This window comes from Poeciliopsis prolifica, unplaced genomic scaffold (genome assembly GCF_027474105.1).
Source record: "Poeciliopsis prolifica strain line A6 unplaced genomic scaffold, Auburn_PproV2 SCAFFOLD005, whole genome shotgun sequence".
NCBI lineage: Eukaryota > Metazoa > Chordata > Actinopteri > Cyprinodontiformes > Poeciliidae > Poeciliopsis > Poeciliopsis prolifica.
The window spans coordinates 823,850-944,742 of record NW_026562380.1 but is presented as its reverse complement, the minus strand read 5'-3'; the positions used below and the strand labels follow the sequence as shown (position 1 = coordinate 944,742).

Below are 120,893 nucleotides of genomic sequence, written 5' to 3'. Positions count from 1 at the left end.
TTTAGCTGAACATTTAGCAAATGGAGCCAAATATTGATAGTTGATAATTAAATATGTAGTTCGTATTCCCTTATGAAAGGGACGAAACCCCATCTCTTTTTCTCTTACAAAAAAGAAAACAAATTGCTGCTATTCATTTTGACTATAATTTAGAATATTCTCCATGATGAGTAAAGACTTGTGCTGCTCAATAAAAAGCCAACAACGCTTTTAGACAACAAAGCTCCGTTTTCCCATTTTGGGGCCTCTGCCCTTCTGGTAAACAAATCAAAACAGCTGAAGCACTGAATGATGATGCACCTCCAGGAGCATCCAGGTAAATCCAAAGACAAAGGAGCTGCCATTCGGACGTATGGGATTGTCTTCATCCCCACTGGCTTTAATACGGACTCAACATGGAGCATTATAGAGCTTACTTGGCAAGCTTTGAGATCTAATCATTCAGTTTTAATGTTTTCAGTCCAGCATAACAAAAAAACAGCATTTATGCATAAAACAGTTTCTGGGGTCTATGATTTAAGGATCTGCAGAATGAGCAGTAAATGACCATGAGGAGTAATAATTTACTCGCTTCCCCCCTTCATCTCTTTAGTCAAGCTGTTGATAGCCTCCGTAAGTACAGAAAAGCCACAATAGGATTAGAAGAGGACAAAGTCAAGGAAAATCAAGTGCAAGTCATGACTTCACTCGCCCCATTCAGATTAGATTCAACATCTCCTAAATGGCAGGAAGGCGGGGCTCCGACCGGCCTTAGGTTGAATAAAAATAAGAGATACATGAACGGCAGGAAGAGGAGGGGAGGACAGGAATAGACGGAGAAAAGGTGACCCTGCCTCCAGGAACCCATCACACCACGGATCAGCGTGGCACCGGCCAACGGTCATGTGATCCTCTGCTTTTGTGCGCTCTGAAGACCTTTTGTTCTTTACATTGTGTCTGCCGGCTGATCCTGAGCCGACACTCGCAAGATGGCTGACGGACCAGAAAGACAAATCTACAACTCACTTAGATCTCTGGATGAAATCTCCATTTTGGTTCTTTCATATCAGTTCCTCAGCTGTGTTTGATGATGCGGTGTACCGCAGGGGTCTATACTTGGACCTGTCTTTTTTGACTCAGAGTCTGTCTACTGCTATAAATTTTTCAAAATGAAAGGAACAAGTAAAAAAATATTTATTTTTGTAACTGACCAGAAAACCTAAAGTGCTTTTACACTGAAACACCTGAAAGGGGGTTTTGACCTCAAAACCACCAACTTTTAAAACATTTTCCTCACTTTCATTCAATATTTAACAGCCAGGAGCCATTTTATATAGTTTGCTCTTGCTATGTTAGCTTAATACACATTTTTTTCATATGTAGCAAGACATTTATGGCATCAGGTGAAATAATCTGCTTTTTTTGTGTCAATATTAAGGAGTTTTTGACTAAAACGACATTTTGATTTGCTGAATTTTCACAATTTAAAAACACAAAGTTAAAAAACAAATTACATCAGAGACATTTTGAAATCTGGGAGCTTTCTCTTTCACGTCACTCCTCTCCGTTGGAGGTTGACATTGGAGATGTGACATTTAGCCGTTTCTTATCTCGACACGTCTGTGACCTCTATCCCTGCAGTCAGACGTGCCTCCCAGCCCCATCCTGTCATAAAAGGCCCCTGATCCCTTCACTCCTTTGCCCCCCGGTTTTGTTCGCCGCCGTTCTTAAACCGTAGAGCTACTTAAGCGGCCAGACGAGTGCGCCAGAGGAGGAGGAGGCTGAAGACGGTCTGGCTTAACGAAGATAGCCGTGTTTACGACACAACAGTCGTATCAGACTGTGTGTGGGGAGGCGGGTGAGTCAGAGAGTCGGGGAGAGCGAGACGGGTCAGTTCAGTGGGAGGTGCAGGAACTAATCAATGCAATTATAGATATATAAAAGGCAGTCAGATTTTCCCAGAAGGAGGAAAGCAGCTTTAATCCTGGTGTGTTTTCACCGTGAGGCATTTCAAATATTAAATCAAGAATAATTAGAAGGTTGTTCTGGTTTGAAATGAGAAATATTTGATGCTCTGCAGTCTGCTGATGCAAGTTGGTGTAAGACAGAACCAATTTATTCCAAGTGTTGTGTTTCCAAGACGTGCACTGCAAAAACGTCAAATCTTACTAAGTATTTTGGTCTATTCCAGTGCAAATAACTTAAGACAAAACTCATTTTTATGCAGATATAGGAGCTTTTTTTACATCAATAATTCATTAGCAGTGAAGAAAAAGTACTACTTCCACTACAGATTATTTGACTTACATTTTATCAAACTAATAATCTATCAATGGAAACACATCATCATTCAGCTAATTAAGTGATTATAATCCAGGAAACTCAAAATTTATTATTTCTTCATAATTTACATCATCTCACTTCTTTTAATTATTTTATAATCATAACTTAATTATTTTAAAAAAAGCTTTTATTTTATGGTAGAAGTCTATAAATATTTTTTGTAAAGGAATTTTATTTTATCATTTTTATTTTCTGTGAATCACAATGTGTATATAAGTGGACTTATTTCTGAATGTGTGAATAAAATACTCATTATTTTTGCTTTTTATTGGACAAATCACTGTAACTCCTCAGTGTTTCAACATACAGAAAGTTTTAAGTCTTAGTCTGATGTTTGAGATATTTTTCAGTCTGGAAGCTACCAAGAGAAACCTCATCATGTCATGTTTTCCTTTGGGTGAAGATGATTTGCATGAATATCATAAAGAAAAACAGAAACGGGATAATAAATATGATCCAGATTTCCTGCAGCTGAACTTAGACTGAGTCCCCTCCCCTCAACATCCCACCCAGACTCCCACAAACGGAGGCTTTTTGTTCTGCATTTAATGTTTTCATTAGCAAACTGGGAGCAACAGAGTCGAGCAGGAAAGGATTTGTGAGCGCTTACTGGAAGTTACTTCGTGCTTCTGGATTTTTTTATGTTTTAAATCTCCACTCTTTGTTTCTTCTGTTTACTTTTGTTCACACACTCTTCAGCGTCCAGGTTTGCCTCCCCATCATGACCCGTCCCTCCTGCTCATCTGCTGGACTCCTGCTTCTCCTGATTGGCTGCGCGGCAGCAGGTAAGGGATGGGAGCAACATGCAGAGGGAAACACAGATTCTCTGCAGATTTCTGTGGATTCAGATCCAGCCTGACTCTGAATCCAGACACAGGAATCCGAGTTCTGCCAGCACATCTGTTTCTGATTTAGCTGCAGTTGTTGCTTCACTTCTTCTGATTCACTGGTAGCAAATACTTCAACAAACTCTTTTGTTTCTTACTGATATTAAATGGAAATGTACAAAAACAAAGACAAATCCTGAAGAAAATTACAATCAGGTTACCCTGACTGCTAAACAACCAAATAATACTAACACAGAAATATTTTTTAATCTCATTAACCATAATTTTAACTTATTATTGATAAATCCTACTAAATTATGAGTCAAACTAATCAAAACAACATAATTTCAAGCAGACATCATGTTAAAAACAGGAAAACCGTGAATGCTGACAGCAGCAGAACGGCTTCCAGCTGCTGGAGGTTTAGTTTCAGCCTGTAAAAGTACAGCTGCTGCATGACATGTAACTGCCTGCAGCAAACCTGCACTAGTGTTTTATTGCTCCTGATCATTAACCTTTGGTTTTAACAAAATCTTCTTTTACCACTATGAACTTTTAAGGTTTTTTTTATAGTGGTTTTGTGAGAAAGGCCCATCATAAGTTACACAGATTTGTCATTTGGAAGAAAAAACATTGTTTCTCACATAAACATCTGAAAAATTTCTCACATAAATATCTGAAAAGTGTGGTGTGTAATTTGTATTAAGCCCCGCTGAGTCAGTGCACATTTTACTTTAAATCCAGCGGCGCATCTTCAGTTTTGACTGAAATATTTGCTTATTCCTCACAAGTTTAGACAGATTGAACGGAAATCATTTGTTTTCTCAGTTGGACTTTGACTGGGCCGTTCCAACAAATATGCTGTGACCTGAAGCACTTTAGATTTGGTTGCATTTGTGTTCATTGTCCTGCTGCAGGGTGAGCCTTTTTCATCAATATGCAAGAATTATTGACTTAAAACAAGATTCTGTCTCTTACCGAAAAGCTAATTCTGAGATAGTTTGTCTTGGTAAAAATGTCGTGTTTTTGCAGTGTAGGAAACTCCTGAAGTGTTTTGGTGTGTTTTTTTTTTCCACTCTGCTGACACTAGTTTTTGTGTAAGGAAAAGAAAAAAATGCTTGCATGAGCTGGAAGAGGGGAAAACTCTTCCCAACTCAGCCACATGTAGCTTTCTTCTCGATGCGCCACTTTCTGCCCACATGCAGTTTTATGGTACACACAGTCCTGGTATGAGGCATTCATCATGAAGCTCTCGGCTGGAAACTCTGCGCCGGTTCTGGCTCTCAGATGGCGGCACAGCTGTGGTTTGGATGGATTTAAGAACCTCTTCTCCATTTTATTTATCTCCTTCCTGATTGGAAAACCAGCGTAGCGCTGTGCCTCTTGTGAATTGCACAGGAAATAACGCAGAGACATGTTTACATCCAGCTGTTTTTACCGACTTTCATGATTAATCTGTCACCTTTTGAATGAAAAGACGAAACATGGGATGCCAAGTTATCACACGCCTGAGCGAGTTCAACAAAACCTCCCACTGTGAAGCACAGGTTAGGGCAGACAGCTGCTGTGTGTCCACGCTCACAGAGAGTCCATCCTGGTGTTTACACTGCAAAAACTCTAAATCGCACCAAGACGACATTCCAGCACTAATTACATTTTTTGGGCAAAATCATTTTAGATAAGAATCTAAAGCAGCTCATCCTTTAAGAATGAGCTGTTTTAGAGCCTCCTATCACTTCAAATCCACATAACCTGCTGCTGGCCAGAACCTCCTAATTCAACATTTATACTCATGAAAATAGATGCAAACAGATGCAAAATTATACATCTTTGAAAAGCATTCGAAGGGCCTTCTGTACAGCTAAAAATATTACAACAAGTGGTTTCAGGATGGTAAATCGACCACTAACACTTCATTTTACAGCACATGAACTGTAAAACCGGCTGAACAAATGTGCTGGAACTCAGCTCTGGTTGCCAGGTAACAGGTGACACTCTGCTGGGGTTGCTAAGCAACAGGGTAAGCAGGGGTTGCAATGTGGGAGTTTTTTGAAACGACTAATTTTCCAGACACCAAACTAGAAAATAAACCAAATATATTTGGGGTTTTTTCAGTGTATTAGCCTCCAAACTGCATGTATTAAACCTGGCGTCCCGTCGGCCAGCATCATGGAGTCTGGAAAATGTTTCCAAAGGAAGTTATTGTGAAATAAAGGCAGTCTTCTCCTTTGGGAAGTGAGTTTTGGGAAGTGATCTGTGTAACTAAAACCAAGGCAGCTGCATAGAATAACAACTGTGTTTACTTTCTGGAGGTTTTCCAACACATTTCTCCAAAGAGCAACTAGGAGGTCTGAGGTCATGGAACAAATGACATCACTGTTGTTTAAAACTGAAAATCTATCTGAATCTAAATGTCAAAAAAAAAGGAAGGAAAAGAAAAACCCCAAAAGAAATCCAGCTGCCAACAGAGGAAGGTTTATCTGAATGAGAACAGTTTCAGCACTTTGGCTCAGTTTCACTAAGAACACATAAAAAAATAAAATACTACAAGATACAACAAAACCACGAGGAAAAACATATGAGAATAAGGCCCAAATATTTCAACAATAAAGTCGTAATAATAGAAACAAAATAGAACAGAATAGAAATAGTGAACAAAGGGCTTCTGGGTAAATTCAATCAAAAACAAGCTGCTATCGCTAGCAGAGAGATTTCCGCCAAAATCTGACACTACTCCGTCTTTATTTACATTTCATGAAGAAGGAAGTCTTGCTCTGTGTCTTCAGAGATTTTTATGTTGTTTCCTTCAGTAGTTCTTGTTGCAGCGCCACCACAGGCGAGGAGGGGAACAGGTTTTGGTTTCCTCACCAGCTGAAAATGGAACAAAAGATGAATCTTTGTCCTAAATCCTGGCAAGCTATGGGATTTTCTCCTATTATAAGTGTGATGCAGAATAATCTCACCGCCTGTGAAGAGTTTTTTTTACAGCTGCTTTTTTCTTCTGGAACAGTTAAAGTCACACTTCTGTTGCATTTTTCCCAAGGAGAAAAATCAGCTGACAGCTTTTTGTCCCTAAAAGAAGTTCGTTTTTATCCATGACAACCAGAACTTTCTGCTTTAACTGCTGTTGAATAATAAATTTTAAAAAAAGAAAGAAGAGTCATTATTTGGGTTTTCTTTTTTTATTAAGCATGAAAGCATTAAAGCAGTTGGACGTACTTTATATTTTAGAAAGGTTGTAACAGATCTGGTTGCCGGAATCTGTGTGATGCAGCAAAAATCCTTATTTTTTAAAGTAATCTGGTTTCAGCCACATTTAACTTACTTTAAAAATGCATTTTAGTTATGCCCTAGACTACAAGAAATATTACTTTAGCATCATGATATTCAACAGACAGGATTTTCTTGATTTGTTGAGAAAAAGTCGGCTTTAGGCGGCACAAAAAGGCCTTTTACTGGGTCAACAAGACACTGAGTGAAGCTCAAAATGGCAGCCTGTCTGTGAAAACCCATCCTGGTATCGACAACGCCGTCAGACACCCTCAGATTCTCATCAGGGAGAGCAACGGCTGCTGCAGAAGGTGAAATAATCTGAAGATCAGATGTTTAAATCGTTCACATGCAGTTTCACATTTCAGTCAAAGATGTTGGAAAACAGAAGCGATTTCCTGTGAATGAATGCAGACTTCCTCCAGCATCTTGGCTTCAAATAGAACTGGATAATTGGGAGCAGAGCAGAGAGGAGGAAACAGCTGGAACAATGCAGGAAGCCCTGCGCACCCTGCAGGAGAGAGATCACACTTCACACCGCAGAGGCTGAAAAAAGTTTAAGACGAGGATTTGAGGACGCACTGCAAAAACACAACAGAGCGACTGAAATTGTTTTTGCCAGTTTAGTCATGGCTTCTTCTTGCTCAAGTCAAGCTAATTTGTCTGTGAAGGCATCACATCTGGTTGGGCTCATGGTCGGCGGTATTTTAGAAACAGCTAGCTTAGAAACCGAGCCGTCCCTCCTGACGTGTTGATCAAATTACCGATTTTATCTGAATTCACATCACATGATTTATATCATTATGACATAGGCACCCTTTTTCACCAGAGCAGGTTTAAAAATTTACAAAAAACAAGATGCTAACCAGTTTTTTCCATACATGCTATATGACAGGCTATATGACAGTGCAGATTTGTCTCCATGGTTCCCAATTGTTCTCCATAATGCAAAATTTGATATTTTCTAATCATACTTTCTTATAAAGTTAATTTTCTTCCCTTTTAAGAAGAGTTTTCTGCAGATCCGCCATTACACCACGGTATCTTTCCTCATTAAAATGATAAAATAAAATAAGTTTGGTTTCTATTCTTGTATGTTTGTGCAGCTGACCGCGCAGCATCCTATGACCATTTTTAAAGTAAAATCAGCTAAATTAAAAGTGACATCAGGTTACAGATGTTTTTAAATATGGGTTGTTTTGGCCTCCGTCATGGCGGAGTGGGCCGAGTTCTGGGCGTCGTGAGGAGCTTGGTTTAGATCAGAGGTTTAACGGACCTGGAACCAATGGTGGCTCGTTAGAAGGCCTGAGCAGAACCCTGACATGCAGGATCCAGCACCGACTTTAATTCCTTAACATTGATTAAAAAAAAAAAATTTGTTCCCTCGACAGACCTTTCTATACTTTATACGTCAAATAATCTGCCATTGGAACTAGAACTTTTTCATAAATATTAAGGAATTATTGACCCGACATAAAGCTTCTATGCCTTGTGGAAAAGTTACTGGCAAGTTAGTTTTGTCTTACTTTAAGCATACTGAGATATTTGCACTAGAAACAAAACTACTGTAAGATGTTGTGTTTTTGTAGTAAGTTTAAGTGTGTCATTATTTAACTGTTTAAAATGTAAACAAATTTAAAAGTAAATTCCCCCAACAAGAAGAAATAACCATTATTTGTGTATAAAAGTAATAAATTCTTTTGTGTAATATTATTTAGTTTGTATTATTCAATATAATTTTCAGTATGCATTTATGTTTTAATATGTAGGTTGGTGGTCTTGGGCGCCCCCTGGTGGTCTGGGGGACTTAAGCAACCGCTCATCTCGCATTAATGTTGACCCCACAAAAATCCACAGTGACTCCACACCAGTTGCGGGTTTTCTTTTAATTGCAGTTCTTTGTTAACGTCTCAGGAATGTTTCCGTTTGGTTTGCAGGACCGGAGTCCGACCGGCGACCTCGGGCGGCGCAGTCAAGCGTCTGTCAGGAACACACCAACCTCCACAACCGGCTGGACGTGGTGGAGAAGGTGCTACACCCTAAAATACCTTTAGCCAACAGTAGTGGAATCCCACATATTTTCTTGGTTACACCAGTTTTCAGTCTATCTAGAAAGCTGACTCACAACCTTCTTTATGTGAAAACAGACAAATCACAAAGCTCTTCCTGTTTTAGGTCTGTTTGAATTATTCATGGGTGACGTTTCAATTATCTATAGTAGAACATAACAATGTATTATTCATTGTCAGCCACACTCATAAGATATGCCTTTGTTTCCTGCAGAGGGTGGAGAACACAGTGATGAAGTTGGAGGGGGAGCTGGCTGCTCTAATGGAGGCCATCGAAGCGCCGCAGTGGCGCCCTCTGCTGGACACACATGGAAAGACAGTTGTGGACATCCTGGAGGATCCAGGCCAAAGGCGCCAGTCGTGAATGGAGAATAAACCCCACAAAGTCTTCACATAGACAGTTCTGCGCAAAAGTTTCGAGCCTTTATGTTTAAACGAGAGAGAAAGAATACTGTTTTAGGTCTGCAAAAACACAAAATCTTACCAAGAGTTTTTGTCTAGCTACTGGTGCAAATATCTTAGTGCACTTGATATCACAAAACAAAATATTATTGATTGTTTTAATTCAACATAAATAAAAAAGTACTAGGTCCAGTGACAGATTTTGTTCACTTAAAGTAGGAAAAATGCCGTTATAACTGAAAAAAAATCTGCGAATACATTTTGAAATCTATTTTCAAGATTTATTGACCTAAAACAAACAAATACATCTTTCTGAAAAGAAAATAAATGAGCTTTGTCTGATTTCAAGAACTCTTGCACCACAAACACAGAGAAGCAGCATTCAGCTTTTATGCACCTTTAATCTAGAACTTCCATAAAACTGCGAAACAGCTGAAACACTGAGTTCCTTTCAATGTAAAATCCATTTGAGCTGCTTCTGAATCACAACAAATTTAATATTAATCAACATATACGATGTGTATGGATGAATTTGATGACAGCATTTGGCAAAATGTAATGACTGTTTTACACAACTGTTGACCACAGGATGTTTGTTTGTTCTTTGAACATGTTCATGAAATGTGTTACAGAAATAAACCTGATTGATCGAAGTTCAGAAACAAAAAAAAAACAATTTAGTTTTTGCAGTGTAGATGCAGCTGTTCATTAAAATGCTGGTTCATTTCTTTGTTTTTGTATTTTTGTGGTTATGAGTCAAATTGGTGTGAAATGTCTCAGTAGGAAAACATCTGTGTTTCCTCATAATGATCAATTGGGAAACAACATGGGCAGCAAGGGAGTGAAAAACATTTTTGTAACCTATAAACTTAAATCAATCCTTTTTTAAAAAACAAAAATCCCCTTTAATGTAGAACTAAAACAGACCTTATGTTTTAGATGCAACTTAGAAAACTGCAACAAGCCAATTGCCAAGGTGTACAGAACCTTGAATTAATATATTTTTATTATATTTAAATTTATTTTTTGCTTTTACCAACTCAACAATAAAATAAGCAGGAACTACTTTACTGAAGCAAATTATCAGATTTTTTTTTGTAAGAATTGAATCACATATCCAAAACTTTTTTTTTGTTAAATGGAAACAAAATGGAAAAATCTGACAATTTTTACAAGTAGATTTTGATGTAAATGTTATAGTTTTGACAAATGGCCCCCAAACCTCATTCAACTTTTCAACTTTTATTTAATTTGTGAAGTAATAATGTTAAGTGTATCCAGGTAAAATATTAAGTTAATTAATTTCTCAAATTAAACAAATTTAAATTTGGTTACATGTAAGTTGCAGTTATGCCTTGTCTTTTCATAAATCTTTGAGAATTTGTCTAAAATTCTTCTTCTTCCATACTTTCTTTCATTATAACTGACTGTCTTCACCATATGATGGCATATAAATTTGACTGATGCATTTTGTTAATCTCTCTGCAAACTGTGATTTTAGCCGAACAAATTAAATTCTTCTGGAACAGCTGAAGTTTATTTCAGGTTTATCAGATTAGCTGACAGCAGGTGGAGTTGAATAAAAAATTAGCATTAGCTTAATGGCGCGCACACTCATTATGCAACCAGGTTATTTTTTAATCTGCGCTTTTCCTAACCAATATGTCACAATAAAGGTAGAAAGATTATATCCACTGTCTGACTGAGCATCTTTGGAGAAAGGACTGTTTTGCAGAAGATAAGCAACATTCTCTGCATTATTTACCCTGTAATCCTGAGACAGCCTCATTTTTCCCCCCACAAGTCTGCTAGCAGTCCTAGATTTTTCTCCCTGCAGTCGGTTTTGGCAAAGCGTGTGTGTACACTGCTATTTAGAGAGGAAAGGTCTCACTCGCTCCCAATAAATCCATAAAAAGTAACACACAGACACTGAATCATTGGAAGATTTATTTCTTTATCAAAGCAATCAAAGCAGCATCATGTTTTTGAATAGAGCAGTTTTTTTAGTTGGTACATGAACAAGAGTTTGTTTTCTTTTTTCCACCCAATTGACAGAAGAAATCCTGAAGTACGAGAACGTCACGTGAGGGGATGAGAGGTTTGGGTCTTCCACTGAGTGTCGGACTGAATCCACAGGGCAAAGACGAAGCACAGGCCAGGATGTCCCCACAACATCACGGAAAAATGTTTGAGTTAAGAGACTTGCTGCTAAACGGCAGCCAGAACATGAACAAAGAAACACACGACCAGTTAGAAATGGCACGCAAATATCAGAATAAGTTCATTTACAAATGATTAACAGATGATTACATTGACACCTCAGGAATATGTTGAATCTGATGTGACAAAGTCTGAGAACCTTTTCATAAATCACTATAAAAAAAAATGCAGCAAATTCCTCATATAGATAAGGGAGTAATTCTAGATAGTCATTTCATTGCTGCATAAATAAAACAGATAATCACGCACGCACACAACGGCGGACATCGTGTCGCTCACATGCATCTATGCCTGGGCGATTTGGCTTAAAAGGAAAATGTCAGATTTATTACATACCAGATTCTATTTTTTCTTAACTAAAACAAGAAACTACAACAGGGTGTATTCAAATTTAAGACTTTATATGATCATTAGGAATGAAATTTAAACAGAAATGTAGAACAAAAACTACATATTTTATGTACAAATTAGTAAAAACAGAAAATACTGAGGAAGCTGACTATGAGATGTCGTCAGAATTTTACTTGAATTTACTGCTTTTTAAATAGTTTAAAGCAAAAAACATCTTACAGGTTGGCCACAGAAGTGAGTAAGAGATGACGACAAACATCGTCCAGCCGACCGCCATGATGGACGCAGCAAAGCTAGGTATCTAGCTGGCAAGGGTATATTGGCAGCTAGCTAGCAGTAGCCTCAACTGCTTTGTGTCGCAGTAAAGATGTCTGTGCCTTACTCAAACTTTTGGTTAACATAAAAGCCCAGAAAGAAAAAAAAAAACAGTACTTAGAAAATACAAAATTAAATAGTCCAGTCCAGACAAAATTAAAGACCTGCAATCAATGTATTTAAGACCAACTTACATGTATTTTAATAAATTTTAAGTAATTTTAAGGCCTTAATTTTAGGTACAAAAAATGAACACTAAGGTTTACAAATGACAGAAACGTTTTTCAAATGTGGCTTTAATTTTAATTATTCCTTTCGTATGTGGTACAATAGAGTGCTGGGGACAAGCTAGGAGAATTTCTATATACAAGAATAAAATTATAATATGAGCAAAAAAAGATGCATTTTTACTGAATAATAAATTCTGAGGAAAAAGTCATTTTAATGAGGAAAAAAGCTTGTATAATTAACATTTTGTCATTTTTGTGTTCTCAAATTTACTATGTCATTTTCCTAATATTACAACTCACATATATTATATGCTTATGTAATATTCTCGTATTGTTTTGACTTTATTCTTGTAACTTTTTCTAAATTGTTGTAGAGATGAACTGAATTCATCTTGTTTGCCAAACAAGATGGCCGCCTTGGGCGTGCTGATATCACTCTGAACTTTAGAGAAAAAGACATTTCAGATTTTTCAAAAATGTAATATTCAAAAACAAAAAATTGGATAAAATCGAGTCATCGCCCAGCCTAAGCTGCATCCCTGAACAACAAAAACGAAGGCCACCAAGAGGATGCCGAGAGGTACTCCTAAGGTAACATGCTGTCCACGTAACACCGGGATTATATCGTTTTTATACAACGCTGTGTTCACAAAACTCAACGCCTCACAATCCAGCTGCACTCAGTCAGTAATGAGGTGAGCGGCGAGGTCTGAGGAAAAGCCACTGCATGCATAAGATCAGTCGGTCAGGCTCAAGCTCCAGGCTTTGGCTAAATCAGGCTTATGTTGTAAAGATACATGCAAAAACTAAACCATACACAGCAAAAACATAAATAAAAACAGGGTTCAAAACGACTAGTCAGGTCAGGCAGACTTTACGGATGCCTTTTTATATCCTTTCAACAAAGCTCCTAAATCTAGTTGTCATGTGGCATAAGGGAGTAATTACAGATTTTGGGAGATATTTGCCTCATTCTGGGGATGATTTGAGAAGATTCACACCAGTCTCATGTCTGTGCATCGACTCCACAGCTGGAGATATTGAGGGTCCAAATCTAAAAGGCAGCGTGATGAAAAGGATGAAACAGGGTTTCACCAATTTAAATGTAAGACTTTTAAAAAAACATTATGGATCAAATTTAACACCAGAAATGTACAAAAGAAATGTGTGTCAAACTACTGAGGAATAAATGCTACTTTTTGTGAGACTGACTATGAGATACTGATTGCATTTCCACTACAAATGTTTGCAAAACTTTGTCATTATTCCACTAGCGAGAAATAGACACAAATTTGCAATTACTACGTTTCCATTAAATAAGAAGCACAATTAAAATGACATGTGAATAACTTTGTTCCTATTAAAAAACATCTTGTTAAGTGTTTTATTGCCATCCAGTTGAGATGTGAAAAAAGTCTTTCCATTGTAGTTTTGTGAAATAAACTAATTTTAATACAGAGAAAACACAGCGCAAAAATGTTTAATCAAAAAACATGAGATTGTAGACTCTGATGTGTTTCCTTTAAGCTAATTTATTTTCATAATTCCAATTTTTTTAATTATATGGTCAATGGAAATGCAGCTACAGCCAGATTCTTACGTGACTTGAAGAAATTAACTATCTTTCCTTTAATCTTTATAATGTACGTAGCATTAGAAGTGGCGAAGACAAAATGTCATCCCATCAACCGTAGATAAATTTGCCAATCATTGTCGCAATAAAGCTAGCTAGCTAGCAAGGGGGTACAGTATTAGCAGCTAGTTAGCGGTATACTCAACCCCACTGAGTCACAAAACACAATTTAAGACCTGTGATTATTGTACTGAAGATCAAAATATTTTAAAGCTTTTATTTTAGATACACGAATTTAAGATTTTTAAGGATGCGCAGACATCCTGTGAAAGGAAAAACATCCGAACCGCTGGGTTCGGACCAGAACTTGGGTTTCAGATTCCTCTGAAGTCAAAATCAGAATCTGGAAAAAAAGCCAAACCCAAATGAACTGTGTTCTGGAAGTAATTTGGGAAAATATGCTAGCTCCTATGCTAATGACTGTTAGCATTATTTGCCAGTTACAATGGTGAAGCCCAAAATTAGTTATACATCTTGAAGTTTTAGTTTTATTTTCAATTGACGTTCCTGTTACTTTGTATTATAATTTTCTGAGATATCCATCTTATTTTCTATTAGAAATAAACTTTTTGTATGAATAATTTTGTGGTCAATTTTACCTCAGTTTAAAGGGACATGTTAACTAAATCATGTTGATCAGGACGACTGATTTAATCAATAACATCTGCAGGATTAAAAGTTAGGGTATACATTTAAAAAAACAACATTTTGATAAGTATTTTGGTCAAATTTATAGTGGAAATATCTTAAAAAACAAAACTAACTTACAAGTTAGTAAGTAACCTTTCAGTAAGATATGAGAACTTGTTTTAAGTCAATAATTCCTTAATTATTGACTTAATAATTAAGGAATTACCAGTTCTATTGCGAAATTATTTCACTTAAAACAAGACATTTTTACCATGTTATAAGTAAAATAATCTGCCAATGGAATTAGTATTTTTCAAGAATTTCAAGAAACTATTGACTCCAAACAATCATTTAGAGTTGCTGAAAAATTATTTGTAAGTTGGTTTTATCTAATTTCAAGTGTGCTAAGATGTTTCCACTATAACTAAACAAAAAACTTGGTAAGATTGTAAGAGTTTTCCACACAGACATAAAAATGGCATCAATCTCCTTTTCTATTCCTAAAACACCAAAGATTGCAAGTTGTTTCACCAGAAATTCAAGACACCACTCCACCTGAAATAACCACATCACTGTCCAACAAACAATGACAATCTGCACTATCAAACAGCAAACCTCGGGTTCTACAAAAAAGAAAATACAACATACATTCAGACATTTAAAGTTTCTTAGAAATGGTTATGCAAATGGTAGAAAAGCTTTGGCATATTTTGCCTACAAGTTGTGCCTGCACACTTGGAGGGAAGAGCGGAGGGAAGCGCCAGGAGGGGGCGGGGCTTCACTCAGCTCTTCCCTCAGTTTACACGTAGAGTTAGCAGTCCCACATAAAACTGTGGAGAGTTTAATTACCTACACGTCATGCTATTTACACTGCTTTTTATTCATTATCAGGCCCAGGGGGGTAATTTAAGGTAGTCCTTTGCTACACGACCACCTTAAATGAGCGAGCATCGCTGTGAGAGCTCATCTATGCAGTCTGAAGAACCAACAGCTACACGTTTAGGCCCCAAACTGAGCCCTATGGGGAGATGATCTTTGTCCTAACTGAGCACTTAACAGGATGATGTCTAGTAAAGCAGCTTTGAAATAGATTCTTAAAGGCTGACAATGCTGTAATCTATCCTTAGAGCTTATTCTGGCCTTTTTCCAGTCATTAGTACTGATTTCCCATGAATTAAGTTACCTTAATATCTTAAAAAAAGGCTTCAAACAAACTTGGTTCACACTTAGAGAGGAAAAACCAGATTTATATCTTATAATGCATCTGTGGGTGCAACAAGGTTAACAGATACTGATTATCATAGACAGGCACAACTTTAAACAGGTTTAAGAACATGAAACCAACCAACACTTACTGGAAACTGTGATTCAGGAAGCTCCTGCAACTGGAAATCAAACACCTTAGCCTTAGCCAGTGCAACTTAGCACTGCAAAAACACCAAATATTCTCATAGTTTTGGTCTAGTTTATAGTTCAAATATCTAAGTGCATTTCGAATAAGACACAACTATCTGACAAGTAATTTTTCAGGAAAATTTAAGACCTTATTTTAAGGAAATTATAACTTAATGTTGATGAAAAAGTGCAAGTTCTACTTGCACCGTCACCTAACAACCCAGCTCTAGTTCCTCTGCCAGATTATTTCACTGATAACACAGGTTATAAGTTTCTTGTCATACTGCATTTACATTATGAATGTCTGCAAAACGTTGCCAATATTCCACTAATCTCACAAAAAACAATAATTTCACAATTTAATGTTTCTGTTAAATAAGAAACTCAATTAAAATGACATGTAAATTAGTTTGTTAATGCAATGAGTTATAAAAAAACTTCTTCTTCATGGTTTGTACCAGAAAAAACATGTTTACATTCCACTTTTGCAAAATAAACCAATTTTGATATGGCTGGAAAACTTCATTTTAGCACCAAGATGTTTTATTAAAAATCTGTTTTAGTTTGTTTTTCTTTCCGAAAATGATGTGTTTCATTTAGCAAATGTATTTTTCAGTGTCAAATTAATATGGTCAAGGTACACAAAGCTACTGAAGCAATCTGCTAGTTGAACTAGTACTTTTTCATCAATATAAATATTAATAATTTATTTAAAACAAGCTCCTAAATCTTACTGAAAGTTAGTTCACGTGGAATAACACAAACCCAAGATATTTTCACAAAAAACTAGACAAAAAAAATGCTTGGTAAGATTTTGTGTTTTTGCAAAAAACACATAATCGTGGTAAAAAAAAGAGAGAACACCCACTTTTAATTTTAGGGATCAGGACATAATTTGTATTATCTTTACCGGGCCCCACTGTTATATTTTAATCTCATCTCAAATCCTAAAAAAGGGCCAAAAATTAAGAGTTGTATGTGGAAAACTAAATACAGCCAAATTGCTGCTGTATATTTTCAGAAAAATCAGCAGCCATTTTGTTTCTTTAGATGCTTTTTAACACAATGCCAAGATGGAAAAGTATCAGCAATAATCTTGTAGTCCTTCCATCAACCTGTGAAGGGCTTTAAGGCAATTTCCTCCAATCTGAGGTTATTTATTCTAAGGCAAGGGAGCTGGAAAACATTCGCCCCCATGTCAGGCTGTTGAATAGTAAAATAAAAGGAGGCGTTCTCTCTCTCTCTCCCCACCATGATGGTACGAGAGGCCGAGAGGGAAGAGCAAAGCGGAAACACAGACGACGACAAACCGGGTGGCTTCTGAGTCGTCCCGATCGGATTTGGCACGGAGAGAAGAACCAGAGGAGCCTTGACCAAACCGAGCAACCCAACTTCTGTTTTAACATATTTGTGGAAACCATCACCATGCCATGACAGTATACTATGACACAGCTAATCTGTGAAAAATCTGCTTTCTCCCAGTGCTAACCAAAATTATAATAGCAACAAAATAACAAACTGAAACTGAGAAAACATTTTTCGTTAACTAAAATAAATAAAAACGGTAATTAATGAGGAAAAATTAAACAAACTAGCATTTGTAAAGCTAATGTAAACACACTGAAACTGTATATTGTTTTCTTCTTAATAAACCTATTTATTAAAATTTCAAACTTTTTCAGCTGTCCGCAGATTACGTTATTTTTGCAAAATGATGATAACAATAGTTAATAATTTTGTATATTTTCTTGAAAATTGTATCTTCTGTTAAACATTCACTGCATAATCAATGTCAACATAATCACAATATATTACTTTTATCTTTTTGAATTAACCAGATAATGACAAAAATTTACAACTAATAAAAATTAAGCTCAAACTAATATTTAGCTAATAAATAGCAAACACACTCTAAATACTATTTACGACTAACCCAGTTGGACAAACAAAAGGTCAAAACAAAATAAAATTCAACCAAAAACTATCATAACCCTGGTGCAAACTAGAAACAACCAATCAGAGGCAGGAGGCGGGTCTTAGCGCTGTCAATCACAATCGTGTGTGTGGCACTGCAGCTAGCAGAGACTGTAGTGAATCCTCAGGCTAGTTAGCTTAGCTACTGGTGAAAGTTGATAAATGATTTTTCTGTAAAGGTAAGTTGCTTCTCCACCAGTCTTACATTTAGCAGCGAGTACATGAGCTTGATTCACAGCGTTAAGACCCGCCTCCTGGCTCTGATTGGTTGCTTTTGTGCCTTTTTTCAGACACCATTAGTAGCTCGAAGAAGAGGTGGAGGAGATGAATTTTTTCACAGATTATCTCTCATATTACAACCTGGTGACAGTTTCAACAAATATATCAAAAACAGATTAATTTGAAATAAAATTACATACTGCAGCTTTCAGCTGTGGGCCGCTGTTGCTCAGGATGTCACCATGTTTACGATCAACACCTCCCAGTGAGTGAAGACATTGTTTTTCATGCTATAATGTTACATTGCATAGAAGTTAGAGCTTACTCTATGAGCACAGAGTCTCTGGGGATCTGCTTCATTCATGCCTTACCAGAAAGATGCTACAGAAAGTAAAAGAGACGGAACACCGGGGCAGCTATTTTGGGTCATTTCGCCCCCCAGCCCTCTCATCCATGTGCGTTTCCTCGGCGACAGGAGAGAGGTGAAGGGGGGATCTATTGGCACGGCACAGACAGATCCGTCGCTGTGTGGGCTAGCAGCTGCCAGGGGACGAGCACACAGAGCCGCACATGCTCAGTTTGGAGGAGGACTCCGGCTCCGGATCCGGATCCGGCTCCGGCTCCGGGTCCGGATCCTGCGCGTTGTCTTCGGCGACCCCAGTTTCCGCCTCGTCGTCCCGGTCAGCGCCGGCGTCGTCGGCCCCGCCCTCCTCTTGGCGCCTTTTCAACCTCACAGGTAGAAAAAGGAATAACTGGTATCAGTGTTTCTGCTGGAGCTAATCACTCTGCTGCATGTGGCAGCAAAAAAACAAAACCACAGTAATGAGAGTGGAGTGTAATTACAGGACTTGACTGAATTAGACCGTGTAGGGCTCTTCACTGCTGCGCATAATTCAAGATTCATTATAAATATCAGTAGATTGTCATTAATTAGAGCAATAGGATATAATAAGACACTTGCACAGGGATGGAGTTCAGCAGGACTGCGGTGGCAGGACTTGGTCAATAATAAATGAGGCAATAATTGAGTGCAGCACAGAACCAATATCCTTCCCTGCACCATGCAAAGAGGAATACCTTACAATAATTTATGCCACTTTTACTCATAATTAACTGCATTTTCTGCAGGAAAGCTTTGCAGCACAGTTTTAAATCAAAGCTGGCTGGCAGATAGGAGCGTGTCAAAAAAATTGTTCACGAGATTCTACTGTGGCGCATTACGGCTTTTAGTAGAGAGAAAAAGAGGAAGAGCAAATGATTCATCTCAGATTTTTGGAAAAAAAACAAGGAAGTTTCTGACTTTGAAAAGTTGAAAATTTGCTAGAAAAAACTCAGAAAATAGTTGATTAATTTCAGAAGTCTTAGAAAAAAACTTGAATATTTTCCTAAAATTGTTACAATCATCTTATTTTTCCTAGAAACGTTTTTAGGTAAAAGTTTACTCTTCCTTTTTTCTAGCAATGACTGCTGGCAAAAAATCTCAGAAATTTTGAGTCTGAAAATCTGAAAATTTGCAAGAAAAAAAAATGAAGAAATTTTAGGAACGAAACTTGAAAAAGTTGAAAGTTTGTGGGAAAAATGTTTTTCTACTGAAATTTACTGCAGCATATGCTGCTAACTAAAAATCTCAAATTTTCTAGAAACAAGGAAATTTCTGAGTTTGAAAATTTGAGAATTTGCTTGAAAAAAAAGTCAAAACTTTTCAACTTTTCAGAAATAACAGTTTAAAAAAATGGCATTTGTTTAAAACATTTTTTTTTAGTTTTTTGTATGTCTGTTTTTGACTTCCAGCTGTGTTTCCTTCCTCTTACTTCTCGCGGTTGAAGATCATGAACTCTTGCTGCACCACTTCAAGGCACTCCTGTAGGTAGTCGTTCTCCTGCAGGCGAACACACAGAGCACACAAAGTCTTCAACTTCATGAATCAACGCTGGCTAACCTTTCCCCGTTGTTTCAGAAAAGCCTGAATCGGTCGGCTCCCCTTAATGTCGCAGCGTTTCGGTTGCTTTTAGGACGACTCGTGAATTGTTGGAGAGCCGTCCTCAGATTGGATGTTTGGCTTGGGACAAAAATAGAACCTCATATTTCCAAAAGCACCCGGGGCCATGACAACGGCACGGAAAGGCTTCATAATTTAATAATCTTAGTAATAATGCAGCATGAGTGCGCACACACACACAACTACTCCCATAAGGCTGTTGTTGTACATGCTGATCAGCCCTGATAACAAGTGAACCACCACACCCTGATGGTAATAACACAGTCATGTGGGCTGTTTGATGAGAACAGGCTTGTTTTTTGATACAGAGAGGAAACCTCTGGTCTGTGGTTAGAAGAACATTACAGTAGGATGAACATGTTGCAGAGAATAAACCCACAGATCCTCCTGAATTCAGGCTCCGGTGGAGATTTGTCACTGTTATCCATCTGGAACTTAATATTCCAGTGTAATCCTTTTAATTAGGAGAACATCTTACAGCAATAATCTTATAATGATCGCTAAATGTTAGAGGAGTAAATGCCATCAGCGCCGGCTATTCCCATTGTTGCATAATAAACTGAAAAATTTTTCAATTAACTGATTAATCTTTTAGAAAACAGTCCAACAATGGATTCGGATTCAAACAGTTCTGGCTCACGGTTAATGGGGCAATTAAACTGAAAACGAGAAACGTGCACACAAAAGTTAACACCTGAGAATGCTTAATTAAATATCATAATAAGGTTCATTATGGAGAATAATTAAGCAGAATGAAAATGTATTTATTTATTCTAATTTATAGTTTGCCAGTTAAACAAAAGAGCATTGAGTCAAATCTGATTTATTTATTTATACAGACTCTAAATATGGTTATTTGCTGAAAGAACAACATATTCAGGCCAGTAAATAAGCTGAAACTGTTCAAATAATGTATATAAATAAGATATAATGAGTGTAACTTTCATAAAAAATATTTACATATGGAACTGTCTCCATGTTGTGACAGTTTGCTATGAGAAATAAGATGCAAAAATGCGATAATCTGCGAAATTATTAATCTCCTCCAGAAGCGACTAATGCTGTCTGAAATAATTTACCAAAAACAGCCAATCAGAGCCAGGAGGACGGTCTGAGAGCTGCCAATCAAGTTCATGTACTTGCTGCTGCATGTGCTAATGGAGGAGAAACAACTTACTGTTACAGAAAAACCCTTTATCTCCAGTTAGTGGTGGCTATGCTAACTAGCTTTAGCATTCATGACTGGCTACGCTAACTGCAACGAAGCCAAGAGCAAGTTGGGTAGAAGGGAATGAGCAGTTCCACTTGGAGAGTGATTGACATCATTAAGGCCCTCCTATTGGCTCTGATTGGTTATTTTTAGTTAGCACTGCACTGTAAAAAAAAAAGTCACTAATTTACGGTGAAATACCAGGTGCTGCGTTTGCCAGAATTTTACCAAATACGGTAAAAAAATACAGCCAGAATTTTACAGTATGAATTTACATTTTACCATATTTATGCCAATATTTTACCATACTTTTTACTGTACTCACTGTAAATTACAAGTTTTGCTTTACACTGGGAAGATGCAGATTATTTTCACAGATTATCTGTCTCGTACAGTAATGTTTTACTAAAAAAGAAAATATTTTATCTTATTAAAAAAAATGATTTTTTTTCTAAAATAAGCATAAAAAATCCCCATAAAACTAGTGTACAAATATATAATGTACAAATTGTTGTTTTCACCAATTAATTTATCTACGGCAATCTTGCATCAAATCAACAGTTTTTAATAATTTTACTGTTTATTACTGTCAAATATAAAAATATATTTTTTTACAGTGTGCCTCTTTACTGACAATAATCAGATTGATTTGATGTGAATCGGAACCAAAGCGGATCTATCTGTTTCGTAAAGACATCTGATGTGAAAGTGAACCGAAGCTGCTTTTGAAATTGGACGTATAATCCAGAATAAAAGCGGGTCAGTCGTGCAGAAAGCTGCACGGTGTCAGCAGGTTATGCACTTCAACAATAAGTATCTCTTCATGCTCTCTACTGGAGCGCTCTTTTATTAATTTTGTTTGCACAGCGGAGAATAGAAGCAATTCATATCAGCTGAGGGGAAAAAATGGAGCTTGGCTCTCCGCCAAACTAAAAATATGCAGTTTTGACAGGAAGAGCCTTACAGGAGACCTGAGCTGCATTATTATTATCCCAGACAAGCACAGACTCTTGGAGGATACTATTCATTTCAGCACGACTCCTGCAGCACTTATTGATCCCCTACATACAAACGTTATTTAAAAATGAGAAATTAGGCAAACAAAATATGCAACAAAACACAAAATCTGATCAGTTTTAACAACAAAAAGTGTTTCCTAATGTAAAAAGACATCAAGAGGCTAAGAATGTAGGATTTGTTTTAAGATGAGAAGGAATGACAACAGATGCAGGAACATCTTGAATCCTGTCTTCACCCTCGCAGCTCCCAAATCCTCCTACATAACAGAACGAGCTGCAGTTATTCTTGAGGTAAAAACCATTACAAACATCCACTAATGAAAGACCAGACCAGCGCTGTCAAGCTCATTTTCATTTTGGGTCAAATCAAGATCATGGCCGCTCTTAAAGGGCCGGTTGTGCCTGGATGTGTTGATGAAACCCCTAAGCAAACTTTTAAAACATTATTAAATTCTTAAAATTAAATCACAGTGACAACACTGATCAGTCCCTCCAAGGTTTTGTGATTATTTGCAATAAAAATCAAATGTTTGTGGGATTAATTTACAAACATTTGCAATGACGGCAAATTATTCCTCATCATTTGGATATAATTTGACATAAATTACAGCTGTTTGGTACAAGTAAAAAAGGTAGCATAACTTAACCCCCAAAAATCTGCAATAAACTCATAATTATGCTTTAGCGCAAAAAAAAAGTGCAGGAATTTGGTAATTTTGCGTGAATTTCCGCAAACATTTGCAAGAAACTGGAGGGACTAACTGATCTGGCAGAAAGTAGATAAAAACTGCTTTGATTTATTTCACAAATTTGGTCAAACATGTAAAAACAACTTTAATTAGGAGTGTAAAATAACTAATAGAGTAACGGGAACTGACAAAAACAATAGGTAGAAAACTTATAAAAAATAAACTGAAGCAAACTTTCAAAGTATAGAATTGAACCAAATTGATCTGGCGTTATGAATCGGACGTATTGTCACCGATACTTAAACTTTTATCAATATCCGGACCGATACTGATATTAATATCAGATCGGTGCATCTCTAATTAAATATATAGTTCTACTCTCTATTCTAGAAAATGTGTTGCTAACAGTAAATTTGTTTCCTTGTTGCTTTCTCTCTTATTTTCTGAATGCAGTTGAAACATGTTTTAAATAAAAACAGGAGTAAATAGAGACACCAGACTGCAGTGATGCATGAAAAACATTAATATTTTCAAAGGATCTGATTGTTTTGTAATTTGGATAAAAAGAACATTAAAAGTATATTGCTGGACCTTATTCAAATTGGACTTTATAATTAGATTGTACAAAATTAGCTCCATTTCAGCCATATTAGTTTTTAATGTGATCTCTTTTTCTCAGTTACCAGGCTTTGGCAACACATAAGTGAAAATATCTGGAGTAGAAACAAGCCATTCGCTCACAACTTTTATAATTTTAAATTCTCATCAGAAATGTCTGAGTTAAAATTTGCAAAGACTTGTCTGTGATATTTCATTGCCGTCGTTTTCTACGGTTTTGTGTGTGCAGGACTGACTGACTGACTCACAGACTGCGAATCCTTGCTGTTGTCTCGAGAGCGGTTCTTCGCCAGCCTCTTCTTCTTCTTGTGGAGGGGTCGCGACTCCAGGATCATCTCCTCCAGCTCAAAGGTGGGGTCGCAGTGGAGCCGACCTTTCTGTGGGAGGGAGACGAACGCCACATCATTAGAGAGACACCAGGAGGAGCTGCAGGCGGCAGAAGGCAATTACCAAAAAAAAAAAAAGCCAGTTAGCCATCTAGCAAAGCCTTAATAGCAGCTAGCTGATGCAAAAGTTTGCATGTGACTCAAATTTTCCTGGCAAAATTTAAGACGTGGGATTAACATATTTCAAGCTAACTTACATACACCGCAGAAAAATTCTTTGTGCAAATGACACATTATCAACATTTTTACACTTTTGCTAATACACTGCAAAAGCACAAAATCTCAGCAAGTAATTTTGGTCCAGTTTCTTGTGACAACATCTCAGTGCACTTGAAATAAAACAAAGCCAACTTACAGGTAACTTTTCAGCAAGATATAGAAGTTTGTTTTAAATGAATAATTCCTTAATTTTGAGTCATTTTTCTCATGTTATAAGTGAAATAACCTGCCAGTGATGAGAAGTTACTTTTATGTTTGTGTTGTTGTACTTTAAGTGAACTAAGATATATTTGCATGAGAAACTGGACAAAGGTTCTGGGTAAGATTTTTGTGTTTTTTCAGTGTATTTTCCCTGCTGCTTTTAAAACTTTTTTCTTTTGTTTAAAAAAAAAAACAACAAAACTTTTTTTTTTAGCAATAAATTAATGTTTTTTAGTGTCTGGGGGAGAAAAGTTGTTCCAAAAGCCTTCAAATGTAAAGTCACAAATCGGCAGGCACTGCCTTTCACCTAGCAAGCCGAACCCGTCTCTTAGCAATCCAAGCAAAACTCCAGGATGTTTGGTCAGCTATTTTATCACTGAACAATATCTGCTGGAAAAGACGAGTCTTTTGTTGTTGACGTACAATAAAGAAACCATTTCCTGGTTTCTTGTTGGTTTTGCAGGAGGCTCTACTTTTGCTTTTCAAGAGGCCCTAAAACGTCTCATTCCAACAGAAAGGACCAGACTAAAATCTCATTTTCTAAAACTAATTTTGTAATGAACATATTCACGGACGCATAATAGGTCACCTTTAATTTTAGATACATGAATTTGAGACTCTGTGATAAAAATATAGATTATTTCAAAACATTTCATACATTAGGAACAAATCCAGGTTCCATCTTCTTCTCATACACAGCGTCCCAGTTGACGGCGGCGAGGTATGGAGACGTCTGCATATCAGACAGACTGGAAAACCGATGCTCTGGGTTCACAGTCAGCAGCTGGAAAGAACACACACACACACACACACACACACACACACACACACACACACACACACACACACACACACACACACACACACACACACACACACACACACACACACACACACACACTGTCACTAACATCACCTTGCCAGTTCAAATATCACCTTCACAACTTCTCTCCAAATCACAGCCAGACGCTTCATTCTGAGTGGTGAAATACTTTGCAGGTGTGAAATAAAATGGAAAAAGAAAGAAAAGATGTGAACTGAAACGGTTTGTTTCTAAATCTTTATGGCTTCCCTGATTACCTCTATAAAAACAGGTAACTTTGGTATTTATGAGCTAAATATTGATTAACTCCTGGAAATATTTGCTCAAAGTTCCTTTTTTTTTTTACTTTTTTGACGTCAGTGATCCATATTCAGAAACAATTATTTCAATAATTGATTATTCTATCAATTATTCTGATGATTAATCTGATACTTCTATATTCTGCAGTTTTTTCATTCAACTACTGAACCCTTTTTATACAATATTATGTAATATTTATATACAATCAGAGCCAAAACACAATCAGTTTTGGCTTTGATTGTGTTGTTCTTTCAACAAAATTACCTTTTTTTTGAGTCTTTGTGCTCCAGTTAATGATTAAGCGATAACTAAATTAGTTAATGATTATTTCAATAATTGATTAGTCACGATTTCAGTCCTACATTACACCAGCTATTTTTTGTTTTAATAAAATAAAAATATTTTTTATTTCCTAATTGACAACAAGAATGTGTCTTTAAATTACAGGTTTGCACATTTTTACTTATTTTTTGGAATAATTTCCCTTTAAACTGATTAATTTCTGATTTGCAAACACATCTTTTCAGTTCTACCTACAATATTTTGTGAGAGAAAGAACAAAACAAACAAAAAAAAAACACAAAATGAAACTGTTTAACATATGAAGAGAGCCACAGACTGGTTTAGCAGATTAAAACTGCGACTGAAGAAAATTAATTTTGAATTAATTATTAAAACTGAAGGTAAAATAAAAAGTTGGTGCAACTATGGGTTAATGGTTCCTGTGCTCATATCACTGCAGGAAACTGATTTATTATCTTGAATATGATGTAATTTCCAGATCAAACCTTCAAATTTCCATCAGAAAACGTTTGATGCTCTCTGAAGGAAAACTGCTGCAGTGTTGTCATATGAAAGCAAAGCTGCTTTTTTTCCAGAGAGCCTAAAAACCAACAAATATGCTGTTTGTATTTTAATAGCATGCATCGTGTTTCATCCTTCACCTGGGGCTAAACGCAGGAAGTGATAATGGGAAGTGGCTTTGGTTGTCATGTTAACTCTCTTCCTGTGCTTTATTTTCTTCCTTCGGTCGCAGGATGATTCACTTGTTCTCCTGCAGGGCCGGTTAGGTCTATCTGGGTGGAATCCAGACACGGTAATCGATCAGCAGCCGAGCGGAAGAGACCATCTCTCCGTCCAGAGCCCTTCGTCGCCCAGACAGTCAGCGCACGGACGCACTGAAGCTCGCGCTGTAAAACGTCCTCTGGAATTTATTTCCTATGTTTACTGGAAGTCTTTTATTAAAGGCTGATAAACATCTGCAGGATTCCAGATCATCTGTTTCTTTTAGACTCTAAGTGAACAATTTACTGTTGTTATTATACCCTTTCCAGGGTTTCTGCAGGTTTTCACCAACTCAAATTTAAGATCTTTTAAACCCTTATGAATTAAATTTATACAACAAAGCATCAGGGTCATGCTAAGAAAGTTAAATAATAATAAAATTATAAATAGTCATAATATCACTTGGATAAAGTTGTAATCAGAGAGTAAAATATAAAAAATACTAGAATAAAGTCAGAATATTTTGAGAATAGTCATAAAATTGGAACTTCATTCACGTATTAATTCAACTTTATTGTCATAATACTACAACTTTATCATTGTAATATTATATTGTTTTATTTTATGGACCTCATGCTCTGTTGTAAATTTAAGACCTTTATTTATAAATGTATATATTTTTTATTATTTTTATTTTTGAAGAAACAAAAAGACATCTGAGTAACACGAAAACAAAAGCTTATCTTTAATATATGACATGACATGACATTATTCCACTGTTCATTATTTCTTCTTTACTATAATCTAATTTTACTTGTGTTGAAGATCTTAGTGTGTAAATTTATTTGTTCTATATAAAGTATATTGAACTAAATAAACTCAAACTCTCTCCTGACAGAAAAGCACCGCAAGGGAAAACAGCAACAAAAAGTTACACAGAATATAGGAGATTAAATAGTCGTGTCACAACATTTAAGGCAAATTAATTTTTTAAAAATGAATTTAAGACATCTCAATGCCTCAATTTTAGTTAAAACAATTTAAGACATTTGAGGCCACCCTGTTTTCAAGTGTTAATGTTCAGCTAATTATATTCCTTGGTGTGCTGATTATTAACACATAGATGTTTACAGAAGAGGAAGGAGGTGACTTTTCCTCTCATGCATGTTTCTCTTCCCATCTGTCGCTTTTTTCGTTGGATGCCCTGGAGGTCTCGACTCTTCCTGTTTCCCTCCAGCGATGTTCCCTCTCTCAACACAAATCCTCTCCTCCCTCTTGACTCACTTTCCATCTCAGTGCATCACCTCAAGTCCGCACTCATCGTCTTTCTGAGGATGAATTCGACTAGCACTCCGTAATACTTTAATTGATTCCCTCTTTTATAAGTAGCGCAGTTAGGTAGAGCGAAGATCCTTCGCTCATTACATTTTAGAGATATTATTATTATTTTAGAGATAACACTGAGTCCCTTGAGGTTGGGAAGTTGTGAGGTTTCTGTAACGTCAGCGATGCAGAGAAAGCTCAACTGCACAACATCAAACCCAAAGATTCAAGGTTAATTACTGACAGATAATGCGCCGCGCTGCAGGGGGTGTTTGCTAGTTTTTCTCTGAGAAGACAAAAGGTCAGCGCTGACTAAAAATAAGATGATGAAATCTCCACTGACATTTCCATGTAACTGTGAACTCTGCTAAACTTAGTGTGAGAAAAGCTGTTTCCTTTTTATACCCAAATCGATAACATGCTAAAAATGTTCCAGAATTTTTACTTTTCAAAATAATCCAATATTAATAAAGTGATTAATATTATCACAGCTTCTCAAATTATGGTTGTGCAAAAAATCTTGTTATGCTGCTTTAATTTGGCAAATGCTTCTTTTCCCGAGGCCAAAATGTACAAAACAGCTTTAGGTCGTGAATCAAATCTTTTATGTTTAAAAGAATTAGTTGAATTTGTTTAGAGTCAGATTGAAGAGAGCCGTACGCAGAGTACTCATAAAATGTAGTTTCCAGAATGATTTTGTGATGCCATTTTTGTTTTTTAAGAAAAAATTGGAAAAGAAGCTGATTCAGGCAAAGCCCTTGGTTTTCTTCCAGTTGTTGATGGAGAGAAGGGATTTGGGATTATCCAGTTCATGTTTAGCTGAACTGGTGAAGGTTTATGACGATGCTGTGGGATTACAGCGATAGGTGAGAGTTTAATTAATACCATTCTCCATTTGCTGAATACAACGTTCCCAGTAGAGTTTAGATTGGGAGTCTATTGACATTGTGTCCAAACACATTGCCAATCCAAACCACCAAATTACCTGAAATACAAGCCTGAGGTAAACCTGACATATTGAAATACTTCCAGACTGCTGGTGGATGGATGGATGGATGGATGGATGGATGGATGGATGGATGGATGGATGGATGGATGGATGGATGGATGGATGGATGGATGGATGGATGCTCTGTGTAACTCACTTTCCTCAGTAGTGCCACCAGGTCTTTGGGCCAGGCCGGGCTGTACTGGACGCTCACCGTGCTGAAGAGCTGGATCAGAGACTCCACAGAGTTGCTGGCGTGGATATCGTACGGCCGCTGGGTTCAGAACCAACAGAACCAACAGAAAAAAGAACAATCAGAATGGACAAAACAAACAGAATGAACAAAACAAACAGAACAAATAAATCAAATAAAACGAACAGAAAGAACAGAACAAAGCCTTCAGAACCTTCAACGCTTGTTCAGTCTCTGCCAAGCTGAAACTCAAAGAGCCTCACCCATCCACGCAGCACCTCAAAGGCCGTCACCCCCAAGGACCACCAGTCGACTTCAAAAGCGTAGCCTGTACCTCCGCTGACAAACGACTGGAAGATCTCTGGAGCTGAAAGAAAAGCAAAAGAATCGAGTCTGGCGCAGAAAAACAATCACACAAATGTAGAACAAACAGCCTTTACTTCCTTTTGTACCTTCATCAAAGAATCTACAGCCATCGGTGGCGACTTGGGCGACTGGGCAGTGACACGTTTGACACATGAACATTTTTAGACTTTTTTCTGCATGTTTTTGGAAGTCGAAGTCGATTTTTAACATGATAAAAATCGACTTCAGTAGCAGTTCATTAAAAACTGCCAGGAAAAGAAATGATGAAATCCGCATGGTTAGATGCCAATGAGTTCATTTAAAGACTTGTTTGATCCAGGATGCATCATTTTTAGAAACAAACCTCAATCTGTGTTCAAAGTGGCATTAAGCCAGCTTTCCTGTCCGTGGCTTATAAAGGCGACTCTTTTCTCAGAGCACAGCTGCTGCTGCAGAGAAGGAGCAGCTATTTAAAGGACACAATGGCGGATCAATGTTACCCATGTAGGGCTTGGTTCCAGCCAGCGCTGTGGCTCTTTCTCCATCCTTTATTATGGTTGCTATGTTGAAATCTGTCAGGTGAGCGTGACCTGAGAAACGAAACAGAGGACAACATCATTTATATGTTTACTTTATGTTAATGCAGGGACTTTAATGTGTTGATTTTGATTCACTGATTACAGACGCCATCACTATTTTATATTTAAAATCTTGAGAGTAAAGTTTGTTTATGTGCACAAACTGGGAGAAGCTGATTCGGAAATATTCTGCACCAAAAATCAGTTTTTTTTTTATTTCACTGTTTCTCCAGAATGTAAACAAAATAAATAAAAAGTGATGTTTCGGCAACCGGATCAGTGTGAACTCATTACTTTGGGCTTCAGTTAAATCTTACAGACTTTTTTGTATCTTTACTGTTGTGACTCATCAGTAAGAAGCACATCTGTTAAAGTAATGATGGATTTTTCTGAATATGTGTCCTATGGATTAAACACCAAAGGACTGGATTACGTAAAAGAATAAAAGAGGCATTGAATGCAAAAGTAAAGTAACAGCTTGTGCTTGAGTTTAATGCCTCTTCTAATACATGGAAATATAAAAGAAGCAAACAGACAACTCAGGGTCACTTGCTGCTATAAGATCAAGGTTTCTCAGTTTTCACAGAAATAGCTCAGTGATGTTTAATGGTGAATTTATCTACAACAAAATAGAAGTTTTTGCAAAAAAGATGCACAAAATTGAACCCCTAAGTTTTGCTTAGTTCATTTCTCAATGAAAGCAAAGTGAAAACTGAAGCAGCAAAAACGCTCTGCAGCCTTGTCTTGATCAAGGCTTTGACTAGACCACTACAACACCTTGACTATTTGCTTTCTCAGGCAATATGCTACACATTTGGTGCTGTGTTTGACCCAATTTGACCCGGTTCCGGTTAAATGAAGGTCTTATTTGACTATAGAATACTTTGGCATGCAGATGTTTGTGTTACAATTTTATCAAATACCATTTATTTAGATGATCACATTGATGATGATCAGTTATGTGCAATTTATTACTTTTAAAGTTAGGCCGTCCTTGAATTCTGTTTGAGGTTCACAAATGGCCCCTGAACCACACTTTGGAAACCTTTTGTCTAAAACATGCAAAAGGAAATAGCTTCATGTTCATAAAATAGTTTATAGTGGATGTTAGAATATTTTTCAATAAAAAACATTTTTAATTCTCGCAGAGAAGGAATATTAGTGAGTGATTGCAATGTTTTAAATGGGAATTGTTGCAAACTTTGAAGTTAAAAATGATTGTTTACACAAATTGAATTAGTCGTTTTCTTACCTTGTTCATCTAAAAGGATATTGTCCGGCTTTACATCTCTGAAAGAAAAAAAACAGAAGAAACACAAAACACATCACCTTAACATTAAGACACAGTTAAATGAAGTTTAGCAGCTCTTACAGCCTCTTTAAAGTACAACCAGAGCAGAAAAGGTTGGGTTTCATGCTCATTACATTAACTAAACATGTTTGGTCTGCTCTGCAGCGAACACATTCTGAAACCATGCTGCAAGATGTCATCACATGTGGGAAAGCCTGGGATTAGATATATACAGTATGTGTAGATGTGAAAGTCTGTAGGAGGTGTGTTGGAGGCTGGTGCATGTGTGAATTACGTGTTGGTGCAATATTGTGTCAGTAAGAGCAAAAGAGGGAGGAGATTCTTTGATTTTGAACGCTGCCGGAGGGACTTTAGGTGCAACAATATCTGCTGGTTCCCTCAAAGCAAGAGAGTTACAGAGGGGCTGCGTGCGCTAAACACATGACTTTAGCCAGGCGCTCCAGAGTGAGCACGCTTTTTGTGTTTAATCACGGTTCACGTCACACTGCAGCACAGAAACACAGGCAGCTTCCAGAGAGCGTCTGACAAAGATGTTGAAGCAAAAGCCTTGAAGGAGAGAGGAAGAGGAGGAGAAAGAGGAGGAGGAGGAAGAGGAGGAGGAGCGGAGACTCATCCGACATACTGCTGGATCTTAATACGTTCGGGTTTCATCACATATTCAGTTTTTAATTTAAAAGTCAGACTTCTACGTAGATTAACTGCACAAATCCTTCCACCGGTTCCCTGTAGCTCAGAGAATTGACTCTAAAATACTTTATTGAGTTTATTAATCGCTGACCCACATCACATCAACGATCTGCCGTTGTCATAGCAACCTTCCAGACCACTCAGGTCGTCTGGTTCTGGTCTGCTTTTGCACCAGAACCAGAACCAAACATGGAGAAGCAGCATTCAGCTTCTATGCACCACAAATCTGGAGCAGAAAACTGCAGAGCAGCCGAAACACTGAGTCCCTTCAAATAGAGACTAAAACCCACTTACTTAGAGTCGACCTTGATTAAGTGGCGGTTTCTGATATGGGCAACATGGGCAACCGCCCAGACTGGCATCTTGTGGGGGTTGGCATGAGCTAACTAGAAACAACCAATCAGAGCCAGGAGGCGGGACTTAACTCTTTTAATAATTTTCTGCTATATGCTGCAGCTATAAAAGCCTGCCATGAATGCTAAAGCTAGTTAGGAGGACGACAGATGGAACAGTAAGTTGTTCCTCCGCTATTAGTACATTTAGCAGTCCATACACGAGGATGATTGGCGGCGCTAAGACCCTCCTCCTGGCTCTGATTGGTTGTTTTTGGTCGGGCGCGTGTCTTCAGATGGCAGTGAAAGTTCAAGCAGGAGGTGGAAGAGATCGATTTTTTTCTCAGATTTTCCGTTTTATATGACATGTTGACAGTTTTAACCAAATATATAAATAAACATATATTGAAATCAGTGAAATGCGAGGAAAAAGAGACTCGAGGACTTCTCCGGTTCCTCCCTTCCCCTAATAAGACGAATTTTACCTCCGTGGGCGCGGTGACAGCTCACTGTTGCTAGGAGACCAGAGACCCTTCTTCATTAAGTTGGTGCAAAAAACAGAAAAAAAAACTTGTACTGTATCCTACTGGAAAGTAAAACGCTGGAGCCGCACAGGCCACGGATCCCAGGCAATGGGATTAAGGCTTCCATCCAGCAGAGACAGGCTTGTAAACATCAAAGCGTCGCTCACTTATCATATTAACACTTTCTGAATGAGAAATCAGCGACAAGAAAAGCAAACAGGAACACAGAGGATACTTGGAAGGAGTGGGATGTTTCCCACATTTACGTGGATATGAAGCTGGATGCAGAGCGCCGCCTATTAGATGATAACCGACTGCTGGGCGCTGCGGGGGTGGGTATATTTTTACAGCATATACCTCTGTCTGAGCACCTAAAAATAGCTGCAGATACACATCGGCAGGGGTGCATTCAATCACGTGTTAAGAGGCGGCAGCTCCTGAGCCTGAGTTACAGAAAAGGGGTTTAGTTCTGGGTCTGTATATCTAAAGTTGGAATCTGGAGGATCTGATTGTAAAGAATGGGTAGCAGTTGCTATTAAGACTATTTCACCTCTTTCTGCACATAAAATCCTGGTTTCAGGTAAACAAACATCCCACCTCCCCAGGAATCAGTTGCAGACGAGGAAATGTGAGACTGAAAGCAGGAGGCAGATTGAAGAAAAAAAAAAGGAGTCAATGGATGTGTTGAGGAGCGAAACCCACTCGACATGTGAAAAGCTCGTCTGTTCCACGCTGACGGCTCGACAAGCCATTAAAAGCGGCACTGGAAGAACTCCCTCTTGAGTCATGAAAAGGAGAAGGAAACAAGGAGAAATCCCACAGAGCAGCCATTGATTCTACGCTTTACAGTGAAACCGATGTGAGACCTGATTCCTGCACATCATGTGAACACTGCAAAAAACAAGAGTATTAGCACACTTGAAATAACAAAAAGATTACCTTATAAGGACAAAGGGGCTTGTTTTAACTCAATAATTTCTTAATATTGATTAAAATGCTAGTTAAATAACCTGCCAGTGGAACCAGTACTTTTTAAAAACCGATATTAAGAAATTAAAAGTTAGTTTTGTCTTATTTCAAGTATACTAAGATATTTGTACAATAAACTAGACCAAAACTATTCAACATGCTCTATGAGTTTGTGTTTTCAGTAAACTTCTCATACACTGCAAAAACAACATTTTACTAAATATTTTTGTATAGTTTCTAAAATCTTATTAAGAGCACTTTGTATTGCTTCGTTGCTGAACATGTGCAATATCAATAAAATTACCTTTACCTAAACTTGAAATAAGACAAAATCAAGGTAAAATAATGTTCAGCAAGTTATTAATCTTACTGAAAAATTATTTTCAGCTAAAAAAATACACAAAATGTGAATTTTGTGTCATGGGTTTCCTTTATGTGATCATGTCTTATGTGTGGAGCGACTCAGATGTTTCTTAATGTTTTCAGTAAAAAAATGTCAATCATAAATTTATAGTGATATTTGACACAAAATATTACTCAAAATGTAACTTTCTGTCAGGTTCTGTGTTTTATTCTGAGTTCTCTGTGTCCTAGTCTCCTCGTTGTCCTGTCGTCCCCTTGATTGTTCCCAGGTGTGTCTTGTTCCCTTGATTACCCTCAGTGTATTTAGTCCCTCCTGTGTCCTTTGTTCCTCGTTGGGTCCTAGTCGCACTTTTGCCTTTGTCTGCCATTGTGTGTTGTTTAGCCGCCTGTATGACCAGTTGCTACCGGCGTTGAGCCCTGGCTTCCGCTCAGCCGTGCTGCCTGGCCGCGGACTACATTGTTGACGTGTTTTTGTGGGCTGTTTTCATTAAATATTTCATCATTCAACTTACCTGGGTCTCTAGCGTCTGCCTCACCACCTCCACCACCACAATATATGACACTTTCTAGAGTTTTCAAATGCAGTGGAGGGTCGGGGAAGTAGGGAATCTGAGAGGCTTTTCTATTTTGATAACAGGAACAGCAGATTTGTTCTGCACTTTATGGAATTTAGCCTAATTTGTATTGTATTTGCATCTTATCTTTCTTCATAAAACAAACCTTCACGTACGTATTTCACCAGAATAGTTTTCTGCAGACCAGCATCGTTTCATCCTCTGTTATTAACAAGAGAACCAAAGCCTGCTTGTAAGACAGATCGAGGAGAAACACACACACAGATCTCTCCCCATCACTTCAGAGGAAATAGAACCGAAACTCCTCACAACATTAATAATGCAGGTACACACACACACACACACACACACACACACACACACACACACCAAGTTGTTTGAAGGTAAAAATGTGGCCCAGACGAGGTTTGGAATAGCATTCAAACAGCCACCTGTGGCACTAAGTCAGCAGTCTGCTGGGCTCTCGGCTCTTTCGCTCACCAAACTGCAGACGCTCCGGTTGTATTACTGCACTCAGCATTTCTCTGCAGAATAAACTCCATAGTGGAGGCTGAACTTATTAAAGATGATACATGGCCACATTTACACAAAAGAATTATTCATTTAGGAAAGTAGAACCCCACAGTCGGCCCAAAATCCACATGACCAATCAGAGAAACTCATTCAGTATCTAAATATGATTTTATATTGTGAAAAGCTTCAATATAATCTGTTTCTCTTCTCTGTGCTCTTTATTATGGAAACACTTTCCCACAACTATCTGAATGTAATCTGTCTGATACTTTTTCACTGTACTTCAACTTTGATTTTACTAACACATGATAGAAACATAATATTCCCATTCAGATTTTCAAAATGGGTAAAAAAAAAGAAAGAAAAAAGAAAATTTTACATAGTTTTTAAAGTTGGTTTTAAATGATTTATTTTATTTATTTTTTTTAAAGGAAGAGTTACTTAGATCTTCTGGAAAAATGTTCTTTTGAATATGAATATGAATATGACTGAAGACAAATAAAGGAGGGATTAGCAGTAGCAGTCAGTCTTGCAACAAATCTGGAGAGGCCTCTGACTGAAGACTGTTGTTGTTTGACAGTTTCATTCCCCCCTTTAGACGCTAACAGTTCAATTTTCAGACAGCAGAGAGAATATTTCACAGAATCATGTTTGAATGATACAATCAATTGTTGGCTGGCACTGCTAATCCACCTCCTTTGCTTTTGCTGCCGCTTTTTAAATGTGAACTCAGACTGGATGAAGATGCGAACATCCAAATCATGTTTCTGTCATAAAAAAAGTCTGCAGCCTGGCTCAGACAGGAGAGGTGACTTCATGGTTCAGATAAACTAACTACAGGAAGAGCAGATTTTACTCCATCTGCACTCAGTTTTAAAATGTAGTCCATCTTATTTCAGCTGAAGATGGAGGAGCAAAGCAAAGTGGAACATTAATCATGTTAATGCAAGCTGCTGATGCTGAATACAATGACACAAAGCCTCTTGAATGCTAAAGCTGCCAGATGTAACCTTGACTGTATCTTTTGAGGTATTTCTGCAGTTTCTGCTCATTTGAAATGACTTTACAACTTAACTTAGTTTTATGTTATAATTGGACACTTCTATTTGTAAATACTGAGGATATTAGGTGAAAACCAAAACGATTAATCAATGTAATTGTGATTAATCGATTGTTGGAATAAAAGTTAATTGGTTTAGTAACTGATTAATCGTTAACTGGAGTTTACAGACTATAAATAGCACTCAAAGCAGTAATTAAATACATGCATTTCTTATTTAATATGAGAAAAAACTTCTTTGTTTGCAAATATCTTCTATTCAGAACTGATCAAGTTTCATTTTTAGCTTCCCCTGGGTCAAAGTTTGTAAGAATGTCTCCATTTGTTGTCCAATTATTAATACAAAAAATAATTAATCTATTAGCTGACAATATCTTTTAGTAATACAATTTTTGTTTTCTTATTTTAAAAAATATTTAAATTATTTGCTTATTTGCACCTTTTAATGTACTTTGTATTGTGTATAAAGTCTTAGTTGGTTGAATAATGGCACATGCAGAATGTGCCATTTTCAAAATTTGATTAATCGATTAATCGTCATTATAATAGATTAATTGTTAGTTGCAGCCATAGTGCATACCCTGAAAATAAAAGATGTAACACTCTTCTTGCTGTTGTCAGACAGATGCATGGATAAGTTACAACGTTCGCTTTAAATTAATGTTGCTCATTTATATGCCAGTTTTCCAATTTTTTGTTACGTAAGGCAACAAAAACTGCAAAAATAAGCTAAAACAGAGTCTTTAAAATGCAACTGCTAATAGAAACCATGCCTTTTCAAGCAACAGAAATCCTGAAGAAAACCAAAACCACAGAAAAATATGAGTCTGCACCTGTGGATGATATGCTGGTTCTGCAGGTAGTCTAGGGCCAGAGTCATCTCACACAGGTACAGCTTGACGGCGTCTTCGCCGAACTGGACGTTCTGCTGCAGGTGGTAGCGCAGGTCTCCTCCGAGAAGGAGGTCGACCACCATGAACATGTCCTCCTCGTCCTGGAAGGAGTACCTGGGAGCAAACACACTGCTCAGTGACGGGGGGCCAAGGGAACGTACATGGCGCTCCAGCAGAAGCACAAACACAGCAAACGGAAAGCAGGGCCTGCATGCAGAACAGACATTTAAAGCTCTTAACAAGCATCCTGACGGGTTAGAAAGCAAAAACACAGCCAAATAATTGATCTTAGTACAGTTGAAATGAAACAAAAGTGACTTAGTAAGATATAAACAGTAATTCCTTAATACTGATTAAATTACTAGTTTCATTGGCAGATTACTTCATTATAACAAGACATTTTTCCTATAAGTAAAATCATTTGCTAGTAAAGATAGTAGGTGAAATATTAATGAAATATCAATATTTTATTAATATTAAGGAATTATTGTTTATATCTTGCTGAAAGGTTTTTAATAATTTAGTTTAATCATATTTCAAGTGCACTAGAAACTAGAAAAAATTAGATAATTTTGTGTTTTTGCAGTGTATGAAGACCCTCCTTATCTTCTCTCCAGGCTTGTCAATAAATCTATTTTATCAATAAATCAAATTTCTGCTTTCTGAATGTGTAATTTTTTGAAAATCTGAATTTGTTTTTGCAACAATGCACTCATTGGATTTCCATATATTAATGATGTCATCACAGTCGGTGCCGCCATTTTGTTTAGGAAGGTCGTTTTGCTGCTTCTATTTATTTACACTTTGAATATTTGCACTTTGGGTTTGGCTAAAATAATTTTACTCTGTTTTGTTTTCAGGAAAATAAAGACATAATGTCAAAAGAATAAAGTCAAATGACAAAGTCAAAGTAATACAACAATAAAGTCCTGATGAAATCATAATATTAGGAGAACTCCAACACCAAATTATAGTAATAGCAATATTCAAGCTTTTTGATCATTTATTTCTGTTGTTTTTCTCATGTCTGAAATAAATGCTAAAGGCTAAAAGTGCCATTTACAGATATTCTCTTTTAATAGTTAACTATCATCAGCGTAATAACAGATGTTTATCTTACTCAGAGGAATTAAACTATTTGACATTTACATTTCACTCAGCCAGATTCAAGCTTTAAAACATGAACATCATATTCATCTGGGCGCAGAAAAACCTCCCTCCATGTTGTGTGGGTCTTTTCTGGAAATATTTGCTGCTCCATCACATTTGAAAGTGAAAGCAAGTTTGCTTTACATGGAGTTTTATGCTGTGTGCCATGCATCATTCAAGCTGTCGAGACATTTCTGCTGCTCATCAATAACCCCAGAGCCAAGTCTGAAGCAATTGTTTCCTTGTTCCAGTGATTGATTCTGTGTTTGCTTCGTTCTTGGCTGCGGTTTAGAGCAACGCTGTGTCTTTTGTCAATGTAACAATAACATACCAAGCTGGAGACCGTGGCTATTCCTGCAGCCGGTGATCTTTATCTGGCCTTCATTTTTCCTCAGTCAAATCTCAGTTGTAGTGTTTATTCTTTTGTATGTGCATCCAGATACATAATGTAACAGACAAAGACACAAACTATTTAATATATTAGCTGATTGTGTTCTTTGGCCTTTTGTTAAACTGTGTAAAATCCTACAGGCAGGCTTAAAATCACACTAAACACATCCATCTCTCTATTGTTAAATGCCAGTTATGAACAGAAGTTTTGCTTCCCAGAGTTGGGGTGTCCAAAATGCGGCGCAGGGGGCCTTTGTGGCACTAACACTGATTTTGTGCGGCCATCAATGCAGGCAGATGGAGATTTTTTTTATTGGGAATCAGGCTAAAATTATTACTAACAATTTTATTATAAGGGAGAATGTTAAGTACAACACAAAATATTAGTTTTTTCATAATCAAGTTTTTATAATAGGTAGAATTACATATATCCAGAAACTGTTTGCTGAATCCAGATCAATTCTACTCTAATATAGGAAGTTAGACCCAAATCTTGTTCAATTGACCCAAAATAATTTTAATGAAACTAAATGCTGAATGTAATTTTGACACTTTTTTTGTTAAGAAAATAATATAGAGAAAAACAGAAATTTGACCAATTTATGTATATATTTAATTTTTTTTTTTTTTTTACTTTATTTCTGGAAGATTGCAAGACGTCATCACCGACGTTGTCAATGTCTGTGGTTGTTCTTTATTTTAACAGTGCGATATTTGTTAATGTTGTTTGTTTTTTTTTTTTTAAAAAGGGTTGCTAGATGACAGCCTGTTTTTGAAACATGTCAGAAAACATCAACCTAAAACCGTCTGGGTGTCTTTTGGGACATTTTTAAGGTAAGTTTTGGGTGCACAACAAATAATATCACTTTACAACAAATAATATCACTTTACTACAACACAAAAGGACTTATTTGCTTAAAGTTAGGGGGAGTTTATTATCCTGAGAGTACTTTTAACTCAACAACTTTGTCCCACATGAAAAAGTATTTGAATAGTCCTAGAGTTTCTGAAAGCAGAAGTTGGATCTTCCATTTATCAGGGACTTTTTTACAGACTCAGCTCTCAATTTTTGTTCATTAGCCAGACTCTCTGTCCTCTGGCGCCATAAACTTCATCCCACTTCTGAACCCGCGCTCACCTGGAGACCAATTTAAAGCTCTCTGAGCAGTTTTGTCAGTCAGACTTACAAATCATGCAAGTCAAATTAAAACGCAGCGCACTCGGTGACTATTTAGATTCACTCCGAACAAAACACCAAACCACAAAAGTGAACAATTAAAGTAGAACAGATGCTGATTACTCAGCCAAGTCGAATAAAGACAGATTAATAACTTAATATCCCCCAGGTGGGAAAACAATCCGAGCCTCTGTGATTTCTTTTATCAAACTGGGCTCCGTGTGATTGCGAGCGAGCCAGTTCTTTATTTTCTCATCAAAGCTCTTCTACTACGGTGATATTACTTCTATTTATAGCAGCAGGTTTCCTCTATATCCTCAACTCTGGCCATGAATGCACACAAGGGCATTCTGATTGCTCATATTTAGCCTTGATTTCCAGCCAAAGGGGGTGGATGTTTGAAACGGAGCAAAGCAGAAAATAATTTTTTTGGCTTCAGGAGGGAAGAAAACACAATAATTTCACAGCACCGACTTTATCCACCTGCAGTAAAATACATGGCAGCGTATAAAAGATAGAAAAAAACAAGAGGAGTACATTTCTCAGAAATTTTCAAGAAAAGAAGCAAGGACATTTCAGAATTTAAAAAGTTGAAAATTTGCTAAAAAAAAAAACTGAAATTTTTCAGAAAAAAACTTCTGAACTGTGAGATTAATTGAGCAAATTTTCTACATTTCAAATAAGAAAATTTCATTGGTTATTTCTAGAAAATTTTTAGGGAAAATTTCCTCCTCCGTTTTTCTATCTACCAGCCCTAATACACCCTCATAATAATGAGATTTACTATACAACTGGTAGAAGTTGGTTTACAAAACCCTGAACGTGATTTTCCGTCCTGCTGCTGCGCGCTGTCAGGAGGAAATGTCTGTTTAGCCGCCTTCATCAGCCACAGTTATTCCACCTGGCCTGACCTTTCAGAGGTCAGCTTCAGTGTTGAAACAGACAGACGGTCGACCGCGGGACGCTGTTTGCCGTTGGCTTCAGTGTTCACATTTGCCGTTGGCTCGGCCACCTTTTTAACACCTCATTGTCAAATGAGGTGCTCTGCTTCCCGCCGTCCTGCTGACAGATGAGCTCCCTCCGAGACGAACCCCTCGCTACAAAAACGAGCTTCCCGGTCTGCAGACTGCGGCGTCTCTCTCTCTCTTTCTGCGCCTGTCGTTTCCTCCATCGCTGCGTCTGAGGTGACAGGGAGATGTCGGATAACGGCCAACAACTGGAGCATATAAAAGAGCCGGAGATGACAAGCAGTGACACTTTCAGGACTCTTCCAGCAGAACAGTAGAGAGAGGAAGCACAATTTAATCCCCCCATCTCTGGCGTAGTTTACCTTCAAATCAGCACAATGGAACTCCTAAAATGCGTAGGTTGTGAGAATGTCAGGAGCCGACTCTCCCGTTATTGCAAAATGTCGAACTTAGAAAAATGTGGGATGTGTGGATGAAGAGGCTTTTTCTGAAAATAGTACATAAAGACGCTTACGTCCGTGTTGCTCTGACTGGGAGCAGGCTAACAACACTGCAAAAACATAAAATCTCACCAAGTAGTTATAGTTTCTAATGCAAATATCTTAGTAGACATGAAATTAGAAAAAACTAACTTACAAGTGACTATCTGAGCTTTTTTTTAAAATCAGTAATTCCTTAAAAGTGACAGATGATCGACTTGTTAAAAGTAAAATAATCTGCCAGAGGAATTAGTACTTTTTCTTATCAATGTTAAGGAGTTATTGACTTAAAACAAGCTCCGATATCTTGCTGAAAAGTTACTTGCAAGTAAGTTTCGTCTAATTTTAAACAATTTACAACACAAACTAGACAAAAATACTTGGTAAGATTTTGTTTTTGCAGTGTGGGTCTTTCAACCGGGCCAAATCCAGACAGAAACAGTTTATGAAACAACAAAAAAAAAACAACTGTCTTCCATGTCTGTCTCCCTCTGTAGAAGCTGGAACCTGTAGATATTTGGAAAGAAACAGATTTACACAGAATGATGCTTCATAATGAGCACAAACGAATATGAATGAACACCTCTGTGGTCAGGTTACCAGCCCAGAACCACGAGGAGACCGAGTGGAAAGTCCGGTCCAGGACTGAGCTGGAACAGCCACAAAGAGAGGAGCAACACAAGACAGAGGCTGAAATAATCAGGCCACAATGACAAATGAGTTCTGGGAGGCAGAGAGGGAAATAAGAGGACAACGAAAGAGGAGAAACAGTTTTGAAGGAAAAAACGGGAGAGAAACGAGAGCTTGTGGTTCTGTTGGCTCGGGCCGTCTGCAAAGTTTCAGTGGCCTATTTAAAGCTCAGGCCTGGCTGCATGACTCAATCACGAGACGCCTGCTTTGTCCTCTGAGGATTTCTCCAACAATGATCTGACTGAGCGCTGCCTCTCCTCTCCGAAGCTCCAGAGTCACCTTAAAACACCGACCTGATTTCACAAAGTGAAACTTTAAGAGCAGCGTCCTACAAAATGTCCCGGTTTGAAAGGAGCGTGGAGAAAGAATAGGACAAAGTATCCTCGCTAAAACTTTTCTGCTGCAGAGAAGGAAAAATCCCAAAACTACCAAACAAGACAAGCTGGATCAAATCAAGCATGTGGAGAAAAGTTTAAAAACTGGGAGGAAATTGTGTGTTTGTGGACAGACGGATGTTTTGAACAAATGATCAGTTAGTCCAGAAACTGCAAGAAACTGCTGGCATCTCCCAAATACAGTAACAATAACATTGTGGCTGAAACGATTAATCGGATAAATGATTAATCCATCATTGAAACAATCGATTTAGCAATCGATTAATCATTAACTGGAGTAAACAGACTCAAAAGAAAATCATTTTCTGCAAAAGCAATGAATTTAGAATAATTAAGCCGAAACTATAAAATATCTCCACATTTTGCATTAAAGAAAAAACCTTCAAGTAGCGGTTTCAGCTTCACTTGGTTAAGCTTCACTAAAATAATGCTATCTTACTGCATTTTAGGCAATGAAATGTTTATTTTCCTATGAATCAATTGAATTATTTGAAGCTTTTAATATATTTCTATTGGTAAATCTGTAGAATGTGCCATTTTTAATTGCTAAAATAATCATTAGTTGCAGCCCTAAATATCACATGTACCTTTAACTACAATAAACATCAAAACATTTAGAATTTAAAAATTTGTCACAAATACAAATCTGTAAAATGTCGTGTGTTATTTTTAACTGGATGTCCATTGAGAGATTGAACAATTCGCCTTATTTTGCATCAATACCTTCCGGTTAACAATTAGTCAATTATTAAACTAGTTAACAATTTTTTCAATATTTGATTAATCACGATTAACCCGATTAATCGTTTCAGCCCTGATCCTAATTTTGCTCCAAACTTCACCTTTCACCTTTGTGTCCGCTGTCTTCTTCATGATGCTGTTTGTAATTTAAGCCTTCAGTCTGTCTCTAAATGGGGTTGTTGACATCTGTGCACCCACATGCATGGCGACCTCATGACCCCGCTACACTGAAAGCATTCCCCCAGCGATCCATCAACGCCGTCTGATGTGCATACGGGGCGTGCTCTGTCCGGTGGCGTTCCCTAGCAGCTCTCACTGCCAAGGCTTTTGCCCAGTGGTGCAGGCGAATCAGTGCAGTGCGTTATTTCATTAGGGTGTTCAGCTGATTTTGTTAGAGAGCCAAGAAGAATCTCACAAGGTCGAAATTTGCCATGACTGGAGGACGGGTGATGCACATTTCATGGATTTCACACTCATGATAAACATTATTAATGGTCTTTATCTCTGCCTTTCCCCACAGTACACCTCTACTCTCATTGGTATTCTCACCAGAAAACAATTTAAATTTCTCCTGTATGTTCAAGGTAATTCATAACATTGCTCCTCGCTACCTTTTCTTATCACCTTCATAATTCTACTTCTGCTTCAACCTTGCAACTGCACTGTTCACTGTAAAACATTTGAGCTGCATTTAGTTGTGTCTACTGACATTTACTCTTTAGTTGTAAACTTAAATTTGTGAGATTGTAAAACATAAACTTGCAGTAGTAAGTTGAGTTAACGAGGGTCTTTATGTTGGAACACATAAAGACCAACAGCTAGCAGATATTTAGCTGCTCTTATGCTACTTTATGAAATATTGCTAATGAAAATGCTACCTACATCCATGTGCTGAAAATAGTGGATGTTCTTTTAGAAGCAGCACAAAAACATGCAAAATATGAAGTGTATTAAATTGACCTGCCTCTGTGTTTTCAAAGCAAATACTAATTTTCAAGCAACCATCAAGCTGAGTTGGTTGAGGACGTCTTCTCAAATTGAATGATGTTTAATTATCAAATCAGATATTTTATTCATGCAACTTAAATGAAGAGTTTCAATTATTTTGACTTGTAGTTATTTTAACTTGATAATGTGAGTGAAAATTAAAACAGAAATGTGTTTTTGTTCAACTAGAAGACAGTTTTGTTGCATATTGGGAAATAATTATCTGATTTGAATTAGTTGAAACGACTCAATTCACGATTAATGAGGCTTAAAAATAATGTTTTGACAACTTGCCTCTTGTTAAATCAACTTGATGAAATTCAAATTCCAAGTTAAAACCAAACAGTGGTCAAGTTGACGTTGCTTCCATTTTCAAGGAAAGTTAGCAAATATGTCCCTGGAGTCTCAGAAAGAAGCTTCTAAAAACAAATGTATTTTTATTGTCTGTGTGACCAAACTTGTCCTGAAGCTCGTTCTCCATTACTCTTTGTTTCCTGCCACCTGTGATCATCTTCCGTCTCAATCTGCTGTAAATATCTCCAGTGACCATCCCCACCGCCCAGAGCCAATTACAGGAAAACGCTGACTCGGCTGTTCCATATTCTACGCAGGCTTCGCCTCTTCCAGGCCTGAAATCAATATTGTAATAGGAACAGGATGGAGCACATCCATCCTCACCATCAGCCGCCCTGGTTTTCTCAATCTGCTGCAGAGGAGGGAGTACTGAAGGCCCAACACGCCGTCGAAACTGATCGTCTTTCGTCAATGTTTTTATGCACCTTAGATGTTTTCGAGAGAAAAAGATGAAAGAAGTGACCTCAGCTCTTGAGGTTTTCACACATTATAAAGCAGAAGAAGGAATCAGTGTCTCCTCATGTGTTGCAAATCCTTTCAGGGATTTGTGAGGATTTGTTGTGCAGCAGGTGATGATTAATTTTTTTTTCCTCCCCTGAAGTAATCCATTCGGCGCACCCTCAACTCCTACACAAGGTTTCTGTGAAGTTCAGGAACGGCTGCAATTATGGCGGTCTGCGGACTTAACGCGGGCTGGAGGCAGCCTCGGCCCCGCTGACGGGACTCAGACTGGGCTTTCAGGAAGCTGCATCCAAACGTTTTCTTCTGAAGCCGCCTCTTCACAAGCACAGCAGCAGAACTCAATAAAAGCAGGAGCCCATTTCCAGACACAGTGTGTGCAGGTATGAGCTGCAGGATATCTTACAAATCCTCTTAGTCTGCACATTTCTTTGTCGACAAAACAAATCAAAGCCAAATGCTTCCTCCAGAATGTCGTGCATGTCTCCGTTTCGGTTCCCGATCCTCCCTTCCCGACCCGTTGTTCCCAGAATCATTACCTCGACTGACAGCAGTTTTGTTGTTTGCCTCTCTGGCTCCCTCGCGGCACCGTATCAATAAAAGCACTCCTGTGATGCTTCATCAAAGCTGCCGTTTTCTCGTGAGATGCATTTCTTTTATTTTTATTGTTTGCTTTTTGAGAATTGGCAGTTCCCAAAAACCCCAGCTGGTCTGTCGCACATCCATTAATAATGAACTGAAAGCCCAAATGCCAAGTGCCAGAAATCATAATGTTCTGTGTGAGGAGCCAAATGGATAAGGCAACTGTCAGATCTCACACACACACACGCACACACACACACACACACACACACTCTGCATGCGCACGCAGTGAACCAATTATTTTCCTGGTTGTTATACAGTAAGAGAGACAATAGGAGCAGGAAGCAGCGTTCTCATTGGTCCCGTCTCATTACCTGCCTTGCTGGGATGCATGTCTCAAGCATCAGCTAAATGGAGCAGACAGTCAATGTGATGCACAAATAACAAGGCTGGCAGCATTTCATTCAGAGAGGATCCTACAAACGAAGGGAAGTAAAAAAATCACAGCCTTTTCCAGAATGAGACGTCAGAGACACTGATGAGTGTTTAAAGAACAAAACATGAAAGATAAACTCTAATGGATGGATGGATGGATGGATGATCAGATGAATGGATGGATGGATGGATGGATGGATGGATGGATGGATGGATGGATGGATGGATGGATGGATGGATGGATGGATGGATGGATGGACAAACCAAAAGATGGATGGATGGATGGTTGGATCAGAAATGACCATTTTAATGTCAAATCTTCTTCAGCCATCTGAAGAATCATTACGTAATCTCTCATAAACTGGAAATAATCTTAATTTCCTGCTACAATAATCCGTTCGTTCGCCATCTTGCCGAGGCAGAACCAGATCCAGACCCGTTTTCCTCCCAGCAGGTCAGTTAAGCCCTGTTTTCCTCTCTGACGTCTTACGCATCGGCGAAGCGTCTCGCTATCAGAGGCTAAACAGCTGTGACCCAAACCCACAACACAGCTGGTTTCACCCGACATCCCTCACTCACGGCGCAGCGGAGAAGAAGAAACACCATTTTGACAAGCCGCCATATTCTTCTGCATCACTGACGCTCAAACATCCTTTTTTTCTAGCAAATACCGTATTTTCTGGACTATAAGGCGCACTTTAAATCCTATAATTTGATTTAAAAAATGACAGTGCGTCTTATATATTGTTCTGGATTAAACCGCCACCTCTGAATTAATATGGATAAATTCTGGATGTGCTTACTTTCCTCGAAGTGATTTTGTGTGGCTCTGTTAAAATGTTTCAGTAATAAATTCACTTACAACAATGCAACTAGTACTTTTATCATTATTAAGGAGTTATTGACTTAAAACAAGCACTTATACTCCTAGGTTACTTTTGTCTTATTTCAAGTGGACAAAGATATTTGCACTAAAAATTATAAAAGAAGTACTTAGTAAAACTTCCATGATTTCTTTATTTTCCATTCTTCAGTTGCAGAAAAGCTCTGCTGCAACAACAGTCATGCTGGTGTTGAAAGAGTAAAAAAACATTCAACCATGGACTTAAACAACTTAATTGTCTTAGAAAAAGTTTTTTCTTTTTGCAGTGCCGCTGTTTGTTCGCTTTTTTAATTGTTTTTCAACCCACTCAGTCAATCCAAGCTACCTTTTTCCACTTGTCTAACATAATTTTCATTTAACTCCTTTGTTTTCTTGCTCTGTAGGATATCGCTGCTTCTCTCCTCCACTGAAAGTCGGTCATTGTCTCAGGCTTTTTCTTTACGCCGCCCACTCCGCTCAGTCAACCGACCTTCTTCCCCTCCGCCAACATCTACTTCCTTCCAGCTGACACTCAGCATCAGCTTCATCACTTTTCACCACCCACACCGCTGTCTTCCTCAGTCTTTTTCGGCCTGTTGGCCCAATTTGATCAGGAAATCTAAATAGGTTGAACATTTAATGGAAGGATCTTTGGTAAGACGCTGAACATCTATTTTAAAAGACAAAAATGGGGACGAATCCTTTCAGGTTTTGTTATTTACCAACAAGAAGGTCTTGACCTTCATCTTTTAAAGAATAACTGTTTTCTACATTTTTTAAGAGAGCCTGGACTAGACTTGAAGGTCAAATCTTCCTTATGATCTCACAAGAACGAGCCTGCAGGAAAGTCAAATGTTTATCTCTCATTGTTCAAGAAACAAGAAAATAGAAATCATTTTGTTAATATGACCCAAAATCGGAAACTTTTAACCTGATTTAATGACAAATATTGAACAAAAAAGGTCCTTAGTCCTTTTATTCTATAAAAAATAAATAACTGGTTATTAAAGTAAAGTTAGTGAAGGAAAAAACATGAAATAAGGAGGGGAAACAGAGCAACGTCTTCCTCTACTTCAAAATAAGAGCATGAACATCAAAATCTAACTATTTGACAAATTTGATAATCAAAAGTTTGACACGAAAAAATTAAACTATATTTGCAAAATGTTTTCAAAGCTAGCTAAAGCGCTAAAGAAAAAATTAGCTCTGCTATTAGCGCATTGGCGGAGTTGTGTCCATCACTGCTTTCTTCAAATGCACATATTTAATCCAACATGATGATGTAAAGACATTGCATTAATTTACAGTCTACCATTGTTTTTCTTTTACAAATCAAATCCTCTTGTGTTATTTTAAGCAAACTGTTCTGTTTAGGTATAATTAGCAAATCAGGGTATACATTTTTTTAACCCACATTGACATTTCTGCCACTATTTCACCACTGAAGCCAATAAACGTAGAAAATATTGACTGTGTGCTGCCAGCCTGCATTCAAATCCTGAGATAAAATGTCTTTTTCTGGCTGCACTCCCAAGCGCTAAAAGGTACCAGCTAAAGGGAAAACAAACTGCTGAGCACGGCACCACTGCGACTGTGGTGGGAGGGAAGCCGAGACGCGGCCGCTGCTCCGCCAGTGAGATGGACAGCGACTTTTCGGAGAGTCTCATGAGCAGGGAGAGGAGGTGTGAAACTTCTAATTCCCACATAGCTGCAAAGACAGTGTGTTTGTCGCTAATGGGCACTCAAAATAGTGCTGGATGCAGAATATGAGAGGGAGAGTAGAGCAGCCCGGCACATTGAAAACTAGAACACAGAAGGTTCTGGCAGCCACAAACTCCTACAGGGAATTATATAAAAAAATACACACAGAGCCACTACTGTATGCTCATAAAATGCCCTCAGTTTCTCCAAGAAGAGGAGAATCTCTAACAGGGAAGACATCCAATAGATCAAACTTAAATCAGAACTTTACCAGGGTGCAAGTCCAAAACATTAATTTGTTTGGTTTGATTATAATCATCACAGGATGTCTCAGATACAAAATTTACTGGGAGCCATTGCTCTGAAACATGCAACTACTCTTCCAATTACAGAGGAGTGCAGTGCTTTGTCTATTGCGCAGCGAAAGCCAGCCTCACAATTACATTTGGAAACGAGTCCCGTCTGAGAACGAGAGCGTTGAATAATGAAGTCAGCCTCCATTCACCCACATATCAGGCTCCAGGGAGTAGTAAGGTCATTTCAAAGTGTGGTAATTATCAAATGTGCGCTTCATGGGCTCAGAGTCTAAACTAATATGCAAAAAATATCTCCTCTGTGTAAATTGTTTCTCAACTTAATAGCGGTTGGTTTCTGGAGAAAACAAAACTTGATTAAAGAAATGCATGCATGCAACACAACGAGCGCAAAACCCACAGAAAGCAAATCTGGGGAGGAGCATGCACTGCAGAAAACAGAGACAGATAAAGCAAGCGACAGCAGACCACACTGAAAGTGTAAAAACATTGGATAGTCACCAGAGATTTACTAAAAATACATGTTCAATTTCTTGTAGGATCTCAAGCTCTCTAAAGACGTTTCGGACCTCATCTCTCTCTATGCACTGCTGTTTGTTCATGTATTTCATGGCGTACATCTTCTCTGTGTCCCTCTTTTGCACAATGCATACCTGCAGGGAGCACAAACAGGGAGGGAAGGAAGGATGGAGGGAGGAGAAAAAGACAAGAAGAATAAACATGTTAGAAGAACAAACAGGTTTCATTGGTTTAAAGACACAAATAAAACATCATTCAGCTGCTCAGCAATGCAGCGGAAGGAAAATACCAGAAATACTTTATGTTTAGGATGGATGGATGGATGGATGGATGGATGGATGGATGGATGGATGGATGGATGGATGGATGGATGGATGGATGAGTTCACTTCAACCAAACTCAGGCAGAGGTTTGTAGGAGGACCAGAATTCGATTATGCGTTCACACCTCCCCAAACGAACCGGACTAAATCGTACTAAATATGGCTGATGGGAAACTTTGCTTATGGTTGAGCATGTAGAATTAAAAGCAATTTCTGAAACGTCACATTGAACTCGTTTTTTCATCTTTCTTTTTTTAATTAATTTTGAGGCCTGCCAGTAGCTGAAATCTGCAAGTTTTGCAGATATTTGTACACCACTGGACCAGTAACACCCGTTCTCTTTCCTACAACTTGAATGCATTTCTGAACCAGAAGAGATTAAGTAAATTATGCTTCTGCCAGTGGAAATAGAGAGAGACGCTCTGCACCGTTTCGAGTGACAGAAAACAAATATTTGCAGTTGTAAATTGCAGTTTCATGGGAACTTTAATGGTGCGTTGAAAAATCCCCCCAAAGGACTTAAAGGCTTAATTTGAGTTGTAAATAAAGACTCCACCTTTAATCTAGTCAGTAAAACGCTTCCCAGAGCCAGAGGGAAAACAAAAACACTGATTGGAACAACTAAGAAAATGGGATTAAGAGAACGCTGGAAGGTTTTCGATTTTAAGGAAACAGCTACTTTGGCTGTGTGAAATAAGTTTGTTTGGGTTTTTTCAGGAGAGCATCTCCACAGCAAGGACTTTTAAAAATTGGTTTTTGAATGTCACCATGACGGCAGAGTCAGGTTTAATTGAATTGATTGTTTTAGTTGATTGGATTTCTCTCTGCATGCTGAGATTGTTAAAGAGAAACCGTCACAAAAAGAGAGGAAAGCACTGAAATATTCACTCTTAAAATCCAGACAAAAACAAAACCTAAGATGCTGCTCTGAACATAAAACCTCATTTCAATTCAGGGAGTAAAACTAAGGCATAGCAGACACTACCCCAAACAGACATTTGACAGATTTTAAAAGGCAAACTGCAAAAAAAATCATTTTACTTTGTCATTTTCAGCCTTTCTTAATTACAAAAATGGCCAGAGGAAAGTGAACATTCATTCGAAATGAATATTGGAGGAAATGCACAGCCTAACCTATTGGATTTCATATAAATTATGATACAAGTTGCAGTTCTGGATATGCATAACTATTGTGTCTACAGTGCAAAAACACAAAAACCTACCAAGTAGTTTTGGTTTAGTTTTTAGTGGAAATATCTTAATACACTTGAAATAAGAAAAAAATAAATTAGAAGCAACTTTTCAGCAGAAAAAACTGTTTTTTGAAAAATAATTCCGTAATATTGAGTTAATTTTCCATCGGAAGATTATTTCACTTATAACATTTTATTATACATTTTTTGTGAGATGTTTAACACAGAACTACTTCATATAAGTCACATGTTCTTGTGTGTTTCCTATTTTGAAGAGAAGCACATTATCATTATACCTTGTGGAAAACTAAGTGATTACTAAGTGATATTATAATAAAATATAATTCATAAACAAGTGTTTTCAGCCACTGGAATAAAAGATTTATTTGAGGCAGTTAACACATCTTTACCATGTGGAGGATGTTGTTTGTGGGTTGTCATTGAAATTATTAATTACACAGGGCGGCAGCCAAAAACTTGTCTGGGGTCTTTCAACTGTTTTAGGGTCATTTTGATGTGTTGAGTCCAAATTTTCTGAACTTTTCTGAACAATTTTCTGAACAGGTTCAGTTTAAATGTGCTTTCCCTTACAAGTGTTTATTATTCATCTTACAGAAATCCAAGTTTGCAACATTTAACATTGAAAACATTTAGAGTTTGAGAAATATTAACGGAAATGAACTGATAACATCACAAAAATTTGATCAATTCAGAGAGAAGGTTGGATTTTGCTAATTAATTGAGAAAAATGGACATCATCTTTTGATTCAGCAGTGCAAAATAGTCCTAATTTAGTAGATAAACCATTGACAACTTCCTTTGTAACCCAGTGTAATACAATAAGCACAAAATGTTTTGTTTTTTTTACAAAACAGAGTTGGGAATTTTAAAACGTTTCTTCACATTCTTCACACCTGGGATACTAAAACTTCTTTCCATTGGAGTCATCTTATGCGAAAGTGTTTTGCAGCCTTGCAGATATTTCCCATCGATTTATCTCCCACTAGGCTCACATTATGAGCAATCCTCATGAATAGGTCAGCTGAGTAAAATGATGAAAACAAGGATTTATTCATGCATTCATGGAGGATATTAGCAATTTCAATGCATCAGAGCAGTTTTGTAAAGAGCTGAAAAAAGTAACGATTTAGAGGCGAAAGCGGTGAGGCGGAAAGTTTGGAGAGCTATTAGCATATGAATGTAGATATTTTCAGCTCCAGTCAGCTGAAATGGAAGACTCAAAAGATCACTCCGATGTGAGAAAAGTAAAGAGCTGCAGAGAAGTGATGAATCCTAAAATCTACCAAAGGAATTTTGTAAAATTACCTACAAAAATTTTTGATTTCTGAGCTCTTTATTTGAGGTTGTCCCTGGATGCTGCTCAGAGACAAAGTTGTGTTTGTTGTCAGACAGGAAGCCTGAAGCCAGCTCCATTCACCAGCTGGCTCTGCGTCTTGGCACGTCGACCAGATCAAGCTTTGGATTTAGCAATCTGCAGCCAGCACAGGCTGTCCAGCCAGGAGTCACAGCGGCGTCCACTGGACAAGATAAAACCACCGAATAACACAAAAAACAACATAAAAATACATCTGTGGTCATAAAACGGTGACACACTGATTCATTTCTGTGCAGAATCATTTTGCTACAACAAGCCCGTAAAAAAACAGGCAAAAAAAAAAAAAAAAAAAAAATCTACATTTATTAAAAACAAAGGCGAAACGAATGCAAAGAAACAAACTATAAAATGTTTTCCTTCCCTGACATCAGATAAACAGCTTGTAATGGAAACCAAGTGGAAACGCATGATTATGAACAAATGAAAAAGCAATTATCAAATAAGTGTCACTATTTCTGATGACTAATTAATCATCTGATATGCGGCTGCACAATATTGTGATTTCACTATTACTACAAGCAATATGCAAACTACCTCCACTGCAATAACTCTTAGTTAATGAAATACTTGGCATCCAAGCTCCCTATGGCTCCACACTTATTATTTATTGCAGCATAAAACATTTTAGTCCATAAAATCATTAATAAAGTGAATCTCCAATCTGACAGAAAGTATCTGAGATAATCATGATGATTTATATGAAAAGATTTGGACTAAAGTTACATAAGTAAGGCTATTTTGTCACATTTGATTTATTTTCCCTAAAGAGGCTCATGTTCATTCACAAAAAAATATTCATTTGTTGGCATTTTGTGGCCAAAAATAGCATTTTAAGCTTGAATAATCCACACCAAAGAAAAGCTCGCAATGCCTGAAAACCCACCTGTCTCATGATTGTGCAAATATGACAAGCGGTTTGCATATTTATCCTATTTTTATCAAAATTGGCATGTTTCCATGAACAAAATTTATTTTCATAATTCCAATTTGTGCCATTATTTGGTGAACGGATCAGAAGCATTAATCTGAATGTTTTTAAAGGGACGGTTGTGCTGGAATGTATTGATAAAATCCATTAAAATGTCAATAAATAGATGTTTGTTTCAGCATTCAACAAGTGTTTGTTAAAATTAATTAATCACTGATTAGTACATCCAGAATTTCTTTTTTTGTTGTTGTGGTTTTTCCCCTCAAAATTGCAGATTTTGTGTGTATAATTTAGAAATGTCTGTAATGTTTGTATGATATTTGCGCTAATTTATGACTTTTTATTAATCGCCGAATCGATCACGGACTATAACTTGACATCCAAGAAGGCTGAGGCAGCAGTCACTTAAACCCCAAGTTTCTGACCTGGTTTGATTAAAAAAATTAGCAGTAAATCAGAAACAATATGGGAATTTGTTGATTTTGTGAGAATTTTGCAGACTTGTGAAAAACTGGAGGGACTTACTGATGTAATTTGGAGCCACATAAAAAGCCATGACATGTGTGACATAAATCATTAGAAACACGCTGCACCATCATCCTCCAACCACTTCCTGTCTTCTTCTTTATCTTAAAACATCCAGTTATTGATCATGTGACTCGTGTGATGTGAAAACAGCTTTTTAGTTTTGCCTCATGCAAAAAGGTTTTATCTGGAAACAGGAGTTGTTTTTATTAAGAAAATGTATTTTTGTAATTCCAATTTGCACAATTATATGGAAAATGGAAATGCAGCAAATGCTGTGGTTAAGGAAAATCTAATTAAAGGGGAAGATAAAAGGTCAATCTTACAAGCTGTGTCCAGGGTTTGTGCTCAGCTGGAAGGAGGACAGTTCCTGTTTGGTTTAGATTCTGTCACTGGCAGCTGTAATCTCTCCCCACCAGCAGGACACAGCACCAGTTTATCTGTAAAAGAGCCTTTTAGAGGTGGTCAGTCGATTTACATTAAGGTTCTCTGCACACAGTGTGAAAGACAGCGCAGCCTTTTCATGTGGTGGTTTGAAAGGAGAGGAGGATGCAAGCGAAGCGCCGCCATCGAGGGGCCCACCTGTCTGACTCATCCTCACTTTTAACAGCCCTGAGCTCTGAAGCACGGCATTAACTTTGTTTTTGTTGTTTTCTTACAGCAGCCCATTCATTATTTAATCGGCTGTGAGATGGGAGAATGGCATAACGAGGAGCTTCACGGTCCATTTCATGGAGTTAATCTCGATAGGGTCACCCAGATGCGCCTGGCAGCAGAGAGGGAATTTCTCCAAAAATATCAACCCGTCTACATCAGGACATGCAGTGGAAATGCAGCAAGAGCTAAAATTAGCTTGAATATTGTCATGCAAAAAGGAAAGACTTAGATAAACTCCACTTGATGCAGAATAAAGCTGATTGTTTGATGGCTGAAAGTTTCACTACCATTCTCGACATTAATTTTTTCTACAGCGTCACAAAGACGCTGTAGTCTCATTCTAAATAAAGACGTAATAATAGATTTTGTGTCACAACAACAGGCATCTGTAAAATAATATAGCATTAATTAATCAGAAAAATGCCTCTTAGGATTCAGGGTGACCCATCTTTTTTCTTTTTTTTTGGATGACCCATCTGCGGATGAGACTAATTTAAGACTACGTGTCTAGAAAAGCTGCAGTCTTGCTGGCTGGGTGGAGGATGGTAATGTACTGTCATGAATTAAAGGAAGACGTAGAATCAAATTGATTTAATTGGGTATGAGAATAATGTTCTAAAGTGTCTCTTGGGTTTTACCAGCCTCTCATTTAAAGAGGACCTATTATGCAAATTTCACATTTTGTAAGATTTTATACTTCAGTTTTATCTCAAACAGCCCAAGTGCTTCAAGAAACCACACAGCCGGTTTTTGGCAATAAGTTAATGTTTGATGTCTGCACCGTTACCTATCAACCCAAGCAGAACTCCAGCACATGTAGTCAGCTGTTTTTACTGCTGTGTGCGCCGTACAATGGCTGCTGGAAAAAGACGAGTGTTTTATTCCTTTACCGATTGCTGGATTCTTTTTGGTTGTGCAAAACATTCGCTGTTTTTGCAGCATTATGCAGCCAATAGACCTATCCTAATTGAATGAATGTAACGAAGTGATAACCCCAATAAAGTCCAAGAAGTTTGGTCTCTTTAAGTTACATCAGTACAACAGTTTAAACCTGAGACCCAAAAAGCCTCAACAAAACAAATCTAGACTGAAATCAGCATTAAGATTCATGAGTTATCATAGGCGCCTAAAAACGTGCTTAAAAATACTTCTGTGCTGTCCACCGACGATGCGCTTCTTCCGTCACGGAGGCCATATTGGATCCCAGAGGCTGCCACTTCAATCTTCCTCATGGCTTTCATGACACAGAAGCCGGTGACAAAGGCAAGCGTTGAGTCTCGCTGAAGGACACTTGACAAAAGGCAACAATTGAATTTAAGGTATTGCCCAGGTTGTAAACCGTGGCAGTACATTCTCAAGGGCTTTGAAGATTTAAAATCTGATTTATGGCATCCAATAATGTAGGATTGTGGTATATCAATATATTACTGTCATATGAGACAGCAGCAGTGGGCCGCGTGTGTTTTTGTCACTTCATGTTGTATTTTATCTTGTTCTTTTCTTAAATGGAGCATCAACCAAAATGGAAGCTCATCTCATGCTTGTATTTTTTATGACTGCTACTCAGCAGCACAGATGCTAATTCTCATTTCTTACTTTTATTGTTGCTTTTAAAGGCAGGGCATTTGAACAGAGGTTTTTGCATATTTCGTTGCATCTTTAGAAAAATAGAAAAAGAAGTCTTTTGTGCAGTAGTTGCCTTTATTTAGAAAATGTACACAGAAAATGGAGAGAGAAGGGCAAAAAACATGCAGTCCATGCAAACCCTGGATGGCGGCATGGAGGACTAATCGCCTCTGTATATGGGGCGCCTGTACCTTGTGGTATCATTTCGTACTGGATTTATAAAGCAGGTCATCCAAAATACATAGAGATGCAAACACCATTAAAGACTAATGGATGCAGGTTTGCTTGAGGCTGCAGCTGCAACCAAAACAGCAAAGCAGTAAAATAAAAATGCGGCATGAGGAAAAAGTTTAGTTTTAGTGCAATAGAGGGGGGCGGCTCAATCCAAAATATCAATATTTCTGATTCCAAGTCAGTATCAGTAACCTAAAACTCACAATTCAAGATTAATGAAATGAAAAAACAAAGTTTAGACAACTTCTCTCTTGTTAGATCAGCTTCATGAACTTTAATTTGAGTTTGCAGCAGGTGGACTTTCATTTTAAAGTTAAACCACCTTCAAATGTTGTACAGTGTAGTTTGCACATTTGTACTACTTTAATAAAATATGTTGAAGCATTTTTACTTTAATGACGCTGCAGAAACAAGTGTTTTTGTTTTGGACGACTTCCTAGTGCAAATATCTCAGTACACTTTAAATGACACAAAACTAACTTTTCTGGAATAAATAGGAAGTTATTTTAAATCAATAATTCCTTAATATGGATAAAAAATGCTGGTTATAAGTGGAATAATCTGCCAGTGGAACAAGATATTTAACATATAATATGGGAAAGTTACTTGAATTAAGAAAAAAATAGTTTACAAGTGTACTAAGACATTTGCATAAGAAACTAGACCAAAAATACTTGGTAATATTTTGTGTCTTTACAGTGTAAAAAATGGAAAAAAGTGTGGATAGTTTTCCTCTCAGCTTTCAGTACATCTAAAGCCTGAAGTAAAAATAAAAAAAGTAATCTCTTTGACCAAACCAAGTCTTTAATATCTGTGAAACTCCTTCTCCCTCTCTGCCTCCAGCGTACCTGAATCTGCCCCTGTTTATCTTGTTGAATGCTCTTTAAACACATGCACTTATTAAAATGATCATTAGCTGAATATATCACTGGGTTTGTACAGAAACAGTGGGTTTTAAGTGGTAAATCAGGGCTAAATCCCAGTCATGTTGTTTACTCTCCAGTCCGCCACGTTGCCTCTCCCCTCGCCGCTCTCTGCTATAGATAGCCGCCCTATCAATTGTTGTCAGGGGGTCTAAAGCTCCTGAGACGTCAAGACAACGGAGGAGTAAAAAGGTTGTTTTTTTAAATCTATTCATTCAGAATGCTGCAGATTTAGAGGGGCTTTTTTTAGGCCAGGTAACTGCCAAGTGGGCCAAACGCCTCTGAGTCGCAACATGGACAGGCAGAAGACTGCTGCCTGCAGGGATGGAGGCAGGGGAGCTTGGATCTTTCACCAGCACTTCATAAAAAATACAGTTATTCTACCTTTCCATAAGGTTGAACTGTGCTTCCCAATGTAGTGACTGAATAAGCTGTTGGCTCTGAAAAACCTATAGCTAGTGACGTTTTGATAATGGGAGTCGAAATGTTTTTGCGTCAAAACTTAATTTTCCTGAACCTCCTTTTCTACCCTCGGCTGTTAGAGGTGAACTTTTCCATAACCACAGAGATTTATTTACTTTTCTTGAACTAAAGATTGATGAGTTTTCCTCCTGCAGAGATTTCTGCGATCTGAGAAGAACGCTGTAAATGCAAAATGGTATTTAATTGAAAACAGTAAGTTGACTTGGATCAGTTTTCATCAAGCACTCACTTTTAGTAAGTTACTTGGAATTAGTGGTTGAAATGTCTCTAAAATATACTCCTTTAAAGTACTTTGGCTCAATACTGCATGCATCCAAGTAAAGATGCCTTATTTGAGGGTTGTTTTTTTCCCCTGGAGCCAGTATTTCATCTCATCCGACTCATGACAAAGAGATAATCCCGGTGTTTCCATGAACATGAGTGCATTCACATAAGTCTCCATGTATCATTTTGTCTTTTAAAAAGGCCTGTAACAATCCCTCGAACAATTTGAATACCTCGATTATTAAAATTCCTCGAGGAAAGTGTTTCTGCCTCAAAGCTTTGTTAAATTATGTTTTATTATTTAGCGCATCATATTCCGATTATGTCACACAACTCTCTCACTTCTGCCTAAAAGTTGCTGCTAAGTGCTACAAGCATAACATCCAATTTTCAAGTTCGGTTTGGGGGGATTTTATTAACTGATGGTAATGTCCGGTTTTTATAATTTTTTGAGGGATCAATAAGAATCCTTAAAATGACTGATGCGATGCTTAGAGTACGGTAACTTGTCTCCTCCCGGAGATGCCGCCTGGTGGCGGTGAAGAGCGCGGCGGGTGTATTTAGACAGAACGAAAACAGCGTGCGTTTGTGCTATTGATGATTAACACAAGTGCAGCTTTACAGACAAACCAGAAAATAAATTTATATCATCCTGGTCTCAACAAACAGGTGGCGAAGCGCATCGTGGTGGTACGTAACTGGTAGATGAGTTTCTGTGAGTGACGAACAAAGGAGCCAAATTCTGTTGCTAACATGGAGATAAAAGCTATAAATGGACTGAAGATAAATAAATCTAACAAAACCTACCTCTTTATTATTAAATTGAACATAATTTCAGATTTTTGTATATTTTTTTGTCTAGGTTACCTTAAAAAGTTAAATTACTGTGGCAGACAAATTTTCTAAACTACAGAAAAGTAATTCAAGGGATGAACAAATATAAAAGTTTGAGTTTATTGTTGAGCAGTGAAAAAAAGACACTGTAAGCATGTTTTGCTAGCCTGGGTGCAATTTTGACTTGACTTTGGACACTACTGCCATAAAGGGACGCCTCGTGGCCAAACAGACTAACTCCTGAACTTAGCGGTAGCTTTTGGTTTTAATTTCTTTGGGTGTCAACACATCCACCTCAGTTTAGCGTCTATGCTGCCATTTCTAAGCTGCTGCTGTCTTGTGGTTGGTGAAACCGCTTAGGATGGTAGCAAGTGTCAAACTAAAGCCCATTTGACTGCCAGGATGCAGGTTTTCCCAGCCGCACATTGTGTTGTAACAAGATATGCAATGTTACTCCCTGCACCTGTCAGTGGTCATAATTTAATGGCTGATTGGTGCATAAATACAGAATAGAATGAAAACACACACACAACACACACAGCCTTCTTGCCAAAAGCTGCATTTTGGAAACAGTGCTTTGAGAGAGGCAAGCGAAGCAAACCCAATTTCAGGGTCTGATAAACATGTCATCCTGGGAGAAGAAGGAATAATTTCCACTTTCATTTGGTTCATTCCTCTGGATGTCTCCTGGTCTGCAGCGGCTGCTGTCAGCCCACTGGAAATGTAAGTGTTTACTGAGCTCAGCAATCCATTTGCTCAACTCCAGGATCCACTACTACTGCAGGCATCGCCATAAATCAGTGCAGCCACAGATTGGGCTTCTGAGACCTGAAATGGGGGGAAAATGGGACTTTTACCAAATAGAACTGTGTGCATCATTTTGAGTACAATTAACCTAATAATATATGTTGACACCAGCATGAGAAACACATCAGGGCCTGCATCACACAATCACAATATTATGGCTGCTTAGCAACACTTCATGTCAGATTAAGTTTGCCCTGCGGTCAACAGGAGCGCTGAGGTCATTAAAACACAGCTGGATCAGCCCTAAAAGTGCAATTACCCATAATGCTGTTCTGCACTCAGCACTCTCCAGGTATTTTCACCGCAGGTTTCAAAACTAGATTAGAAAGTTTCTGTCTTATCTCCCAATGCTGTATCTGAGGCACTTATCTCAAGCTGCAATTCTGTAACAAATGTTGACAAAACTCTGTCGAAAAAATGCGCAATTATGGTGTTTCCATTAAAAAAGAAACGCAATTAAAATTACATGTGAATAAACAGAGTTGTTTAATAAGTAGTTACATTTACTAAATTATATTCACTTGCATAGTTTTTTTTTTCTTTTTGTAAAAATTTTCTTTTAGGAGCATTTTAACTTTTTATTTTTACTTGAGTAATTGTATTATAAAGTATTTCTACTCTTACTTTGATAAATTTCTGGATTTTCTACCCACTGAATGAAAAGCAAGTACGTTTTAACTAAAAATTCACTAGTCCCAGACACACACCTGCAGTTTTTGTTAAAGTTTTTACAGTTTTTTATCAAATGAAACATTTTCTTTTACCTGGTTTTGTTATTTATATAAATTATTGTCATTTTTGTCATTAAAATACCAAAATTTCACCTTGAATTTATATTTTGGTCCACTTGATGATGTAACTTTTAGTATCAAATGATTGATAATTTAATAAGTTACTCTGTAATTGAGTCATACAAAAGAAAATTGCCCTCTTAATTGGGTAATTTCTTGTATGGTTACTTTTTACTTTCATTTAAGTAAAAATATGTTGAAGTAGCGCTACTCTTACTTTGCAGTAACTTTTTGGATCCTCTGCACACATCTGTGAATAAGTTTGGGATAAATATTTAAACACACGATCCTCCAACTTCTTCCTGTCATGATCTTCTTTGTAGTTTTCGCCAGTAGTAACATCCTGTTGTTGATCATAAGACTCGTGTGATGCAAAAAAGTATTTCGATTTCAGTTTTGCGAAATAAACAAAATTAAATTCCACCAAAAAAAACAAATTTATGAGGCTATAATTTCTCAGTCACAGCTGTACAGTTACCTAAAAAAGTATTAATAAATAGTTCTTATCGCCACTTTTTTACATTTACCACAAAATATTGTGATAAAACGTTGAATCCATAGCGCCCAACTCTGTCTCTGAGCTCAACAAACTTTTAATCTACTGGGATTTTAGTGAAAATACAGCATGTGTAAAACTAAATCCTTAAATAAATCTTAGTGTTAGAAAAACAAACCAGAGAAAAATATGCTCTCAGTTGATTTAATTAAGAAATTATGTCTGGGATCTGTTCCCGCAATTACTAATAAAATAATGAAAGCATGGCTTTGAAGCCACTCTTTGATAATAATAATAATTATACAGATGGAGAGCATTAAGAAGATTGCGTGGTTTTCAGACTTTAATAAAGATGCACAAAGCAGAACTGAAGGCTTGTCTCCTGTATATTCTGCTCAGATGTGCTGAAAGTGTCAGAGGTGCAGATGAGGATTTCATTAGCAATGAAACAACTCATGCATATTCATCAGAAGACACCAACATGTACCACATTCTCCAGATGAAAATATGTAGCTTTCAGAAAACTAACGGTGCTATAATCTCACAGAAACTGTACATTGTGTTACCAGCTTCTATGAAAGGACGCATCAGCTGGTGAATAAAAGTGAGAGCGGTAGAAAGTGACACCCAGCCACTGATCTGCGACTTGTTAACAACAGAGATGTGAACAGTCCCGCAGTCGGTTCTGACAGCTCCTCTGAGGTTTTGTCTCCTCACACATCCAGGTGGGACCGGCCACAAAGCTAGCAGCTTTTCACCAAGCCTCCAAGTCCTGCAGGGAAGGATTATGTGTTTTACTGGCACACTGTCGCATTAAGCAACTTTATTTTCATAATTCCAATTTGATCAATTTTGAATTGAAGATATTATAAATATTCACACATTGGTAATGTTCTCATGGCTTTGCACAACCATAACATTTATATATTGTTTTCCATTTGTAATTAAAAAGCTCTGACTTTAGAGCAGGATGCATTAAAGGGGCGATATCATGTAAAAGCTAATTTTTTTTGCTTTACATTATGTTATGTTATTCCCTCGTCAAAAAAAAAAACATCTGAAGTTTAGCCTTGATTTTTTCAGGCATGTTTGAGAAATAATTTGATCTCCATGTCAACGGTTTAATTTAGCAAAACATCTGGGTGGAACTAGCTCCTCCTGCGAGGATGAACTCCTCCTCAAGCTTCTGTGTCACAGAGCACCATTCTCCCATTGAGCTCCTTCAGACTAGCCAGGAGCAATCAGCAAACACCTTCTCAGTGTGACGCTGGTAAAAACGTTAAAGGAATAATAAAGAAGCCATGTTGTGATGATTTTCTGAAGGTGGAGTTTCAGAAAGAGCAGGAGCTTCTTAAAGAGACAGTGGCCCAATTCTATAACACCTGAAGGTAACATAGTTACATGATTAAGCTAATAAATAGCATCAGCTCAATTTCTCTTTCCTCGATAATAGGAATAAATTCTCATGGTTGAACCAAGTAATCAGATTAATCATGATTAATTGATTACTGAAATAATTGTCAACTAATTTAGTAATTGGTTGCTAAATTAATCTGCTTTTGCATAAAATTGGTTTGTGTGTTTGTTATTTTGTTTCTTGAAATTTGTGAGTTTATCTTGAAAGCTGTTATATAAATAAAGCTTTACTTACTTACTAATCGATTAAATTACACAGACTCAATAAACAGCTAATTGATGAAACAGCAACATGTTCAGAGCATTAATTACACCAGAAATGTACAAAAGATATTTATATTTTCAATATTCCAGAAGAGGCAGTTTTAAATTCACCTGGTTCAAATTCTGTTAAAAAAATAAATACTATTATTAAAACTAATAATAGATTAAGTCTATTATTAATCTTCTGAAACTGAATTATTAATCTGTAATGTAAAAATAAACCAATTGACTACACTGTAGATCCACACTGCATTCATACAAATGAATGAATGTAATGTTATTGCATTTTAGGCAATAAAATGTTTATTTCTTTATTTTTAAAAAAGGAATTGAATTATTTGTTTATTTGTATCTGTTAATTTAGTTCTAGTTATATGGTTAAATAATTATTGTTCATAATAATAATAATAATAATAATAATAATGCCAATTTTTTATCTGAGTAATCAATTAATCATCTGAATAATCGATTAACTGATTACTAAATAATTATTATTTCCCATCTGAGCTGCCTAGTTTGATAGAGGTTAAATGATTTTTAAAAACAGCTGATGTCATGTGCACAAAAAACACTTTCAAAATCATGTGTGTAAATGTTTGTATTGTGGAGATAAAAGTGAAATCAAGCAACTCCAAGACTCTTTAACAAGCCAATAGTCAATAATCATCTTTTCTTTTGATCGCTGCTGGACAAAAAGGGACTCGAACTTAAAAAATGTCATATTTTCAAAACCTTCAAAGGCCGTGAAGATACGAACCTCTGAAGGTTTCTCATCTCCCCCGAAGTCCAGCCTGGGGCAGAAGCACTGATCATGAAAGGGCGTTTAGTCGACTGAATTCTTATCTGAACTTTTAAAGTATAATAACCTTTTTTATCCCAGAAGCAAATCAGATTTTTAAAAAAGCAGAATATGTAATTTTATGCTGGAGGAGGAGAAAAAGCAGCTGGCTTCAGTCACAACTTTGCAATTAATTCTCCACGCGGCACCAGATATGGAAAATGTGGAGGTGGAACAAAACTGAGCCTGGCGTGAACAAGCAGCAATTTAATTATATTTTTTTATAAGTCCTGATACTTGAAGGAGTCTCTCAGGGGAAAATGGTTGGGAATGTTAATGAACACAAAAAGATTTAACCTCTTATTACAACACTCTCAGAATATCTAATCATCTACACCACACTTTACCAAACAAATGAAGGATTTAGATTCCACAATAGTTCTGGGAACTAGTATGAAGGTTTATTTTCCTCTGAGACGGATCTTTCTCTGTAAGTAGCATTGATTCATGGTTGTAAAAATACAGCATTCTCACCAATACAGTCACAAAAAAAAGAAAGTACTCCCTCTGTGAACATTGGGAAAGTTAGGACTGATTTGCTATTTTTTCTTGTTTCGTTTTCCTATGGGCGGAGTTTGTGACTATAACTGTCACACAGGGAGTCGTTCTGAGTTTACAACGAAGGTACTGCTGTTTTTAATCTGCTCAAATTTTTTCACCCAGAACATGAGCAAAACAAACACAGTGTGAAGTGAACTATGGCATAACACATCCCCGCGACATCTATTATTAAGATTCTCATAATTTTATAACTTGGAACAGAAGTAAAAGTTGTACTTTTTTTTTTTCTTTTTACTATGTAATGAAATAGTGATGTAGTTAAAAACGAATGGATAAATAAGTAAAGATGCAGATTTTGGTTTCCTGGAGCAATTTTATCCATATGGCCCCTGAATCCTGCGCAGCTTAGCAGCAGAGCTCCAGTGAAACCTAAAGAGGCACAAAGGGGATGGAGGCGCCGAATTTCTAGGTTAAAAGGTAGCTGAAGGCTATGGTGGAAAACTGCATTCTGCAAAACAAATTTACGTCTTCACAGTGGCAGCTGAAGAAGATGGACGGTGTTTTTGTGAGCAATATCTGCCTTGCAGGTGGACAGGGAGTGGGGCGACTCAAGAGAGCAGATGCTAAAAAAAGGCTTCATCATCTCCTGACCTTTCCTGCTGCATTTCTCCCATATGAGCTCGTCACAGTTTCCTCTCGCTGTCCTTTCCCCCCTTCGTCTCTTTTCTGCTCCAACTCACTGCCGGTGCTGGTTTCTGTCTCCGTCCATCTGTCTGTCTCTCCACCTCCATCACACGGGCGCCTAACAAAGGGTTATTTGTAGTGAAGTGTCTGAATGGTACAGGAAATGAAGACGTGGAAACCACCAGCTGAGTTCTTCCGCTGCTCCTGACCTTCCGTGTCTGTCTCCATCCTCTCTCTCTCTCTCTGCGTTTCGATGTTAACCTGACTGCTGGTGTGAGGGAGCTGTCACTAAACTGCTGTCAGATCCAATGACTGTCACCCTCCAGCTCTGGCAGCACAGGTTTTAATGAGCCCCGCGGTCGACACGGCGGTTTCTGGACGGGCGCGGGTTGGTGGGGGGCAAAGGGTGATACTCGTGGGAGAAGAGGTGGGGGTAAGAAGGCAATTATATCTACTCTGAGAACGTGTGTGGAGCTTTGTGAGCTGTTACAAACGAGCTATGCTGAGGAATGAACCACATCCCTCCTCACTCCATCTGCCAGAGTACAGATGCTTCAAAACATCAGAGGGAGAAAGATGGAGGAGACTGCAGGAATGACACCTCAGTTTCCAGGAGGATATATTCCTTTAGCAGGCAGCTAAGGATGCTGTATTCAAACTAGAGATGCACCGATACCGATATCAATATCGATATCAATATCAGTATCGGTCCTGATATTGAAGAAAACTCTTGATCGGGTATCGATGACAATATTCCCAATCCGTAACAGCAGATCTATTCAGACTATTTCTATGTTTTATTCTCTGATTTACTATGTATTTTACTCATTATTTAAAATAAAATATTATTTCTATTATATAAATATATATTTATAATATCTGGTCATATATACTATATTTATCACATATAAATAAACATTTTTCATATATTCTAAGTTAAATAAATACATAAATTTTTAATTAAATTATATATTTATTATGTTAAATTATGATAAACATTTAATAATATTAAATACTTTCTGAATCTGTGATCCATTTTAAAGAAGTTTATTTTTTACATATTTGACAGAGGTAGTCAACATATTGTTTTTTTCAGTTTCTTTACTATTTAATTTCATAAATAATGAAATAATGTGTTTCTTTAAAAAAGTCTTGATTGGCTAAATGAAAAATCTGTTACAAGTTTTTTAAAATACATTAATTATCAGAGTAATAGTTGCAGCACTAATATTCGATATTAAACGTGGTTCCTGTCTAGACTTTGAAATTCAGTGCAGGCTGCAGAAGCACATATTTTATCAAGCATAGATAAACAAACTTGTATAGTTACATGAATCGACTGTTAGCAATCTGAACATTGATGTGTTGTAAAAAAAACATGTTTTTCTGCAGAAGGAGCTGAAGCGTCGTGGATTTGAGAAGCGGAGTGAAGTGGGAAACTGTTCACAGAGTTTGTAAATGCCTCTTGGAAGAAGAGGGTTCCTCTGCATCGTTCTTGGCATTCCCCCTCCTGCGGCTCACGACTCCCTGCTATGCAAGAACGACTCCCACAACACTCATTTTCACTCCTTCACAAGCAAATACAAACAACAGCTACTACTACTAGGCCTTTAAAATCTTCTCTTTTTTTTCTTGGAGCACCTACACAAGCTATGGATCACAGATTGTGTTCCATTGCACTACATAAGGTCTTTTTTTACAAAAATAACGTGTTACAGAAATTAAATCTGTTCTTCGTGATGCAAAAGCAACAGCTTTGCAAGATCTCTCCTGGAAATATAATGACTTTCCACATCATTGTTGGCCTCAAACATCTAATTTATTTCAAACTGCATGTTCTCTTCCTTAAATGTGTTTTATGGGAAACTAAAGAGTTATGCTTTTAGGCATCCAGGCGCAGCAGGAGCACAGCGGGTGGCTGCAAAACATCAAATGAGATCAGCTCCAGCAGCAAGGGCGAATCCCATCTGGAGGTCTCTGTGAGCGGACTGAAGAAGACGGAAACACCGGTGAAACTTTCCGCCAAATACTTTAAACTGACACATTTTTACCATTTTCTTCCTACAGATCAGGAGGCATCCTGCTGGAGTTAATTGGATTCATTGCATGAATATTACAAGGCACCAGAGATCAACTAATTTGCTCTCAAATGTGACTAAAAATCTCTGGAGTGCAACGTTTTTTTCCCCCAGTTGCACTGGTGTATCCAACATAATGACTGTTTGGTTCCTGATGGATTTCTCTTGTTTTGTCACATTTAAATGTTTCAGATAATATAGTAAACAGCCAGAAAAGGATAACTTGAGTAAATAGAAGAGACAGTTTTCCAATCATGCCACTTAGTCCCAATTCTGATCTTTTCAACCCCCCCAAATTTTAATTTTGCCACTAAATTTAATATATGATGTTTTCAAACTCTGAATTTTAGGGTTATGTTGTGAGAAATGCACCATAATTTTGCACCAAAAGGCTCTTGCTATTAATTGTGCTTTCTTTTTATTAGATTCCTTTGTGTTGTTATGATTTGATGATGTCGTTGCCGCCATCGCTCCCATAAAATCAATCCATAAACGGCTCCATCCATTGCTACTTCTGCAAACAGTGCACTAGATGTATATTTGGGTCATAAACCATTCACACAGAAGTCTGATTGTGATCGCCCTTAATTACTGGCACAATCGTGTAAAAAAAAAAAAGAATTTCAGCACAAAATTTGAATTGAGAGTCATATATTAGGGCTATTGTAGACAAAATGGGAGTAAATTTTCATCAACAAACTCAAATGTTTTAATTAATCTCAGAAATTTTCCAGAAAAAAATGGAAATTTCAGAGCTTCAAAGGTCAAAAATGTTAAAAGTTTGAAAATTAAAAATTTTTTCAAGAAAGTTTTGGATTGATCTAAAAATTTCAGTTTTTTTCTCACAAATGTTCAACTCTGGGTCTTTCATTTGGACAATAAAGCATCTTAATTATACGTATCCTCTAGCAGCTGGAGGTTGAAAGCTGAAAACTTGTGTGCTGAAGCTTCTTGGTTCTCCACCATGCAAAACGTTGATGATTAAGTTACTGACTTCATTACGCCACTAAATAATATTTATGAACATCCTGCGTATCCTTGCAGGGTTGTGAGATGCTCCCTGGACAGGTCAATATATTTTTCTTATTTTAAAATATTCTTCATTTTATTTTGCTTGAGATTCCCTTCTGTATAGCAAAGGAGGTGAAAACAGCTTGCAGGGAACAAAGCAATAAGTATAAATTTACATAAATTCACATGTTAATGCGTTCATCATATCCAGGGGACATGTTTTCAGAAGAGAGTATCACAAACAAATGAATAATGAACAAATATTAGCTGAGATGTGTGGGATTTAAAATTAGAATAAACTACTCAGACCTCCAGAGTCCAATTGTGTGCTGATGAAAACGCATTAAAGCCCGCAACAGACACACGCCTGGAAACTAACGTTGATCAAAAATGTCATTTTTTAATCCATAAAGTCCACTGATGGCGACCCGAACACCTGTGTCCGCTGCTGGGAGCGAGGATGGCCACAAACGCCGGAGAAACGCCACGTTTCTCCCTCCAGTCACATCCAACCCAGCAGATGAACACAAATGCAGCCACAGCGGAGCGCTGCGCAGTAATTAAACTGAGACGCCGGGTCAGCACTCCCAGGAGCCGGCGGAGTGAGACGGAAAAGTAAATTTTACTCTCTTCAAATTGACTTTAAGGAAATAATCATATTGAAACAGAAAAAAAAATACTTTTTTAGGCACCACAATGTGCAGTGATTTACCATCCAGGAAGAGAGATGATGAACGTGGTGAGTAAAAGGTGAAAAACCTGCGTTACCTTTCCGAAGCTCCCTTTTCCGATCGCCCGCAAAATCTGGAAGTGGTCAAAGTTTACTGTAAGGAAACAGAGACAGAAGCAGAGTCAGGAAACAAATGGAGGTTCGGTTCCAACATGATGTTTGACATTTTAACAGAACAAGCAACGTCAAACTCCAAATGTAATGTAGAAAAACTGAGGCAATTAAAGCTTGTGAAACAATAAAACTTAAAGGGGAGGTATTACATATTTTACAGGCACAAAGTGCCATTTTACAGCACAATAAAGTTCCTATTTCACCTTCAGTTGGTATAAAAATTATATTCCGGACTATGGAGAGCACCTCACTATGAGCCGCACCCACAAAGTTTTTTAAAAAAACTGGAAAAGTCCATATACAAGCCGCAAGTTAAGTTCCTTAATAAATCTGCTATTCAGGACGCAGCCATGCATCTCCAACACCGAACCCTGGATTCATTCACGCTGGGCTCACGTAACGATCTGTACTACCAGGTCGCTAGACTGCAACTTAAGTAGTAGTTTGTATGGTGTTGCTAATTGCTGCTGCTAGTCTGCAGGAGCTGCTTTGTGAAAGCAAGATTTTCGACATCTGACCCAGTTCAGGCACAGAATGGTTTCTGGTCTCGGTCTTATCAAACATCTACGGTCTGAAAAGGTGTGTGTGAACATTTTCCCGTCTCTCAGTGCATGAAAAGCTTCTGATCTCAAGTGCAGGCGCTGACGAAAGTCAGAGAAATCAGCCGCGCTGCACAGATGATGTGCTTCCACTCGCCGGCCCCCTCCTGGCATCCCATGCTCCTGATTGAGATTTGCCGCTGACCCTGCGGTGCAAGTCTGCCGGTGTAGCCGTGGTCCAGGCAGATGTGGCCACAGCAGGGCGAACGGCAACTCCAGCGGCGTCGTGGTGGAATTTCAACGGGATTTTAAGCTCTTTTTCAGGAAGCAATCAAGAGGGAAAAGACAAAAACCAGCACGCTTGGTTGCTCTGAGCAGACCGATGGCCTGGAGCTTCCGGTTTCCTTCATGTTTGTGTGTTGTCTGGAAATCAGGATAATCCGGTGTGGATTCTCCTATTTTAGACTTCTGTGCGCAGCTAATCCCACCATAAGGCCCGGCTCTGATTTCCCCCTGGTTCTGACTCTGAGACAGTACCATGAACACAGCGTTTTGTGTGGTATTAGAAAGAGGATTAAGAGAAGTGTGAGAAAATGTAAATGCAGCGAGCCGGGTTCACACACTCAGCAGTTTCTTTTTTTAAAGGATTCGTTTTTTCCATCTGACTCAGAGACACGATGAAAGCAGGGATTCGCTGGACAGAATAAAGATGTCGGAGCGGCATTTAGCAGCGCTGACTTAAAAAAAAAAAAATCTGTTCAATATTTAACTTCCAAGTTTAGCAGGAAGAAATCTGAGCCTGAACTCTTTATTTTCTCTCAAGGAATATTTAAGGATTTCATCTGAAAAGAGAAAAGAAACAAAAACTGGGAGGAGAAAATGTGAAAACTGTTTCTAGACGATTGATTTAACGGCTTCAATTCATTCTGGTTTCAGGTAATCAATACATTTACCAAACTAAGACATTGGGGATTTATTGATTAACCTGGGACATCCATCCATCCATCCATATATTTCAAATCTACTCATCAGCTTTGAAATCACTAAAAGGTCCATTTCTCTCGTGCTGAGTTTCTGTTGAGACCCAGCCAAGTTATGACTTAAACCAAACTAATCTGTCGTCACTATGAAACGCTCCACTTCTCTCAAGACACACAGATGTGACGCTGATTATGACTTTTTTAAATAAAAGTCAGAAAATCAGGAGAAATCTACTGAGCAACCGATCACACTGAGTTTTTCTTTTTGTTTTCTTTCTAACGATTGATCCATGATGGCAGCGCTTCCGCAAAGCATGAGTCAGCGCTAAATGTGAATCAAAACAAAAAGAAACCCTGATTTTTCAAGGCCGGTCCGTCTGAAAGGAGTCGCTCTCCAGAGTGAGGAGGAGACGTCGCTACATGCTAAGAGGGTAATTGCTGTGGATGTAGTGTTTTCCTGTAGCGATCCCTTTCTGTGGCAGCCTGGCACCCACACACGCTGGGAGGAAGAAGTATGTAGGAAGCAATGCAAGTCCTATTATACAGGCGTACAGGCAGCACAGAATGAACCGCATCTGCTCAACAGTGACCGAGGAGAAGTTCGTACCGCAGCACATAAATAGGATCACGACATCTTCAATGGGACCTATTACACAAAACTCACATTTTGGAACTTTCATTTGGGTTTCTACTGGTTCTAAAAGCAGCCAAAGTTCTTAAAAATAATCAGATTAATTTTAAAAAATTAATGTTTTTATGGCAATAAGTTAAATGGTTTTTTCTTGGTGTCTTAAAAATTAGCAGTTTCAAAAACTTCTCGAATGTAACGTTACAAATCAGCGGCAGGCGCGGTCTGTTACCTAGCAACCCCAGCAGAGTTTCGCCCGTTACCGAGCGGAACGCCAGCATGTCTGGTCAGCTGGTTTTACTGGTGTATGCCGTGTACAATGGCTGCTGGAAAATACAGGTGCTTTGTTATTGCCGTACCATCCAGAAATCACTTGATGCGCTCCTGTTCCAACTGCTTCAAAAACAGCCTGAGTGCTTTAAAAAACCCACCCAGCTGTTTTTGACAATAATTTAATATGTTTTAGTATCGGTTAAATGAGCCGTTTCAAAAACCTCTGGAATGTAAGATCACAAATCAACAGGCACTGCGCCGTTATCTAGCAACCCAAGATGAACTCTAAGATGTTTGATAATAATAATAATAATAAATTGTATTTGTAACGCACCTTATATTTCAAAGAAATCTCAAAGTGCTACAGAGACTAAAAAAGATCAATTGTAAAGCTTACAGTAAAACATAAAATAATACATATCACACCAAGTGGCACCAAGTGGTACAGCAGGTTTGATCACCTGCTGTAAGCTCTGTACAATGGCTGCTGGAAAATACAAGTGTTTTGTTGTTGACTTATCATCCAGAAACAACTTGCTGTACTATTGCTTGTTGTGCAGGAGACTCCAATTCTGCTTTTCAAAGTTTTATGGTTGTGTAATTGCACATAGATTTGCAGGCATTTTTACAGCATGTGCGAGTGTAAATGTTGAGCCAGTTCATTTGAATTTAAAGTGACATAACACCCTAAACAGATCAGAAAAGGCAGAACTGAGTCAACTGAAATCTCATTGTCCAGGAATGATTTGGGGCAAAAACTGTAATGAATATGTAAACTTATCCCAACCTATTCAAGGAACCCTTATACGTCACCTTTAAAAGTAAAAGACAAAAAATCAGTGCGGCTTCTGATGAACTGCTTTTCCTGTCAAATATTAAATATAAACTCCAGCCAAAGAGAAACCATTTCGCTCACAGAGCCACGAGACCCGACTTCTTCGCAGGAACATTCGCAGCGAATACCAAAGACCTTAGGAACCTCTGTCTGAGACTGATGTGAAAATTACAGCAATCAACGAAGCATTGCTGAGCGTTTCTGTAAGCTGCAACGTTTCACAATCAAGTGGTGCTTTAGGAAAACAAAACAACAGTTGCATGATGGTGAGCGAGGCCTGGGAGGAAACCAGCATCTTTACAGCGCAGCATGCTGGCGCCATCAAGCACTCTCAGGTTTCTCTGGACACTGCGCTAAAGACCACAGCCAAATGGATCCAAAGCCTCGGCAGAAAGCCAGTTTCTATATTTTATCACTGCGTAACGGGAGAACGACAACCTTCTTTTTTCTGTCTGGGTGCTACAATCTGCTGACCCAGCAGGACTCTGCACTGATCAGACACGGAGGAGAACCTCGTCGATGGGTGTTTGTCTCCTTTCGGGAAGCTGCTGTTGGCAGAAAGCCCGAGTCGAGGTGCACAGGAAGTGTGAGACTGACAGCGGCGTGCAAACAGAAAGGGCTGAGAAAATGCTGGTCGTGTCTGTCCTTCAGATTACTCAATCAGGACTGAAACGAATAATCAAATTAGTTGTGAACTAATCTAGTGATCCATTAATCCAGTGGTTCCCAAAGTGTGGGGCGCGCCCCCTATGGGGGGCGCAGTGCTATTGCAGGAAGGGCTTCACCATCCAGCTCATTTTATGACAGATTTCTGATTGTTTCTTTCCTCTTGAATTGGTGATTGCGTAGAAAATTTTAATCAAAATCTCAGATATGATAATTAAAGTCTGTAGGAAACATATTTTTATGCAGACAAAAGGTTAGAGGAGGTGAAGCACAAAGAGGACACCTTCAGACGATGCAATAAGATCAAACTGTCTGGAAGCACAAAGACGAAGATCACAAAAACATCTATGGCATGTAGAGATGAATACAAACTTAGGCTGTGTATTCATATTTTGATATAAATTATGAATCCTGAGATAATGTAATTTTCATGAGACATTTTTTATTAATCATCATTACAGTGGCTGCTCCCGGCACAAAGAGCGTATGAGAGAGGAAGAGGAGGAGCCATCGATCAGCAGAAACAATTTCACCACGTTTCTAAGATTTAATATTGGAAAAAGACAAAAGGTGAGATTAAAACATCACAGTTTTTGTGACATCTCCATAAAATGCATATGTAGGGAAAACTCAAAATAAACAAAATCACTCAGTAATGTTACAAGAACCGATTTAGATGTTATTGTGTGTGAAACAGTAAGAAAACACAACCAGTACTCAGTGAAATGTGAAACCAATTTTAAATTTCAGAGCAATGACAGAAGATGTTTGCTTCATAAAACATGTCAACTTCCAAAAGTGGAGCAAAAACGTGTCTAGTCATCAAAATAAACAAAGATGACCCAGAGATGATTCATTCACCTGAATCATTTTCAGATGAAAGGTTTCTTCTGAATGTTTTGAACGGTCTAGTCAAAGTCCTGATTAAATAAGTATCTGACTGAGACCGCATTCCTGCAGCAAGAAAACGCAAATCCGCTTTCTTTTCCCCAAATAAGATGGAAAACTGGTCAACAATTATAAAATAAAAGCTCCAATATAATTCTAAGAAATATTTTTCAGAATAATATTACAAATGTTCAAAATTCTTAATGTGAAGAAACAAACGTGAATTATACATATTATTCTATCATACTTTTATTTAATTTAGAGACGTTCTTTGCTCAATTCCAACCAGAAATAACATTCTATGTTGAATTAAAATCATTTTAAATTGAAATCTTTGAGTCTTTGCACTCTTTCAATGCTTTATGTATTCTGGATTACCTATGTCATTCATCAGGCTTTCAGCTTCCAGTTTTAAAAGGATCAGCTACAAAATCTCAAGCAAACAGAAAATTAACCAAATGGCCACAAAATGTAAGATGCCTCCATTTTATAATGCAATTTAAATAAGATCAAGATGGAGAAATTCTGAGGCTAAATGCAAATTAAAAATTGTATTACAATCTGTTTCCTTCACCTCTGTTTTTACTAATATTTGTAATTCAGATTTCATTTAGGACAACAACTCTAGCTGTGTGTCTTGATTGATAAGTAATGGAAAGATACAACAAAAAAATCCACAGCCTCAATATTCAGTAAGTGTTCATCTCTAAAAATATCTCTGGGTGTAACATAAAACCACCAAGAATGAGAAAGATTAGAAAATGCATTCCACTTCAAATCAAAACAACAACAATGACTCAGTTCTGCTTTCAAGTTCACCCTGGATTCCCCCAAGTACATAATCTGCAGAGAATCCCCACTATGATCAATAAACCGGACCGATTATACTGCTGGGCTGTCACCTGAACTGAATGCATCTCGCCTTGCCTCGCAGACTGCTGCTGCTGCTGCTGCACTGGGGGGCGCGCAGAATGCAAAGCACTTATCTAATGGGGAGGCAACCTAATGCCTTTGATGTCAATAGGGCTTGACACATTGATCAATGCAATACCACTTAATGCCATGGAGCCAAGGTTCAACGCGAAGATTCACTTCATGCCTCAGAGTTCAGCTGGGAGAACAGAGACTAAAACTGAGGGGGAAAAAAGACTAATTTGGTGGCATTTAAACATCTCAAAGTGGTAACTGCTACACCAGCTACTAAGACTTCACAAAAAATTTAACTGCATTCATTTATTTAAAGTGATACTACCTCATCAGGATGCTCCGTGAATTATTTACATGACTTCCAAACTGTCATTGATGCATGTGAAAAAAAACAACAAAACAACAAATCTCAAATATGGATGAAAACATGTGGGAACATCAACTTCCACACCTTCAATTGGCTGATATAATCACAGCGGTGCCTAATTCTTTCCAAGGCTGGAAAATGATGGTGTCTCTTCAGCAATAGCATCTTAAAAAGTTGCATAAGCCATTAGTGTTTTAGCAAACATTAACATTTTTGCTTAGAGTGCATATATTTTGTCTGTTTATTTAACACTAAATGTATTATTTTTGGCATTCATATTTAACTAAACTTATTTAGCAAAGTGGGCTGTTTCCCCCCAAAACTGCTGTAAATATCAAAGTACTACAGATGAAGAGATGGCTGCTAACACCTTGTTTTTGTAAATAATTATTTGAACTAACCTGTAAACCCACCATAACTCAGGATCAATAAACTCAGGATCAATAAACTCTGTTCTCTACCATAAGATTTTGATGTTATTTTTAGCAAAGTGGTTTTGCAACAGAACAATAATTGCAGTGCCTAAAACAAAATGAAGGCTTTTCAGGTTCCTAGTCAAAGTCCTGACTTGGATCAGATTGTGGAAAAACATAAAAAATGCAGAGATAGTTTAATCTAAGTCAGGTAAATGTGACAAAATATGTAAAACCAGAAGAAATTTGTGGAGGCCATGAAAGGTGCAACAGATGCAGGAGCTCATAAGGAACAGACATGAAACATGAAATTTGCTATAATACAAAGCTTTCACTTGAAAATTACAACTGGCCAGTTATGATTAGCTACCAAAACAAACTCCTTTCCTTTCACTTCTGCTCTCTTCCAGGAAGTTTCTCCCAAAATCAAACCTGAAGCCACACAAACATGAGTTAGATGGATAAAAGAATCTGCGCTGTCATCGGCCGCTTTCTTTCATCTCTCTCCTGATTATCTCAGTCTGTCAGAATATATCATTCATATAACGCTCAAGCTTCAGTCCACATGACTGAGTTTTAATGTTTTCGCCGGTATTCCCCCTGAAACAGCTCGAGATTCTGCCAAGGTTCTGTCACGCGGGGCTCTTTCTGCAGCGGCTGTAATCTGAATATCAAATTAAAAGGGAGACGGGAGAGCGAGTATGAAAGCAAAGCTTTGTCCTTTGAGAAATGAGAAAAGCTGAAAATGTTAATATGAAGCACATCTGAGAGTCAGCGTGACTAGCACATCGTCTTGGACAGAATCAATGGGGTCAGCCATCAATCATTTCTTGTTTTATCTTCTGAAGATACTCCATCTTCTCATCCAAACTGTCTTCTTTGATTTCGCTGACAGGTTTCCATTTGCATAAATGCCGAACACAACAACCTGGAAGCTTTACAGCATCTGCAGAAAGGTATTGTTTTAAAATATGAGGACTGCAAGCTTGAGTGCTCACTACATCACTTTAATATCCACACAGGCAATGGCAGAAGTATACGACTGAGTGCTTGTGAAACCAGGATCATTAAAGGCTCTGCATTAAAGAAACTGTTTGCTTTGCAGCAGCTTCCTCTCCCACGTGATTACTGAATATTTTAGGCTTCTAGTAAGTCACATTTCATGGCGTGTAGTCGTCAGCAGCACCAGAGAAACCTCCTGTAACATTTATCCTAATTTCATTCTGACATTTTTTATAGGCCGTATTTATCTTCCCGATATTCTTTGATAGTCTCACCAGGACACATGTTCTTTTGATCAGCGGAGGGAAGGGCATGAGCCTTGGACGGCGATGAAGAGAGAAGGTCTGGCTGGAACCGCAGCGTTAAAGGAGCTTGTTTCATCTCCAGCAGCGCAACTTTTGAGATGATGCTGATTGGGAAGCTTTTTGTGAAAACCAAAGGGTGTTTGAGAATCATGAGGGATGTGATGATTTCGAAAACAAATCAGACAAAAGTAAGGGCGCTTTGACATCTGATGGTCCGGTAGATTTGGTGGGGATCCAAATTTCAAAAGTTTTTTATGCTTTCAGCTGTCGAGGTTCACTTTCACACTGCTAAGACGGCGTGTTAAGATACAACAGAAAGAGCAGTGACTTTTATTTGAGATTAACGTCGGCCATTTTCTTGGAAACAAATCAGAAGTTTCAGAATTTTGAATGACAAATATTTTCTGGAAAATGCTCAGAAATTTTCTGATTACTCTCAAAAGATTTCTGAGGAAACAACTTAGAAATTTCAGAATTTGAAAAGTCAAAAATTCAGAAATTTTGAGAAATACGTTGGAAATGTTAAAAGTGGAAAATTGTCAATTTTTTCTCTCCAAAATCAATTAAATAAATCATCAATCTATCAACACAATGTATAATGTATTTATACACAATGTAAGTATAAAGATATAAAATCCTAGATTTACTTCACATTAATGAGATGGTTGAAACTTAAATAAATCTAGAAAGAAGAAAAAACTGCAGTCATTTAGGAAACAGGAATTGGCTGGAAGTCGTGTTGGCAGAACGCGGCTTTACAAATACTGCAGATTTGGAAACTGTCCATAAAATCCCTGATAGGTGGATCTCCAGTTTTCCACTCAGTGGGAAACTATGGCGTGCAGCTAATCCTTCCTGTAGACACAACCTGCTGTTCTTGGCTAAGAAACTTCAGACGCTGGAACTGGCAGGTCCAGGAAGTGCACGTGTTTCTCCTCCATTTAATATCGTTCCTAATTATCTCACAAACATCTCACTTAGTTAGAAAAATAACATATATTCAGATTTAATTTCTTTTGTTTGTAATTTTAAACGTTGTTTATTTTATCATTATTTTCTTTCGGGAATCACAGTTAAGGGCAAAAAACGAGTCATGAAAAGATTTATGCTGACTCTGAGGCTTTTATTTTCTTACATCTACATCATAGCAAGGACTTTTTTTTACTATATTGCAAAAAAATTTAAATCTAAATGCCTTTTATCAGATTTCCTATTGTTCTTTAAAATAAAAGAAATGTAAGGCACTTTTTTTTTAATTACAGTGATTTTAAAACTAAGAATACTCACATTCTGGCTATATTATAAAATGAACTGCAGACATCAAAACAGTTTTTATGTCAGATTCCCACAAAAAGTGGCTTTTATTTTAATCATCTCTTCTTCGAACTGTATGACAGAGTATTAAGCCTGACAATTTTTGTTTAATTTTAATAACAGTCATAATGATAGCAAATAGTGACACAATTTTAACAGTAAAAATGTTAAAATTACAAGAAAAACATTATTACAACCTGTTGTGAGCACTTCAGTTGGATCTTTCTTCTAAATGGTCACAATGGTTTGCAAAATATTTTCAATGTTCGGCTACTGGTTATAATTTGTTGGAAATGTGAAGTATTTCTAGAAGATATTAAGTATTATTTGTAAAACATGCCAAAGTATAACTTCACAAGATACTCCACATTTCTTATTTTAATGTTTTGTTATTTTTTGGTGTTGGAGCTCAAATTCTGACTATCTTTGAATATAATGCATATTTTTAATATTATGACTTTATCCTTATATTTTTAAAAAAATATGACCCAATATTCAATCCTAGATTTGGATTCAAAGTCCAAGTAGATAGAAGTTTGGAAACCCAAGAGGTGCATTTGAAAAATAAAAAAACAGATATTCCAAAAGTTATATCTTCAAAAAACAAATATTTGATTAATCAAATTTAATCGGTTAATCAATTTATGCAATTATTCAAATGAAGTGATTAAATGATTAATCGAATTAAGCAATTAATTGATTACTTTTTGATTAATCACTCAGCCCAATCTGCAAGCCATAATAGTACAAATTAAACTGCATCACTCTGTGAATCCAGAAGTATCTCCAGAGAAATCGATGAGATTTTGAATTGAATTACTTCTTCCCAACACCAGAGGAAAGGATTAAACTCGTTCTCCTCCAGTAAACCTTTTATTTTTATCTGATGCCTCACACATTACAGGCGTCATGTCCGCCTCACCGTAAGTAAAGCGGATCATTGAACCAAACTCCCTCATTTATCAAAGAAACAGCAAACTGCTGCCTCTGTAAGAGATCTGCATGCGAAAGTCGTTTTCCTGCGAAGCCAGTGGGAAAACATGAGAAAACAAAAAGATCCTGCCCCCCCTCCAAACTCCTCAGTGCCCGCGCAGCGAGCTGAGGGCTACATTTGATGAATTTGTTTACTTAAATCTCTATCATCACGGAGCATCATTATTTTCTCCTTGCATGCTCCAGTGCTAATGCGGTCTAAATGGGGCCTCTCCAAACAGAGCGCCGCATAAATATTCATCAGAAGCACAGGGTCCTTTAAGGCTTTGCACTTCGGCTGGGGTTGATAATTGGCCATGCAGAGGGAGCTTTGGATACGCGGAGGATGTGCCGGTGCAACTTTACACCACATTCCAGCGGTGAGTCACGTGGTCGTACCATCTTGAGTCTTCCTGCACGCGCATTAATTACCCTCGACTGTTTTTTTTCTTTGTTTTTTTTCTCAGACTCTCCATCTGTTGGGCAGCTTTTAGGGCATCACAAAGGAGCCATCCTGCAGAAAAATTAAAGCGGACATTAAGGCTTTTGTTGTTGCACTAATGTGGCGGCCATCTCTTCAAAACATGAACAAGAGCAGACTCAGAGAAGAACGTCACTCCTGCGGTACACCTTGTTGCTATGGTTACATGTTAAATTAAACTGAAATGATCGAAGAAGAATCTCACCTCTCGCTGGAGATGGATGGATGGATGGATGGATGGATGGATGGATGGATGGATGGATGGATGGATGGATGGATGGATGGATGGATGGATGGATGGATGGATGGATGGATGGAAGAAGAGCACAGATCAGGGATGAATCTCAGCTCTTAACTGTTTTACTCCCTCAGCACTCATGCTTTTTCTGTCCTACCATCACAAACGTAAATATGAAGAGTTTCTTGTCAAGCAAGATGGAGAATCTGTTCAGGCCTGAAACGACTAATTGAATTGTGATTAATCAATTATTGAAATAAATACTAACTAATTTAGAAATTGATTAATCGTTAGCTGGAGTATAAAGACTCTAAAAATGGCAATTTGCTGAAAGTGTCAGGTTCTGTGTTTTTCTGTGTTTTATTCTGAGTTTTCTGTGTCTTGAGTTCTCCTCTTGTCCTGTCTTCCCCTTGATTGTTCCCAGGTGTGTCTCGTTCCCTTGATTACCCTCAGTGTATTTAGTCCCTCCTGTGTCCTCTGTTCCTCGTCGGGTCCTTGTCATATTGTCAATCGTCGTTCTTTTGTCTTTGTTTGCCGCCTGCATGACTAGATGCTACCGGTGTGAGCCCTGGCTTCCGCTCAGCCGTGCTGCCTAGCCGCGGACAACTTTATTGACTGTGTTTTTTTTTAACTGATATTCTTCATTAAATTTCATTATTCACCTTACCTGGGTCTCCAGCGCCTGCCTCACCATCTTCACCACCACATTTCATGACAGAAAGAACAACATACTCAGAGCAGTAATTAAGCTAAAATGTAAAAACATATATATATAAACATTTTGCATTTAGGGTAAAAAAACCTATTTTGAAAAATTAAGTTTTGGTGATGTGACGCGGTGGCTGTATGGACATTGGTTTATTTTGCAACACTGCAATCACACGAGTCACATGATCAACAACCGGATGTTACCACTGGTGCAAACCATGAAGAAGAAGACGACAGGAAGTAGTTGGAGGATCATGGCGCCGCGATTTTTAATGATTTATTGCATGACACATGCCACACGCATTAATTGCTTTATTTTTAATGGAGACGCAGAAAACCCTTTAAAGTCGCTGCTCTAGTCTCTGTTGTTTCCTCATCACTCCATTTCCACCATTTATTTTACTTCATCAAACTCAGACACATGCAAGCATGTAAGAGCGGACAGAATACCAAAACAGTACGACGTGCAAAAAAAGCTGCTCAAATGACGCCAATCAATCATTACAAACGTAGAGCCGCGCTGCTGAGAGACGTGAAATTGGACCTCTGCGCGCGGGGAAATCACCACAGGGGCCCGAATCGTACATCTAAAGATCGTCTAGATGAAGAGGGAGCGAGACGAGACGAGAACGCTTCAGAGGACAATTCTGCACTGCAGTATGGGAACTCTCAGATGCACGGCACTGTCACAACAAAACATCATCTGGACCGTGTGAAAACTTCTGACGTTGCCGTGGCGACGGGCTCCTTTGTGTACGCGTGTGTGAACGGAGATCATTCTGCTGCCGCATCATCAGGTCCCATAATTTAGTCACTGTGATTCACGACTCCTGGGCCTGAATCGGCACATTGTGTATTCAAACGTCTCGACTCGTTAATGAAACACGGCACAGGAATACGTTCTCTGAGCCCATAATTACTAATCAATATTATTATTATTGAAAGTCAAAGGTAACGTCGTGTGGATGAACTCGTCAAACATTCATCAAGACATCCTGAAACCACTCAGCAGAATCGTAGCTGCTTCTTCTGTTTGACCAAAAGGAAATCAGATAAACAACAACAAAAACACCAGTGAGAGGTCACAGGTCGCGGCACATTTAGCATTCAAGAACCACATTTAAATAAAACACGAGAAGTCATTTGAATAAATTGAAATAAAAAGTTGAACCTCGTAATATGGCCCACACTCTCCAGAACTTGGACAATTTTGTACGATGTTTTGAATGTTACTTCCTTTAATATACTGACTACTTTTTAGAGCCTTAGAGGAAATAAATGGCTACTTTCCTGGAATTTCCTGTTCAATATCTGTTAATCTACACATCACTTTCATGAGACTTAATGGTTACTTTCCTGGAATATAATTTTCAGAACATTTCAGAACAAATAACTGGCTTTTATTCTGGAAGTTTGTTGAGGCCTAATGGTTATTTTTCATAACTTTAATGTGCTTTTCGTAACTCTCTTAGGACTGTAACAGAACTTTCATGTTACTTCCTCAGAACTTTTGTAAAATTGCCTGGTTAAATTTCTAACTCTCCCCAGACTTAATGGTGACTTACTAGAACGTTAAAACATCAGTAGGTAACTTTTGTAAGAATGCATTTTTACATATTTGTTGAAACCATAATTAAGTCCTGACACGCTAACATAAAACTGATGTTTTGTGGGAATAAAATCCTCCTCCCAGTCGTCCCACTGGCATTTACAAGACTATACCACTTTGAGTAAGAAACAACCAATCCCCCAGGAGAAAAGTCTTAGAAGTGTCGATCATGCTCACGTACCCGCTGCTCGCACCCCTTCTACCATTGAGCATGTACCACTGTTCAAAATGATTATTGCTGGAATGCTGCAGTTGTGCTGTTTGTGGAAAAAGCGAATGTTATAGGAAAACTTCCAATTTCTTGAGTTCTGCAGTCAAAGAGGAACCTATTCGGTGTGATTGTCCAATTTTCAGACAGTTCACAGTTTTCTCAGAACTACCTACTGCAGTTTTATTGTATCAAGTGTTGACTGGGAAGTTTCCCTAAATTCACAGGGTGTTTTGCAGAATGTACTTCTGAGTGCTTGCCAGGAGAAAAGTACAGAAAGATATCAAGTTCAAGAAGCCAATGTCTCACTTTAGACATGACAGATTCTGGATTGCAACAATTCACCAATTAGTTTGGATTTGTTAATCAATGTTCTTCTAATGTTGACTGCAATAAGAGACTTTGAGTATTTGGAGCAAAACTATTCTAGTTGGATTTGAAAGCAAATAAAACTTCAGCGTCTTGAATGAGAACAGTGTAGCTGCTTTTAGAACCACCACAGGCAGCAATAACTCCCAGTAGTCTTCTTCTGTGTCTATATTATTCTCTCTCATCACTGTTGGGCAATTTTTGACCAGTGTAGGCATTTCCAGAAGAAAATATAACAAGAAGTTTGCCAAGAGCAGCAAAAATCCCCCTTTTTCACAAAGTTTCAAAAACATTTAGCTGAAGAATTGAACCTCAACACCAAACACTAGTGACATGTCTACATCTTGACGCATTTCTGTGGGACCTGGTTTTACAAACCACTGAACTGTGACCCATCCTAAAGTAATAGACCATGCTCCAGGGTTAAAATGCCATACTAACCTTTCGACTGTTCGCAGAGGGACACATTAGGGCTCTATTTAAAGCATGATGTGAGGTGGAAAGGGAATGCAGCAGAGGCAGTAACAAATTGGCTGCATGAGAAAAGCGAAATAGTGAGGCTACACCAGACCTGTCAGGAAATGGAACTATTTATTTCCAGCCAAAAGTGCAAAATACACAGAGAGCTGAAATATGCACTCACTCCTCCAAACATGGACGTTAAGTGAATTCTTGAACTGTTACAAAGGTAAGGCTGTCTTGGATGTGTGCGGTAATTAGAAAAACTAATGTATCTATCATCATAGCTTTGTGGATGATTGGCACAGTGCAATTCAAGCATCAAACATGTAAGAAAAGGAGAGGGAAGAAAAGGCTTTGTTCTGCAATAACAGGGGAGATGTCGCATTTAAAAAATGTCAAAACACTGCCGCTGCTGCTGCGAAGCACAGTATGCATAGTGCTGCATTTAAGTGTACATTTAAGGTGAGAGGGAAAGGACACTGTGGCCTACTTCTTTTCCCTCTTAGCAGTTCTGCCTTGAGGAAAGCGCAGGACACATCATGTTCTGACCCAGATACACCTGACTTCTGTTTGTTCTTGCAGGTATTTAGGACACAAGAGTATCTTCAGTTCCTGAGTCATGTCCACATACACATGATGTATCAACTCCAATCAAGTTTTTTCTATTTTTTTCTACAGCTTTCTGACTAGAAATTGAATTTGACATATCTCTTTCAACACCTGTAAACAGCAGAGGGAGGATGTCTTTACAGATGTTTGCCTTATGACTAGAAGCAGATTTGTTTGCATACAAACTTCACCCCACTCAGGGGAAAACTGTCCATTCAGGGGCAGCTGGAAGGGAGGAGTTTCTGTCACATTTAATAGGGATGCCTTTTACTGGATATTCAGTCTGGAATATTGCAAGAAAGACAATAAGAATTGAAATGCAGCAGGTTGGTCAGTATGCAGATGCATCCCATAACACTGCCTTCAAACCACAGTAAAAAACCCAACAGGTTCTTGGAGAAATCAGCGAGTTCCCCTGAGCCTATAATAGAGCATTCTTGGATTGTTTCAAGCATGCAAATATCTTTCAAGACAGGCTGCAACAAGACAGAGCTCACCCAGTAGCTGGCTTACACAATGCACACCATATAAATCGATAAACACCATCCCTGTTCAGTCCACTTTAATCAAGCTCTAGTTTGTTTGCCTAGAAAGTTTGGTTCTTTTGGGGAGCCGTGAATGGTGTCAGTGTCTTCTTCATGGGTTTTTATGTCGTTTCCTTCAGTTTTTCTAGGTGCAGTGCCCCCACAGGCGAGGAGGAGAAGAGGCTTTCCAAAAGGTTTGGTTAATTTGACAAAGTGAAAGCGAACCAAACCAACTGAAAATGTAACAAAGGTTGCACCTTTGGTCCCCAATTGGACTGAGCCTATCAGAGTATCAGGTATGAAAACACCAGAATGCCTTGATCAGTGCTGCCCAACAGCAGATTCCAAACAATTCATCTTTAGTCCCAAAAATACCAATGGAAAACTCCTATGACCCTGAATATTGACTGAAAACACAACAAATCCAATTAATATAGGCATTTTATCAGTATGTGTGAGTCTCAATAAAACCACTTGACTTGAAAGATTCAAATCCAGAAGGCTGCCTCTTTGTGCCGCTGGATGACAGTGATGGTAATAATGTTCAGTGCTGCATCTTATTATTGACATTAATTAGATCTAATTAGCCTTTGGTTTAAAAAACAACTGTGAGTAAGAAAGACATCTGATTTGTGACCAGCAGCTTGTAAACTTGGGTTTCGGCGCTCTGATCTTCTCCCTCGCCCTGATTTCTCTGATTAGCCATGTTAGTGTTGCGTGCATGTGAAGAATAGCGAGTGACAAACCCTCTGGCTGCTCAAGAGATCTCAGAGCATCACATGAGGTCCTCCAGCGACGAGGGGGGTGGCATTCGTGCATCAAAGTGGCTGACTGTCCTGTCATGTCCACTTGCAGTCACACAGAGAACAGTTGCTGGCCTATTGCATCTCGGTTATGCACGGTCTGCAAACTTTAGCATGAGGACAGCTCTAAATCTGTTACTTATACTCTCAGCTCTGACTGCAGCACATTCAGATGAATACAAATCATGGCACAGCAGAGGGAAATGCTGAGTCAAAGCAGCTAACTAGGTTGTGAATCAGGCACAAAAGCTCATGCATCAGACCGTGCTTCAAAGCGCTCCGTGAAAAACAACAACTCTCCCTCCTCCAGCTACTTGTCTGAGCTGATCCAGGCTGATAAGACGGGCGTAATGAAATTTTCTACGAGTTCTGTTTGTTGGATTTATTCGGTTTTCCACAGATTGCAATATCAAATGTCAAATTAAGAATGACGGATGCTTCAGAAAAAGTCTAAGAGGCTGAACGTTAGTATCTGTGCCTTCACTTTAAACAGCTCAGGAAAAACTTCAGTGCACATTCACTTTGTCTCACTGGATCTGGACTTACAGAAATTCACCTATTAGTCTAAGCCAGGTGTGTCAAAATCATTTTCGTTTTGGGCCAAATCGAGATCATGAAGGCTCTTAAAGGGCCGGTTGTGCCAGAATGTGTTGATAAAACCTGTTCACAAACTGTTAATATGTCAATAAATTCTTAAAATTACATAATATTTTTGAACATCTTTTCAGTCCCTTCAGGAACTAATAATGAATGAGGCTTTTTATTTACTCGCTGTATAAATCATGGACTATAATCATACATCAACTAAATTCTGAAGAAACTGTAGGGATTGATTGATATAAATTGGCAGTAAACAGATAAAAACTGCATTGATATGATTAATAATATAATATTTAATCACACTTAGTGTTTAGTCTAGTCTGTGGCGGGCCACATAAAAAGCTACAGCGGGCCGGATTTGGCCCCCGGGCCTTGAGTTTGACACATGTGGTCTAAGCCATGGGTGTCGACCTCATTTTTTTGGGGGGGGGCCAAATCAAGATCACGAATGCTCTTGAAGGGCCGGTTCTGACAGAATGTATTGATCAAACCTGTTCAGAAAATGTTAGACTATCAATAAATTCTTAAAATGAAATATTATTGAACATCTTTTCAGTCCCTTCAGGATTTAACTGTTTGTGGTACAAATTTGGAAATATTTGCTCTTATTTATGTTGGTAAATGTGACTTTTTATTGCTCTCTGCATTGATTATGGACTCCAATCTGGCATCAAGTAAAGCTGAAGCAGCTGTTTAGTAAACATAAGAAAGTTTTTGAGAAAAAAATGCAATAAACTCCTAATTATTAGTTCAAAGAAGTGTGGGGATTTGTTGATTTTCCATTAATTTTCATGATAATTCACAAGAAACTCGAATTGATATAATTTGGTAGTAAGCAGACAAAAACCAAATTGCTTTGATTGATTAAGTAATATTTAAGCACACTTGGTGTTTAGTCTAGAATTTAGACGGGCACCTAAAAAGTGATGGCGGGCCGAATTTGGCCCACGGGCCTCGAGTTTTGACATATGTGGTCTAGACCAATCTAACACATCATTCTTCATTCATCTGAATTGTTCTAATGAAGCACAAGATGTATATTAGAGACTGAAAGGTGAACATGAAAGGTGAATTAAGCTGCGTAAACCATGTGCAGGAATATTTCTTCTGTCCTTTGAACACAGTTTGTGTATTTGTGGACTGTATCTGTAGTGGGAAGAAATTAAAAAGAGGCAGAGCAGCAATAAAAGAAGAAGTTTAGTTAACGGGGATTAATCCTTTTACTGAAAAAAAAAAATTTGTGCAGAAACAGGAAGAGTGCTGTTCTCTATTAACAAGCTGGAATAATTCTGCTATTAAAACAACGCAGAGACAGTGAGGTTATCTGCCAAGAGCTTTAATTGGTTTCTATGGGAAATGATGTCTTAGTGGGGTGTTAAAGTGGGGGAATCCAGGGTTTTGTCAACCACCTCCACATCCTCATAGAGGCAGACCAAGCGTTATGAACTGGATTCCAAACTACAGAGAGTTTCCCATCAATCAGCCTGTCGCTCGGCTCTGGCTGTCTTTGTAATCTGCGATCCTCCTCGTTTGCTGCGGGGATGCCTGAGCCTGAGCGCAGTGAAGATGCACTTACAGTCTCATTCAGGTTCCCCCACAGGAGGAAAACTGCCGTCACGAACTGGCTTGAAATAAGAGCTGGAAGAGGCGATATGTTGATCTATCAGCTGAATGTCAAACTAACTACTGCTGCAAGGTTTTGTTTTCCCAGTCACAAAGAAATGCAAGTTTTTTGATTTACTCTTATTTTCTATGTACAGGTCAGAAACAAGTCAATGCAACGTCCAACAAAGTGAAAGAGGAAATGCATTCTCCTCTCCTATAGCTTTGCTGCTTAAATTTTCAATTTTATTTTAGTTTTAATCATTTTTTAAAAATGTTTCGTATTAGTTTTGTTCCAACTAGTTTCAGTTATAGTTTTCGTCTTTGTTTTTGTTATATAACAAAGGTAAGACAGAGGGTAGTTAATAAAAATTGTTTTTTATGTAACTATTGTAAAAATGGTCGCAATTTTTAAGAAAACTTGTTAATTTGGTGTAAATAAATGATACACACCAGGCAAAAACATCAGCTGCAAAGCAGATCTTTTCCAAGCTTTTCAAGTTTAGTTTTTAAATGTTTAGTTTCAGTTTAGTTTTTATTAGTTTCAGTTGTTTTTTGTAATAACAGTTGCATACCAGAGTCAAGGCAGAAAACAGGTTTTTGTGTAACAAAAACTCAGGAAAGTAAATTTGTTAATTAAGTGCAAATAAATGACAATACCTCTCAGACAAATAATCACAATAACACCTGGAAAGCAGGTCAGGTGCGAGTTTTTCATATGTTGGCCAATTGTTTGCTAGTTGATATTTTAAAATATTTTGTTTCAGTTTAGTTTTTATTCATTTCAGTGACTGATTTAGACTTTTTAGTAATGCCAGATACATGCCAGGTGCAAGACAGAAAACAAATGATAGAAATCCACAAAAAACTGTCACACTTTTCAAGGAAATGTATTAACTTAGCGTAATTGAACGACTGTACATACCAGACAAGTGTAAAAGATATATGTGGCAGAGTAACTTTCAAACATTTTGCAAACATAATAACTTCACCTGCAAGGGAGCTTTTCAAGTGAACTTTAAGGTTTCTGTCATTTTTCCACTGTAATAATTTGCTGTATCTTATTCCACTGCAAGAAACTGCTTTTTATCTAAAACACAGTTATATTAATTGGACTGTGATGCTTTCTTTTGATTTTCGCTGACATGACAGGAAAAAAAACACAAACTGGGAACTGGACACAAGCGAAAACTACACACGTTTTCTCTATACATTCAGTTAATTTTAGTTATCTTTGTGAGCAGATTTCCTTTTTGGGAAGTCTTACTTTTTTTTGTAGTTTTGTTATCTCGTTCGCTTTCATTGTCGATAATAACCTTGCTCTAAATGGACACGTCTCAACAAGCGAGAGCGACCTTTCCTCCAACTATCACCTGCATCAGGCTGAGCTCATCGCTTTGAAGACTCCTTCGCCGCTACAGCTGTCGCCGCCTGAAGCTAACCTGGGTTACATAACCCTGGAGAGCTGGACACGTCGGCACGTGTGGCTGCGGGCAAAGCTTTTATGAAACAACACAAGAAGCGGTGTAGGAACTTTGGTCGGGACAAAAGAGAGAAAAGAGAGCCTCACAACAGATTTAAAAAAACGTTTTTATAAAACATTGTTCCAGGAGAGCACAGCCATTGTAGTGGCAAGTTAAAATGGGTGCTGTCAGCAGGAACAGCAGGTGCAGTAGGGAAAAAAAAAAACAACACAGTATGAGACTTATAGCCAGAGACTGACGTTTCAGCTGTCCTGAAACCAACAGCACAGCTGCTAAAGCAGAAAACCAAGCTTCAGTTCTCTGAGTTTACGATTTTCCCTAGAATCTATTACTCTGTTATTGAAGGTTTAGTGTTTGAAATGTACGCCTCTCTACTGATTGACAGCAGGTATTTTTTTGCCTCCATAAACAGGATTACATTGACAGCGGTTATTGCAGAATTGTAGATTTACTCGAAGTGAGGAAGTATTTTGTTGCAATTTTTAGATACCTGCCGGTCTTAAATACCTGTAAGTATTTTTGGTCTAATTTCTAATGTAAATATCTCAGTATGCTTGAAATTAAAGCTTAAAAGTGGTGATTAAGCCAGAAATTGGAGCATGTTTTAAGTTAAAATTAATGAAATAGTTCTGGGCAATAAATGGTCCCAGAAGTTATTGCGATAAACGGTAATATTTTTGTTTTGAGACCATTACAACAGTAATGGCATAATTATGAAAAAACACATTCTCACTGATCAATAAACTTTAAATTCAAGTCAACATTTAAAGTTGTAACTAGAAAACACTTTAAATATTCAAAATAAATAAACAAAACAGCAAAAATCTCGATAAAATTGTTCTTTTAAAAAATGGGTAATTGAGACCCAGACTCAAGAATTTTAACATCCAGCTTTCGTTAGAAAGATAGAGAAAAAAGAGAAACTATTAATTATGCAAATGTAACTACATTTAACTAATGCATTTAATTGATTTATTGCTGATTGTGACTAGGAGGTGACAAGGATCAGCAATTGTGACCTGATTGTGGATCAGCAGTTGTTCTTGGATTAGGAGGTTGGATCAGGTAAATGTAATTCTCGGTCGGTATCGCCCAGATACTAAAAGACGGCATCAAAATGTTGCCAGGACAGTTTTCCTCCATCCTGTGTCACAGCAGCTCTGGAGCTGGTGGCAGAAAGGAAGCGGCACTGTATCAAGAAATGCAGATGAAAGAAAGGGAGTGCCTGTAATCAGACATCCATATCTGCATCTATCTTTATCCTCAGAGGCTCAGACTTTCAATCGCTGATGGAAGAAGCAGCAAGGCACACATTCAGACATCCAGGCACTCGCACCATCAAACGCCTACACACGAAATAAGAAGTTTACTGTCCACAGAAGTGCAAATTTGTCTTTGGCTCGACACAAATGATCAAATGGATACAGAGAGATAATAGAAAACACAGACCACACAAACGCCGGCGTCAAGCATACGCTTCAAATTTCCTTGGATCAGAAATAACAAGTTTGAGCTCATTTTCAATTAAAGTTGACATTTGTCGATTCTTCACACTCTGCTGAGAACTGCTACTAATTCACATCATGTGTGCTTCAAATGAGGCTGGGGAGAGTATTTTGTTGACCATGAGTCTGGAGGATAGAAATTAAATTCAGCTCCTGGTCAGACATGAAGGACCGTTCATCACATCACCCCAGACATTTATCACTTCCTCCTCAGGTGAGATTCTGGTCACTAACAGGTAACAGGTCAGAGGTCAAAGTTAGGAGGTGAAAGATAACCACAGAATTCTGAAACACATTATTACTTATAGCTTTTTTACTTGAGTTAAAAGTTCATTTTGTTAATCTGACGCAAGCATTTTGTTCTTGACAGATGAACAAACTGCACCAGAGTCAGTTAGGCAATAGCATTAGGATGGATGGATGGATGGATGGATGGATGGATGGATGGATGGATGGATGGATGGATGGATGGATGGATGGATGGATGGATGGATGGATGATGGATGATGGATGGATGGATGGATGGATGGATGGATGGATGGATGGATGGATGGATGGATGGATGGATGGATGGATGGATGGATGGATGGACGGACAGAAACAGTTTTCTGATCATGTGATCAAACTCTAAATTTCCAATCAGAGCTCCAATCTTCCAACTGGAATCTCTCCTATCATTAGAACCCAACAGAGTGGACTCAATGCAGCACACAGCACCGTGGGTCCAAGTGAGCCTGGGATGGACGGCAGCCGAGACACAACCAGAACCAGGAGCTGGGTCGGTGCCGCCGCCTTTCCTCTACCAATCACCTCCAACAGCCAGGAGGAGGCAGGCACCTGGCAGCTGAACCGGACATCAACCTGACCAAATATCACTGGGCCAAGAAGCCAACCGGGTGGGGAAGCCGTTTCTCGGAGCCATGACATCCAGCATGGGTGAGTCGGCCCGGTTCGCTCCAGCTCTTATCAGCTCCAAGCAGCTCTTTGAACAGGAAGCGGGGTGAAAGCGAAGCGAGGCGGTAAACCGTGCTCAAGGTGATCACTCTCACACACATTAGATTCACAGAGTGGCTGAGCAGGGGACTGTTTTTATTGTTGCACACGCTGTAGGCCACATTCCAGCAGCATAATTACATCAAACGCACTTTTGCACCACGCAGCAGATCCGAGCTCAATCTGTATGCATAATGATGGTGATTAAAGCAACAGCAGTGATTAAGATAATAATGGAGCTTGTGATTCATGAGTGGCACCAGCCTGAGTAATGTTTGAAAATAAACCTAACCTCCTTGTTTCCTCGTGATTTCTGAGCTTTACATCACGTTATAATGTTATTCACTCGTCAAAAACATACCTGGAATGTTGCTTTTATTCTTTCATGCATGTTTGAGAAATCATTTAATCCCCATTGTAACCATTCAGGTGTGCAATACACCTGGTTGGATTTAGCCCCGCCTTCGAGGTGCAGCACTTCCTCAGAGCTGCAGCAATTAGCAAACACCTGCGATGCAATGAGAAGTAACTCCTGTGATGAGCTCAGCAGATGTGCAGTTCTGCCAGGTGTTTGCTATTTGCTGCTGGCTAGTCTGAAGGAACTAAGAGGGGAAGTCTCTCAGGGTAGGAGTGCTATTTGAGGTGGAAGCTCTGACGCTTCAGAATTGCAGCTCGAAGGCGGACCAAGGTCCTACCCGAAGTTTTGGACAGGTGAATGGTTGCCATGGAGACAAAATGATTTCTCAGACATGCATGAAAGAATCAAAGGCAACACTCCAGGTATGTTTTTGATTATGGAATAACCTAACAACATGATGTAAAGATCAAAAAAGTCGATTTCACATAATCCTGCCCCTTTAAGTCATATTCAATATATGCTGCATTTTGCTGCTGACTTGATTTTGGTGTGAAATGGCGCCATGTGATCGGAAAATACATAATGCTGCCCCTCTAATCATCCAGAATCAGCGACACCATAAAGATCCCAGATTCAGCTGTGATCAGCTGCTGTACAGAGAAAAGCACTTAAAGCTGGAGGGCCACTCCTTCCTGCCTCCTCTCTCTGCTCTCTCTACGTATACTTGCCTTGACAGCAGCCTGCCTGACCCGTGGAGCTGGACAATTTCCCTTCAAGGCCGCTGACAGAACTGCTGTAGACCTAATTGGGTTATCCTTGCAAGAGGTTGCACAGAGACACAAACATATGACCGGATCCCTGCTGCGATACGACCTCATTTATCCGAGTTTTTGCCTCTGCAGCCATGGCCTTTTTTTTTTTTTTTTTGTTCATCTAAGAGATACAGCGAAGTTGAGCTTATTGGGTGCACAGCTGAGCCTGTCGCAATAAGGAATGTATCAATTAACCACACAATAAATTAAAGTGGGCTTGATAATTTACATTTTGATGATTCATATTTTTGTTTATAGAGACTTTATAATCCACTTTGGTTATTGTTTCAGTTGGTTGTTATTATTTTAGATTGTTAAAATATCAATATTAACATTTATCACTATAATTAGTGGGGCAATTTATCATCCAGCAAAATTTGTGTCAATACAGCCTATTTGATACCCAGTAAGAAGTAGTTTCTGCTCTGTCTTTCTTTGTTTCTTTACAAAAGTCGTGCCTGGCGCTTTTGCCTGTTTTCCTTGTCTAAGTTGAATGATTATTGTTATATTATAACATATATTGTTGTTAAATTACAATATTGCCGTCTATTGTAATAATTTCTGGGACAATATAACTTACCTTCTGCTAGGTCTGGACGATTAATCAATTTTATAATCTGATCAAAGTTGGGGTTTTTTTTTGTTGTTGTTTTTGAAGAGTTGATTTTTGGAAAATCTGGGGGGGGTTTTTCCACCAATGCATTCCTTGTGTTTCCAAAGTCTTGGACTTTGAATTCCAGTAAACACCAAGTAGGAATGATTGAAATAAAAGCAAGTTTTAGAAAATATTTACTGCCATTCATCATTTCTTTACAAGAAATTTTTAGATTTTATTTTTAAGTCATATCACCCAGGGCTACCTTTTATTGTTATGAAAATGCAGTACACATAAAACACAGCTTAAAACAAACTTGACTTAGCATCATCGCCTTATCTGACGCCCTGAATTTGGCCTCTGTCTTTAAGACATTGTAAATGGCAACAATGCCATTTACGATCATTATTAAGAGCGTTGTGGATCATATGCTGCGCTCAGCAGACATGCAGCAGTTCCACCAGGTGTTTGCTAACTGTTGCTGCCACTAGTCTGGAGGTGCTGAGTGGCAGGCGGATGATGCTCTGTGCGGCAGAAACTCCAAGGTGTAGCTTTGTGAGACGAAACATTATGGTTGCCCCCAGTGATTCAAGTATTTCTCAAACATTCATAGAAGAATCAAAACAACACTCCAGAGAATAGCATTATAACAGGATTTGAAGCTAAAAACAAAAGTCTGTTTTACATTAAACCCCATTGGACCATTTTAAAGATGCAATGATCTGCCTTTACTGGTCAACAAACAAATTAGGGGTTTCTCTATGTACCAATCTGATTTGTGCAAATATTGGTTTTATTTCACAATGAAATACTTAACTTTTCATTATTTTTTTTAAAGCAGAGATGTACTAATTGGGCTTTTATTGGACTGAAACCAATTTCCAGTTATCTCTTGTCGATTTAGGTTTTCTATAATAAACAAACTTAGAAAGCAGGTAAAAGCCAACATTTTTTTTATTGATTTTTGTCGACAAGAAAGTAAAGATAAAAAAATTTCCTGCTGGTTTGTTAGGGGTACATTGGAAATTAAAATGTATTTGGGAGGGACAATGCTCACCAATTAACATTTCTGTAAATGCACCAGAATTAGCCAAAGGTTATTTTTCATCAGTCATCTCTGGACAATGAGAGATTTGTCTTGTTAAAACAAACAAAGGTTATATAAAACAAGGTTACAATGACACACAAATACTGTAAATCCAACCAGGATCAACACAAAACAAAGAAAGCAACAACATAATTATCAAGTGAATTTTAGATTTATACTTGAACTTCTTCGAGTTAAATAGTGACATAAGCTTGGATGCATCAGACAGGTTAATGTAATTTCATCCTGTTCCAATGGATTCTGTCTCCCTCCATCTCTTACCACTTGTATTCTTTCCGAATCAGAATTGGTCACTGTTTAAATCTGCAGGTCAGACCACAGAGAAAAACAGAAATCAATGCTGGAAACAAAAAGCCGGATTGGTGCATCTGTCCAGGATTCTGGTACTACTAATTTAAACATGCCAATACAACCTCCGCTGATTAATCTCAGATTATTTTTATGCTATTTGTTGTGATGTATGTAACAGGTTAATCTTGTGACTTACTAATAATAGTAATTACCTTTGTTGGTTAAAAGGAGTACTTAGATCTTGGTAGATGTTTAACATTTCATGCACAGACACTTGAACCGCTGTTTTACTTAATTTTATCCAACATCAAGAGTCTTATTCTGGCCTAATTGATTTCCTGAGTGTCTTCTCTGATTTGAAAAGCTGCATCAGAACGACACTTTAAGAAACTTTCTATTCTCAGGAAGTGATCAAACTAGAAAACTAATGTTGCTTCCCGTCGAAAATGGGTTATGTAACTCGTAGGAATATAAAAGGAAGCAAATAATTTTACCAAGACACAGGAAAAAGTCCAACAGCAAATGTGCTCAGTTTTTAACCCTCACAGCTCAGTTTGGGCTTTAAATGCATTTTTCACTTAATTATGTAAATGACTCCTTCAACTTAATCAATGTTTTTACTTTTCCAGCGCTTACCATCTTCCTTCTCGTCGAACACTGGTCTCTTTGAAGAACTGTTGGCTCCCATCCTCTTCTTCCACTTGCCCCAGTGAAACATTGATGCTCAGATTGCATTCCTCGCCTCTTGGAGAGAAACTACAGCTCAGCGTTGGACACCCTCCTCCTTAAGAAACAGGCAGCCGTGCATTTCACCAGACTCCGTTTGGTTTGGGGGATGTTTTCTTTTTATCTGTCCGTGTCCCCCACCCCCTTTTTTTTTGTTCAGCCGATAATCTGCAGCAGCGCGACTGAATGAGGATGATGGTGGTAAAAGTGTTTTCGGAGGAGATGGGGGTTTTGTGGATGTGTTGGGATCTGACAGTGTTCTGTAAGTTGGATGTTCAAACAGTGACTCGATGTTTGTAGCGCTCAGCTGTCTTCCGCAGACAGACCAATACGCTTCCAGCTCACCGATGCTGCCGCCAGTGGAAGCTGCGTTAAGCTGCAAATAAAGACCGGAAGCAGAGACAATTTGCTTAAGAAAATAAAAGTCGCTGCGACAGGAACGCTTTTAGCCCTTTTTACTGGGAAAACAACGCTTATAAAGATAGATTATTGTGGATATTTACAAGGGAATAAACAAAGTGTATTTTGTTACGGCTTATTACTGTATAATTTTTAATTTCTAATTTAGTATGATTATTTCTAAGAGGGGTATTGTAGTAGCAATATCATTCAAATATTACTATTATTTGATTTATTTTAAACTGTTGCTCTCATAGCTGAAATTTCATTACAATGTTCATTATTATTGATATTATTATTATTGCCACTACGACTATAACTTTGTATAATTGTATTACATTTAAATTTCAATAAATTTTGCTATAATTATAATTTTTGTTCATTTAAAAAAAAATAATATCCATTTATTGTTAGTGGAGGGAAACTTCAAAACTACAATTTGATTGCATTCCACTTACCATTGTTGATATCATCATTATTAATATAATATTGGCTTTATTTAAAATGTTTTTTCCTTCTTGTGGAACAACTATAACTTGTTTTTAAGCTTATTTATTTGATGGTGTTGAACTTATTTTAAACGTAAACACATTCATTGGAATGTGTTCAATTGTTTATTTATTAAAACGTTTTTTTATTATTTACAATTTCAGTGTATTGCATTTGTCATTATTATTATTATTATTATTATTATTATTATTATTATTATTATTATTATTATTATTATTATTATTATTATTATTATTAACTTTGTGAGCAATCAGGTCCTTTATTTAAAGATAACCGGAAGTTACATGTTACTATTCTGGTTACCTTGACCATCACTTGCCACTGCTGGTTTAGTTACTGGGTGTGCACCATTCACACGCCAGAGTGCTACTCCAGGCAGATTCAGCTCCAACAAAAGGGGACGCCTACTTGATAATGACATTCACTGTCGTTATTGTTATTACCAAAATCTAATTCGGATAAGTGGTTTGGTATAATTTCAAATGCCACATTTGATACATTTAATGAAGCACAGTATGTTATGCTGGTCAGTTTTGATTTACAGATTTTGTACATTTTTGTCCTACTGATGATTAGTGCAGGAACAATAGTGAATATATTTTGGATAAAATTAAATAATTGTAATCAGTTTATAATAAAAGTTGGTGTTTCTTATATTTAGAAAATCCAGTTTATCTGTTTATTTGTTGTTGTTTTTCTTTCAAATGCAAACCTGCCACTCACAATATGGTGGTCTGGTTAATATTCCATTTCTACTAACGGAGCCAAATCATGGTCTGTTCTTTTGTTCCCACTGTCCCTGAGCTCAACCTCTCAAGTTAAGCTCCTTCCGTGCCGGAGTGTTACTATTTACGGCAGTGTCGTCCACCGGCTGACTGTGAAGGAACGGATCCAGGAGAAGTCGGCGTGCCTGCCACACGTAGCACATAAAACAACCCTCTGTTTAAAGCCATGTGCAGCCTCTGGATCCCTAGGAACAAAGACAGAGTGCAGAGGTGGGCTTTAACGCGATGTAAGGTGTTAACTGGCGCTGGCCTTCATCAGAGCAGTGAATTAATATTTGACAATCCGATTAGAATATGGATGGGTGGAGCCGGAGTACTGAAAAAAAAGACCAGAAGGTTATTAATTTACACTTTGGGTTTGTTTGTTGAAGTTGTTGCTCTCCAAATGATGCCACATTCCATTTTAGAGGACATTTGAAATGGAGAAGTTTTTTTTTCTTCCATTTATTCACACTATAATGTGGTAACCTGGGGGATTTAAATATGTTTTTCATTGAGAAATGTCTATTGGATACAATATTAAATACAGTTGTTAAGCAGTATCTTAATAAATGTAGCTGTAGCAATTTAACATTAATAAAAATTATTAAATAAATATGAGTAGAACAATTAATATTTAAATTGCAGGGTTTCCCCAGTGTACTGTAAGCCTGGCGAGCCACCAGGCTTTACTTGTGCACCCACCAGGATAAGCATTGTTTATTTATTTATTAATGATTGCTTTTTCTCAAGGACTTTATAGTAGGTGTTTAGGTATTAATCTTATATTCTTCCAAAAACAAGTAATTATTAAGTGGTATTTGCAAATTTCCTGTCAACATTTTTTAACCCAAATACAATGTAGACCCAAATAGGTTACTTTCTTTTCTGTCAGTAAGCTTTCAGCAAGATATAAGAGCTTGTTTTATGTAAGTAAATCCTTAATATTGATGAAAAAGTACTATTTCCATTGACAGATTATTTCAATTATTTTACAAGTCAAAACTGCTAATGGAAGAAAAACTTATTTACCAATTTTAAGAAATTTTTCACTTAAAACAATTTGCTGAAAGGTTAGTTGTACACTAATTTCAAGTGTATTGAGACATATGCATTAAATACTTGGTGAGATTTTATGTTTATGTTTTCGCTGTATTTTTTTATTTATTTGTTTTTTGGCCCTTTTGGCCCTCCATAGTGGCTGCCGTTGTTGTGGCTCTTGTTGCTGTGGTTACAGTTTGAATCTTGGGAGACGCCGTCAAAAGTTAGCTTACTTTTAAAATGCGTACAAAGCGTTTGGGGTTAAAAGTATTTAAAGTTTTTTTTTATGTCGTTGGAGCTCGGTAACTGGGAAAGCAGGGACGCTTTCTGACATCTACTCAGCCGGTAGGTGTCCAGTTTTAGCGAAAGCGGAAACGGTTAGCTTCTCACGTAAAATCACGACTCATGGGTTAATAAATGCCGCAAGAAAAAAATCTGTTCGAAACCGGGTTGGTCCAGAATGACCTCAACTGGACTTCTTCAACGGGTTTCTTTGAGAAAGAAACACAGAGTCGCTTTGTCTTCGGAGACACTGAGGTGAACTTAGAGAGGAAATTAAGCCTTCTTGAGAAGACCAAGCCAGAGAGGGAGCCCACTTCCACAGACACGCTCTCCCTCAAGGGGTCCAATCTCACTCGTGTTCCTGACAGTGTGCTGAAAAACAGCCTGCTCACGGTCAGTCCAGCACACAGCAGCTGCAGGTGTATGCTCGGCTTCATGTTGCCTCGTTATTAAACAGGATTCCCGTTGTTCCTCAGCGTCTGTGCCTGCAAGAAAATCTGATTTCCAGCATTTCTGGATCATTGTTCTCCAGTTTGCCCCAGCTGCAGTGGCTGGACCTCAGAAAGAACCTCATTACGTCCCTTCCGGCTGAAATTGGCTCACACAGGTCAGGTCTTATTGCATACACTGTATTTAAATCGGCCAGTCTTTTGCAAAAGTATTAAACACTGCACATCTGGTCACCTTATAACACTTGCCCATCAGAAAGTAAATTAGTTCTCCCACTTATCAATAGAGGAGGCTTACATTTCTATTCTTGTGTGGGTTGGGGATCACAATTAAAATCAGTTTTTGTTTTTAGAAATCACTGGACTATTTGTTGCATTTATTTAAAAACTGTCAAACGTCAGGTCGTCCATCTTGATGATATGATCTGATGATGTGTTCAGTTGTATTAAGACAAGTAAAGCACATGTCAACAACAAGGCAGTACAAAGTGATTTAAACCATTAAAACATCATATAAAAAGAACCAATAAACATTACATTTTTGTCAAATACCACCATCAAGAAGATATGCATGAAATATGTTGATCCATTCCATTTATTATTAATAAACATTGTTTTGCTATTTTCTGTAAGTTTGTTCCAGATTAGAATAGCATAAAAATGAATGCTTCTTTTCCATGGTAGGTTCTGGTGCAGAGTAGAAAATAACCAGAAGACCTGAGTGTTTGAAACAACAACTTTAAACTGAAGTGATGAGCTCTATCTTTCTGGTTTTAGTCAGAATGCCAGCTGCAGTTGGAGAATTGATGTTGTTATTCAGACCTATAAAAACAGTATAATGGATTAATTTCTCTTTTTGCATAGAATTGTGGGGTCATAAGTCCTATAATTCTGAAAATGTTCATCAGGTGATAAAGGGCTGACTTTGTAACTTTCTTTATGTGTTTCTGAAAGTTGAGGTCTGAGTCTGTCACCACACCCAGATTTCAGACCTAATCACTCATTTCTTGCTGTAATAACTGAGACTAGATTGTTCCTCTTTAAATACAAACATAATTACTTAAAGCTTGACAATTATTTTTTGATACCAGCTATGTGGTTTATTTTTTGATTTAAAATAAACTCAAATGAACATCACTGTTGTGTAGAGGAGAGTCATTGTGCTTTCAGCCATCCCATAATCTGTCATTCTGATCATGCAGGTGTCTAACGCATCTTCTACTTGAAGCCAATCCCATCACAGAGCTTCCAGCAGAACTCGGTGAGCTCAGTTCACTCACATGAATTAGTGAGCAATGTTTCACTCTTTGAGACAGAAGGTTTCTCCTTTGTTTCATCACTGCCTGTACTCCGAAAAGGGATGACTGAAATGAAAGCCACATTTTGAAAATGTTTTTTTTGTAAATTATTTTCTAGAAAGAAAATTGATTAAAATCACAAATAGGATGTGGTGTGCAAAAAATTTTGATTTTGATCCATATGCAGATTAAAAAAGCCACTTTTTGAAAATCTATTTTGTTTATAACTTTATTAGAGAAAAAATAAAACATTTGATTTAAAACAGAAAAATAAATGATTTTATTTTGAATCTATATTAAGAATTTTTAAAAAAGTGACTTTTCAAACCATATTAAAAAATATTTTTGAAAATATTTCCTGTTTCTAAGTTATTTTTCAGATAAAAAACAAATTGAGTAAAAAAAAAAACCTGTCATGAAGCCTTATTAAAATCAGATCTGATCTGAAAAAAAATGGTAGATTTTATTTTTCAGCCGTGTCGCCCAACTCTAACACCTGTCCTGTTATACCACTGAAAGTTGCTACAGCAAACATCTCTTCCCTTTGTTTTTGTAGGCAATGTGATTACACTGAGAGGCCTGAGCCTGAGGGACTGCCCCATTAATTTTCCTCCAAAAGAGGTTTTGCAGCAGGGATGCCACACCATCTTGCAGCACCTGAGGACCGTTCTGGCAGAAAGGGAAGCCAGCGAGAGGAGGAGCCTTGCAGGTGAATCAAAGGCACCTTAACGGCCCTCGTTCTTTCTAACCATCTGCTCTTTGTCAAAGATAGGACGACTGGGAACAAAAATAGCTCCTTGCCCTGGTACCACTTCGCTGGCGTGACTTGTGTTCCCTTGGAGACAGCTCATGCCACTCGCCTCACTCCCTCCTTTTTTTTTTTTGTTCTCCTCACTGCTCCAGCTTCCAGCTCTGTAATATTTTTAGCCGAGTGGAAAATGATCGATTACCAGTGGGCTCTAAACAGGAGCTCTCTGCTGTCTGGAGGTAATCACCGTCAGAAGCCCTAGACAGCCCTCCACAGGAGATGCAGCTGATGCACAGTGAGCAAAGCCAGAGTCCTGATCCTATCATTCCTCTCCCGGTTTACAAGGTTATTAACGGAGGCAGAGCTCTCGTCTTCAGAGGGAAAGCTCTTTTTATTAACTGTTGCAGCCTCACAGTGTCAGTCTATAAACATCGCAGCCTTTATTTACACACTCTTCAATCTTTTTTTGTGTCACAAACCCCGTTTCAGTGGTTTAAAGAAGCATTTATTCAATATAGGAATGAATGCAAGTTATCGTTAATGAGTTAATCTAAAGTAATTTGATATTATCAAAGATTGATAAACGGCCATTTTCTTCTTCTATCAATAACCTTCGGATAACAAAATTTTATATTTATCTCAATGTGCTGAATTTAAAAAGAAAATTCTCCAAGCAGTCCAACATCAGGTCTGTGAGACTATTTGGAGAAAGCAACTGAGAAATCAAACTTAAAACCCAAGTCTTTTGCAGCAGAGGAAGAAGGAGAGGCACAAAGTCTCATTGAATTTGAGTGTGAAAGCTGTGTTAGATGCATTTTGTATTTGCAAAATAGGTGAGTTATGACTTAAATAATATCAGCCTGTGAACATCTGTCTTCAGGAAAATGCTTAAAAGTAGATATTAGCATGAAAAGGTGCTGTAAATGTAAACACCGCAGTTACTGCGGCACAAGTTCATGTTGCCATAGAACAACCATTGGAATTTACACCCATAAAATCAATCATAACTACCTTCACTTATTGACCTTTGATTTGACAATCAATAAATGTCATTATGACAAAATAGGAATGTTTGCAACCAGTTTATTTCTACAGACAAACATGTGAAAGTTGCTGTCGGTCACAGTTTCATTCAACTGGACATGAGATCGGATGCATGCCTTGATCCGTCTCTGGCATTATTCCAGACTCCGTTTGGGTTTTGACAATGTAATAAGTTGTATCCTGTGCTGTACACACTCTGGGTAACGCCTGTCGGGATTGCATGTTCGCCACTGACAACATTGGACCATGATTTCTTGTTATTTTTCTTGAAACCTCAATGGCCGCAGTATTTTAGCAATGTTAACGGAAGTTCAGTTCCTCCAGATAAGGACCATGTACTTCCAGACAAATTGCAATCACCGGTTGGTCAGATGCTGGCAAACCCTTTAGAATGATGGACAAGTGGCGTCATGTATCAGCTGGTCCCGCTTCAGGATGACCAGCGGGGCCCTCTGCTGGATGGCGGCCAAACTTCTACACTAAAAGAAGGTTCAAGCGGGTTTTAGTTAATCGATTATAACTAATTTTAATCTAATAAACCAGTAAATGTGTGCAACCCTAATTCAATATAACCTGCCTGTTGTGTTGTTCCCTGCTGTCACTAGAAGTGTTTTGAACTGTTGCAGCCTTCTTGTACTCTGAGAACACACTCGTAGTCGCCATGTTTGTTTCTTTGCCAGCTGAGAACCAGCTCCAGCTGGTGAAGTCACAGGACTCCAGTGAGAATGGATCAGCAGACGAGGACGAGCTGCTGAGGTTCAAGGAGCTCAAATACGAGTTGATGTTGCTGGAAAAAGCAGAGATGTCCTTAATACCATACAGCGGCCAGAAGGCTCTGCTACGTCCTTCGGCCAAAAGGTGGGTTGAAGTGTACGAATGGGATCAGATAGGAAGTAATTGGACATTCAGCGTGTCACACATGTATTTATACCCCATGAACTTATTATAATGTCATGTTTCATCAATGGGGTTAACCAGGTTATGTCTTAAGAGGTATTCAGCAATGCAGTGACTTACTGGGTCCAAATGGGTTTTGGATTATTTCTGATGTGCAACAATAGTATGAGGTGCTTCATTTTGCAGATAGAAAGACCAATCTTTCTATCTGAACGATACATTCTTTCTGTCTCTGCAGAAGAGATTGCAAGATGTTAGACCAATTGTGTCCACACCTTTTGCTCCAAGGGTCAAAGGGGCAAATTTAAGCCATTGGTGTTCCACAAGAGTCGTTAAATTGAAAGTACAAACAAAAAGTTTTTTTTAATCTGCTGAACCATAAACAATTTTTATAAAATCTGTATAACACTAAGAATCCAAAACATTAAAAGGGCTCTTGGTTTGTTGCCTTGTTAAAAGAAAAACAGACAACTTCCCAATTGTCATCAGTTTTCTATTTCGTTAGCCAAATTTGAACAATTCTTGAGTTGTGGTCCAAGGCCAAATAAAAATGGACACTCCTGTTTTAGCTACATTTAGAGAGATATCTGCAAAGGTTTGCACACATTTGAAGTGAAAACATAGCTAGTGAGAGATGTACAGACAAAACATTAACTACAGCAAAAGCAAAATGTTTACAGAAATAAAAGTGATCTTCAAAATCATAGCAAATCTCCAACAGAATGGCTGAAGAAAAAAAGATTCAAGGTTTTGAAATCCCCCAAGTCACCCAGACTGAAATGCTTAAGCTAAAAGGAGACACCTTGTTCCAGCTTTTTTTTGTGTTCAGCAGGTCCTCAAGTTCACATATTCAGGAAATATCCAGAAATCATCTTTCCACATACTTACCTTCTAACACAGCACTTGTGTTATTTGTTATGCAGTCACAGCATGGAGCATCTGAATCTGTTGTTACTGCAGAAAACTGTAATTCTGAAGGACTGCATGTGGGAAGGAGATATCTAGCCGCTTCTTTTCAGTGACATTCTCCGCAGAATGTCAAGTAGAAATAATGATGTTTTCTCATCTGAAGAGGCTCTGAGGAGTGATGGGAAATAAAAACATTTTGTTTTGTTTTTTCAGGAAAGCTCCTCCTCCTACCAAGGCCGTTCCCGAGCTTCATGTTTCCGGCTCTCAGTATGGAAAGAAAGCAGAAGAAGCTGCGCGGAGAGAGAAGGAGAGAAGGTGGACTGATTTTTAGCTCCTGTTCACTCACATGTCACACTTTATATTTTTACATTTCACAGAGAAACCATTTAACTTGAGTAAAATCATTAAGATATTGCTTTGTTCTGTGACTCTGCTGCAGAGAGGCTTCTCTAAAGCTCCGTAAACAAGCCAAAGGAAAAGCAAAGCAGAAAAGGAGACAGGTATATATGGGACACAGCTTCTCTATTTTCACCTAGTAAACACCAGGGGGCGCTGGTTGTCCATCTATATCAGTGAATGTTTAATGCAGTAAGCCAGGGGTTCCCAAAGTCGGTCCTGCATGTGCTGGCATCCTGCATGTTTTAGTTCTCTCCCTGATTTAACGCACCTGGATCAAATGGCGGCTCGTTAGAGGCCTAAGAAGAATATTGACATTCTGAAAGGGTTGTCACTTCCACCAAGGAGAGAACTAGAACATGCAGCATGCTGGCCCTCGAGGACTTACTTTGGGGAACCATGCAGTAAGCCAACTAGAATCTTTGCAGATACAGCAAGGATGCAGAGACATTCTAGCAGTTAAAAAAATATTTCTTCTTACATTTTTGAATTTTAATACCAGACAAAGATAATCTCTGTAAATACAAAATGCAGTTTTCAAAAGATGATTTCCTCTATTAAGGGAAAAGAACAACCTCTGTGAAAAAGCAGGTACCCCACTAAAGTAGGGCTGGCAAATTAATCAAATGTTCAGTTTTTGAAGATTTCATTTTTGGAAAATATGATATATATATTTTTTTTCCTCACCAATGCACCATTTTGGTTTCTATAGTTCAGAGTGAAGTTATCCAGGAACTACAATGTTGTTGTCACAAACTGGAGAGCAGAATTTATGTTTCTATTGGTTACGTCTAAGTTTTCCTGGTCAGGAAAAAGTAAATTAGCACTACAACATCTCACTACTACCACCATTCTTTAACATTTTGGAATCTAAAACCACTTTTAGATTCTGTTTGTCTGTTCTGTTTGTCTGTTCTGACTGCATGGATGAATTGTTGATGAGGTTTTGGAATAATTTAGACTCTTCTATAACTAAATTGTATTTGCAGACTTGAGTATCTCCACAGCTGCTGTAACATAGGCAGCTACAAGAGACCCTGTAATCTTTTGTAATCCTTTCTAATCTGATATATGTCTGTGAATTTCTGTTGGTCTGGGCACGATGATATCTTTGGACCTACTTCATGTTGTCAGACATGACAACATGAAGGTTCTGTTAGAGTAATTTCCTTATCCTAAAGGACTGCATTTAACTTATAAAATTTAAGTTGGTCTTCGAAAACAGCAGAAAACTGCACTTTGTTTTTATTCAGGTGTGATACCAAAATGCATTTGATGATGAGAAACCTACAAACTTGACAAAAGAAATCAGTAAGAGGGTGTAGCCTTTTCACAACACTGTAGTTGGATGGTTTTCAACCATATTTCAGTGCTTACTGCAGAAAATTAACTCTTCTTATTTGGCAAATATTCAAACACACCTAAGTAAAAAAAGAGAACAAAAAATACAGAAATTAATTTAGATTATTTATCAAGCAAGTCTGTCATGTTGTTGCTTTCGGGGTGCAGCTTAGCAGGGTGTCCTGCAATAGCTCCTTTATGCAATCAAAGTCAAAATAATGTGCTGTGACACACAGACTTTCTCGCTACGTTACAGGAAGTGGATTCAGAGTGGCATCTAGAGGGACCTTCACAGGAACCGATGTTGTGCTTGTCCATAGAGAGGAAAGAGGACAGGTAAAGTGGAGAAAAGTAGCACAGATCCCCAAGAGATATAGAGATATTAGGGTAGGAGCCAGGAGTGTGTGTTAGTGTTAAATCAGAATATTCATCAGGAACTCATAATTTAGTGTCATTGTGCTGATCACTATGCTGCACATGGTTTAGGACATTAGGACTCTTCATAAAAAAGTTGTTCATTGGTTAGAAATGGGTGACTGTGTCTTTATAAAACTAATGTCTCTGTCACATTGTTGAAAAATAATATAGTAACAAACAGGATTTTTTTCAGACAAGTTATCATCCAAATCCGTTCCCGGGTGTTGTTTAGGCAAACCCATAGGGGGCAGTGTGGTGCAAAGCTAAAACCTCTGTCAGCCAATCAGATTGCTTCAAAACAACCACGACTTCCTGTTAGGAATTAAACATGGCGCCAGGAAATTCATTTGTGTGGACAGATATACAGGTTGAGCTGCTTTTATATTGAGTTTCATTGAGATATTTATTAAGGAGCCGCAGCTCGGCGTGAACGAAACCATGATTTGGCGTTGGAGACAGAGAGCTGCGCCTTAATAAGTCCAGCGAATTTACTGGGATGCTGCCCTCTGCTGCAGAAAACCAAGAGAAGTGGAGATACCAGACTGCCCGATGCGGCTTATTTATGTATGTTTCCATAAAAAAAAATGTAGGTGCAGCTTATAGTACGGTGCGCTAAATCATCCGGAAAATACGGTATCCATCAAAAACAGTCTACAATCAACATCCACCCATCTTCGATCGTATTAACCATTTAAATATTTTATTTATATATATATAGCTTATTTAAATTTTGATAAAAAAAATTGTACTCTGTTTTTAGTGATATTAAGCAGTTTTCATGTGGATGAAATGCCATAATGCTTAAAAATTCATTTGTTTTCCCAGATATGCAGCTACGAGTAGACTAGGCCTACTTCTCTGAAAAGCGGCTGTTCTTTTCTGTTTTCTGTGAAAGAATCAGTCACAGTTTCTGCACTTTCACTCTGCTGTCCACCACCTATAGTGCAAAACCTCTGAAGCAATAAAAATACTTTCTTCTGATGACCAGTTTTGACCTATTTGACACCTTTAGATCAGCTCGGGAGCTGGAACGAAACATCCGTACTCGTGTTAAGAGGCTGCAGGAGAGACACAAGAGTTCCAGAAGCACTGTGAACCAGGAGACGTCAGTGACGGCAGAGGATGTGGCAGAGGTCAGCACCGAGAATCTACAGAAACCCACCTGTGTTGAACTCAGACGTCATTCATTTCATCTTTTTTTTTTTTTAAACCTTTTTTCCCCATCTCGCCAACAGATCAGGAAGTTACAAGCACGACTTCTTGAAAGGAAAGGTCAGCGAAGGAATTTTGAAAACCCTTTCAGTCCAGACTCCTGGCTGAGACTCCTCTTCAAGTGACTTGGACTGCTGACCATTTACACCATGTTTTGAGTTTTAGGAATCAAAACATCCTCCAGATGACTTAAAAAATGTTTCCATCATTAGTGGCCAAAAAGCAGACATTTTAAAAATAAACCTATGAAGACTAATTGTTTTTTATACAATATACATTTTACATTTTAGGCATGGTTAACATTCACAGATCTGTTCAAAATCTATTCAAAAAGGGAAAGCTATCTAGGTCAAGCATATTAATGTTGTAGTATAATGTAAAATTTACTTTTTCAAGGTTTACGTCAGCTTATAATGTTATTCCCCCATCAAAAACATACCTGGTGTGTTGCCTTGATCCTTTCATATACGTTTCAGAAATCATTTAATCTCTGTGGCAACCGTTTGGAGCAGTAAAAACGACTGGGTGGACCTAGTGGTGCCTTGAATCATCTTGATTAAGCCATCAAATGAGACTGTGTCTGAAAATTGCAAAGTATTGCCCCGTTAAAGAAATTCAGATATTTGCCCAATACAAATGTTATACTTTTCCAGACTTTTGTAGACTCTAATTTGGGGACTGGAGAGACAAAAGTGGAACTTTTTATATGTCCCATTACATCTGACATTAAAATACACCATCAGTTCAGGAAAAGAGAATCATACCAGCAGTCAAATACAGTGGTGGTTGAGGAATGGGCTGGGAATGAGGGGATTTTTTCATGACCTGAACAACAGCTTACAACTCCACCAGTAATTTTTTTTTTGTGTGTATTATTTGTCAGTGTTACAGTTTTTCAGTATTTTTCTGTGTACTGTGGAGCCAAGAATCAACATTTCATTGCCAGAATCACTGTTGTGTCTTTGTGCAATGACAATAAACTAAGTCCAAGAAAGTCCAGCCATCAGTTTATCAGTTCATGATTCAGCACACTTGGGTTTATGCAACAGGATAATAGCAAGTCCACCTCTGATTAACTCAAAAAAGGAAGAAAATAAAAAGTGTAGGAGTGACTAGCCAATGTCTGGACATAAATCTTACTCAGATCCTGGGACATGACCTTACAAGGACCCAGAAAATGTCCTTTAGCACAGAAATAAACTTCCTGCCCCCCTCCCCAAAAAAGCACCACCAAATATAAAAATAGGTCACACACAGTAATACTTCGTTGGACCGTTTCGACTTTGATTATAACACACATTTGCTGTGGCGTTGTTTCAATAAGCTTCTGAAATGTCACATTGTTCATTTCCATCCACTGTTGCCTTTAAGTTTCACCAAGATTTTGTATTAAAGATGGGCGAGTTCAACCATTGTGTAGATGATAAATCTGAGCTCATCGGATCACATGATTTCCTTACATTGCTCTATTGTCTAATCTTTACCCTCCTTATCAAATTGTGTTCTTATCTCCAGTTAGCCTCTCTAATCTGTGGTTTCTTAAGCTATTCAGCTGTTTAAGCTGAATACTTTGAGTTCTTTTCACTATTACACATTGAACTTAGTCCTGCTGTTGATTTTTGATTTGATGTTACCAACCATGATTATTCAGGGTTTTTCCCCCTCAAAACAATGATTTCTTTCCATCCTTCCAGTTTTTAATAATGTATTAAACAGTTCCCAACCCATTTTTTCTGTAATCTTCTTAGATGCCAATGATTTGACTCTTTTTAAACAGAGAAACATTTTTTCCACAATCACAGGATGTCTTTCCACATGGTTGTTTAATGAAATGAGAAGCTGCTCATTACGTCAACTTGAAAGATAATCGCCCATGCAGTAATTATCCATACCTATTTGCTCAGTTAAATTACTTTGTTTTGTTTTCTTTGGCCAGTGTATAACATTAGAACACCACAACAGGTTTTTAATTACATGTTTCTGATAGTGACTGAGTTAGTAAATATTTAATTAAACTGTGTTAAAGAAAATAAGTTCACTTCTTATTTGCTTTCAGATTAATGCTTAACACATTCTTGGTTATGTATTTATGTTTTCTCTTGTCCTACTAGGTATTTGTTTCTATATATATATATATATATATCCCCCTAGCTATTGATGGGAATTTTGTGAAATCAAAAAATAAAGCCATTTTCTGTACTTCAGTTTTCCTCTGCACTGTGAACCTTGCAGTATGTTAGGGTAAGTAAAGGTAATTTCAGACAGCTGATAAAAGCTAAACCTTTGGATTCCAACATAAGATGAATATATGTATCTTTTATTTTATTTGAAGCATAAATATTCTTTAGATTTAAAAATCCTGAAAACATCACATTCAGTTTCACAGAGAAAATGTAAAAAACTTTTTACATTTTTTTTTTAATTCGCTGTACATTTCTTACTAGCGCCACATTTGAAGGATATTTCTTGATCTACTCGCACCATTCTTTGAGCATGGACAGCAGGGTGAGGTGAGCGATAATGAACGCCATCAGAGTGAGGCAGAGAAAAAGGCCAGGCCTCGTCTCGGGGAGATTTTTTTGCTCCGGTAGCACACAGAGCGTGATGTCAGCGGTGGCAGCGCTGTTGTAATGGACTTGGTGGGGGTGATGGCGTCATTTTCTGCCCTAGCGTAGCCTCCTCTCGATAGCGAAGGGGGAGACGGATCTTAGGCCGACGCGACCGTGGCTCCCTTAGCGGGGAGCGAGTACCGCGGAGCCGGACAGAGCACCCCGGGAAACATGGAGGCTGCGGACGAGGAGCTGCGGGCCGGCTCTCGGGTACCTGTCACTATCGATCATGTTGTTAACGACACGCTGGTGGTGACGCTGACCTACCGAGAAAGAAGCTACACGGGGATATTACTCGATTCCAACAAAAAGTGAGTTATTTTATGGACTTTTTAATTTTTCCCAGAAATTCTCTGCCATAGCGTGCTAACGGCTATGTGAAATGCTAGCTCCTTAGCTTTGTAGCAGCTAACTTGGGCCCTCAGAAAAAGACATGGGTTATTGTAGCTGACAGGGGAGCTAACGGCTAACTTTGGTGGCTAATCATAAACTGATATTTCACTTTACGTTATAAAACGGCAGAATGTCAGTTTTTCCGTTGTGAAAACATTCATTTCATTTGATAAAATTAGAGAGTGCAGTGATTGATGACTTATATTGTGCAGCAGCCACTGTTTCTGAATTCATCAATAGCTTATTGTTAGCCTTATCAAATGCTGAAGAAGCTCAAAGAAACTGAATTAAAGCAGGTCGGTGAACCAGACAGTGATGTGTTTATCCACACAAATTGATTAAAATGACTTTTCTGCTGTGCTGTGTTGAAATAATCAAAAGTATTTGTGTTAATTTGAGGGACAGCTCTGTTATACCCAGGAACCCCTAGTTCATAAGAATCATGGAAAATTACAAATTTAATGGATCATTTGTTATGTTTGGCTGTTTGACTTCATCCAACTTATAATAACCTGAGCCTGCTTCTCTTTGGCATTGAAGGCCCTTCTCTGTGACTATAAGCACAGTCCTGCTCAAGTATAAAAAAAATAAAGGGGTCAAGACTATTGTGACTTTATTAATGTCTAATTATTTCATGTTTCTGTTTACCTCAACTGTCAGCTCTGTGTTGCGCACCTTAAAAGCCGATGGCTTACACTATTTATAGCCGAGCAGAATCAAAATCTGACCAGCTTTGGCCCTTCTTTATGCAACAGCTCAAGCTGCTCTGAGAACAAACTACTTAAATGAGGGGAAAAGAAGGCCTTGAAATAGCCTGAAATAGACCTCTATTCAAGGCCTAGTCAAAAACCAAATCTGACTCCTTCTTCCTTTTCAGCTTTGGGAAAATCATTTCCTCTCATTGTTTTTCTCTGCTTTTTAAAGATATCCTTGTGGATTCGTATCATTCAAACTAATCTCCACTATCTAGTTGCTGTACACCAAGTGAAGTGCCAGCAGCTTTAGTGAATCACTGCTCGTCATATTGTCCGTCCTTGTGCTATGTTTAACAAGCACGGCCTGTTCCCTGTAACAGGCAGCACCGTTCGTGCGCTGTCAGTCGCAGTGGAGGCTAATATTTGGCAGCTTTGGGACACCTATAGAAAGGTTTGAGAGGAACAAACATCGCCAGGAGACTATAACACACCGAGCCATGCCAGCTCCTTCTCTCGGGGACGAAAATGGGCTCCCCAAATGTGTACTAATTAATAATCTCACCACACAGGAGCCCTGAGTAGACGTAGATGCAAAAACAAACTGAAATCTCCTGGTTGCATCTCTGAATCCCGAGTGATTCATGGGATTGTTTTTGTTCAGTCAGATGTTGGGAAGGCGAGGAGGGGGAGCGCCTGGGCATCCTGTAGACTCTTTGTTTGCTGTCTCCTGACTACAGCAGCTCAGCCATGTTACTTTTTTGCCTGCCAGCCACCTCTTGATGACTTCTCGGCCGTTTGGCCTTCATTAGACATGTTTATCGATCCCAGGATAGGAAAGAAGATGCGTACAATCAAGCAGGGAAAGTGGGTGATACTATTGCTCTGCTGTTGTAGCCTGAGGCATAAGGAGAGATTACTGCATGGCTCGCTCAGCAGAACCCAACCCCCACTCTATAAGAACTTTGAGAACGCAGGTGACGAGCAGCGTGGTTCAGTCCTGTCGAAGAGAAACAGAAACATTCACGTTTCTCTTCTTTTTTTAGTTCTTTCGCTGCTTAATTTTTCTCTTAGACTATTTTAACATCTCTGTTGACCCCTGGTAAAAACATGTGTAAACAATTTTAAAATAAATTAGTCTTTTCTAGGAGCAGCTTCATCTCACATGGAAAAAACTATCAAAACCAAACCTTTCATTTGATTGCATTAATTCATTTGAGGGGAAAAAATACACAATACAAAAAGCACTGGTGCCACACCTTTATTTGTATGCGACAAATGCTACAAAGGACCTAAGAAAAATCCTACTTAACTTTGTTTTAATGATCACAGCATCTCTAACCTTTTAATTGTGAATTCATTACTTTTTGTGTCTCTGAGATGTGCATATGATAAGACCAGAACCCTTCAAAACAAAACATGATATAGTTATAATTGAGCACCTAAAATTTGAAACAACTTGAGGTAACATCAAAAATATCTTCATGGGTAATTATTGATGATTTGTTGATAAGACTAGCATCTTGGCCCACAGTCTCATTAGATGACATCTACGTCCCAGCTGGTTTTCTATTGAGACCATTGTAGAAATCATACAAAAGCATTTGTTTGTCCTACCATCCCACATTTAATTTTGTTGACTTCTCTACATATTACTTGTCAGACTCTGAGTCGGGGCTGGGTAAAACCTCTTTGTTTTAATCCATAACTTTGAGTATAAAGTCAGGATGTATTTATTTTATTTTCCAGTGGTCCTAATTCTATTCTGTAGGCCACACACAGAGGAGTAGCTGTAGAGTAACTAAATAGATTTTTGCCAGTTGATAAAATGCACTTAATTTCACTGCACTGGTTTCTTGTAAATAAGACTCTATACTCTGTGGAACAAAATAAATTATCTACAATATTTAAGCTCACACCTAGACATGTATAAAATACTCTGAGTCGTATAAGTTGTTTTTCTACTTCTCTCTCCTCGCCAGCTGCACCAGGTAACTCGTAAGAACAGTTCTTCTTTGTGTCAGTAAAAGGGAGGACCAAGGTCAGCTGCCTGCAAGGGAAGAGATAACAAATAGTTAGCGCACCCCCACTATGGGAATGGGATGAGATGCTCAACTTATCTGTGTAGCTTTGGAGGAAGCTAGGTGAAGGACACCTCCCCTTCAGGGCTGTCTATTTGGTTCAGAGTAACCCATTTCATGTTATGTGTCCTAATTTGGTAATAGGCATTTGAAACGACTCCCACTTCCTGTGCGCCAAGGAACTGTACATGATTCTGTGATTGTTTCAGCCTCCCCAGAACACACCTAGAGTTTGCTATGATTTTATCTGCGTTGTTCTCCACTTGCAAGTGATATTAAGAGTTTTTGTTCTTCGCACTTTTGCTGTCTCGGTCTCATCTCTGGAAAATCTGTGCATTTCAACAACTCAATTAAACTTTGCTTCAGTCAGATGAGAAGAAAAACTCCAGGTGTCATAAAACATAGGATGAATATCTCACAAAGAGTCTGACACTTTTCGGTATGGAGGAGGATTGGTTATACTGTGGGCTTGCTTACTTTTTAAATGAATGGGGATACTTGTTAATAGTCCATGGTATCATGAATTATTAGATATAAGGGGCACCCAAAAGTATCCCAAAATCTATCAGCAATCGGCTAACACTTGCATGAGAAACCAATCTTTTCTACCTCCACAAACGTCTGAAAATCAGCCTCAGTTGTGAGAGAGGGTTGACGGTTAGATCCACCCACATGGTCACAATCGACTGTAGCACAGGGAATTCTGGGTAAATACAACCAAAACAAATGCTCAAGTCTCGCGATAGCAGGTGAAATGCCTTGCGGTCTTTTAACACAGACAAAAGAAAAATCCTGCAATGGCTAAAATCTGACAGTACTTAATTTTTGTTTACATTTCAAGTTGCGCTCAGTGTCTCTTTTTATGTCGTTTACCTCCGTGGTTTTTGGTGCAGCGCCACCACAGGCGAGGAGGGACACAAGTTTTTCAAAGAGTTTGTTTTGTTTGACACAGTGCAATGTGAAAGTGAAACGCAGCAGCTGAAGATGTAGTAAATGTTGCAACTTTGGTTGCAGTCTGAGTCTTCATGAATGATGATCCAGAGTGAAAACCCCTAAACCAAATTTGGTGGTCCTTCTCAGACAATTGAAGAGGTGTTTTCGTGATGTTTGGTTGTCTCAACACTGAATTAGCTCAGAAAATATTAAACCACTACCCAACGTTCTATACAAAAACATTCTCAAATTAAAGTTTGAGAGCTTATGCTGTTGGTATAAAATGTTTATTTATTGTACTGCTTTATAAATATGTGCATTTCTGATATGCAAAGTAATTGTCTCTATTGTTTTTTTCTTCTGGACTTTAGAACTGGACTCTTCTGTCTGCCAGATTTCACTGCTAAACTTGGTGACTGCCCCATCACGAAGCCAGACTGTGAAATCCCAGAAATCTTGAACGAGGAGCCGGTTGCTAAATCTCCGAGCCAAGCCTCACACAGACCAAAGGATGAAAACTCTGTCCCTGAAAGCAGCGAACTGACAGCACCTCCGCCTCCACCCTGCCCCATCCCCATCCCCACGCCCGTGCCAGCTGGACAGACTCCTTTCCCTCCTTATTTTGAAGGAGCGCCGTTCCCTCCGCCTTTATGGGTGCGCCACACCTATAGCCAGTGGGTACCTCAACCCCCTCCGCGACCAATCAAGAGGAAGAAGAGGCGGTCGCGAGAGCCAGGGCGTATGACCATCAGCACCATTCGGCTGCGGCCGCGACAGGTTCTGTGTGAAAAGTGTAAAAACACGCTTAATAGCGACGAGGACAGCAAAGACAGCATTAGCAACACTAAGACTTCCAGAAAAGAGAATACTCTGCAGAGTGACGATGATGGAGATTATAAGGACAACCCAGCGAAGCTATCGAGAAAAGAGGACGTCATGACAACAAAGGACGCCAAAAGACGAGAAAACGCCCCTGTTCTCGATGGCAAGCGCTTCCGAAAGGACAAAAGGGCCGAGGCTGACGTTGAGAAATACGCAGCAAGTGATGTTATCCCTCACAGCCCCGTCATAAAGATTTCCTACAGCACTCCACAAGGAAAGGGGGAGGTCATGAAGATCCCATCCCGGGTGCACGGCTCAATCAAACCCTTCTGCCCGAAACAGCTGGTGCAAAACGGCGTGGGAGGAAACGGCAAGAGGTCCACGGACGCCACCAAGGACCAGCGGCACATTTTGGATGCCACGAGGTCCGGCCTCACTGTCTCTATTCCAAAACTCAAACTAACCCGGCCTTTCGCAACGGTGAACCAAGGCTCGTCCTGTCCAAAGATCCGGTTGAGACCGCCACAGAATCAGGGAGAGGAGACCATGATGGAGTACGAGGCGGAACTGGTTGGGGGCAGCCGGAGACGGAGCCCCAGAGGCCCTGGTTCCTGTATCCCCCACTCTGAAGACTCTGGGGAGGGGAAGAACTCGTTAGAGTTGTGGTCAGGGAGTTCTGGGGAGGAGGCAGATCGCAGCCACAGCGACCTGACCCTCCTGATCAACTTCCGGAAGCGCAAAGCGGACTCATCCAGCCTGTCCGTGTGCAGCAGTGACAGTTTGGACGAGTCCAAGTCCTTCAGCTCCGAAGGCACTTCGCCAGAGCTGTGCGACCTCGCACCGGGCGAAGACCTATCCGTCACCTCGTCTTCCGTGACGCCGCGTGAGGATTGCAAAACGGTGCCACCGCTCACAGTGCGCCTCCACACCCGCAGCATGACGAAGTGCGTAACGGAGGAGGGCCATGCTGTGGCGGTGGGCGACATCGTGTGGGGGAAGATCCACGGCTTCCCCTGGTGGCCGGCCCGCGTGCTCAGCATCAGCGGCACCCGGAAGCAGGAGTCCGACGGCTGTGAAGCCCAGTGGCCCCAGGCAAAAGTGGCGTGGTTCGGCTCACCCACCACCTCCCAGCTGTCCGTAGCCAAGCTGTCGCCCTTCAGAGAGCTCTTCAGGTCACGCTTCAACCGTAAGAAGAAAGGGATGTACCGGAGGGCCATCTTGGAGGCAGCCAAGGCCGTGGGTCACATGGGACCAGAGATTACGTCACTGCTTTCCCACTGCGACACGTAAGTCAGTCCCTGTTAGTACAGGAGCAGCTAGCTCTGTTATTAAAAGTTCACAGACAGCACAACTGTATAAAACCAGCACTTTCACTTAAAAAAAAAAATCTGTTCCAAAGTATTAAGGTCTAGAAAAACATAGTTTTATTACTTTAGTCTGGATCGCTGCAGAAAAAGAAGATTGTGAAGAAAAGGGTGTTTTCTCAAAAATGCGTCATTTCTCTTATTTAGGCAGTGAAACTCATAATTTAGACTTTTCAGTCAGAAAATTAGACATTTTAGTTCAGAGCGTGTTTGAGGCGGCACCTAAAAGTTTCCAGAAAAGTTGTTTTTGAAGTGTGCATTTATTGTTTTGTTCAAAACTCCAAACTTTCCAGCGTCATTCCGGAAACTTTTGGGTATCCTTTATTTTTGGGATAAATAAAGGATCTTTATTTATTGTTAGATGAGCCAGTCCAGATTTGACGTCCCGAGTGGGACAGATTTGGAGACGGAGCTTATCTGCATTTGTGTACATCTGAAAAAATAAAAAAACAGTGAAAAAACCCTGTGTAACTTTAGCAGTGTTGTTTGATGAACTGAGAAACATGAAGATTATAAACCACTAAATTTTCATAGTAAACATTTTCTGCTTAAATGTTATAAGAGCCTCAGAAACCAGAAGTTTTAAATTTTAACATAGAAAATTTGAACTGTAAAAAAAAAAGAAGTGACTTCATGCTGGTCAGTAAAAACCTGATCAGTTCTTCTCTTATCAATTTGTTCTTTAACTGATTCTAATATTATCTCAATCCAACTTCAAGTGTCCATTTAACACTCAACTGTTATGTAACATTTTATTATTTACAAATGAAAATCTGAAAAGTGCATCTTATTTGTAGATTTACATTTCGATAAATCACAGCTATTTTTGAGATTCGTCATCAAAGGCAACGGTGTACAAGATGAGGCTCGGGGGCCATTTGTGGCCCTGGACTGATTTTGTGCGGCCCCCTGACCACAATTCAAGAATGCGTTGGATGAACTAGGACAGAACTATGACATTTAAATTAAAGTCTACTTACAAAGATGTTAGATTTGATACAAAGTGATCATATTTCCTTGGACTGCATCTACATGTTGACTTATACGCTGAAGTTCACCAAATCTGCTGTTATTTGCTGTTAAAACTTGGCTAAATACAGAAGTCTTATCAGAGGAAGTCTGACCTAGATCCTGTTTTTATTCTTGAGAACAGAAAAATATTGTTTGACTTTTCTTCAGTCGAGCCCAAAATAATAAGCAGACTGGATTCCTGTAAAACTGTTATCTGTCATTTCAGCTCATATTAAAACATGAGGTGGAACAAAATTAGTTACTCTAATCCCAGTTTAAACCTCATAACATTAATAAAAGATATGAAATAAAATTAGCAAACTAAAACAAAATAATTGACTAGTATAAATCGCTAAATTAGCAGGAAACTTGGATTCTCAGTTGGATTTAGGTCTGGACTTTGACTAGGCTGTTGTAACATGGCAATGCTTTCATGGTGGTTATGTGTTGCACTGTTGGAAGATGAACATGATGCATGGGCTGCAACTGATGATTACTCAGATAAAAAACAAATATGGCACATAATTTGCAAAAAAAAAAAAAAAAATTTTGCCTGAAGTGCAACAAAATTCATTTACATCCATTTTTATTTTAAACTTAAAATGCATATATTTTTGCATTTGTTTTTGAGTCTGTATACTGCAGTTAAAGTTTAATTGATTACTAAATTAGTTAAAATTAAAACTTAATCTGATAAATAGTTTCATCCCTATTTGAATGTTTGACGGAAACTTTAAATTTGATCTCAGCTGAGATAAATTGATATTTTTGAACTTCCTGATCCGCCTGCTGTTCTGCTTTGTCTTCATGATGCTGTTTGTTCTCTGTGGAACAAATAAGACACAGGTGGACCTCATTTACCAGTCAGCAGACTTCTGAAGGCAGCTAATCTGGATTTTATTCAGGGATGTCAGAGTGAAGTTAACTGCCACATAAAATCCCAGCCAAATACTTTGAATAAGTTCTATTTTTGTCCCTGATTTTTTGTTTTTATTGCGTCGTGCTATCGTTTGAATACTTTTAAATCCAGAGAGCAGATTCAGCCAAGTTAAATCTGTTGAACTGCAATAGCATGTGGTTTCAGTTGTGTGTCAAAAGCAGTTTGTCCTGAGTCTGCTCTGAGCTCCTTCCTCTGGTTTCTGGCGGTTAGTGACTGAGAAAACGCAGCTGCTGCACAAGCAGCAAGCGCTGGTCTTTGAGGCGCACTTCAACGTGAAAACCTGTCGTGTTTACAGAGGCAGGCCTGCATTCTTCAGCTTTGTTGTTTGCTCTTTTGTGAGGACAAACAGAAAAGGAATTGAGACTGGCCTCTGTTAGCTGCTTTTTCCAGTCATCATACAGGAAGCGCTTTTCTTGACCCCTCGGCCGCATGAAACTGAAGCGGTGGGAAAAGCTGCTGACGTTCACCTCAGAGTTCCTCCATGTTAAAAATGTCATGACGGACCGACTTGCTAGCATTTTCATACCAACTCTGGTCACTTTATATCCACAAACCTCAGTCTATACAAGGATTTTATGTAAAAGAGACACAAAATAAATCCAGTCCATCTGTGTCTAATGTGACCTGAGGGTAAATCCAGATGTTCTCTGAAGACCTTGGAGGTTTCCAAAGGAACATCAGCATCATGCTGTGGGGAGGCTTTTCTTCTGGAGGGACAAAGAAGAGTCAATATAAAGATGAATGAAGCTTCAAATAATTGCTTGAAGCAATAATGGTTCAAGTAATTGTTGTTTTAATATCAGTTTGACAATTGGTCAGATAAAAATTTGGCACATTCTGCCTATTTTTCATTTAACCTCTTAAACCTTTGCACACAATATTAGAAACAGATGAAAAGGTGCAAATACATTTTATTTATCTGCTTTTTCAAATATGAAACATTTTAATGCCTGAAATGCAGCAACAGCATTTCTTCAGTGAATGTTTGATCATTTATAGCAAAGGTTGCAACTAAAAAACATGGAAACCTTTAACAGGTGAAAATTGTCCTTCAGTATGTCCGACTTTATCTGTCAGAAAATCCCATTAAAATACTCTCAGCTGATTGGTTGAAGCATGATTAAAGAAGTGTGAATATTCCATTGTTTCAGCTGGACCTGATTGGTTTTGTCTATATTTGTCCTGCAGAGGCTGAGGACCAAACTGACGTCTCAGAGGCTTTTCTGGACTCAGAGGCTTTTCTGGACTCTCAGACTCGGGTCATCGAGGTCCGGGAGTGGGAGTATGTGCCGTTGCCATGGCTACTATTTATATACCTGTTTGTTTTTTGATTTTTTTCACAAGGCTGGCAGAAGATGGATTATTATTATTATTATTATTATTATTATTATTTTTATTGAGACTGGATGAGGGAGCAAAAAATGAAAAAACCTGAACAAAAGACCAGGAATCTCTTGGGTCTTCTATGAACTCTGAACTTTTTATTTTCTAGGTTTTATTATATTTCTATAGAGCCGGATAACAAACACTACATGGACCCAAATGTATTTATTCTCCTTCAGGCCTCCTTCCCTGATAGTTTTTTGGAAAACCCTTCTAGTTTGCTGCTGTTTTTCCACGTCAGAAAGTCTTACTCTTCGCTTTTGAAAATGTGAACGCTCCACCCAGAGACGGCAACATTCGGAGGCCGCGTTCGGACCGAACTCCAGAGTCACGTCGCGTCTGTTCCCCCCTTAACTCTTCAGATGTCCTGAAAACCATCTTCACATTTAATTATTTAAAGTGACACATTTTAAAGAAAAAGAAAAAGCACTTTATCTGTACCTTGGTGGCCTGCTGTGAGCCCACTGTCTGAAACGCTATCGAGAGACACAACCTCGATAGTCGGCAGCGGAGCGCAGAAGTCTTTGTGGTTGACTATCTATGGCCTTGGAGATACAAAACTAAAACCTTATTTTATTTTAAAAGTTAAATCCACGAGAAAACTAGACGCAGTGTTTTTTTTCTGTTTGTCTTTCTTAACACTCACTACAAAAACAAATCCAGCGGTGAACATTTGTCACCAACGCGCCCTCCCCCCCATGCATCATCATCAGTTAAAGCTTTATGAGTTTAAAGCTTTCTTTCAGAGGAATAAATACAAATAAATACCATGCTGTAAGAATACTGTGAATTCAGCTGCTGACTGGGACTGAAGGACAAAAACAGAAAAAAGCTGGCTTGCATCTAGTCGCAGTATTTCGGGCAAAATGGTGGCTGCAGCCCTGGCTTTTAGTGACTTTTATCGTAAATCCAGAGCAGTGCAGCGGTCAGTGTTTCAAAGTTAACTGAAGATTGCACAGGCACGACTCCTTCCTTCCAGCCCAGAACCGGAAAAGCAGGCTCAGTGTAGGTGACAGAATTATCATTATTATTAATATTATTTTTCAAAAAGAGCTGCTCCCTTCTTCCTGTTTTGATAATCTTTCGTTGTGAAGCTGTTGTCAGGCGGAGCTGGCGTGTTCGCCTGAGAGGGGAGGCCGTCGTCTTCCCATGGATGAGCAACATGGCCGTTTACTGCTGCCCACGTCAGTCAATGCTATTGACTACTTTATGTTTCTTTTTTTGTTTTGTTTTTTACCTGTACTGTACATAAATAAAATAAAATATACAAGCAATATTGGTGCAGTTGTGTATAATATGTGGCTATTAGAAAGGTTTAAAACATTAAAAAAAGAGCCTTTTAAAGTGATGGTTTATAAGTGATTATTGTGGTTGATATGAATTCAAATTAATATATTTGACAGTTGTCCTTTATGGCCATTGGAGACATAAAGTAATTCAATTTTTCCCCAAAAAAGAAAAAACTTTTGAGATTGATCTCAGAAATTTTCTAGAAAAATCAAGAAAATTTCTGAATTTAAGTAAAAATTTTGCCTCAAAGTTTGGTATTAATCTTTCTGAGAAATGTTTTTATTGCTTTATCCAAATAATATTGGAAAGTTTAGTGGAAGAAAAAAGTGTAAAAGCCGCTGCTGACAAACTTATTCAGGAAGTGGACTAAAAATGTCACATTGTGTTCAGCTTCAGCAGAACCACAATCATGAATTAACAGAGAAATACTTGAAATATATTTCATAATATTCCAATTTAATAAGAGATTAATACTTTTTTCCTCAGTAGTTTATTAAACTTGTTGCTTATTTGACTTTCCAAAACCAAAAAGTAAAACTGAAATGTAAAAGAAACAACTAGAATTTTGACTTGTAATTTAAACAAGTTTAGCAACAACTGTTATTAAATAAGATGTATTACAGAAAATTTTATACATTATTAAATTTGATGTATTATAATCTCCCTCTTTTTAGAAAAATACTCTGGATTATGGAAAACTAACAAGCGTTTTGGAGAAAAGGGTTAAAAAAAGGCTGTTCTGTACTGTTTTTATTATACTAAATGTACAAAAAACTAATTTTGTAGCTTGGCATCTGGACAATAAACTTCTCTCATACAGGTATTTATAAATTATGTGTAATGCATGTAAACTTCATGGGTTGCTGTTGTAAAAGGACATTTATTGGCGATAAAAGCCAGATGGTTCTTCCTTGAATTATATCAGCAAATACTTTGTTAAATGGGAAAACGCGTCTGATTAGTGATGAATGTTCATTCAACCAACTAAAAAGATATTAATCTAATCCAGAACTCAAGAAGCAAACGTCTCCATGTTTGAATCTTCGACCAACACAAACTCAAATATTAATCAGCATAGAGGGGAGATATAAAGATCTAAAGGCTGCTGCTTTGGCTTCTATTTCCATGTGGAAATAATTTTAAACTTTTATAAACTGTTGAAAGGACTGATGTTCG

At 38.2% G+C, this 120,893-nt stretch overlaps 4 protein-coding genes across 6 annotated transcripts; 3 read left to right on the top strand and 1 right to left on the bottom strand.

The window, feature by feature from the left end:
- Positions 1-1,738: 1,738 nt before the first annotated feature.
- LOC129359613 (placenta-specific protein 9-like) lies at positions 1,739-9,618 on the top strand. Its single transcript, XM_055029361.1, has 4 exons — positions 1,739-1,837; positions 3,022-3,107; positions 8,357-8,448; positions 8,703-9,618. Exons 2-4 carry the CDS (start codon positions 3,044-3,046, stop codon positions 8,850-8,852), a joined length of 306 nt encoding a protein of 101 aa, XP_054885336.1. The 5' UTR covers positions 1,739-1,837; positions 3,022-3,043; the 3' UTR covers positions 8,853-9,618.
- Positions 9,619-10,817: 1,199 nt separating this feature from the next.
- On the bottom strand, positions 10,818-94,783 carry LOC129359609 (serine/threonine-protein kinase 32C-like). The gene is made up of 12 exons (XM_055029357.1): positions 94,403-94,783; positions 68,223-68,278; positions 49,166-49,317; positions 36,922-37,095; positions 31,006-31,043; positions 29,676-29,765; positions 29,094-29,197; positions 28,795-28,911; positions 24,857-24,982; positions 23,641-23,769; positions 19,669-19,736; positions 10,818-18,586 (listed from the first exon to the last, which is right to left on the bottom strand). Exons 1-12 carry the CDS (start codon positions 94,482-94,484, stop codon positions 18,391-18,393), a joined length of 1,332 nt encoding a protein of 443 aa, XP_054885332.1. The 5' UTR covers positions 94,485-94,783; the 3' UTR covers positions 10,818-18,390.
- Positions 94,784-97,389: 2,606 nt separating this feature from the next.
- LOC129360175 (leucine-rich repeat-containing protein 27-like) lies at positions 97,390-106,455 on the top strand. The gene is made up of 10 exons (XM_055030301.1): positions 97,390-97,881; positions 97,965-98,095; positions 99,140-99,198; positions 99,792-99,944; positions 101,708-101,885; positions 103,047-103,148; positions 103,273-103,333; positions 104,827-104,906; positions 106,000-106,120; positions 106,223-106,455. The coding sequence occupies exons 1-10, from the start codon at positions 97,624-97,626 to the stop codon at positions 106,322-106,324; spliced, it is 1,245 nt and encodes a 414-aa protein (XP_054886276.1). The 5' UTR covers positions 97,390-97,623; the 3' UTR covers positions 106,325-106,455.
- Positions 106,456-108,680: 2,225 nt separating this feature from the next.
- On the top strand, positions 108,681-119,704 carry pwwp2b (PWWP domain containing 2B). Of its 3 annotated transcripts, XR_008605973.1 has the most exons (4): positions 108,681-109,119; positions 113,279-115,015; positions 118,233-119,432; positions 119,522-119,704. XR_008605973.1 is itself a non-coding variant. In XM_055029977.1 (3 exons), the coding sequence occupies exons 1-3, from the start codon at positions 108,980-108,982 to the stop codon at positions 118,237-118,239; spliced, it is 1,884 nt and encodes a 627-aa protein (XP_054885952.1). In that variant the 5' UTR covers positions 108,681-108,979; the 3' UTR covers positions 118,240-119,704. The 3 variants fall into 3 exon arrangements, 2 of the variants coding, with proteins under 2 accessions (XP_054885952.1, XP_054885953.1); XM_055029977.1 differs by having other exon boundaries at positions 118,233-119,704; XM_055029978.1 differs by having other exon boundaries at positions 113,279-115,019; positions 118,233-119,704.
- The last annotated feature ends 1,189 nt before the right edge of the window (positions 119,705-120,893 follow it).

Coding starts and splice junctions, on each gene's coding strand:
- pwwp2b (XM_055029977.1), top strand. CDS start 108,980: ATGGAGGCTGCGGACGAGGAGCTGCGGGCCGGCTCTCGGGTACCTGTC. Junction 109,120..113,278: donor TTACTCGATTCCAACAAAAA/GTGAGTTATTTT, acceptor TCTGGACTTTAG/AACTGGACTCTTCTGTCTGC.
- LOC129359613 (XM_055029361.1), top strand. CDS start 3,044: ATGACCCGTCCCTCCTGCTCATCTGCTGGACTCCTGCTTCTCCTGATT. Junction 3,108..8,356: donor GATTGGCTGCGCGGCAGCAG/GTAAGGGATGGG, acceptor TTTGGTTTGCAG/GACCGGAGTCCGACCGGCGA. Junction 8,449..8,702: donor GGCTGGACGTGGTGGAGAAG/GTGCTACACCCT, acceptor TGTTTCCTGCAG/AGGGTGGAGAACACAGTGAT.
- LOC129360175 (XM_055030301.1), top strand. CDS start 97,624: ATGCCGCAAGAAAAAAATCTGTTCGAAACCGGGTTGGTCCAGAATGAC. Junction 99,945..101,707: donor CGAGAGGAGGAGCCTTGCAG/GTGAATCAAAGG, acceptor TTTCTTTGCCAG/CTGAGAACCAGCTCCAGCTG. Junction 101,886..103,046: donor CTACGTCCTTCGGCCAAAAG/GTGGGTTGAAGT, acceptor TTGTTTTTTCAG/GAAAGCTCCTCCTCCTACCA.
- LOC129359609 (XM_055029357.1), bottom strand. CDS start 94,484: ATGTTTCACTGGGGCAAGTGGAAGAAGAGGATGGGAGCCAACAGTTCT. Junction 68,279..94,402: donor GTTCGACGAGAAGGAAGATG/GTAAGCGCTGGA, acceptor GTTTCCTTACAG/TAAACTTTGACCACTTCCAG. Junction 37,096..49,165: donor GTATTTTTAGTAAATCTCTG/GTGACTATCCAA, acceptor GTTTGCTCCCAG/GTACTCCTTCCAGGACGAGG.